General features: G+C 39.1%; 4 protein-coding genes across 8 annotated transcripts in view; all 4 read right to left on the bottom strand.

The window, feature by feature from the left end:
- Positions 1-44,843: 44,843 nt before the first annotated feature.
- loxl2b (lysyl oxidase-like 2b) lies at positions 44,844-88,259 on the bottom strand. The gene is made up of 14 exons (XM_080765920.1): positions 87,990-88,259; positions 84,486-84,871; positions 82,533-82,708; positions 71,603-71,814; positions 66,576-66,792; positions 63,583-63,766; positions 58,610-58,761; positions 58,020-58,187; positions 53,398-53,563; positions 49,026-49,266; positions 47,476-47,591; positions 47,205-47,341; positions 46,767-46,878; positions 44,844-46,653 (listed from the first exon to the last, which is right to left on the bottom strand). Exons 2-14 carry the CDS (start codon positions 84,829-84,831, stop codon positions 46,583-46,585), a joined length of 2,298 nt encoding a protein of 765 aa, XP_080622046.1. The 5' UTR covers positions 84,832-84,871; positions 87,990-88,259; the 3' UTR covers positions 44,844-46,582.
- A 4,611-nt stretch (positions 88,260-92,870) lies between these two features.
- cyb561a3a (cytochrome b561 family, member A3a) lies at positions 92,871-99,768 on the bottom strand. 3 transcript variants are annotated; one of them, XM_080765415.1, is made up of 7 exons: positions 99,660-99,768; positions 98,853-98,941; positions 96,390-96,594; positions 95,133-95,341; positions 94,178-94,332; positions 93,291-93,459; positions 92,871-93,081 (listed from the first exon to the last, which is right to left on the bottom strand). In XM_080765415.1, exons 3-7 carry the CDS (start codon positions 96,574-96,576, stop codon positions 93,058-93,060), a joined length of 744 nt encoding a protein of 247 aa, XP_080621541.1. In that variant the 5' UTR covers positions 96,577-96,594; positions 98,853-98,941; positions 99,660-99,768; the 3' UTR covers positions 92,871-93,057. The 3 variants fall into 3 exon arrangements, with proteins under 3 accessions (XP_080621541.1, XP_080621540.1, XP_080621542.1); XM_080765414.1 differs by having other exon boundaries at positions 98,853-98,976; positions 99,660-99,766; XM_080765416.1 differs by lacking the exons at positions 98,853-98,941; positions 99,660-99,768 and adding an exon at positions 98,726-98,824.
- Positions 99,769-105,229: 5,461 nt separating this feature from the next.
- Positions 105,230-121,278, bottom strand: hdr (hematopoietic death receptor). Its single transcript, XM_080766550.1, has 10 exons — positions 121,128-121,278; positions 116,701-116,878; positions 114,493-114,624; positions 114,262-114,373; positions 113,987-114,078; positions 112,538-112,636; positions 111,288-111,328; positions 109,893-110,213; positions 107,785-107,821; positions 105,230-107,378 (listed from the first exon to the last, which is right to left on the bottom strand). The coding sequence occupies exons 1-10, from the start codon at positions 121,179-121,181 to the stop codon at positions 107,086-107,088; spliced, it is 1,359 nt and encodes a 452-aa protein (XP_080622676.1). The 5' UTR covers positions 121,182-121,278; the 3' UTR covers positions 105,230-107,085.
- Positions 121,279-128,961: 7,683 nt separating this feature from the next.
- The window catches only part of unc5db (unc-5 netrin receptor Db), a 203,397-nt gene continuing 188,179 nt past the window's right edge, over positions 128,962-144,179 (bottom strand). For all 3 annotated transcript variants that reach the window (XM_080765408.1, XM_080765410.1, XM_080765409.1), the window contains 4 exons: positions 139,004-139,153; positions 137,233-137,397; positions 134,670-134,848; positions 128,962-130,530 (listed from right to left, as the gene is read on the bottom strand). In XM_080765408.1, the coding sequence (XP_080621534.1) occupies positions 130,254-130,530; positions 134,670-134,848; positions 137,233-137,397; positions 139,004-139,153 (771 nt within the window). In that variant the 3' untranslated portion in view covers positions 128,962-130,253. The remainder of the gene's footprint in view (positions 130,531-134,669; positions 134,849-137,232; positions 137,398-139,003; positions 139,154-144,179) is intronic.

Below are 144,179 nucleotides of genomic sequence, written 5' to 3'. Positions count from 1 at the left end.
CTTTTGGTTGTTGAGAAACAGCTCCTAAAACATTATTTGACACTTTTGGTTGTTGAACAACAGCTTCTAACCATTATTTGACACTTTGGTTGTTGAGAAACAGCTCCTAAAACATTATTTTACAATTTTGGTTATTGAGAAACAGCTCCTAAAACATTATTTGACACTTTTGGTTGTTTAAAAACAGCTTCTAACCATTATTTGACACTTTGGTTGTTGAGAAACAGCTCCTAAAACATTATTTTACACTTTTGGTTGTTGAGAAACAGCTCCTAAAACATTATTTGACACTTTTGGTTGTTGAAAAACAGCTTCCAACCATTATTTGACACTTTGGTTGTTGAGAAACAGCTCCTAAAACATTATTTTACACTTTTGGTTATTATTATTGGTGATTATTATTATTTTGGGAGGCAAATTATTTTGGCAAATTATTTTGGGAGGCAAATTATTATGGCAAATTATTTTGGGAGGCAAATTATTTTGGCAAATTATTTTGGGAGGCAAATTATTTTGGGAGGCAAATTATTTTGGCAAATTATTTTGGGAGGCAAATTATTTTGGCAAATTATTTTTGGGATGCAAATTATTTTGGCAAATTATTTTGGGATGCAAATTATTTTGGGAGGCAAATTATTTTGGGAGGCAAATTATTTTGGGAGGCAAATTATTTTGGGAGGCAAATTATTTTGGCAAATTATTTTGGGAGGCAAATTATTTTGGGAGGCAAATTATTTTGGGAGGCAAATTATTTTGGCAAATTATTTTGGGAGGCAAATTATTTTGGCAAATTATTTTGGGAGGCAAATTATTTTGGCAAATTATTTTGGGAGGCAAATTATTTTGGGAGGCAAATTATTTTGGGAGGCAAATTATTTTGGCAAATTATTTTGGGAGGCAAATTATTTTGGCAAATTATTTTGGGAGGCAAATTATTTTGGCAAATTATTTTGGGAGGCAAATTATTTTGGCAGGCAAATTATTTTGGCAAATTATTTTGGGAGGCAAATTATTTTGGCAAATTATTTTGGCAAATTATTTTGGGAGGCAAATTATTTTGGCAAATTATTTTGGGAGGCAAATTATTTTGGCAAATTATTTTACACTTTTGGTTGTTGAGAAACAGCTCCTAAAACATTATTTGACACTTTTGGTTGTTGAAAAACAGCTTCTAACCATTATTTGACACTTTGGTTGTTGAGAAACAGCTCCTAAAACATTATTTTACACTTTTGGTTATTGAGAAACAGCTCCTAAAACATTATTTGACACTTTTGGTTGTTGAAAAACAGCTTCTAACCATTATTTGACACTTTGGTTGTTGAGAAACAGCTCCTAAAACATTATTTTACACTTTTGGTTATTGAGAAACAGCTCCTAAAACATTATTTGACACTTTTGGTTGTTGAAAAACAGCTTCTAACCATTATTTGACACTTTGGTTGTTGAGAAACAGCTCCTAAAACATTATTTTACACTTTTGGTTATTGAGAAACAGCTCCCAAAACATTATTTGACACTTTTGGTTGTTGAAAAACAGCTTCTAACCATTATTTGACACTTTGGTTGTTGAGAAACAGCTCCTAAAACATTATTTTACACTTTTGGTTATTGAGAAACAGCTCCTAAAACATTATTTGACACTTTTGGTTGTTGAAAAACAGCTTCTAACCATTATTTGACACTTTGGTTGTTGAGAAACAGCTCCTAAAACATTATTTTACACTTTTGGTTATTGAGAAACAGCTCCTAAAACATTATTTGACACTTTTGGTTGTTGAAAAACAGCTTCTAACCATTATTTGACACTTTGGTTATTGAGAAACAGCTCCTAAAACATTATTTTACACTTTTGGTTATTGAGAAACAGCTCCTAAAACATTATTTGACACTTTTGGTTGTTGAAAAACAGCTTCTAACCATTATTTGACACTTTGGTTGTTGAGAAACAGCTCCTAAAACATTATTTTACACTTTTGGTTATTGAGAAACAGCTCCTAAAACATTATTTGACACTTTTGGTTGTTGAAAAACAGCTTCTAACCATTATTTGACACTTTGGTTGTTGAGAAACAGCTCCTAAAACATTATTTTACACTTTTGGTTATTGAGAAACAGCTCCTAAAACATTATTTGACACTTTTGGTTGTTGAAAAACAGCTTCTAACCATTATTTGACACTTTGGTTGTTGAGAAACAGCTCCTAAAACATTATTTTACACTTTTGGTTGTTGAGAAACAGCTCCTAAAACATTATTTGACACTTTTGGTTGTTGAAAAACAGCTTCTAACCATTATTTGACACTTTGGTTGTTGAGAAACAGCTCCTAAAACATTATTTTACACTTTTGGTTATTGAGAAACAGCTCCTAAAACATTATTTGACACTTTTGGTTGTTGAAAAACAGCTTCTAACCATTATTTGACAATTTGGTTGTTGAGAAACAGCTCCTAAAACATTATTTTACACTTTTGGTTATTATTATTGGTGATTATTATTATTTTGGGAGGCAAATTATTTTGGCAAATTATTTTGGGAGGCAAATTATTTTGGCAAATTATTTTGGGAGGCAAATTATTATGGCAAATTATTTTGGGAGGCAAATTATTTTGGCAAATTATTTTGGGAGGCAAATTATTTTGGCAAATTATTTTGGGAGGCAAATTATTTTGGCAAATTATTTTGGCAACTATTTTGGGAGGCAAATTATTTTGGGAGGCAAATTATTTTGGCAGGCAAATTATTTTGGCAAATTATTTTGGGAGGCAAATTTTTTTGGGAGGCAAATTATTTTGGGAGGCAAATTATTTTGGCAAATTATTTTGGGAGGCAAATTATTTTGGCAAATTATTTTTGGGAGGCAAATTATTTTGGCAAATTATTTTGGCAGGCAAATTATTTTGGGATGCAAATTATTTTGGCAAATTATTTTGGGATGCAAATTATTTTGGGATGCAAATTATTTTGGGAGGCAAATTATTTTGGGATGCAAATTATTTTGGGAGGCAAATTATTTTGGCAAATTATTTTGGGAGGCAAATTATTTTGGCAAATTATTTTGGGAGGCAAATTATTTTGGCAAATTATTTTGGGAGGCAAATTATTTTGGCAAATTATTTTGGGAGGCAAATTATTTTGGGAGGCAAATTATTTTGGGAGGCAAATTATTTTGGAAGGCAAATTATTTTGGCAAATTATTTTGGGAGGCAAATTATTTTGGCAAATTATTTTGGGAGGCAAATTATTTTGGCAAATTATTTTACACTTTTGGTTGTTGAGAAACAGCTCCTAAAACATTATTTGACACTTTTGGTTGTTGAAAAACAGCTTCTAACCATTATTTGACACTTTGGTTGTTGAGAAACAGCTCCTAAAACATTATTTTACACTTTTGGTTATTGAGAAACAGCTCCTAAAACATTATTTGACACTTTTGGTTGTTGAAAAACAGCTTCTAACCATTATTTGACACTTTGGTTGTTGAGAAACAGCTCCTAAAACATTATTTTACACTTTTGGTTATTGAGAAACAGCTCCTAAAACATTATTTGACACTTTTGGTTGTTGAAAAACAGCTTCTAACCATTCTTTGACACTTTGGTTGTTGAGAAACAGCTCCTAAAACATTATTTTACACTTTTGGTTATTGAGAAACAGCTCCTAAAACATTATTTGACACTTTTGGTTGTTGAAAAACAGCTTCTAACCATTATTTGACACTTTGGTTGTTGAGAAACAGCTCCTAAAACATTATTTTACACTTTTGGTTATTATTATTGGTGATTATTATTATTTTGGGAGGCAAATTATTTTGGCAAATTATTTTGGGAGGCAAATTATTATGGCAAATTATTTTGGGAGGCAAATTATTTTGGCAAATTATTTTGGGAGGCAAATTATTTTGGGAGGCAAATTATTTTGGCAAATTATTTTGGGAGGCAAATTATTTTGGCAAATTATTTTGGGAGGCAAATTATTTTGGGAGGCAAATTATTTTGGCAAATTATTTTTGGGAGGCAAATTATTTTGGGATGCAAATTATTTTGGCAAATTATTTTGGGATGCAAATTATTTTGGGAGGCAAATTATTTTGGGAGGCAAATTATTTTGGCAAATTATTTTGGGAGGCAAATTATTTTGGCAAATTATTTTGGGAGGCAAATTATTTTGGGAGGCAAATTATTTTGGCAAATTATTTTGGGAGGCAAATTATTTTGGGAGGCAAATTATTTTGGCAGGCAAATTATTTTGGCAAATTATTCTACACTTTTGGTTGTTGAGAAACAGCTCCTAAAACATTATTTGACACTTTTGGTTGTTGAAAAACAGCTTCTAACCATTATTTGACACTTTGGTTGTTGAGAAACAGCTCCTAAAACATTATTTTACACTTTTGGTTGTTGAGAAACAGCTCCTAAAACATTATTTGACACTTTTGGTTGTTGAAAAACAGCTTCTAACCATTATTTGACACTTTGGTTGTTGAGAAACAGCTCCTAAAACATTATTTTACACTTTTGGTTATTGAGAAACAGCTCCTAAAACATTATTTGACACTTTTGGTTGTTGAAAAACAGCTTCTAACCATTCTTTGACACTTTGGTTGTTGAGAAACAGCTCCTAAAACATTATTGTACACTTTTGGTTATTGAGAAACAGCTCCTAAAACATTATTTGACACTTTTGGTTGTTGAAAAACAGCTTCTAACCATTATTTGACACTTTGGTTGTTGAGAAACAGCTCCTAAAACATTATTTTACACTTTTGGTTATTGAGAAACAGCTCCTAAAACATTATTTGACACTTTTGGTTGTTGAAAAACAGCTTCTAACCATTCTTTGACACTTTGGTTGTTGAGAAACAGCTCCTAAAACATTATTTTACACTTTTGGTTATTGAGAAACAGCTCCTAAAACATTATTTGACACTTTTGGTTGTTGAAAAACAGCTTCTAACCATTATTTGACACTTTGGTTGTTGAGAAACAGCTCCTAAAACATTATTTTACACTTTTGGTTATTGAGAAACAGCTCCTAAAACATTATTTGACACTTTTGGTTGTTGAAAAACAGCTTCTAACCATTATTTGACACTTTGGTTGTTGAGAAACAGCTCCTAAAACATTATTTTACACTTTTGGTTGTTGAGAAACAGCTCCTAAAACATTATTTGACACTTTTGGTTGTTGAAAAACAGCTTCTAACCATTATTTGACACTTTGGTTGTTGAGAAACAGCTCCTAAAACATTATTTTACACTTTTGGTTATTGAGAAACAGCTCCTAAAACATTATTTGACACTTTTGGTTGTTGAAAAACAGCTTCTAACCATTATTTGACAATTTGGTTGTTGAGAAACAGCTCCTAAAACATTATTTTACACTTTTGGTTATTATTATTGGTGATTATTATTATTTTGGGAGGCAAATTATTTTGGCAAATTATTTTGGGAGGCAAATTATTTTGGCAAATTATTTTGGGAGGCAAATTATTATGGCAAATTATTTTGGGAGGCAAATTATTTTGGCAAATTATTTTGGGAGGCAAATTATTTTGGGAGGCAAATTATTTTGGCAAATTATTTTGGCAACTATTTTGGGAGGCAAATTATTTTGGGAGGCAAATTATTTTGGGAGGCAAATTATTTTGGGAGGCAAATTATTTTGGCAGGCAAATTATTTTGGCAAATTATTTTGGGAGGCAAATTTTTTTGGGAGGCAAATTATTTTGGGAGGCAAATTATTTTGGCAAATTATTTTGGGAGGCAAATTATTTTGGCAAATTATTTTGGCAAATTATTTTTGGGAGGCAAATTATTTTGGCAAATTATTTTGGCAGGCAAATTATTTTGGGATGCAAATTATTTTGGGATGCAAATTATTTTGGGATGCAAATTATTTTGGGATGCAAATTATTTTGGGAGGCAAATTATTTTGGGATGCAAATTATTTTGGGAGGCAAATTATTTTGGCAAATTATTTTGGGAGGCAAATTATTTTGGCAAATTATTTTGGGAGGCAAATTATTTTGGCAAATTATTTTGGGAGGCAAATTATTTTGGCAAATTATTTTGGGAGGCAAATTATTTTGGGAGGCAAATTATTTTGGAAGGCAAATTATTTTGGCAAATTATTTTGGGAGGCAAATTATTTTGGCAAATTATTTTGGGAGGCAAATTATTTTGGCAAATTATTTTACACTTTTGGTTGTTGAGAAACAGCTCCTAAAACATTATTTGACACTTTTGGTTGTTGAAAAACAGCTTCTAACCATTATTTGACACTTTGGTTGTTGAGAAACAGCTCCTAAAACATTATTTTACACTTTTGGTTATTGAGAAACAGCTCCTAAAACATTATTTGACACTTTTGGTTGTTGAAAAACAGCTTCTAACCATTATTTGACACTTTGGTTGTTGAGAAACAGCTCCTAAAACATTATTTTACACTTTTGGTTATTGAGAAACAGCTCCTAAAACATTATTTGACACTTTTGGTTGTTGAAAAACAGCTTCTAACCATTCTTTGACACTTTGGTTGTTGAGAAACAGCTCCTAAAACATTATTTTACACTTTTGGTTATTGAGAAACAGCTCCTAAAACATTATTTGACACTTTTGGTTGTTGAAAAACAGCTTCTAACCATTATTTGACACTTTGGTTGTTGAGAAACAGCTCCTAAAACATTATTTTACACTTTTGGTTATTATTATTGGTGATTATTATTATTTTGGGAGGCAAATTATTTTGGCAAATTATTTTGGGAGGCAAATTATTATGGCAAATTATTTTGGGAGGCAAATTATTTTGGCAAATTATTTTGGGAGGCAAATTATTTTGGGAGGCAAATTATTTTGGCAAATTATTTTGGGAGGCAAATTATTTTGGCAAATTATTTTGGGAGGCAAATTATTTTGGCAAATTATTTTTGGGAGGCAAATTATTTTGGGATGCAAATTATTTTGGCAAATTATTTTGGGATGCAAATTATTTTGGGAGGCAAATTATTTTGGGAGGCAAATTATTTTGGCAAATTATTTTGGGAGGCAAATTATTTTGGCAAATTATTTTGGGAGGCAAATTATTTTGGCAAATTATTTTGGGAGGCAAATTATTTTGGGAGGCAAATTATTTTGGCAAATTATTTTGGGAGGCAAATTATTTTGGGAGGCAAATTATTTTGGCAGGCAAATTATTTTGGCAAATTATTCTACACTTTTGGTTGTTGAGAAACAGCTCCTAAAACATTATTTGACACTTTTGGTTGTTGAAAAACAGCTTCTAACCATTATTTGACACTTTGGTTGTTGAGAAACAGCTCCTAAAACATTATTTTACACTTTTGGTTGTTGAGAAACAGCTCCTAAAACATTATTTGACACTTTTGGTTGTTGAAAAACAGCTTCTAACCATTATTTGACACTTTGGTTGTTGAGAAACAGCTCCTAAAACATTATTTTACACTTTTGGTTATTGAGAAACAGCTCCTAAAACATTATTTGACACTTTTGGTTGTTGAAAAACAGCTTCTAACCATTCTTTGACACTTTGGTTGTTGAGAAACAGCTCCTAAAACATTATTGTACACTTTTGGTTATTGAGAAACAGCTCCTAAAACATTATTTGACACTTTTGGTTGTTGAAAAACAGCTTCTAACCATTATTTGACACTTTGGTTGTTGAGAAACAGCTCCTAAAACATTATTTTACACTTTTGGTTATTGAGAAACAGCTCCTAAAACATTATTTGACACTTTTGGTTGTTGAAAAACAGCTTCTAACCATTCTTTGACACTTTGGTTGTTGAGAAACAGCTCCTAAAACATTATTTTACACTTTTGGTTATTGAGAAACAGCTCCTAAAACATTATTTGACACTTTTGGTTGTTGAAAAACAGCTTCTAACCATTATTTGACACTTTGGTTGTTGAGAAACAGCTCCTAAAACATTATTTTACACTTTTGGTTATTATTATTGGTGATTATTATTATTTTGGGAGGCAAATTATTTTGGCAAATTATTTTGGGAGGCAAATTATTATGGCAAATTATTTTGGGAGGCAAATTATTTTGGCAAATTATTTTGGGAGGCAAATTATTTTGGGAGGCAAATTATTTTGGCAAATTATTTTGGGAGGCAAATTATTTTGGCAAATTATTTTGGGAGGCAAATTATTTTGGCAAATTATTTTTGGGAGGCAAATTATTTTGGGATGCAAATTATTTTGGCAAATTATTTTGGGATGCAAATTATTTTGGGAGGCAAATTATTTTGGCAAATTATTTTGGGAGGCAAATTATTTTGGCAAATTATTTTGGGAGGCAAATTATTTTGGCAAATTATTTTGGGAGGCAAATTATTTTGGCAAATTATTTTGGGAGGCAAATTATTTTGGGAGGCAAATTATTTTGGCAAATTATTTTGGGAGGCAAATTATTTTGGGAGGCAAATTATTTTGGCAGGCAAATTATTTTGGCAAATTATTCTACACTTTTGGTTGTTGAGAAACAGCTCCTAAAACATTATTTGACACTTTTGGTTGTTGAAAAACAGCTTCTAACCATTATTTGACACTTTGGTTGTTGAGAAACAGCTCCTAAAACATTATTTTACACTTTTGGTTGTTGAGAAACAGCTCCTAAAACATTATTTGACACTTTTGGTTGTTGAAAAACAGCTTCTAACCATTATTTGACACTTTGGTTGTTGAGAAACAGCTCCTAAAACATTATTTTACACTTTTGGTTATTGAGAAACAGCTCCTAAAACATTATTTGACACTTTTGGTTGTTGAAAAACAGCTTCTAACCATTATTTGACACTTTGGTTGTTGAGAAACAGCTCCTAAAACATTATTTTACACTTTTGGTTGTTGAGAAACAGCTCCTAAAACATTATTTGACACTTTTGGTTGTTGAACAACAGCTTCTAACCATTATTTGACACTTTGGTTGTTGAGAAACAGCTCCTAAAACATTATTTTACAATTTTGGTTATTGAGAAACAGCTCCTAAAACATTATTTGACACTTTTGGTTGTTTAAAAACAGCTTCTAACCATTATTTGACACTTTGGTTGTTGAGAAACAGCTCCTAAAACATTATTTTACACTTTTGGTTGTTGAGAAACAGCTCCTAAAACATTATTTGACACTTTTGGTTGTTGAAAAACAGCTTCTAACCATTATTTGACACTTTGGTTGTTGAGAAACAGCTCCTAAAACATTATTTTACACTTTTGGTTATTATTATTGGTGATTATTATTATTTTGGGAGGCAAATTATTTTGGCAAATTATTTTGGGAGGCAAATTATTATGGCAAATTATTTTGGGAGGCAAATTATTTTGGCAAATTATTTTGGGAGGCAAATTATTTTGGCAAATTATTTTGGGAGGCAAATTATTTTGGCAAATTATTTTGGGAGGCAAATTATTTTGGCAAATTATTTTTGGGAGGCAAATTATTTTGGGATGCAAATTATTTTGGCAAATTATTTTGGGATGCAAATTATTTTGGGAGGCAAATTATTTTGGCAAATTATTTTGGGAGGCAAATTATTTTGGCAAATTATTTTGGGAGGCAAATTATTTTGGCAAATTATTTTGGGAGGCAAATTATTTTGGCAAATTATTTTGGGAGGCAAATTATTTTGGGAGGCAAATTATTTTGGCAAATTATTTTGGGAGGCAAATTATTTTGGGAGGCAAATTATTTTGGCAGGCAAATTATTTTGGCAAATTATTCTACACTTTTGGTTGTTGAGAAACAGCTCCTAAAACATTATTTGACACTTTTGGTTGTTGAAAAACAGCTTCTAACCATTATTTGACACTTTGGTTGTTGAGAAACAGCTCCTAAAACATTATTTTACACTTTTGGTTGTTGAGAAACAGCTCCTAAAACATTATTTGACACTTTTGGTTGTTGAAAAACAGCTTCTAACCATTATTTGACACTTTGGTTGTTGAGAAACAGCTCCTAAAACATTATTTTACACTTTTGGTTATTGAGAAACAGCTCCTAAAACATTATTTGACACTTTTGGTTGTTGAAAAACAGCTTCTAACCATTATTTGACACTTTGGTTGTTGAGAAACAGCTCCTAAAACATTATTTTACACTTTTGGTTGTTGAGAAACAGCTCCTAAAACATTATTTGACACTTTTGGTTGTTGAACAACAGCTTCTAACCATTATTTGACACTTTGGTTGTTGAGAAACAGCTCCTAAAACATTATTTTACAATTTTGGTTATTGAGAAACAGCTCCTAAAACATTATTTGACACTTTTGGTTGTTTAAAAACAGCTTCTAACCATTATTTGACACTTTGGTTGTTGAGAAACAGCTCCTAAAACATTATTTTACACTTTTGGTTGTTGAGAAACAGCTCCTAAAACATTATTTGACACTTTTGGTTGTTGAAAAACAGCTTCTAACCATTATTTGACACTTTGGTTGTTGAGAAACAGCTCCTAAAACATTATTTTACACTTTTGGTTATTATTATTGGTGATTATTATTATTTTGGGAGGCAAATTATTTTGGCAAATTATTTTGGGAGGCAAATTATTATGGCAAATTATTTTGGGAGGCAAATTATTTTGGCAAATTATTTTGGGAGGCAAATTATTTTGGCAAATTATTTTGGGAGGCAAATTATTTTGGCAAATTATTTTGGGAGGCAAATTATTTTGGCAAATTATTTTTGGGATGCAAATTATTTTGGCAAATTATTTTGGGATGCAAATTATTTTGGGAGGCAAATTATTTTGGCAAATTATTTTGGGAGGCAAATTATTTTGGCAAATTATTTTGGGAGGCAAATTATTTTGGGAGGCAAATTATTTTGGGAGGCAAATTATTTTGGGAGGCAAATTATTTTGGCAAATTATTTTGGGAGGCAAATTATTTTGGCAAATTATTTTGGGAGGCAAATTATTTTGGCAAATTATTTTGGGAGGCAAATTATTTTGGCAAATTATTTTGGGAGGCAAATTATTTTGGGAGGCAAATTATTTTGGCAAATTATTTTGGCAGGCAAATTATTTTGGCAGGCAAATTATTTTGGCAAATTATTTTGGGAGGCAAATTATTTTGGCAAATTATTTTGGGAGGCAAATTATTTTGGGAGGCAAATTATTTTGGCAAATTATTTTGGGAGGCAAATTATTTTGGCAAATTATTTTGGGAGGCAAATTATTTTGGCAAATTATTTTACACTTTTGGTTGTTGAGAAACAGCTCCTAAAACATTATTTGACACTTTTGGTTGTTGAAAAACAGCTTCTAACCATTATTTGACACTTTGGTTGTTGAGAAACAGCTCCTAAAACATTATTTTACACTTTTGGTTATTGAGAAACAGCTCCTAAAACATTATTTGACACTTTTGGTTGTTGAAAAACAGCTTCTAACCATTATTTGACACTTTGGTTGTTGAGAAACAGCTCCTAAAACATTATTTTACACTTTTGGTTATTGAGAAACAGCTCCTAAAACATTATTTGACACTTTTGGTTGTTGAAAAACAGCTTCTAACCATTATTTGACACTTTGGTTGTTGAGAAACAGCTCCTAAAACATTATTTTACACTTTTGGTTATTGAGAAACAGCTCCCAAAACATTATTTGACACTTTTGGTTGTTGAAAAACAGCTTCTAACCATTATTTGACACTTTGGTTGTTGAGAAACAGCTCCTAAAACATTATTTTACACTTTTGGTTATTGAGAAACAGCTCCTAAAACATTATTTGACACTTTTGGTTGTTGAAAAACAGCTTCTAACCATTATTTGACACTTTGGTTGTTGAGAAACAGCTCCTAAAACATTATTTTACACTTTTGGTTATTGAGAAACAGCTCCTAAAACATTATTTGACACTTTTGGTTGTTGAAAAACAGCTTCTAACCATTATTTGACACTTTGGTTGTTGAGAAACAGCTCCTAAAACATTATTTTACACTTTTGGTTATTGAGAAACAGCTCCTAAAACATTATTTGACACTTTTGGTTGTTGAAAAACAGCTTCTAACCATTATTTGACACTTTGGTTGTTGAGAAACAGCTCCTAAAACATTATTTTACACTTTTGGTTATTGAGAAACAGCTCCTAAAACATTATTTGACACTTTTGGTTGTTGAAAAACAGCTTCTAACCATTATTTGACACTTTGGTTGTTGAGAAACAGCTCCTAAAACATTATTTTACACTTTTGGTTGTTGAGAAACAGCTCCTAAAACATTATTTGACACTTTTGGTTGTTGAAAAACAGCTTCTAACCATTATTTGACACTTTGGTTGTTGAGAAACAGCTCCTAAAACATTATTTTACACTTTTGGTTATTGAGAAACAGCTCCTAAAACATTATTTGACACTTTTGGTTGTTGAAAAACAGCTTCTAACCATTATTTGACAATTTGGTTGTTGAGAAACAGCTCCTAAAACATTATTTTACACTTTTGGTTATTATTATTGGTGATTATTATTATTTTGGGAGGCAAATTATTTTGGCAAATTATTTTGGGAGGCAAATTATTTTGGGAGGCAAATTATTATGGCAAATTATTTTGGGAGGCAAATTATTTTGGCAAATTATTTTGGGAGGCAAATTATTTTGGCAAATTATTTTGGCAACTATTTTGGGAGGCAAATTATTTTGGGAGGCAAATTATTTTGGGAGGCAAATTATTTTGGCAGGCAAATTATTTTGGGAGGCAAATTATTTTGGGAGGCAAATTTTTTTGGGAGGCAAATTATTTTGGGAGGCAAATTATTTTGGCAAATTATTTTGGGAGGCAAATTATTTTGGCAAATTATTTTTGGGAGGCAAATTATTTTGGCAAATTATTTTGGCAGGCAAATTATTTTGGGATGCAAATTATTTTGGCAAATTATTTTGGGATGCAAATTATTTTGGGAGGCAAATTATTTTGGGATGCAAATTATTTTGGGAGGCAAATTATTTTGGCAAATTATTTTGGGAGGCAAATTATTTTGGCAAATTATTTTGGCAAATTATTTTGGGAGGCAAATTATTTTGGCAAATTATTTTGGGAGGCAAATTATTTTGGGAGGCAAATTATTTTGGCAGGCAAATTATTTTGGCAAATTATTTTGGGAGGCAAATTATTTTGGCAAATTATTTTGGGAGGCAAATTATTTTGGCAAATTATTTTGGGAGGCAAATTATTTTGGGAGGCAAATTATTTTGGGAGGCAAATTATTTTGGGAGGCAAATTATTTTGGCAAATTATTTTGGGAGGCAAATTATTTTGGCAAATTATTTTGGGAGGCAAATTATTTTGGCAAATTATTTTGGGAGGCAAATTATTTTGGCAAATTATTTTGGGAGGCAAATTATTTTGGGAGGCAAATTATTTTGGCAAATTATTTTGGCAGGCAAATTATTTTGGCAGGCAAATTATTTTGGCAAATTATTTTGGGAGGCAAATTATTTTGGCAAATTATTTTGGGAGGCAAATTATTTTGGGAGGCAAATTATTTTGGCAAATTATTTTGGGAGGCAAATTATTTTGGCAAATTATTTTGGGAGGCAAATTATTTTGGCAAATTATTTTACACTTTTGGTTGTTGAGAAACAGCTCCTAAAACATTATTTGACACTTTTGGTTGTTGAAAAACAGCTTCTAACCATTATTTGACACTTTGGTTGTTGAGAAACAGCTCCTAAAACATTATTTTACACTTTTGGTTATTGAGAAACAGCTCCTAAAACATTATTTGACACTTTTGGTTGTTGAAAAACAGCTTCTAACCATTATTTGACACTTTGGTTGTTGAGAAACAGCTCCTAAAACATTATTTTACACTTTTGGTTATTGAGAAACAGCTCCTAAAACATTATTTGACACTTTTGGTTGTTGAAAAACAGCTTCTAACCATTATTTGACACTTTGGTTGTTGAGAAACAGCTCCTAAAACATTATTTTACACTTTTGGTTATTGAGAAACAGCTCCCAAAACATTATTTGACACTTTTGGTTGTTGAAAAACAGCTTCTAACCATTATTTGACACTTTGGTTGTTGAGAAACAGCTCCTAAAACATTATTTTACACTTTTGGTTATTGAGAAACAGCTCCTAAAACATTATTTGACACTTTTGGTTGTTGAAAAACAGCTTCTAACCATTATTTGACACTTTGGTTGTTGAGAAACAGCTCCTAAAACATTATTTTACACTTTTGGTTATTGAGAAACAGCTCCTAAAACATTATTTGACACTTTTGGTTGTTGAAAAACAGCTTCTAACCATTATTTGACACTTTGGTTGTTGAGAAACAGCTCCTAAAACATTATTTTACACTTTTGGTTATTGAGAAACAGCTCCTAAAACATTATTTGACACTTTTGGTTGTTGAAAAACAGCTTCTAACCATTATTTGACACTTTGGTTGTTGAGAAACAGCTCCTAAAACATTATTTTACACTTTTGGTTATTGAGAAACAGCTCCTAAAACATTATTTGACACTTTTGGTTGTTGAAAAACAGCTTCTAACCATTATTTGACACTTTGGTTGTTGAGAAACAGCTCCTAAAACATTATTTTACACTTTTGGTTGTTGAGAAACAGCTCCTAAAACATTATTTGACACTTTTGGTTGTTGAAAAACAGCTTCTAACCATTATTTGACACTTTGGTTGTTGAGAAACAGCTCCTAAAACATTATTTTACACTTTTGGTTATTGAGAAACAGCTCCTAAAACATTATTTGACACTTTTGGTTGTTGAAAAACAGCTTCTAACCATTATTTGACAATTTGGTTGTTGAGAAACAGCTCCTAAAACATTATTTTACACTTTTGGTTATTATTATTGGTGATTATTATTATTTTGGGAGGCAAATTATTTTGGCAAATTATTTTGGGAGGCAAATTATTTTGGGAGGCAAATTATTATGGCAAATTATTTTGGGAGGCAAATTATTTTGGCAAATTATTTTGGGAGGCAAATTATTTTGGCAAATTATTTTGGCAACTATTTTGGGAGGCAAATTATTTTGGGAGGCAAATTATTTTGGGAGGCAAATTATTTTGGCAGGCAAATTATTTTGGGAGGCAAATTATTTTGGGAGGCAAATTTTTTTGGGAGGCAAATTATTTTGGGAGGCAAATTATTTTGGCAAATTATTTTGGGAGGCAAATTATTTTGGCAAATTATTTTTGGGAGGCAAATTATTTTGGCAAATTATTTTGGCAGGCAAATTATTTTGGGATGCAAATTATTTTGGCAAATTATTTTGGGATGCAAATTATTTTGGGAGGCAAATTATTTTGGGATGCAAATTATTTTGGGAGGCAAATTATTTTGGCAAATTATTTTGGGAGGCAAATTATTTTGGCAAATTATTTTGGCAAATTATTTTGGGAGGCAAATTATTTTGGCAAATTATTTTGGGAGGCAAATTATTTTGGGAGGCAAATTATTTTGGCAGGCAAATTATTTTGGCAAATTATTTTGGGAGGCAAATTATTTTGGCAAATTATTTTGGGAGGCAAATTATTTTGGCAAATTATTTTACACTTTTGGTTGTTGAGAAACAGCTCCTAAAACATTATTTGACACTTTTGGTTGTTGGAAAACAGCTTCTAACCATTATTTGACACTTTGGTTGTTGAGAAACAGCTCCTAAAACATTATTTTACACTTTTGGTTATTGAGAAACAGCTCCTAAAACATTATTTGACACTTTTGGTTGTTGAAAAACAGCTTCAAACCATTATTTGACACTTTGGTTGTTGAGAAACAGCTCCTAAAACATTATTTTACACTTTTGGTTGTTGAGAAACAGCTCCTAAAACATTATTTGACACTTTTGGTTGTTGAAAAACAGCTTCTAACCATTATTTGACACTTTGGTTGTTGAGAAACAGCTCCTAAAACATTATTTTACACTTTTGGTTATTGAGAAACAGCTCCTAAAACATTATTTGACACTTTTGGTTGTTGAAAACAGCTTCTAACCATTATTTGACACTTTGGTTGTTGAGAAACAGCTCCTAAAACATTATTTTACACTTTTGGTTATTATTATTGGTGATTATTATTATTTTGGGAGGCAAATTATTTTGGCAAATTATTTTGGGAGGCAAATTATTATGGCAAATTATTTTGGGAGGCAAATTATTTTGGGAGGCAAATTATTTTGGGAGGCAAATTATTTTGGGAGGCAAATTATTTTGGCAAATTATTTTGGGAGGCAAATTATTTTGGCAAATTATTTTGGGAGGCAAATTATTTTGGCAAATTATTTTTGGGAGGCAAATTATTTTGGGATGCAAATTATTTTGGCAAATTATTTTGGGATGCAAATTATTTTGGGAGGCAAATTATTTTGGCAAATTATTTTGGGAGGCAAATTATTTTGGCAAATTATTTTGGGAGGCAAATTATTTTGGCAAATTATTTTGGGAGGCAAATTATTTTGGCAAATTATTTTGGGAGGCAAATTATTTTGGGAGGCAAATTATTTTGGCAAATTATTTTGGGAGGCAAATTATTTTGGGAGGCAAATTATTTTGGCAGGCAAATTATTTTGGCAAATTATTCTACACTTTTGGTTGTTGAGAAACAGCTCCTAAAACATTATTTGACACTTTTGGTTGTTGAAAAACAGCTTCTAACCATTATTTGACACTTTGGTTGTTGAGAAACAGCTCCTAAAACATTATTTTACACTTTTGGTTGTTGAGAAACAGCTCCTAAAACATTATTTGACACTTTTGGTTGTTGAAAAACAGCTTCTAACCATTATTTGACACTTTGGTTGTTGAGAAACAGCTCCTAAAACATTATTTTACACTTTTGGTTATTGAGAAACAGCTCCTAAAACATTATTTGACACTTTTGGTTGTTGAAAAACAGCTTCTAACCATTATTTGACACTTTGGTTGTTGAGAAACAGCTCCTAAAACATTATTTTACACTTTTGGTTGTTGAGAAACAGCTCCTAAAACATTATTTGACACTTTTGGTTGTTGAACAACAGCTTCTAACCATTATTTGACACTTTGGTTGTTGAGAAACAGCTCCTAAAACATTATTTTACAATTTTGGTTATTGAGAAACAGCTCCTAAAACATTATTTGACACTTTTGGTTGTTTAAAAACAGCTTCTAACCATTATTTGACACTTTGGTTGTTGAGAAACAGCTCCTAAAACATTATTTTACACTTTTGGTTGTTGAGAAACAGCTCCTAAAACATTATTTGACACTTTTGGTTGTTGAAAAACAGCTTCTAACCATTATTTGACACTTTGGTTGTTGAGAAACAGCTCCTAAAACATTATTTTACACTTTTGGTTATTATTATTGGTGATTATTATTATTTTGGGAGGCAAATTATTTTGGCAAATTATTTTGGGAGGCAAATTATTATGGCAAATTATTTTGGGAGGCAAATTATTTTGGCAAATTATTTTGGGAGGCAAATTATTTTGGCAAATTATTTTGGGAGGCAAATTATTTTGGCAAATTATTTTGGGAGGCAAATTATTTTGGCAAATTATTTTTGGGATGCAAATTATTTTGGCAAATTATTTTGGGATGCAAATTATTTTGGGAGGCAAATTATTTTGGCAAATTATTTTGGGAGGCAAATTATTTTGGCAAATTATTTTGGGAGGCAAATTATTTTGGGAGGCAAATTATTTTGGGAGGCAAATTATTTTGGGAGGCAAATTATTTTGGGAGGCAAATTATTTTGGCAAATTATTTTGGGAGGCAAAATATTTTGGCAAATTATTTTGGGAGGCAAATTATTTTGGCAAATTATTTTGGGAGGCAAATTATTTTGGCAAATTATTTTGGGAGGCAAATTATTTTGGGAGGCAAATTATTTTGGCAAATTATTTTGGGAGGCAAATTATTTTGGCAAATTATTTTGGGAGGCAAATTATTTTGGCAAATTATTTTGGCAGGCAAATTATTTTGGCAGGCAAATTATTTTGGCAAATTATTTTGGGAGGCAAATTATTTTGGCAAATTATTTTGGGAGGCAAATTATTTTGGCAAATTATTTTGGGAGGCAAATTATTTTGGCAAATTATTTTGGGAGGCAAATTATTTTGGCAAATTATTTTGGGAGGCAAATTATTTTGGCAAATTATTTTACACTTTTGGTTGTTGAGAAACAGCTCCTAAAACATTATTTGACACTTTTGGTTGTTGAAAAACAGCTTCTAACCATTATTTGACACTTTGGTTGTTGAGAAACAGCTCCTAAAACATTATTTTACACTTTTGGTTATTGAGAAACAGCTCCTAAAACATTATTTGACACTTTTGGTTGTTGAAAAACAGCTTCTAACCATTATTTGACACTTTGGTTGTTGAGAAACAGCTCCTAAAACATTATTTTACACTTTTGGTTATTGAGAAACAGCTCCTAAAACATTATTTGACACTTTTGGTTGTTGAAAAACAGCTTCTAACCATTATTTGACACTTTGGTTGTTGAGAAACAGCTCCTAAAACATTATTTTACACTTTTGGTTATTGAGAAACAGCTCCCAAAACATTATTTGACACTTTTGGTTGTTGAAAAACAGCTTCTAACCATTATTTGACACTTTGGTTGTTGAGAAACAGCTCCTAAAACATTATTTTACACTTTTGGTTATTGAGAAACAGCTCCTAAAACATTATTTGACACTTTTGGTTGTTGAAAAACAGCTTCTAACCATTATTTGACACTTTGGTTGTTGAGAAACAGCTCCTAAAACATTATTTTACACTTTTGGTTATTGAGAAACAGCTCCTAAAACATTATTTGACACTTTTGGTTGTTGAAAAACAGCTTCTAACCATTATTTGACACTTTGGTTGTTGAGAAACAGCTCCTAAAACATTATTTTACACTTTTGGTTATTGAGAAACAGCTCCTAAAACATTATTTGACACTTTTGGTTGTTGAAAAACAGCTTCTAACCATTATTTGACACTTTGGTTGTTGAGAAACAGCTCCTAAAACATTATTTTACACTTTTGGTTATTGAGAAACAGCTCCTAAAACATTATTTGACACTTTTGGTTGTTGAAAAACAGCTTCTAACCATTATTTGACACTTTGGTTGTTGAGAAACAGCTCCTAAAACATTATTTTACACTTTTGGTTATTGAGAAACAGCTCCTAAAACATTATTTGACACTTTTGGTTGTTGAAAAACAGCTTCTAACCATTATTTGACACTTTGGTTGTTGAGAAACAGCTCCTAAAACATTATTTTACACTTTTGGTTGTTGAGAAACAGCTCCTAAAACATTATTTGACACTTTTGGTTGTTGAAAAACAGCTTCTAACCATTATTTGACACTTTGGTTGTTGAGAAACAGCTCCTAAAACATTATTTTACACTTTTGGTTATTGAGAAACAGCTCCTAAAACATTATTTGACACTTTTGGTTGTTGAAAAACAGCTTCTAACCATTATTTGACAATTTGGTTGTTGAGAAACAGCTCCTAAAACATTATTTTACACTTTTGGTTATTATTATTGGTGATTATTATTATTTTGGGAGGCAAATTATTTTGGCAAATTATTTTGGGAGGCAAATTATTTTGGGAGGCAAATTATTATGGCAAATTATTTTGGGAGGCAAATTATTTTGGCAAATTATTTTGGGAGGCAAATTATTTTGGCAAATTATTTTGGCAACTATTTTGGGAGGCAAATTATTTTGGGAGGCAAATTATTTTGGGAGGCAAATTATTTTGGCAGGCAAATTATTTTGGGAGGCAAATTATTTTGGGAGGCAAATTTTTTTGGGAGGCAAATTATTTTGGGAGGCAAATTATTTTGGCAAATTATTTTGGGAGGCAAATTATTTTGGCAAATTATTTTTGGGAGGCAAATTATTTTGGCAAATTATTTTGGCAGGCAAATTATTTTGGGATGCAAATTATTTTGGCAAATTATTTTGGGATGCAAATTATTTTGGGAGGCAAATTATTTTGGGATGCAAATTATTTTGGGAGGCAAATTATTTTGGCAAATTATTTTGGGAGGCAAATTATTTTGGCAAATTATTTTGGCAAATTATTTTGGGAGGCAAATTATTTTGGCAAATTATTTTGGGAGGCAAATTATTTTGGGAGGCAAATTATTTTGGCAGGCAAATTATTTTGGCAAATTATTTTGGGAGGCAAATTATTTTGGCAAATTATTTTGGGAGGCAAATTATTTTGGCAAATTATTTTACACTTTTGGTTGTTGAGAAACAGCTCCTAAAACATTATTTGACACTTTTGGTTGTTGGAAAACAGCTTCTAACCATTATTTGACACTTTGGTTGTTGAGAAACAGCTCCTAAAACATTATTTTACACTTTTGGTTATTGAGAAACAGCTCCTAAAACATTATTTGACACTTTTGGTTGTTGAAAAACAGCTTCAAACCATTATTTGACACTTTGGTTGTTGAGAAACAGCTCCTAAAACATTATTTTACACTTTTGGTTGTTGAGAAACAGCTCCTAAAACATTATTTGACACTTTTGGTTGTTGAAAAACAGCTTCTAACCATTATTTGACACTTTGGTTGTTGAGAAACAGCTCCTAAAACATTATTTTACACTTTTGGTTATTGAGAAACAGCTCCTAAAACATTATTTGACACTTTTGGTTGTTGAAAAACAGCTTCTAACCATTATTTGACACTTTGGTTGTTGAGAAACAGCTCCTAAAACATTATTTTACACTTTTGGTTATTGAGAAACAGCTCCTAAAACATTATTTGACACTTTTGGTTGTTGAAAAACAGCTTCTAACCATTATTTGACACTTTGGTTGTTGAGAAACAGCTCCTAAAACATTATTTTACACTTTTGGTTATTGAGAAACAGCTCCTAAAACATTATTTGACACTTTTGGTTGTTGAAAAACAGCTTCTAACCATTATTTGACACTTTGGTTGTTGAGAAACAGCTCCTAAAACATTATTTTACACTTTTGGTTGTTGAGAAACAGCTCCTAAAACATTATTTGACACTTTTGGTTGTTGAAAAACAGCTTCTAACCATTATTTGACACTTTGGTTGTTGAGAAACAGCTCCTAAAACATTATTTTACACTTTTGGTTATTGAGAAACAGCTCCTAAAACATTATTTGACACTTTTGGTTGTTGAAAAACAGCTTCTAACCATTCTTTGACACTTTGGTTGTTGAGAAACAGCTCCTAAAACATTATTTTACACTTTTGGTTATTGAGAAACAGCTCCTAAAACATTATTTGACACTTTTGGTTGTTGAAAAACAGCTTCTAACCATTATTTGACACGTTGGTTGTTGAGAAACAGCTCCTAAAACATTATTTTACACTTTTGGTTGTTGAGAAACAGCTCCTAAAACATTATTTGACACTTTTGGTTGTTGAAAAACAGCTTCTAACCATTATTTGACACTTTGGTTGTTGAGAAACAGCTCCTAAAACATTATTTTACACTTTTGGTTATTGAGAAACAGCTCCTAAAACATTATTTGACACTTTTGGTTGTTGAAAAACAGCTTCTAACCATTATTTGACACTTTGGTTGTTGAGAAACAGCTCCTAAAACATTATTTTACACTTTTGGTTATTGAGAAACAGCTCCTAAAACATTATTTGACACTTTTGGTTGTTGAAAAACAGCTTCTAACCATTATTTGACACTTTGGTTGTTGAGAAACAGCTCCTAAAACATTATTTTACACTTTGTGTTATTGAGAAACAGCTCCTAAAACATTATTTGACACTTTTGGTTGTTGAAAAACAGCTTCTAACCATTATTTGACACTTTGGTTGTTGAGAAACAGCTCCTAAAACATTATTTTACACTTTTGGTTATTGAGAAACAGCTCCTAAAACATTATTTGACACTTTTGGTTGTTGAAAAACAGCTTCTAACCATTATTTGACACTTTGGTTGTTGAGAAACAGCTCCTAAAACATTATTTTACACTTTTGGTTATTGAGAAACAGCTCCTAAAACATTATTTGACACTTTTGGTTGTTGAAAAACAGCTTCTAACCATTATTTGACACTTTGGTTGTTGAGAAACAGCTCCTAAAACATTATTTTACACTTTTGGTTATTGAGAAACAGCTCCTAAAACATTATTTGACACTTTTGGTTGTTGAAAAACAGCTTCTAACCATTATTTGACACTTTGGTTGTTGAGAAACAGCTCCTAAAACATTATTTTACACTTTTGGTTATTGAGAAACAGCTCCTAAAACATTATTTGACACTTTTGGTTGTTGAAAAACAGCTTCTAACCATTATTTGACACTTTGGTTGTTGAGAAACAGCTCCTAAAACATTATTTTACACTTTTGGTTGTTGAGAAACAGCTCCTAAAACATTATTTGACACTTTTGGTTGTTGAAAAACAGCTTCTAACCATTATTTGACACTTTGGTTGTTGAGAAACAGCTCCTAAAACATTATTTTACACTTTTGGTTATTGAGAAACAGCTCCTAAAACATTATTTGACACTTTTGGTTGTTGAAAAACAGCTTCTAACCATTCTTTGACACTTTGGTTGTTGAGAAACAGCTCCTAAAACATTATTTTACACTTTTGGTTATTGAGAAACAGCTCCTAAAACATTATTTGACACTTTTGGTTGTTGAAAAACAGCTTCTAACCATTATTTGACACGTTGGTTGTTGAGAAACAGCTCCTAAAACATTATTTTACACTTTTGGTTGTTGAGAAACAGCTCCTAAAACATTATTTGACACTTTTGGTTGTTGAAAAACAGCTTCTAACCATTATTTGACACTTTGGTTGTTGAGAAACAGCTCCTAAAACATTATTTTACACTTTTGGTTATTGAGAAACAGCTCCTAAAACATTATTTGACACTTTTGGTTGTTGAAAAACAGCTTCTAACCATTATTTGACACTTTGGTTGTTGAGAAACAGCTCCTAAAACATTATTTTACACTTTTGGTTATTGAGAAACAGCTCCTAAAACATTATTTGACACTTTTGGTTGTTGAAAAACAGCTTCTAACCATTATTTGACACTTTGGTTGTTGAGAAACAGCTCCTAAAACATTATTTTACACTTTGTGTTATTGAGAAACAGCTCCTAAAACATTATTTGACACTTTTGGTTGTTGAAAAACAGCTTCTAACCATTATTTGACACTTTGGTTGTTGAGAAACAGCTCCTAAAACATTATTTTACACTTTTGGTTATTGAGAAACAGCTCCTAAAACATTATTTGACACTTTTGGTTGTTGAAAAACAGCTTCTAACCATTATTTGACACTTTGGTTGTTGAGAAACAGCTCCTAAAACATTATTTTACACTTTTGGTTATTGAGAAACAGCTCCTAAAACATTATTTGACACTTTTGGTTGTTGAAAAACAGCTTCTAACCATTATTTGACACTTTGGTTGTTGAGAAACAGCTCCTAAAACATTATTTTACACTTTTGGTTATTGAGAAACAGCTCCTAAAACATTATTTGACACTTTTGGTTGTTGAAAAACAGCTTCTAACCATTATTTGACACTTTGGTTGTTGAGAAACAGCTCCTAAAACATTATTTTACACTTTTGGTTATTGAGAAACAGCTCCTAAAACATTATTTGACACTTTTGGTTGTTGAAAAACAGCTTCTAACCATTATTTGACACTTTGGTTGTTGAGAAACAGCTCCTAAAACATTATTTTACACTTTTGGTTGTTGAGAAACAGCTCCTAAAACATTATTTGACACTTTTGGTTGTTGAAAAACAGCTTCTAACCATTATTTGACACTTTGGTTGTTGAGAAACAGCTCCTAAAACATTATTTTACACTTTTGGTTATTGAGAAACAGCTCCTAAAACATTATTTGACACTTTTGGTTGTTGAAAAACAGCTTCTAACCATTATTTGACACTTTGGTTGTTGAGAAACAGCTCCTAAAACATTATTTTACACTTTTGGTTGTTGAGAAACAGCTCCTAAAACATTATTTGACACTTTTGGTTGTTGAACAACAGCTTCTAACCATTATTTGACACTTTGGTTGTTGAGAAACAGCTCCTAAAACATTATTTTACACTTTTGGTTATTGAGAAACAGCTCCTAAAACATTATTTGACACTTTTGGTTGTTGAAAAACAGCTTCTAACCATTATTTGACACTTTGGTTGTTGAGAAACAGCTCCTAAAACATTATTTTACACTTTTGGTTGTTGAGAAACAGCTCCTAAAACATTATTTGACACTTTTGGTTGTTGAAAAACAGCTTCTAACCATTATTTGACACTTTGGTTGTTGAGAAACAGCTCCTAAAACATTATTTTACACTTTTGGTTATTATTATTGGTGATTATTATTATTTTGGGAGGCAAATTATTTTGGCAAATTATTTTGGGAGGCAAATTATTATGGCAAATTATTTTGGGAGGCAAATTATTTTGGCAAATTATTTTGGCAAATTATTTTGGGAGGCAAATTATTTTGGGAGGCAAATTATTTTGGCAAATTATTTTGGGAGGCAAATTATTTTGGCAAATTATTTTTGGGAGGCAAATTATTTTGGGATGCAAATTATTTTGGCAAATTATTTTGGGATGCAAATTATTTTGGGAGGCAAATTATTTTGGGAGGCAAATTATTTTGGCAAATTATTTTGGGAGGCAAATTATTTTGGGAGGCAAATTATTTTGGCAAATTATTTTGGGAGGCAAATTATTTTGGGAGGCAAATTATTTTGGCAGGCAAATTATTTTGGCAAATTATTTTGGGAGGCAAATTATTTTGGCAAATTATTTTGGGAGGCAAATTATTTTGGGATGCAAATTATTTTGGCAAATTATTTTGGGATGCAAATTATTTTGGGAGGCAAATTATTTTGGGAGGCAAATTATTTTGGCAAATTATTTTGGGAGGCAAATTATTTTGGCAAATTATTTTGGGAGGCAAATTATTTTGGCAAATTATTTTGGGAGGCAAATTATTTTGGGAGGCAAATTATTTTGGCAAATTATTTTACACTTTTGGTTGTTGAGAAACAGCTCCTAAAACATTTGACACTTTTGGTTGTTGAAAAACAGCTTCTAACCATTATTTGACACTTTGGTTGTTGAGAAACAGCTCCTAAAACATTATTTTACACTTTTGGTTATTGAGAAACAGCTCCTAAAACATTATTTGACAATTTTGGTTGTTGAAAAACAGCTTCTAACCATTATTTGACACTTTGGTTGTTGAGAAACAGCTCCTAAAACATTATTTTACCCCTTTGGTTATTGAGAAACAGCTCCTAAAACATTATTTGACACTTTTGGTTGTTGAAAAACAGCTTCTAACCATTCTTTGACACTTTGGTTGTTGAGAAACAGCTCCTAAAACATTATTTTACACTTTTGGTTATTGAGAAACAGCTCCTAAAACATTATTTGACACTTTTGGTTGTTGAAAAACAGCTTCTAACCATTATTTGACACTTTGGTTGTTGAGAAACAGCTCCTAAAACATTATTTTACACTTTTGGTTGTTGAGAAACAGCTCCTAAAACATTATTTGACACTTTTGGTTGTTGAAAAACAGCTTCTAACCATTATTTGACACTTTGGTTGTTGAGAAACAGCTCCTAAAACATTATTTTACACTTTTGGTTATTGAGAAACAGCTCCTAAAACATTATTTGACACTTTTGGTTGTTGAAAAACAGCTTCTAACCATTATTTGACACTTTGGTTGTTGAGAAACAGCTCCTAAAACATTATTTTACACTTTTGGTTGTTGAGAAACAGCTCCTAAAACATTATTTGACACTTTTGGTCGTTGAAAAACAGCTTCTAACCATTATTTGACACTTTGGTTGTTGAGAAACAGCTCCTAAAACATTATTTGACACTTTTGGTTGTTGAAAAACAGCTTCTAACCATTATTTAACACTTTGGTTGTTGAGAAACAGCTCCTAAAACATTATTTGACACTTTTGGTTGTTGAGAAACAGCTCCTAAAACATTATTTGACACTTTTGGTTGTTGAAAAACAGCTTCTAACCATTATTTGACACTTTGGTTGTTGAGAAACAGCTCATAAAACATTATTTGACACTTTTAGTTATTGAGAAACAGCTCCTAAAACATTATTTGACACTTTTGGTTGTTGAAAAACAGCTTCTAACCATTATTTGACACTTTGGTTGTTGAGAAACAGCTCCTAAAACATTATTTGACACTTTTGGAATTTCTTAAATTCTTAAACTTTTAAATTTCTTAAATTCTTAAACTTTTAAATTTCTTAAATTCTTAAACTTTTAAATTTCTTAAATTCTTAAACTTTTAAATTTCTTAAATTCTTAAACTTTTAAATTTCTTAAATTCTTAAATCCTCTATTTTTTTTTAAAGTCTTCAGAGGCCTCGTATAAGCCCCCCCCCCCCCCCCTCCTCCTGCCACTTTACCTTTTTTATTAATGTTTTTGTATTATGCTTTATTGTATTGTTCTATTAACCCATTCTGAACGGGAACCCATTTTGGTGTTAGCATCATGTTATGCTTTAGCTATTGAAAAATAGCAGATCTACAAGCTCATAGAGCACCACTCGGTGGCGCGCTATGAGCTTGTAGATCTGCTATTTTTTTGAAAAATCGAATGGGTCAGAATGGGTTAAATCAAATCAAGTCAAGTACATTTTGATGCCAATAAGTTTGAGCTTTTATTCAGATCTATTCTCTTTGCACTAAATTAAACCATAATGTTTAATGTTTTACGTATGCATACAGTGCGTGCGTGCGTGCATGCGTGCGTACCTTGGCTAGGCCCACATGGGGGAAGGTGTCCATGGTCATGACCGTCTCCTCTCCTGTCCGGTTCTCCAGTTGTCCCTTGAGGATACGAGCAGCCGTGTAGGTGGTAATACCCATACCTGAGAAACACACGCACACACGCACGCACACACACACACGCACACACACACACGCGCACACGCACACGCACGCACACACACGCACACACACGCACACACACACACGCACAAAATTATCACACAACTAGAACTGCACTCTGCCGAGTGCATACTTGCTTGTTGCACACTAGTAGGCCATAAATGGCCAACTAGTGCGCAAGCAGAGCGCGCAAGTACTTTCGACCGCTGGAAACTATCACATCTCAGTATCTCTGTGAAGGAACGTTTGAAATGTATAATCATTACGTGTAACTATTTGCTACCTAACTACTTTTTTACAGAAAAATGAATCATTGATATGTGATGAAAAAAAAGGTATATAAACTGAATTAAAATATATTATACAGTATAATTATTTTATTACTTATTGTAAATTGTCAATTGTTTTAAATGTATTTCATTTTGTACTATAGTGATATTAATACTAAATCATGATCAGAGTAATATGTGTCTCTAACTTCAATTTCTGTAATAATACTTTCAAATTTGTTGAAATATACATGATCTAAAATACTTCCGAAATCTGTAGTTGGATTTGTATTTAATTGTTTAAAGCCTAATCTTGACATGAAGGTCTTTATAGTTATATATTTTTCAGTATAATGGTCTTCATTGAAATCTCCTATTATCATAATTGTGGAAGTCGGCGATGATAGATACTTTACCATTTTTTTGAGAAATGTGTTTAATTCCGAAAGGTTTGTTTTAGGTGATCTGTACATAAGAATGATATATAGATCTTTATCTTTTACATGTATACATACGTGTTCTACTTTTTCTAATATCCCGATTTCTTTTTGAATTATTTCAATGGCAATATCTTCTTTTATAGCAAACATAACCCCCCCACCTATATCATATTCTCTGTCATTCCTGATTGTTTTGTAATCTTCCGTATATTTGGATTTTCTAGAGGTGATTGTCGTAATCGTATAATTTTTGATCTTTTTAGGACTAAAGTCAAGTATATATAGATCTCTTATCCTTTTCACTCGACTGAATGCTACATATGCTTGTCCCGGGTTAAAACGTGAGCCCTTCATAGATACGACAATCTCTTGTATAGTTAAACCTTGAACCTTATGAATAGTTAATCCCCAAGCTAATGTCAACGGGAATTTAAACCTTATTTGTTGATCCTGTTCTTCTGCCTCCATGGAAAATTATAGCTTCATGTCTGTATATTGGAACTGCTTCTGGGTAATTTTTATATTTACTATTAGACTTCGCATTAAGACCAACATCTTTGTCTTGGAATTTAACGAGTATTACTGTAACATAGGTGTCGTTTTTCTCAAAGTCAATATACTCAACAAGTCCTCTGATACCGTTGACTAATCCATCAGATCTGACAATGTGACTTGCTTAGTCAGTTTTGCCGGTTCTACAGGATATTCGAGATCACTGGTCCTCTGAATGTGTAGATCTTTGTCCTAAAGTCCTGTTTGATCTGACAATGTGACTTGCTTAGTCAGTTCTGTAGATAAATTCTCTTCTCTGAAATTGTATGGATTTCTGTCCTTTGTCCTAAAGTCCTGTTTGGTTTAGTTAGTTATATACTTACACTACAACGACGTTAAGCTTAATGGTTAACTTTTTGACATTTGTGTTACTTTTATACACTCCAGAAACATAATGTTGTATTACTTACGTCATCAGAAATGGTCATCTGTGTAATCTGGTCCCAGCAGACCAGGCACAGATTTACAAATTACAAATCACATTACAACTACATACAGAGTATGTAGTTGTAATTTGATTAGCAGTATACTGTGGTTACTTGGTTCCAAAAAGTGACAGCCAAGTTTTTTTCAACCGTTTTTATGTATATGCAAGTCTGTGCCTGGTTTGCTGGGACCAGATACCACATTACGTCATCGTTGAGAGCTGGGACCAGAGTACATGATGTGTATATGTATGACTAGCTCTCAGTGATGACGTAAGATAAATGGTCATCTGTGTAATCTGGTCCCACCAGATACCACATTACGTCATCGTTGAGAGCTGGGACCAGAGTACATGGTGTGTATATGTATGTGATGACGTAATGTGGTTGAAAGAAAACTGGCTGTCACTTTGAAGAGACCAAGCGAAATTATTACTTGCGCGCTCTGCTTGCGCAAGTAAAAATGTTCGTCGACTACCTTTTTTCACTGACAAAAACGAATGGAAACTAAATGAAAATTAAGCTACGATGACTAAAACTAAGACTAAATATACTGACAATTTCATCGACAAATAAAAACTAGACTAAAATGTTAGGAAGGAACTAGTGGACAAGAGTTCCAGTATAAGTAATTTTACACTTTGGTTGCATGCTGAAAATAGCCGATCTACAAGCTCACAATGCGACGCGTTGTGAGCTTGTAGATCGGCTATTTTCAGCAAGTGTAAAAACTCATTACGACGGCATCAAGACCCGCCAAAATACAAAATCAGTATAGCATTACAAAGCTATTGTGACAGTAATAATTGCTATAGTGTGTTTGGTAACACTGAACACACACTATAGTGTTAAGTGTTCAGTAACAGGGATATTCCTGTCTCTCCAGCTCTTTAATAAATAGAAAGGGGTTTAATCAGGAGTTGTAGTAGCCACAGGATAATCTAAGCGGTGGATATTGCTGTTGTCTTCATGTCTTTATGTATATGTAAATTGTCTTGTTTGTGTTATGTCAAATGCGTGTATATGTGTTCTGCATACTTGGCTGCTGTGTTGCAAGATAAATTTCAGTGTGAACTGACAATCAATTACTATTAAACTAATGACCCAAGTCATTTTTTGCCAATTATTTTGGCCTAAATCACCACCTGATGATGCTGGCCACCTCTGGTAAAATCGCCCAAACCCTAATGTAAAAGGCCTTCCTGTTACACCCTATTAAAACTAATTAAAACCTATGTCAAGAGGGAGACTTAGGCCATATTATTTTGCCTAAGTCATAATAAAATGTGACATTTTAACACACCTTTCAAAATGGGACTGAATGGGATGTACTGTTACTATGGGACTGATAGAATGGGAGTGAAAGGGAGGTACTGTTACTACGGGACTGATACTATGGGAGTGCATTGGACTGAATGGGAGTGAATGGGAGGTACTGTTACTATGGGACTGATACTATGGGAGTGCATTGGACTGAATGGGAGTGAATGGGGGGTACTGTTACTATGGGACTGATACTATGGGAGTGAAAGGGAAGTACTGTTACAAGTAAGACGCGCAAACGCGTGAAGCGAACGCAGCTCGTGTGTGTGCATGTCTGTCTGTCTGTCTGTCTGTCTGTCCCGCTGTTACTGTATATGTGGACCTGGCCCCTTTTGTGCCCATATATGGAGCTGAGTGATTCACAAATCGCTCAGCTCCATATATGGGCACAAAGGGGGGACACACACACAGACACACAGACAGACATGATCTGCTAGGTCTCATAGTAAGTGCTCACTGCATTCGCAACTATGGGACTGATACTATTGGAGTGCATGGGACTGAATGGGAGGTACTGTTACTATGGGTAACAGTACCCGGCCAGGAGACAACCCACAGAGCCTAGTCCCTCCACTCCATGTGCCAGAAGTGTACCTCCCAGCCTTGGCAGAATAGTTTTGGAGTAGTTCCAACGGATTGTGTGCCCCTGAATTTCCCTAGTAGGACTGATTGAGGGTACCTACTGGGACATAAGTCGGGACTTGATCAATCCCGGCTGGGTCGCCTAAGTGAGGGGTATGATGTTGAGACCCGAAACCCCGTTGACCTCAGGATACATCACTGAGGATACGTCCCAGGTGCATCCATGCAATGTTTTTTAGTTATGGGACTGATACTATGGGAGTGAATGGGACTGAATGGGAGTGAATGGGAGTGAAAGGGAGGTACTGTTACTATGGGACTGATACTATGGGAGTGAATGGGACTGAATGGGAGGTACTGTTACTATGGGACTGATACGATGGGAGTGTATTGGACTGAATGGGAGTGAATGGGGTGTACTGTTACTATGTGACTGAATGAGAGTGAATAAAAGTGAATGGGAGTGAATGGGGGAGTGAATGGGACTGAATCGGAGTGAATGAGAGGTACTGTTACTATGGGACTGTCACTCCCATTCAGAGTGAAAGGGAGTGAATGGGACTGAGTGGGAGTGAATGGGAGGTACTGTTACTATGGGACTGTCACTCCAATAGTATTAGTCCCATAGTAACAGTACCTCCCATTCAGTCCCATTAACTCCCAATCACTCCCATAGTATCAGTCCCATAGTATCAGTCCCATAGTAACGGTACCTCCCATTCAGTCCCATAGTAACAGTACCTCCCATTCAGTCCCATTCAATCCAAACACTCTGTGGCTGACCCTAAACCATGGTCTATTAAAAATAATTGGAATAAAACATTTTGCCTAAGTCACTTACTGCAGAAGTAATTTGGCCTAAATAACGTTTAGAATTGCCTAAGTTAAAATGGCATGTTCAGATATTGGCCTAAGTCATTTTATCCTTACATGTTACATGATTGACATACACCTTTATTTGTATGTCAATAGTCATATTCTTTCATATTTTTGGGAATTTAAATAATTAAGAGATATAATATATTCTACATTTGGCACAGTTTTTTGTGTTTCCTGAAAACCTTGAAAAAATGACTTAGGCAATTAGTTTAATAAGGTGACACCGTCAGGTAGGTGACACATTTTCAGCCAATCAGGAGAAAGTAGCTATTTATGAGCTTAATGTTCCAGTTCTATTTGTGTCTGTTACATTACAATTCCACTTGTTTAATCTGTATCCTGACTGCGTTCCTGATTGGATAAAATTGCAGTTTCAGAAAAAGCTTTTTCTGTTTAACAAAAAGGTGGAGGGACCGGGAGACCTCTGTTACTGAACAAACACTATAGCAATGATTACTGTCACAATATAGAGCTATTTAACACTGTTACTGAACACACACTCTAGCAATGATTACTGTCACAATATAGAGCTATTTAACACTGTTACTGAACACACACTAATGATTACTGTCACACTATAGAATTATTTAACACTGTTACTGAACACACACTCTATAGCAATGATTACTGTCACACTATAGCTATTTAACACTGTTACTGAACACACACTCTATAGCAATGATTACTGTCACACTATAGAGCTATTTAACACTGTTACTGAACACACACTCTAGCAATGATTACTGGCCACCAACGTAATCAAAAAAAGTAAATCAAAGAACAAGATTCCTTTACAGGATCTCCTCACTGGTCAACAAAAACACATTGAAGACCTTAACAGGAGCCCTCGTACAAGGTTTCTTTGACTATGCATCCACCTCTTGGTACCACAGCACCTCAAAGGCCCTTAAAACAAGGCTCCAGACCTCCCAAAACAAACTGGTCAGGCTCCTACTTGGCCTCACCCCCCGAACCCACCTCACCCCTGCCCACTTTGACAGGCTGGGATGGCTTAGGGTTGACGACAGAGTACAGCATCTTGCAATGGGTCTGGTCCACAAGATTCGATACACCACTAAGATAGTAAGATACCCATGTACCTGTCTAAATACTTCCTTATTGTAAACGAAGTCCACACCCACAACACCAGAGGTAGTGCAACAAACCATGTACAACCCAGATTCGGCACAAACAAGGGACTAAATTATTTTCGCTCCTATGCCACCAAAATGTGGAACGCCCTACCAACAGTCATTAAGACATGTGAATCCCTTGACTCCTTCAAAACCGCTCTCAAAGGGCACCTACGGATGGCTGCAGTTCGAAACTGGCCTCTGTAAAATCTGAATCCTCCCCCACCCCCCTTTTCCCCCTCACTGTATATGTATCTTTTCCCTTTTTGCTTATATATGATGAATTCCTGTTCTGTTCTTTAACTACATAGAAGTGTCTATTTGTATGTCTCTATATGTTTTGATGAATTGAACAATGTGGACCCTGTTGTAAACAAGTGTAATGCTTAATTGGGTCGTCCACTCACAGTTAACAGTCTCTGTATTGAGTTTGTGCTTGAAATGTACTGTAATTCTACAAACTGTTAATAAATATTTCAATCAATCAATCAAAAGTCACACTATAGAGCTATTTAACACTGTTACTGAACACACTAGCAATGATTACTGTCACACTATAGAATTATTTAACACGGTTATGCACGTTCACAACGGCAGCACGCTAGTTCGCGTTCGTTCAACGGCAGCGCGTTCATGTGTTTGGGGCCAATCCATCCCAGAATGCTCTGTTCTTACTGTGTTGTGTTTATATACGTTACTACTACTTTATAAAAACGTGATCCAGTAGCCGAATGGTTACAGTCGATGGTTTGTGAACTTCGGGGCCCGGGTTCCCCTCCCAGTCGAGGACTGAGTTTGTTTTCTTCAAACAAAAATTTGCATCAAGTCGAGTTCCTTTATTCATTCAGTATCTGAGCCACGGACCACCATTTGAGGCTCAAATACTGAATGAATAATGGACCACGAACAAATGCAAAAACAATTGTGTTTGTTTCGTAAGAAGGAAGCAAACTCTCAGTCCTCGATGGGGACTAGAACCTGGGCCCATTAGTCTAGTCGCTGGAGGGGGGTCTCCTGCACCCCCCGGAAATATACTTCTAATCAGTGTTTTCTTATTGGAAAAAATGTGCTGAACATGATGAGCTATGATAAAAAGTTGTCAAAATGTCCCACCTACCTCAAAACCCCCTTTTTGGTATATGGCTCTGGCGAAATTGTGTAAAGACAAATATTAATTCACTAAAATTACATAAATAGACATGGTAGTGTGAAATTGGTCATGAAGTATCTTGACACATAGGGGTAAGTAGCAGAACAGGATTTGGGGGGTTGCTACCATTATATTCTTAAATATGACCCACATCATACTCAAAAACACAAAAGAATATGGTGTCCGCTTGGCTAATAACAACAAAGATGGTTATTTTCCAACACATTATGGTGAGTATCACTGCCTCACTTGTATATAGAAAACTTCCCATATCCCTAAGCTTCAATTTGTGCCCAAGATAACCTTTCTATCTTGTAAATTACTCTTTCTGTAGCCAAAATTCTGAACTATACCTCAAATCGGTGAAAATTGTATATTTAGTCAGTATCAGCTATACATTTGGAATAAATGAATGAATGACTGAGTTTGAACTGAGTCCACATCATGGAATATTTCTTACTTGAATAAGCTATGTTAAAAAGTTTGCAAAGTGTCCCATCTACCATTTTTATGCAAATGAGTGCCTCCATTATCAAAATAATCGATTTTCACTATATCTCAGCCAATATTGCACTTAAATGAACAAATAAGGTGTCTACTGATCTCAGTGATCTGCCCCCACCACTCTTTCACTGAAGACTCACAATTCAAATAGGTTGTTGAGAAACAGCTTCTAACCATTATTTGACACTTTGGTTGTTGAGAAACAGCTCCTAAAACATTATTTGACACTTTTGGTTGTTGAGAAACAGCTGCTAAAATATTATTTGACACTTTTGGTTGTTGAGAAACAGCTTCTAAAACATTATTTGACACTTTTGGTTGTTGAAAAACAGCTTCTAACCATTATTTGACACTTTTGGTTGTTGAGAAACGGCTCCTAAAACATTATTTGACACTTTTGGTTGTTGAGAAACAGCTCATAAAACATTATTTGACACTTTTGGTTGTTGAAAAACAGCTTCTAACCATTATTTGACACTTTTGGCTGTTGAGAAACAGCTCATAAAACATTATTTGACACTTTTGGTTGTTGGAAAAACAGCTTCTAACCATTATTTTACACTTTTGGTTGTTGAGAAACAGCTTCTAACCATTATTTGACACTTTTGGTTGTTGAGAAACAGCTCCTAAAAGATTATGTTTAGTTGTGAAATTTCATGTTGAAATATTAAAGAAGAGTACCTCAAATTGGCATGAATTTAATAAATGAAATATATTTAAAATATATATACACAGGTTTTGTGATGGTGTGACAAATGTTGAGTTTGGTGTTCTAGGGTAAAAGGCAATAACAAACACGCACACACACACCTAGGCCTGTGTGTACTGTCTGGACTGTACCCTGTAACTACATTTACCAACAACCACAACACAAAAAAAATTGAGCCTTCAACTCCAGAGCCAGGAATAACAGTCACTAAACAATAACATGTTCCGTTGGCACACACAGTCATTGGGTTCTAGTAAGACTGTATGACAGCAATAGAGCAACATCTTGAATGACGATAGTATAGCCTACAGAACAATAACATAGGCTACAACATAATGTGGCAGCAACAGAGCAACAACAGCTAGTAGCACTACAGAAACAAAATGCATGCAGAGCAGCAGCAAAAGCAGCAACAACAACAGCAGCAGCAAAGATCAAGGATAAAACCAGGTTCCTACCTTGAGTTGTGTCAGTGCTGGCCAGCCATGATGGGGTCAAACTGTGGAAGCCATAGATATGCCATGCTGAGATAGGGCCCTGCATGCACCTCTCCCTCTCCTCCTCTCCCTCTCTTCATGGCTTTGAGTATCAGAAAGAAAGAAAGAAGTTAAGCTGGGCTGCCTGTGTGTGTGTGTGCGTGCGTGCGTGCGTGCGTGTGTGTGTGTTTTTTAACCAATTTATTTAACCAGTAAAAACCACATTGAGACTGAAGTCTCTTTTACAAATGTGAACTGGCCAAGACAAGAGGCGGCAAAAATAAGTGACACAGCTCTGCCATGTAACAACACAAAATACACGACAAAAAAACAGGACAGACATGATACAATGCTCATATAAATACAGTACCCACTACCGAAAAAGCTTAGCCCCACAAGCAGAACCCAATGGTAGTAAAGTTTCTGAAATTTTTAAGACTTTACACCATTGGGTCCTAGTCCACCGCCGGGCTGCCACCAGGTATGCACACATAAATACAATGTAAACGCGTTCGGAGAAAAGAATCTGTGCAGTTTTACGACGTTCTTTCGTGTGCGGGCTTCTGAATGTATGAACTATAAGTACCTATACATACCTCTGAGAATATCTCCTGTGTCGCGGAAGCCGTTAAGTATATTTAATCTATGTTTGATTAAAAATGTCGCTTCTTCCTACCTTGTTTATTGACAATTTGACACCTCATTGTACCGCCTATCTGGCTAGCTAGTGGCGCTATAGCTATGACGGAGCAGATCAGAGGCAGGGACGTAGCAAAGCCAACCGCACATCGGGAGGCGGTACAATAAACGGTAAATAAACAAGAAGAATCAAAGCGACATTTTTAATCAAACATGGATTTAAAATACTTAACGGCTTCCGCGACACAGGAGATATTCTCAGAGGTATGTATAGGTACTTATAGTTCGCACATTCAGAAGCCATTACAAGAAAAAAAATCGTCAGAGTGCGCAGAGCGACTTAACGCAGAGTTTGTTTATGTCCGCGTTCCAACAATCGCATTCGAAATTAAAGTAACGAACAGGGACCCTACATAAAGCGACATCCAAATTTCATAAAAGCTTTATGGAGGGTTCCGAGAGGGGCTAGAAAAAGCTCAAACTAAATGAATTGCATTTTTATAGGCCTTTTCTATGCACTACGTGCCTACTCAAAGTGCTTTACAATGGTTCATTCATTCATACATTGGGAGGTGAATTAAGCGGCGAACAGTCGACGCCAGCGTCCTCACTTCCTTCAAAAGCTCAAACTAAAGGGAGAACAGCAACGTTTAGTAACGCGACCAAAAGGAACTAATAAATAAAAACTATGCAACGGAAATTGCTAGTAGGCTACACTAAAAACAGACATTTGCTATAGGCCTATGTCAAAGCAAGAGCAGTGCGCGGGCGTGCGTGCGTGCGTGCGTGCATGTACACACAAACCTGTCTCTCAGGGGCTAGCAGGCAGTAAGCTAACTCATCAACTCGTCTCAGTGGTTTAAACAAAAAACAAACAAACAAAACGACAGTTTGTTATGAAGATGAATTATCTTTCAGCTGTCTGTCACTACGTTACCCGCTTCCTTGCCCATGTTGTGTGAAGGTTACAGTATTATAAAGTTGATTATAAAGTTGTTTATATTCACTCTTTTAGTCGCAGCTTGGAACAAACATTTCTCCGTCTCTCTCATCATCTCCTCGCTCCTGCAGGTGTGCGTGGGGGGGCCCGCACTGGCCGCGCGAGGCTCCATTTTAAATCATAAGCCCCGCCTACTGTATCCGGATCTGTTGAAATACGTAATTGGAAAGTCCGTCGGTCATTGGTCCGTTCGCCAGGATCACAGCTGTGTGGATTTACAAGCTGCACGCATGCGCACACACACACACACACACACACACACACACACACAACTCAATTTCAATTGAATTGAATTGTGTGTGCATGTGTTCCCAAACATTTTCTTGTCAAGAATTGATGTAAAATAAGATTGTTACGGCTCTAGTTGTTTCTCTAGCAGTGATTCTCAACACGTTTAATTTCAAGGACCCCCCCAGTTTGACATGCATTAGTCCATGGACCCCCATTGAATGCCATTTCCATCTCTGGGTGGTTTAATTATGCATGCACTGTGTACAGTGTAAACTCTAAATTTCCATTTTCCAGCCATTCAGTTGTAACATCTGTGCCCAGAGTCACATTGGTTCCATGCATTTTTTGTTTGCTATGCACAATTTTTCATGTATTTTATTATTTTCTACCAATCCGTTGCGCTATGAAATGTTGCTAATTATCTGCTGGACTATGCTACAAGAAGCCAGTTGGATACATGGGTTGCTATGGCAACCGGCAGTGATTGTGAAGCCCCGCCCACAGCTCACCTGGGGTTGATGGGCAATCACAATGTTTGGGCCACCTGGGGAGTTTGACTCAGGCAGTGCAGAGTGAAGGAGCAGGGAGACAGACAGGCTGCTGCTGTGGGCAAGAGGAATATTTCCCATGTTCTTGCCTTTCTTCCATTTTGGATTATTCCCTTGGATGTGGATTATACCTCTGGATTTAGAGAACTTCTTCCTTTCCTGGAGTTGGATATTGGATATTGGACCAGACTTTCCCAAGGAGTTTAAGAGTGGCCAGAGGAGACTGGCCACACTCTACTGGTTTGGATTTGCGTTATTTTTGGGCACCTGAGTTTAGTTTGGACACTTTGAGTTTAGTTTGGACAGTGCTACCTTTTGAGAGTTTTATTTAATTTTGATCTGATTAAGTGGACATTTTGTGATAGAGCACTTGATTTTCTTTTGATTTAATAAATCACAGTTTAAGCCTATATGCTGATTTGTTTAGTGATTATTATTCTGAACTGACCCACCACCTCCCTCATTTTGCTATAATTGGTTATTTTAATTGTTATTATTGTAATCGTTATACAGTTGCAAAAAAATAATAATAATTTGGGGACAATTACAATTAGCAGAGATGGACTGAAAGCTACAATTATGTTGTAATAATGGCCTGGGCCAACAGAGGGCAGTGGACATTAAGCTCTATGCAGGTAGGAATTGTCAGGTTCATGTCTGTGCCTGTGATGTGTGATAAGATAGGGTAGTTTGCATTTATGGCCCACATGGCATGCCATTCATTTGCATATATGGCAACGTAGGTGTAATAAATTAGCCTACAACTATCTCTGGTCCATAGCGTTAACTTAAGGACTATAAGGAGAAGTCCTTGTACCTTAACACGGAAAAGAATGGACCAGAGCTAGCCTACAACAGTAAACCATATTACTGTATTCATAGGTGAATTTGACTAACCTAAAGGTCTATTTGTGTTCTATGTCACTGTCCATTGTGACTGTTTATTAGGCCTATATAAACTTATCGTATAGTGTACTCCATGTATAGGCAAAATACAATACTGTGGGGTAAGTCAGTCAAGTCAGTGTTCCTGCACAACTTGAGGTGTATGACCAGTAAAATACAATTGTCACAGAAGCAGAGCTTTTATAGTTTTTTTCACTGAAAATGACGACCTACAAATGCGAGCTTGTAGATCGGCTAGCTATTTTCACCATTAGGCCCAGAAACAGTGAGGCCACATCATGTGTTATATTCTGTTGTGACCTCCACCTGTTAAGGTGCTGCCTGGTCATTTAGTTCAATGAACAATATGCGACACCATTAAGTAAATATACTGTATATAACAGGGGTTCCCAAACTCTTTCATGTCAAGGACCCCCAGATCCACATTTATTAGCCCGTGGACCCCCATTTGAAAACATATGCCAGACCCCTGGACCCCCATAAGAGAAGATCTTTACGGCTCTAGCAACGATTCTCAACCATTAAGGACGCCCAGTTTGACATGGAGTAGGCTAAGGACCCCCATTTAATGGCATTTATGTCTCTGGGACCCTCATTTATATTGTAAAATCACTGTTAACGCTGAGTGTACAAATTGAACCAAATGGACCCTAACGGCTCCATTTGGTTCCATTCGTACCCTCTCTGAGTTACAGACCCATAAGGGTCCATTTGATTCCAAACTATCAATGATTTAGTTGAGGACCCGGGCCCCACTTTGAGAACCACTGGTATATCACACAGCATTGTTCTAGTCCATCAGGGGGTGCTGTGGTTTATAGTACGTGGCACCCTAGGGTGCCTTGGTAAGTCTGAAGGTGTGCCTCAGAATGCTTTGTCAACGCAGTGTTGTTTTTGGCAGCACATTCTGATTTTAGTTTTAGTCATAGTCTCTTGAATAGTTTTCATTTACTTTTAGTCACATTTTAGTCCCCTGGAATTTTTTTAGTGTTAGTCTAGTTTTAGTCGACTAAATATCATAAGATTTTAGTCGACGAAATCTACAGGTGATTTAGTCGACTAGAATGTATTTGGCGGGCCTTGATGGCGTCGTACTGACTGTTTTTACATTTGCTGAAAATCTACAAGCTCACAACGCGCTGCGACGTGTAAAAATGAATGTCCACTATAGTCCCTTCCTAACATTTTAGTCTAGTTTTTATTTGTTGAAGAAATTGTCAATATATTTCGTCTATTTTTATTAAGGTAGGGAGCACAGTACAATACAGTACAGTACAGTACAGTACAGTATTTGCGGCCCTACAGTACTTTCATCAGTGCCTTCTAATTATTGTGCCTTATCCCTATAACTGCTTTGCTTTTTTTTTAAACTATTTTGAAAAACATTTTAAAACGGTTCAACTAGCCGTTCTACATCGACACGTTGTGAGCTTGTAGATCGCCAATCAAACTAGTAAAAAACTAGGGCCCAATTTAAGTCTCTTCTCCAAAAATAGTGGATCTACAAGCTCACAAACTTTGATCTTGTGTGACCTGAGCCCCCCCCAAAAATGGAGAATTCTAGTATAGTCTGTATACTCGCATAGCTCACAAAGCTTTTTCATGTCAGGGACCAGATTAACATGCCATAGAGGCCCATTTGAAAAGATGTTGTGCCAGAGGCAGCGGTGGACGAACGGTTTGCGGAGCGGTCTTGATATCGGAAGGTTGCTAGTTCGTATATCCCCGGACCGGCACGTTACAATTACCACCGCTGAAGTGCCCTTGGACAAGGCATTGAACCTCTACCATGAAATGTTCTATGAGCAGGGCCTGGCTGTAAACAAGTTATTGAGCCTATAGTCCAGTTACCCTGGGTAAACATAATACCTTTCCTTTCCTTTCCTCCCATGATACAAGCTTTTGGGTGGTTAAAATGATTCACCCTAATGCTGCTAACCCTATGTATAGATGGTTAAAGTGGATAAACTGATTTTGATGCTATATTATTCACACATTTTGCTGAGGATCCGATGGAACACCCTGAAGGACCCCTCGGGGCACTTTGACAGCCACTGACACAGAATATAAATGATATATACCGGTACACCTTTGCACAGGTCATTATTATGGGACCGGTATAGATGTGTGAGTCATAACTGATAAAGTAACTACGTAAATGTACTCAAGTACTGCACTTCTACTGTACTTCTACTCCAGTACATCTCAGAGGCAAATATCTACAAGGTCATCTACAAGCTCACAATGTGTCGCGACGCAATGCATTGTGAGCTTATGATCTGCTATTTTCAAAAGATTTTTTTTATATACATTTGAAAACATGTGAACTGGGACATTCTGCATAATGAGTACTTTCTACTTCTGATACTTTGAAGTACTTTTTGCTAATACTTGAGTATTTCCACATTGCAGAATTGATACTTTTACTTAAGTAAAACATGTATGAGTAGCCTACCTTTTAGAGCAGGAGTTTTTAACTGATTGTGAACGAGGGACCACCACCCTGACTTAGAATCAACCTTGACCACTATTGTGTTGGGTGGGCATATGGGCTAAGATTAGTGCTTTTGTAAGTTAACACTTGCTATGCATCCCACGTGTATGATGAGAAACGAGGATAACTTTTTTTTTCAAAATTTCAAAAAACATGGGCTATAACCCATCGTTTTTGTCATTTCGTCATTTTTTTCAAATCCTTAAAAATGATGAAAAACGGCACGCTATAGTATGCCGTACGATATGGGCTATAGCCCACGGTCCAAAATGATGAGAAACGAGGATAACTTTTTTTTTCAAAATTTCAAAAAACATGGGCTATAACCCATCGTTTTTGTCATTTCGTCATTTTTTTCAAATCTTCAAAAATGATGAAAAACGGCGCGCTATAGTATGCCGTACGATATGGGCTATAGCCCATGGTCCAAAATGATGAGAAACGAGGATAACTTTTTTTTTCAAAATTTCAAAAAACATGGGCTATAACCCATCGTTTTTGTCATTTCGTCATTTTTTTCAAATCCTTAAAAATGATGAAAAACGGCACGCTATAGTATGCCGTACGATATGGGCTATAGCCCATGGTCCAAAATGATGAGAAACGAGGATAACTTTTTTTTTCAAAATTTCAAAAAACATGGGCTATAACCCATCGTTTTTGTCATTTCGTCATTTTTTTCAAATCTTCAAAAATGATGAAAAACGGCGCGCTATAGTATGCCGTACGATATGGGCTATAGCCCACGGTCCAAAATGATGAGAAACGAGGCTAACTTTTTTTTTCAAAATTTCAAAAAACATGGGCTATAACCCATCGTTTTTGTCATTTCGTCATTTTTTTCAAATCCTTAAAAATGATGAAAAACGGCACGCTATAGTATGCCGTACGATATGGGCTATAGCCCATGGTCCAAAATGATGAGAAACGAGGATAACTTTTTTTTTCAAAATTTCAAAAAACATGGGCTATAACCCATCGTTTTTGTAATTTCGTCATTTTTTTCAAATCTTCAAAAATGATGAAAAACGGCGCGCTATAGTATGCCGTACGATATGGGCTGTAGCCCACGGTCCAAAATGATGAGAAACGAGGCTAACTTTTTTTTCCAAAATTTCAAAAAACATGGGCTATAACCCATCGTTTTTGTCATTTCGTCATTTTTTTCAAATCCTTAAAAATGATGAAAAACGGCGCGCTATAGTATGCCGTACGATATGGGCTATAGCCCACGGTCCAAAATGATGAGAAACGAGGCTAATTTTTTTTTTCAAAATTTCAAAAAACATGGGCTATAACCCATCGTTTTTGTCATTTCGTCATTTTTTTCAAATCCTTAAAAATGATGAAAAACGGCACACTATAGTATGCCGTACGATATGGGCTATAGCCCATGGTCCAAAATGATGAGAAACGAGGATAACTTTTTTTTTCAAAATTTCAAAAAACATGGGCTATAACCCATCGTTTTTGTCATTTCGTAATTTTTTTCAAATCCTCAAAAATGATGAAAAACGGCGCGCTATAGTATGCCGTACGACAGGGATACTCAAATAGATTTACCTGTGGGCCACATTACAAAAATGGCAAGGGGCCAGGGGCCAGTAGATAAAATTACGACATTAATGATACTTGATAACTTCTCTCTTTCAATTGCTTTATTTTCGCAAAATGTATCAAAGTACAATGTGCATGCACACAATATGTAAATAAATAAATGTGTTACATTTTCTTGCATAAACACAAAGAGCTGTTTCCATAACTGCACAAATTATTGCACATAACATGAGTAGCTGTTATAATAACATAATAACATAACATGAGTAGCTCTTTGCCTGCCTGCCTGCCTGCCTGTCTGTCTGTCTGTCCATGAGTAGTTATTTGTCTGTCTGTCAATGAGTAGCTGTCTTACTGTCTGCCTGTCTATGAGTAGCTGTCTGCCTGCCTGTCTATGAGTAGCTGTCTGTCTGCCTGCCTGCCTGTCCAATTGTCCATGAGTAGCTGTCTGTCTGCCTGTCTGAGTAGCTGTCTGCCTGCCTGCCTAATTGTCCATGAGTAGCTGTCTGTCTGCCTGTCTATGAGTAGCTGTCTGCCTGCCTGCCTAATTGTCCATGAGTAGCTGTCTGTCTGCCTGTCTATGAGTAGCTGTCTGCCTTCCTGCCTGTCCAATTGTCAATGAGTAGCTGTCTGTCTGTCTATGAGTAGCTGTCTGCCTGCCTGCCCAATTGTCTATGAGTAGCTGTCTGTCTGTCTATGAGTAGCTGTCTGCCTTCCTGCCTGTCCAATTGTCCATGAGTAGCTGTCTGTCTGTCTATGAGTAGCTGTCTGCCTTCCTGCCTGTCCAATTGTCCATGAGTAGCTGTCTGTCTGCCTGTCTATGAGTAGCTGTCTGACTGCCTGCCTGTCCAATTCTCCATGAGTAGCTGTCTGTCTGTCTGCCTGTCTATGAGTAGCTGTCTGCCTGCCTGCCTGCCAGCCAGCAAGTTGGTTAACAGAAAATAAATTGTTATGGCTGAGTAAAATAAAATACAATAAACACAATTTGCCTGAAAATAGATTACCCAGCTATGACCTTTTTCATGAAAAAAAATGAGTAGTGATATGGCTGACTGAGTAAAATAAAACAATCTACCTGAAAATAGATAGCTATAAGTGAAGAGCAATTTCCGCAATTTCCGCAATTTCCTCAATTTCCATTTCCGCAATTTCCGCATTTTCCGCAATTTCCATTTCCACCATTTCCGCAATTTCCCCCCCCCCTTTTATTTTCGTTCAAGTAATAGTACATATAACCCATCGTTTTTGTCAAATTGCGGAATTGGAAAAAAGGTGGAAATGGAAATTGCGGAAATTGCGGATTTTATTTCCCATTTTTTCATTTTTTTCAAATCCTCAAAAATGATGAAAAACGGCGCGCTATAGTATAGCATAGTATAGCATAGTATGTCATCGAAAAGCATAATTTTTATAATTTTGTTTACATCCACAGATCATATTCACCCACAGTCATAATTTCAAGCCCACACAAAGATTTGGCATGACTTCCTGCCTTTATCAGTTTTATATTACTGTACTTATGACAACTCACTGTAATTCATTGCCTTAAACTAAAGCCTATTGAATTCATGTGGCATAAATATATGATTGAGCTTTAACTGTAAACACCCTTTCACTCTGTCAATGGGCTATGTAATGGGCTCCATGTGTAAGAGAGAATATCATGTAATGTGACAGGAAAATCTCTTGGTGTGTTGAAATAGCACTACTATTGTTTCAATGACAGGGCGTAGCCGTAGAAGATTATGAGTAGATGCCATCAGTTCTGTAACCCATTCGTGTACTAGAGTATTTTAGCAAGAACTATATGTCCCTCTGACCAAAAGGTGGCAGCACTACACTGCTTTAAGATACTACTGTTGAAGTGTATCACTACAGTTACAGTTAATGGTTAAAAATAATATCTGATGTGATAGAGAAGTGATAGTGTGAAATAAATATAATTAATATGTAAATACAAGATGGCGGTGCATAGGTCGCAGTATTCTCTTGTCTCCAGGGACAGGTGAAAGAATATTCACAATATGTGAAACATACTGAGGGATTTATTCGTTGGCCTACTGGCAGCATACACAAGTTATGGTTTGCCAGAAATGCAACACGAATAATTGGTTGCTTGAACTTTATTATAGTTAACTCATGAAGCACATTATTCTTTTTCTTTTACACTCCATTCAAGTATACCATCTGATAGCACTTAGCATACATAACATTAACAGTACCCTCAGAAAACAGAGGGTCAGTTTGATAGCACCATTATACAAAAGTACAATAAAATAAGTTTCACATATATTATTGTACAAAAGTAAATTAAGAAAAGGACCACAAAAACCCCTGACTTTTACAATAAGTTACTAATATGGGGACTTATCTTTTTGGTTTATGAACATTGACAAATAGAAATGTAATTTGGAACTGTCTGATTGATGTCTTAGACTATTTGTGAACAGAAAATGCCAAGTAATAAAATAGAACTTTCCTATGGCACAGAACAGGTATTTGAATGTTAACATTCAGTAGTACTTGTCTTAAAGAATTATAACCGTTTCTGCAATCTGGCATGAGTCTCGGGTAAAAAGATATGTTAAAACATCCTCATTCCAGTGCCTTAATCTCTATAAACCACTACGGTAAAAACACTACTGCATTAGCATTTTTGTTATACTACTTTACACTAGTGTGGAACACAATGTATACAATTACATTTTCACTCTACACTGTGTTGTTACACCTTAAGAAAGTGTGTAGGAGGAACAATTGCATGACGTATCAACAACTATTGTATTACTTTGTACAGTAGTAACAATACTTAATATCTAAATAACAATACATAGGTTGATGCACAAAGATAAGGCCATTATCAATTAAAATGTGTCCCTGTCTCATGTCTGCACTGTGTCTGGAATGTGAGAAACCAAAAATAACAAACTAAATTGCTACAATAATTAGAAGAATGTGAGTACCTACAAACTGGAAGAATAGCAACAAGCTTAATGTATTTATTCTATTGTCATGCAGTATAAATTGCCTTAATGCACTGGACAGACAAAAAACTATCTAAATAAATCTGACAACAAGGTGGAGTGTAACAAGGTCACCTACTGGTTTCTAAAGCCCAATATAACATCTTAAATAGAAAAAAAATGTAACTGAATGCAATCACAATGCAGATAGTTAAGGTTTGATCTCCAGCCATTTTAGCAACCTACCGGTATTTAATGTGTGAAATGTTCTTCTCAAACTTCATGGGGAATATTGAGTGAGAGTACGTTATTACATCCAATTATTTCCATTCAAAGCAAAGACTCCGTAGAGAGACAACCAAACTATTGAAAATCACATTCAAATAATTATGAGGCTTCTTTTTCTTTTAAACAAATTGCTGTAAACATCCCTTATCTTCAAAGAAGTTGCACCCTTGATGACATCGTACATGCTGTACGGTCAGCAGCAGGAGTATTTCATTTCTTATTCCATAAAAGGTTGCAGTAGTGCTAGTGAGAGCATGTCATGGCAGTCTGTTGATTTTGAACAGGCAGTTGCAAGAGATCCACTGGGATGCTAGGGTAAAGGCTGTTTCTGCCTCAGTCTGGGAGCTGTCTAGTCCACAGGAGGGGAGAATTCTTAAAGACACCAAAATACATCAAATACTCTGACTGTGTTCTAAGGCAGAGAAGCAACATGCACCTTCAAGATTGGTGGCGTTCATTCAAAGCTGGCCGCTGCCTTGAGGATGGGGTGGGGATATCGCATTTGATCCTGGTGTTTGTAGTAAGGCAAAATCCACCACAGATGGATGCGTCTAGTGGTTGGTGTGGAATCCGGGTGGCTCTCAGCAGGAGTTCCTTTACCTGTGGGTCACTTGGTTGTTGATCAGGCCAGGGAAACTCTGTTCTGATTCAGTGCTTAATGAACCACCTATAAGAACAGGACAGGACACTTCAAGAGTTACCATATATACAAAACTGGGTAAATAAACAAGACAAGACAAGATTCTACAAATACAGACATGCAAGACTGTGCTGTATTACCATTATGACAGCTATACATCCATACACGATGTCCGTCATATCGACATCTGCATTTCATGATGTTATTGGTGTAGTCTGATTCTGGCACTTCATACTTTGGATTTATGTTAATCTACAGGAGAGGACACATATGGCAAACTATTAGGCAACACATTCCAATGGAGCACCTCATGGAAAGAAAGGGGTCATTTATCAAATGACTAACCCCAACCATTGAAAACAACTAGAAACATGAAAATGTAGAAACAAGAAAAATAAAACAACTATGCAGTAGATTAAACAAACACAGATGACAAAGTCATGCTTGTCACATTTGTGTCATTTTGTGAGAAAAAGCTTGATTGTTATCTATGTGTTATGGTTAATGTGTTGTGTTATGGTTTTAATTGTGTTCATATGAAACACAGCTCAAAACAAGAAATAAAGAAGAAAGATTACCTGAAAAATGTAATCGCCAGGTTTGATGTCAGTGATGTCAACCCACTGGCAGTCAATGTCATGTCGGTAGGTATCCCAGCAGCCCACAGTGATGCCCTGCTCTCCAAAATTTTCACACTCATACTGTTTGTCAATACCTATACAACACAAAACATCAGTTCATACATTAAATGAGACCAGAGGTGATGAATAACACTTTATAAAAACATTACCTCTTGAGCTTGTTATTATTTTGTAGGGGAGGAGATCTATCCATTGCACTTGTGCTCACCCTCATCACACTCGGAGTCTTCCAGACAGAAGCTGGCTTTGTGTCCTTCTGCCACTTTAGTGCCGTTAAGACTAAACAGGTCGTAGTGTGTGAACACCTCCATGCTGTGGTAATGTCTGCACGCACGCACACACACACACACACACACACACACACACACACACACACACACACACACACACACACACACACACACACACACACACACACACACACACACACACACACACACACACACACACACACACACACACACACACACACACACACACACACACACACACACACTTACTTGCAACAGAAACAGTGGTAAAGATGTTCACCAGGAACCGCACATCAACAGAACAGAACAAGAACTAATTTATTAAAGTAATTTTAATTTACAATAGTAACGTCTAGAAATATGTATAAAAAAGCGAAGGCACACGCTGTAGGCTCTGGAAGCAATACACTTGGTTCTGAATCCCTCAATAGCCTTGATCCGTTGCCCGTGGGCAGAGTTTTCTTGTATACTCGACTTATAGTCTCTGTTGAAGTGCAAGGCACCAGGCGGACACAAAAGGCCAAAAGGAAACATTCCGCCTGCAAATTCCCTATGTTTAGCAATGCTGTATGCAATCCCACAAGATTCTTGGAAATAGCAGCTCTGCATCAAGATTCAACCAGTCATGACAGGGAGCCAGAGGGTTGTGTGGGGCTTGGCCATCGTGTAAAGCTGCCAACACGACACAGTTCCTCTACCTGAAACTGCGACAATACATTCAGCTCTATGTTGCAACACATACAGTAGTTTGTGGATGGGGTAATATAAGTTCCCCCTATCCCCTGAAAATAAATTGACATGTGGTGAAGTAAATATCATGGTAAAAATAACACCTGTGTCAACTGAGCGGTTTAACTGTTATTGTTATTGTTATAGTTACTGTACACAACTCTGTAGTGTAGCCTACTGTAAGTACTGGGTACTGTACTGTACTGTACTCATACTGTACTGTGTACTGTACTCTGTCTGTACTGTACACATACTATAATGCACTCTGTACTGTATTCGTACTGTACTGTACTGTACTCGTACTGTACTCTGAACTGTGCTCCAGTACTGTACTTTACTGTACTTTACTGTACTCTGTACTGTATTGTGCTCTGTACTGTATGTGCTCTGTACAGTACTGTGCATTGTACTGTAGTGTACTGTACTCTTTACTGTACTACTGTGTACTGTACTCCACACTGTCCTACTCTGTACTGTACTCTGTGCTGTACTACTCTGCACTGTACTGTTCACATAGCCACGCCGCCCAACAGTGCCACACCAGGGCATACAGCGCTACTGCAGCTGTCCGTGCTGAAACGATACATGCATACATGGGGGACAGACAGACACACATAGCTGGAAGTTGGAGCGGCTAGGCACCACTCACAAAAACATCTTCCATAAGTAGATAATTACACACAGTCAACTTGAAAAATAGAAGCCAATGACCATTATGTAGAACTTCTTGGGTAATATAATAAAAACCTAGGAATAAAACAGACCATACTGTATGTACCTGTGACAGTCGTGCCAAACCCAGGAGTTTCGTTCGGCTTTGGGCCTGAAGTCGGACTGTCCGTTGTTGTGGATCTGGGAGGAGAATCGGAGCAGTCGCCGGTAGGAGTTGGCTGGGGTCTGGCTGGAGGCGGAGGCAAGACAGTTCTCTTCATAAGCACACTGCAGCATGAACATGGGCCTGTCCTCCATGTAGGTGGTCTGCTCCACCACCGAGGGGTTCAACACCAAGTCAGGAGCCGCTGGGAGGAGGAAGAGGAGGGCATGGAGAGATGGCCAAAGACCACACAGTGAGCAAGAGAGATGAACACAAGCCAAGGAGGGAGAAAAGGAGTTGTGGACAAGGGAGTGAGAGCTAGAACTTTAACCCACTTCGAAATAAAAAGTCTTCTGAAAGAATATATTCAAAGATTTCACGATTTTTATAAAATAGCAGACCTACGAGCTAGTAGCGCGCCACTCGGTGGCGCGCTATGAGCTTGTAGATCTGCTAGCTTTCAATAGCTAAAGTATAACATAATGCTTAGTTAAAACACCAAAAGGGGTTCCCGTCTAGAATGGGTTAATACATTGCATACTATACTATGTTATCAAAGAAAACATATATACACATGTTATGTTGTCAAACATCTTAAAGAACTCATACCATACAGTTATCAACAGAAGTCACGCTAGACTAGGTCAAATATACAGGTATACACAACAGTACTTATTTGTGTCCATGTGGCCTGTGCATGAAAAATGGACAGGCCACTATACAATGGGGAATGAAAGACCAAAGCCTGCTGACAGATCATTGGACTCTCTGCATCCGTGGGTGGTAACTGAGTAAATTTACTTGAGTACTGTACTTAAGTACATATTCTGGGGATCTGTACTTCACTTGAGTATTATATTTCTTATTAGAGTACATTTCCAAGACAACTTTTACTCTGGTAAATTCCTGTAAAGTACTTTTACTTTACACTTTTACTTTTAGACGTTTAGATGTCTGTTTTTTCCCACCTAAAATGTAATTGGCCACATGCTGTGTCACAGTACAAGTTCTGTACACGCTGTGTCACAGTCAGTGTTGTAACTAACGCCCTTACATGACGTTACGTTATATAACGAAACTACTTTTTGCACTAACTTGTAACCTAACGCTTTACATTTCCCCATTCCATAACAGCGTTATAGTTATTGTGTGTGCGTGACCCGCGTTATGGCGTTATTATGTCAACTTATGTGATCCAAGTGAAAGGTCTCCCCGTCGTCTCTGTGCTGACTTCTGAGAGAGCACTCTCTGTGTTGTACTCTGTTGACAGGTTGTGCTCTCATACTAGCCTCTGAGCCCACATGGCTTTTCACTCTAACATGACCAAAGCACGTCACAGAAGAAGAGGTCATTGATTGGCTAACGTAGGGCCAGATTTCAGGGTAAGCCAATCAGAGACAGTCTGACAGAGTAGGACGGGTCTTTTCTTATGCCTGTGGTAAACACAGACCTACAGTCTATGACACAGACACACAAACCCTTGTAACGCATACACAGAAAACGCCGGTTGAACAAACATTATTACCACACGCTACAATGGCAAATGCGGATAACAGCGAGATCGGATGGGTTGAAAATACAAGCATTATTTTGAGAACTTGCGGGTAAAGGACGACAAAAACATGAGGTGAAAATGCAAATTATGTGGCGGATAGAAAGCATCGTCCGCAGCCAAGAAGAGCAATGCAAATCTAAGAAAGCACCTTAAATCAGTCCATGCCTCAAATGGACCAACAGAACACCACCAAAACAGACAAAGATCGATTTTAAATCGCCACAGTAGCATATGTCACCAAGAGTCAACTTGACAAAATGATTGCTAGGTAGCCTATGTTGTTGAGGAAATGCTTCCCCTCTCAATGGTGGAGTCTGTTCCTTTCAGACCACTGGTCAGCAAAATACCAGTGAAAGCAGGGCCAATGTGCAGAAATACATTTTCCAAATACCTGAATAGTGAATATTCTAAAATGGAAGATGAGCTCAAAAATACATTTGATGAATTAGAACAGTGGTTCCCAAAGTGGGGTCCGGGGACCCCCAGGGGTACCTGAGGGAGTTCCAGGGGGGACCCATCTATTTTGTTCATGTTCATAAAGTGCTAAAGTGTTTAAAGCAGTGGTTCCCAAACTTACATTTAGACGTCTACATTTAGACGTCTACATTTAGACGTCTGTATACATTTAGACCAGTGGTTCCCAAAGTGGGGTCCGGGGACCCCCAGGGGTACCTGAGAGAGTTCCAGGGGGGACCCATCTATTTTGTTCATGTTCATAAAGTGCTAAAGTGTTTAAAGCAGTGGTTCCCAAACTTACATTTAGACGTCTACATTTAGACGTCTGTATACATTTAGACCAGTGGTTCCCAAAGTGGGGTCCGGGGACCCCCAGGGGTACCTGAGGGAGTTCCAGGGGGGACCCATCTATTTTGTTCATGTTCATAAAGTGCTAAAGTGTTTAAAGCAGTGGTTCCCAAACTTACATTTAGACGTCTACATTTAGACGTCTACATTTAGACGTCTGTATACATTTAGACCAGTGGTTCCCAAAGTGGGGTCCGGGGACCCCCAGGGGTACCTGAGGGAGTTCCAGGGGGGACCCATCTATTTTGTTCATGTTCATAAAGTGCTAAAGTGTTTAAAGCAGTGGTTCCCAAACTTACATTTAGACGTCTACATTTAGACGTCTACATTTAGACGTATACATTTAGACGTCTACATTTAGACAGTGTCCCCCTGAGTGCCTCCCCAATGCCTCCCCAGTGTGCCTCCCGAGTGCCTTCCCAGTGCCTCCCCAGTGTCTCCCCAGTGCCTCCTCAGTGCCTGCCCAGTGTCCCCCAGTGTCCCCCCAGTGTCTCCAATAGCAATACAAGAGCAAAATACAAATTATTCTTAATGTATTAATCTTATTAATTAATTAATCAAATTAATTAATCAAATTTGCGGCCTGTGCCCAGCACCATGCCAAAGCTTTTTCCTGCAGGAAACACTGCTTGTGGTTGTAAATATATTGTTATCCGTGTTGCGAGGATGAGGGGGTACCTGGAAAAATATCTACCCCAAAAGGGGTACCTGGTCCAAAAAAGTTTGGGAACCCCTGAATTAGAATATCTCTCTACCACTGCAGATATATGGACTAATGTTTTATTTGATTATTATTATTTTTTTTAAAGAAAAATTATTATTAATTATTAATTATTTTATTGTTCCACTACATTTCATAATGTTAGGAGGGAGTTGTCTTTTCTCTTACTGTGCGACAGAACAAAAAACGTTCTTTTAAATCATTTTTGCGAACGCAGTGAGCACTTACTATGAGACCTAGCAGATCATGTCTGTCTGTCCGTGTGTCCGTGTGTGTGTTGTTTGTGATTGATGCAACACACTCCATATTTGGACGTATAGCTGCTTTGGGGACTCCTTATGGTTATGGCTAAGTTAAAAACTTAACTTAAAAATAACTTAACTTAAAAAAATAATAATTTAAAAATAAATCTTAAAAAAATATATATATATGTACGAGCTGTCCATGACATCAGAGACACCGGGCTCACTGCTACAATCTAAAATATCTAAAACCACATATTACACACATAAAGACCCCCAGGAAAGTGTTCTAAAGCTTCTAAACATCATTAACATATATTCTTTTGCAAAAAGGGTGAAGTGTCCCTTTAAGTAGTGGTTCATGGATCTCTGGTGGTTATAATTCAAACAGAACATATCATACAGTATAAAGCAGGTTTGTGTATCTATCTGGGTGTGCCTCCACCAAGTAAAGTGTGCCGAAAATAGCAATGGATGATCGTGCAACTCGCTATAGGCTACGCCAGGAGACCTGGTCCAAGCAGGCCGGCGGCGGACGGTGCAAATTGAGGTTGTCTTGACCTCAAAATTGCAGTGTGCTGGCTGATTTGCAAAGGACACAAAACCTACTGCATCTCTCCTCCAACATGGTGCACAGCGAGTCCCTAAAATCCCAAACACACATTCACCAGCCCACTGCACACGATCTGGTACTACCCAAATATAAAACAAACCTGGGGAATTTTTCATTCTACTACTCTGGCACCGAAATGTGGAATGCCGTGACACCATCCATTAAAAAATGTGAATCACTGGTTTCTTTCAAAGCTAGCCTGAGAAACTATCTGTCAGGAGACCACAAGGGGCGGTCTTGTGATGCAACCATCTTGTGATGCAATTCAATGACAACATGGGATCTTTTCTGTTCTTGGTGTAAAACAAAGTGTACAATCTTTGAAAAAAAAAATGGCTTTAAGTACTACAGCACAGCATGAATCAACCATTGCCACAAATGCATATTATTTGGTGTCTTACTCTCGGAACAAGACACCCCAGCGGCGTAGCGCCCCCCTCCTCTGGGGCAGCTGAGGTGGGCTCCGTGATGGAGGCAGTGAGGGAGAGACATCTCAGTGCCAGAACAGCGGACCCCACTCATCGCCACCGCATCTGCGCTCACCTCCCCTGGCCAGTACCACGTCTCCTGTTAGGACAACATGGAACAGAGTTAGAGCATACTAGCATAGGTTCAGGCAGGAACAACAACTCATGCACCACACTGGTGGTGATTGTCAACTGATCAAATACACTTCATCTGTCTATTTAACTGGCTCCACACATCATGCATGCATGCATGATTACTGCATGTTTTTTTGCTACATAGTAAAATCATGAGTTGATCATTTAATTGTGTGTGCAAATTGTACATTCTCACTGAGCAAACAGAATACCCACCACCCATCCTATTCTGTATTGTCCTTCATGACTATTTTAAACAATAGTCCTCTCCTCTTTTCTGGCTCTTACATTGACATTCCTACACCCACAAGAACACCTTCTGGCCAAGTATGCTGTGGTCTTTAACCAGTGTTCATTCTTCATGACTGTTAAAGGAAGCACAGAGTATCAATCCACTCCAGGTTTGATATCAGCATTACTTTTCAGTGTTATAATAATCTCTTTATAAGAGAACCTATTAACTAACCTGTGTGATTCATGGACTATTAAAGCATTACATTTTCTAATCCATAAAGTTGTAAATAGTTGTCATTAGATGCAGGCCACTATCAGGGGCACAAATCCGATTCTACCCTGGGGGATCAATCTTTTTTAATTAAAAATAAAATAGAAAAGACTTCCCCCAGGGTAGAATCGTTTTTGCTCCCCTGATTAGGTAGTAATATGGTTAAGCTTAGGCATGGGTTTAATTAGGTATTGTTAGAATGGTTACATTTAGGCATGAGTTGTATAGGTACCGTTAGTGTGGTTAAGTTTAGGCATGGGCTTGGTGTGGTGAAGTTTGGGGTAAGGATCTGGAGAAATAAATCTATGTAGGATCACCACTAGAGGGAGCCCCTTGTTAATTAATGTACAGTACTATTTTGTCTGAAAATGGGGAGCCCTTTAGAACCAGCAGTGTGGATTACATTTTATGAGTATTTACTATTTCCTTCACCTGTAATATTAAATATGTATACAACTCTACCTTAAAACACAGAATAAAGTCCCAAGAAAACTGTATAATAACATTGGTTAAAATGTGATTTTAACCAATCTGGATGGTGGAGTATGCAATGATAATTAACATTTGGCGGTTGGAGGTGTTCTCCCTGCTCTGAATTTAGACCCTGTGGTAGGACCAACTTAACACAATCCCAGCCGAAAAACGTAACCTACGTTAATTGATCAGTCTCGGCAAGCGCCAATTCAAGTAAAATACGTTAATTCAGTTTAAATTCAGTATAAATGTTTTGCAAGCAAAACAAAGCTTATTGCACGGAGCATAGTGGTCGCTGTAATGGCGCCGGCCTGTACTTCTCATCAGCTAGTGAGAGAGCAACACCATTCAGTCAACATCCAGTTCCGGTCACAGTGTTTTGGATCTTCAAAATAAGGGTTGAACGGGGGGATATCCTGGTATATAGTAATCATTCTTTAATTAATCCGAAACAGGCTTTAATTCTTAGCCCAAATCCCGGGTAGGGTATGAAGACAACAGAGACACTGTCCCTGTCTTGAGGCAAGCCTGACAACCTATAATAAACTGAAAATGATTATTTTGCCATAAATCTCCAGCATCGAGGAGGAGTGTTCTGTCATTCCACGGCTCTGCAAATACTTTCCTAAGCTGTAAGTTTGCTGGCAGGCCTCCCTACTACGTATTACAGTTATCAACCCACACTATAAACATTACAGGGCCACAATGGAAATAAGTCCCGGACTTTATTGTGTTTTATCCGTGAATGTCTTTTAACCAACATGTATGATATGTGTGTTATTTGCAATTCAAATCAAACCAAAACGTAAAGTTTGGATCGCCAAATCCATCCCTGTCCGAGGAGAGTCCATTTATCTCAATGTTTCACAGGTGTAAGCAGTTAGCAGAGGTAACGGTTGTTAATATGTGGCGACTGCAGTGGGTCATTTGTCACCCAAAGCAACATTATACACATACTGTAGAAACACAAGGCAACACTTTTGGGAATGGCAGAGTGTTCTAAACAACATCAATGGAACATATTATTTATGTGTTGACAGAACGAAGCCGAAGAACCCCTTTCCAGAGCGTGACTCCATAGTCTCTCGAGACTGACGGATGCCAATGATGAGCGCAATGTTAACGGGTGCAAAATCAGTGACGCCACACCATATGCCCATATGGGTGGGACAGAAAAACTACAATGTTAGGGGTTGTAAATTGTGACCCAGGATTTTCAGGCCACAAAGCGGCCTGAACATCGACTATAGATATACAGCATATACTGTACATATCCTAATATAAAATAAAAGGCTCAAAGAAGGTGGGTTAGCGTGTTTTAACTCAAGAACAAAGCTGCGTGGGTCATATGACATTGGTAGAGTAGGCCCTACCCCCAATCATACTAGAAACTACAACCCACACCAAAGATATATCATATCAATGGCTGCTCATCAAAGCCAGCGACAAATGCTGGAATGATGGAGTCATTTGATGAGCAACCCAGCAGAGTGGTTTTGACGCAGAGCTTTAAAATGCCTCATTCAATCCACTGCAACCTATGGGTCCCCTGCAGAGAGAGCTGCATGGCAAGCCTCCCTTGGGTTAGCACTTTGGTTTCTATTTTATCATTGTCTGGTGGAGACATCAGTGCAGTTAAGTGACTGCTACTGTACGCCTCCAGCCACATTATAGAAGTGCCTTATTTTATTATATTGTTGCCGGCGGACAGAAATCAGTTTTTAGGAAATGGACTAAAACAAACCTGTGTTCCATATTTGAATCTGTGTTCTATTGTTTAAAAGACAAATCTGCAAGCTCACAACTAACGAGTTGGAATGTGATGCATTGTGAGCTTTTAGTTCAGCTATTTTCACTACTTCTGGCATACGGACATAAAATATAAAAAGATGAAAGTGAAGATACAAGGTTTCTTCCCGACAGTGACCTTATATTATTTTACCAGCCAGTGACAACATACTTTGTTCACAATGGGCTCAATCACAAGACCACGGTGTGCCAATCACAAATGGATGCAAGTGCTGACTAACTTGTAACATGTTGACACCCTGGGGAGCCATATTTCTCCATGAAATACACAAATTCAAGCTAACATGAAAGGAGTGAAGGAGAGAGTGAGAAGCCACTTAATGTGCAGATGTCAACTTAATCCTCACCGCACATGAATGTGACTACATTCCTAGGCAGATCAAAGTGGATGAGGACCCTGTGACATTAAAAATGGATACGGCATCAGGGTCCCCCCCCCCCCCCCCCCCCAGCACATTTCAATCACCATACAGCAAAGAAAAGAATTAGGCATTTGGACTAGCTACAGTTTCAGTCTCTTGGTGTCAAGGGTTTGCCATGTTGGCTTGTTTCCCACCAATGTTGGCTTGTTTTTTTCCAGGGTTGGGTTTTTCTCCCGAGTCGCGGGTTGCTGTTTTTTGGGCTTTAAAAAAAATGTGGTGACTTATTTTGAATATCAAACAAGCCAACATTTCTTTGATATTTATGCAATAAATACCCATAGCTTTGGGGAAGTGTGAATCACACTGAGGGACAGAATGGGTCTGGTGTCTCAGCTATGTGTGAAATAGTATAATAAATGACCAAAACATTTATAATTGTAGACATACATAGTATTTATAATGATAAATGCATCAACAATTTATTTATTAGTATTACAATGGTGATATTATTGGGCTTGCTTTGGCCTGTTTTTCAAGGGAAGATTTGGCTTATTTCTCTTGCTAAGAGTTGGCTTGTTTTTGGCTTGTTTTTGGAGGTGGGTTGGCTTATTTATAGAGTTATAAGCACCAATTAAGAAATAAGAAGTGTACAGTGAGGTTCTAGACTAGAGCAGTGAAATGTCAGTTAAAGACAAAAGTTCAACTGAGAGGTGGAATGGAACGAAACGTCATCCATCTCGGTTCCCCTAATTCAACCCATTCGGTCCTCCTCCAATCAGATCAGCGTAACTCATGTCTGGGCTCCTTAAAAAAAGGACACATCCTCCTTCCTTGTCTCGCTTGTGGTATCTGCTCAGGTCACTTGCCACCTCCCCAACACTGCCCAGCAGCAGGCACCACCAGGGTGGCCCCACAGGGGCGGGCTCCGGAGCCCCTGCCTTCCATCAGGCAGGATCTGATTTGAGGCTCCTGACCAGATCCTCAGATGGGGCCCGCGCCAAAGCATTTAATGTCATGCCAATATGACTGTATTTATATTTTACTTTATCATGTTCAATTCATTCATACTTTCAATTCATTCATACTCGATGTATTCCCTTTTCGTAATAAATATCAGTGCATTCATTCTGTGTAGTGAAATCTCTTAGGTTGAACTGGTTTTAATCAGACAAAGCCACGACCCAATGTCCCAGACAAAAAATAGTCAACAAACACTGCTCTACAGAGTATTTCAGTGTTCCCAAACATTATCTACAGTGTATGTGACTTACCTGGAAAGCATTACTGGCAAAGCCCAAGCCCAGCTGTCTGCAGACCACCATGGCCTCCATGGTTCCCCAGCCCTCGCTACACACCGTGCCCCAAACCAGAGAACCATTTCTCTCCACAAGCACCTCCACTCGGCCCTCATAGGGGTTACGACCTCCACTCAGACGTAACTGCAGACAGAACACAGCAGAGACATGGTCTTATCAGACAGACAGACAGACAGACGCAAATGCATGAATCTCCTGGTGTAGAGTGGAGATTAACGAGTAAGACGCGCGAACGCGGGAAGCGAACGCACTCAGCTCCATATATGGGCACAAAAGGCACCCCTTTTGTGCCCATATATGGAGCTGAGTGGACCTGGCCCCTTTTGTGCCGATATATGGAGCTGAGTGATTGCTGATGCAACACACTCCATATTTGGATAGCGGGACAGACGGACAGACAGACAGACACACAGACATGATCTGCTAGGTCTCATAGTAAGTGCTCATTGCGTTCGCAATAAATAATAATCCATTGATATTCATGATTTGTAACCCAAATAAACATTAGAATTTTTTTCAACAGAAATAGCATTATTGAAACGTACTCTTTCCTGGAAGCCCATTGCAGGGACATTACACCTGACGGCCGCATCTTCTTCATGGCTGCAGCCAATAGACTCCTTGTTGAAGAAACACTCTGTGATGGACTTCTCAAAGCCAGAACACTGCACCTCATTCATATGCACTGGGCCCATACCTTGAAAAAGAAAACACACACACACACACACACACACACACACACACACACACACACTTACTTTTCAATCAATTAAATAAATAACTGAAACTATATTGTGTTTACAAAGCTATTGCAAGCAGCGATAAGGTGGGACCAAGCAATAAGCAATAAGAACAATATGCACAATAAGAAACATGGAAGACTGAACTTGAGGAAAAGAAGACCATGTAATTGGGACAGGGTCGGTTTTAATTGTGTGTGTGTGTGTGTGTGTGTGTGTGTGTGTGTGTGTGTGTGTGTGTGTGTGTGTGTGTGTGTGTGTGTGAGGGGGTGGAGGGTGGGTTCTTGAAGACTCATACGCTGTGTTGGCTGTACCGGGATTTGAACCCAGGACCTTGAGTTCCAAAGGCGAGAGAGCTCTACCTACTGAGCTATCCAGACACAATCAGTTGAAAAAAACCCCCACATGAATCCGCAATTCCGCGATCGCGGAAATTTACAGCTGATTTCAAAGCCGTCCATGTAATTCTCGACCATCCGCAGAATAGTAGAATGTGGAATAGTCGGACGCCCCCGTTTTCACTCCCGGGATTTTCTACTGAGGAAAATTCTGGGAGGAAACACAGGTCGCGGAGCCTCCGTATAACATGACAAAGTTTCTTATTACTACCAGTAGGTACCACTAGTTAGTAATAAGTAGGTAGTCTAGGTACTATAATAAGGATTTGTACATGGTGAGTAACACTTGTTTATTTATGTCCTGAGGGGACAGAAACTACAGTCTGCCCTCTAAATGGTTCCTTCTGAAACCGAATCTGTGTAAATGGTTCCTACTGAATCTGATTCCATGCCCTGACTGCTGACAAATTGACAATGCTAAAGCAGAAAATAATAAATATTACACCCACATTAAGTATCCTCTAGTCTAAACTGTAGTTACAGTGGGCAGGGTTTGAATGACAACCTTTGCAACCAAAACAAATGATTAAAACATGAATAATATTAATAGATCCATCAATCTATTTCATTAAAGATTTTACTTTTATTTATTTTTAAATAGCTGATAACTCGTCATTTTATGTTAAATAGGTTCATGTCCACGGAATATTAACTAAGCCGCGGAATCAAGGATTGTTCTCAGCTGAATTAGGAATGTTCTCTGCGGAATCAAGACTTTCTCCGCGGATTCCTTTGGGGACTAAAAAACTAGTCCTCTCGGGGCACAGGTCTCCACCAGGATAATAGCTTGTTTATAATTTGTGATGTTTGGACAAAATATGTAGGAGTAATGTTTGTTGTTGTGCAATAATCTATCGTCTGGTGGTTGTATACGAGGGCAATTAAAATAAATATACCAGTAAGACGCCTAAGGGCGAGAAGCGACCTCGCCCTTCGTGCACACATTCGCCTCATTGACGGCAGACTGCTGGGCGAGTGCTGGCGCTTTGGCATGGGGGGTCAGACCAACATGGAATGAATTCTGTACTTACAATATAAGGAGCATGACTTGAGTGCACAGGGTTTTGATGAGGTCAGATCAACATATGGAATGTCAGAACAGTTCAGCTCCATATATGGAAATCTAAGAGTGGTAGTGGCGACATTCTCTTGAGTGTACAGGGTTTGATGATGACCCAGGTGGGGCCGGGCCTTAAAGTTTCGGGCCTGTTGAGAACTCTGGTTTTCTCCGACTGCCGGGTGCGGCTGCACTAATAACTGTGGAGCAGTCTAGAGTTTGAATGGACAGGTATAAGGGAGACATCGAAGAGGAATGATGGATGGGGAAGGATCAACATATGGAATGTCAGAACAGGTTCTGACATATATCCATATATGGAGATCTAAGGGTTTCCATATATGGGCTTAACTGCGACAGGTCGCATTTACTATATATCCATCTCTGATGATGTCACGTGATGTCACAATGACCTGGGCACCGGGGGCTGATGACACCTGGGCACCTGGAGGCTTGCCTGGGGTGACCAGGGGGCTGATGTCACAATGACCTGGAGGCTTGCCCGGGGTGACCAGGGGGCTGATGTCACGTGATGTCACAATGACCTGGGGGTTAATGATTTGAGGCATTTTGTTCAAAATGGACCAATCCTGCAAAGTTTGGAAGGCAATCTTAGCCAATCAGGATGAAATATGGAAAAGCGGACAGATGCATGTTGATCTAAATGTGTTTTACCAAAATCTTATGGTGGCGCTATAACCAAAATCTTATGGTGGCACTATAACCAGCAGATGTGGCATTTCTTCCTCGGCCTAGTGAACGGAAATCGCACAGTGTTAATGATTTGAGGCATTTTCTTCTTAGCGATTGGGGATGGAATATGGGGAATGTCCGTGTCCGTGTTGATCACATGACTGTAGAGATAGTTTATAGCAATTTGCATGATGTATGGATAAAATGTGTATGAGTAATGTAAAGAAATGTGTTTTGCTAAAATCTGCCTCATGGTGGTGCTATAACAGGCCATTGTGGCAGAAGGTCGTTGGTGGCATCCAGGGAGTGTGTGTGCACAGTTTGGCATCGACCGGGCCAACGGTGCCAGAGATTAGCTGTACACAGATGGACGGACGCACACACACGGACGGACGGGAGTGCAAAACATACTCTCTCCCCATGCCTTCTGCCCGGTGGAGACAACAATAAGGGACCAAGTCCCTTCGGGACTGCCATTTTGCTAACTTTTTTCATCTTGCCCTTGATTCCCCACAAAAACTCTAAACTCGTCGAAATTCATCTATAATTAAAAAGGTCACACCAAAATAAAAATACAAAACTACTGTATAAAAACCTTGGGTCAGACAAAGGAAAGCTTTGTTATTTATTAAATAAAATAATGATAATAATAAAATAAAGAAGAAGACTACATTTAGTCTTACAGAGAAACCTAAAGCTCAAATGGCAACAGTGAAGTGGAAGCGACTGAGGTGAGTTTCCAAGCCCAGCAAGTCAGTGGTGAGAATATGTCTTGTTAACAGGAAACCAGCGAGGATTCCCTCGGATGATTTTTCTGAGTGCACCAGTACCACTCTCCCTCTGCTCATTCCATGCAGTCTGCCATTATTCTGGAATTTACTCCTTCCCTGGCAAAATACTGGGTGGAGGTGCAGTGAAAAAAGAATGACTAGGGTATTCACAAAATAATATACAGTGTGGCTATTTTTCTCCTGGTCACAGTATATAGGACAAGCCCAGGAGGGAGTGGGATTTTTTCCACAGTGTGGCAGTAAAACATGCTATTTTCCACACTATATTCTTGTAACAGGTGAGCTAGGGTCCTTAAAACTATTTCACAAGCTTGTTACATTATTTCTGCTGAGTCGTGTGGGTCAGTGTCACTTTTTGGGGGTTGGGTGGAACTAGGGGCTGGGCTAAGGAGGGAAGGGGGGGGTCCAACCTTGCTTTGCCTCCTGTGATAAAACCTCTACGTATGTCAACCCATAACAAAGTCCTGCTGGTATAAGTCTAACAAACTCCTCCATTGAGGCCATAAAGACGTACTACTGGTATAGGAATGAAGGCTATCATTAGGGACATTCATCCATAAAGTGGTGGAAGGATTTATATTCTGCGCAGGTTCAAATTGCCTGGAGGCCAGGGTTGTTATGGTGCTCATCCCATAATGTTTCCGAGGTTCGATATCCAAAAGGCAGCTATGTGTGCTATTTAAATGTCTGGTCTGAATAATGACTAATGTAATTGAGGAAAAAACATCATCAGTCCACTTTACTCTAAATACAGGCCCGTCTTCCAGTAGGAGATATTTAACGCTTAAAGAATGTACTTGTTCAATTCCATCCTATTTCTCCGTTATAAGACGGTGTCGCGCACCAAAGAGAGATCTACAACCTTACAAATGAAGATGGTCACACGTTTACAGTATATGCTCTCAAAAACCTTCAGCACTAGGCTCCTGAATGGAACCAACTTCACCACTTTCAACTCTACCTCACCAAACTCACTTTCGCTGCGTGGTTGGTGAGTTGCTTGGTGACGTCAGTGGTATTGAACTAAAGGGAAAGGTTGAGGGGTAACATTACTGTCTGTAAGATGTTTTGGATATTTTCCTAACCAAGCATTTGGTGAGCAGATGTACTATTGCTCTAAGTAGACAATCATCACTTTTCATCCCATTCCATGCAGACACTGTATTTTAATAGCCACTCCAGCAGTAAAGGCTGTAATTTTAAGCTTTCTGGGCTTATTGCCTTTGGATTGCTTTCAAAGCTACTTCTATACCTCGCTGGCTACTGTACACCCTGTACCTAACTGTGGGTCAAAGCTTGGGATTTTTTCTGTACAAACATTTTCTGAAAAGCATCCTCAACCTCCTAGTCTATCGTAGCCAGACGATCAGAGATCTCTGCCTACACAGATACATCTGGTAACATATAACAAATTGAGACAAATTCAAATTCAATATATTGGCTAATAGAGCAGAGAAAGTGTCCACAAACAAACCTATGCCTGATGCTACCTGTACTGTTAATACAATCGTGTTAATAAAGTATTCAATCAATCAGTCAATCAGATGTCACCAGGCATATCATATCCAAAGCATCCTCATCCTCCCATTCTTAGGTACAATTATTACCCAATAGACATAATATTGAATCAATTAATATTCTGTTGAATGATACCAGACTATGATTATACTTTTACTCTTACAGAAGATGAAATGAAAAGACATTATACGAATAGTATACTAGGTCATGTGAATAGATTGACTGACAAAATGGCACGTTTTGCGTACCATAATGCATCTACTTTGAGCTTAACATTCAGTCCATTTATATACACTGTATTGGTCTGAATGATTGGCCCACCTTGTCCGAGCCGTCCTCCAGACAAGACCTCTTTGGCGGTTCCAAAGCTCAGCTCTCGACACACCACAGTAGCTGCCAGGAGGTTCCAGTTGTCATCACATATAGTTCCCCATTCCCCATTCTTCAGCACTTCAACCCTGCCTTCCCCCACGATGGCCCCACCACGCAGACGCACCAATGGTTGCTATGGTGGAGGCAAAAAAGATTAAGTCAGTGAGTGAGTGACAGAGAGAAGAACATTCAGACACCAATGTGTTTGAATTAAAAGGATTAAGTAAAAAAAAGAAAAAGAAAACCCAAATAAAACTAGAAAAAGTGATCCTCGGAGCACAGGTCTCCACCAGGTCAGGTAGGTAGGTTATTGTGGGCCAGCAATGTTTGGAATTTGCTAATCAGGGTGGAATATGAAAAATCGGACGGATCTGTCTTGATCACCGATTTGGACAAGTGGGAGTAATATAAAAATAAATAGTTCGGCCTCCTGGTTGCACTATATTAGGGCAATGTTAAAAGGGTGGCATTTGTTCCTTAACATAGTGCGAATATGCGTGCAAGGTTTCACCAATCAGGATGAAATATGACCTTTTTCATTTAATGACTATAGAGAATATTAACGATTTGCACAAGTTTGCACAAAATCTGTATAGTAGGAGTACTGTCAAAAATGTGTTTTGCAAAACTCTGCCTCCTAGTGGTGCTACTATAACAACCCCATGTGAAATTTTTGGGTCAGAGCAGAACACCTGACCCTGTGTGCACAGTTTAGCTGCCATCATGACAACAGTGCCGTAGATTAGTTGACCAGTGACCACAGACATATTTTTTCTTGATTACCTTTAAAGATTACGATAAAAGTCGCTGATGATCGCTCGCTTTATATTTTGAACGAGAGACATGTTGAAGTCAGAAATGAAGAACTTAGTATATCCATCTGGTCAAAACCACGGAGAGCTCCTTAGATTACACGCGCCAAGCCTTTCTTTGTGAACAGTAAACAGGGAAATGAACGACAACGCGCATGCGCAAAAAAGCAAGGAGTGCAGAAGGAGAGGCAAAATAAATAAATAATAAAGAATCTGAATATTTTTCTCTCGTTTGATATCAATGGAAATGCGCTAGTGTACACACGTCCTAGCAACCCGTCGGTTGGATTAGTTATGACAGTTAAAGTAGTTAAAGTGTGTTTGTCCTGTTGATCAAATCTATCCCTTACAGTTTGCAACTGAATACTAGGCAACAGATGTATTCTGTTGGACATTTTTGGAAGTGAACTCCATGATCTATTCAACAAGGTTTTTCTAAAAGGAGAAAACCACAGTTTTGGGTTAGACTATATAGTTCTTCCAAAAATAACACAGTCAGCTGAAAGTTTGGAGGACCGCAGTTTAGACTTTTCCTACTTTCACAGGGCAGGAGAATTGTTAGAAAACCTACAGACTGGGTGGCTCCATGTTAACATGCCACTGAAGTGCTCCTGCCATTAAAAGCTCAGACAGATTGGAAGTGTTTAATTTTTACAAGTAAACACATTAGTGGCATAGTTTCACGTGCTTCACTGCCATTTGTATTTAGCAATCTGGACATCTTTAAGTGAGGACTTTGGTCATTTGGATTTGTGGGTTACTTACACCTGACCTATCCAAAATACAAAATACAATTTAGGCATTTAGCAGATGCTCTTCATCAAAAAGCAATTTACAGTAAGCAAGAACAACACAAGGCAATACATCAAATACATAGAAATAGTCATCAAGAATCATAACCAATCTAAGAACCTAATATCTGTTCAGTAGATTATCTGTACAGTGAAGCTATGAGTATACATTATAGAGTGCTACGTCTATATAAAATGCTAAATTATAAATCTAATAAAATTATAAATTATAAATCGAAATGACTATATACAAAATACAAGTGTACATAATAGATACTAAGGATAATATTGTTAACAGATTGTTGTTGTGATCTTGTTCCAAAAATGTGAAATTTTCACAATTTCTGACACTGATCTTTCCAATTGAATTAAAGACAGATGAATCGAGTAAAAAATGTCACTTGTTCCATCCCAGTTCAATCACTAAGCCGTGGAACGTGACAGAGAGCACATGCACAGGCAAGCAACTCACATCAGGACATTAGAGCAGAGACAATGACGCCACAAGTGGACAAAACTTCAGTGTAGCACTGCATTTGTAGCACTGCATTTGTCTTACTTGAAACATTTATGTGGTTGTCAATTAAAAAAAACTGTTGAGAAATCATTTGTATATTTTCGATTAAAAATCTTCATTCTCAAAAACGTATTTTTGTAAATGCACAGTAAGGTTTTTCAGTGGAGTGGCATTAGATATGTCACGTGACATGTCGACATTTTCGCAAATTTACATCAGTGTTAAGTGTACCCTACTATACAAAGAAACTGTTAAAATTAAGAACAGCATTTACTGAAAAGACTATGTTCTGCCGTGTTTCAGGAATTGAGCATCCATATTCCATGCAGACCTACATCTTGTGAATATATTATAACATACTCTATGATTCAATGTGGATACTATAATGTTATGATATAATCATTAATTGTAATGTAAATGCAACTCATTTCATGTTTCGTATTATGTGGTATGCTGTAGTATACGCATAATTTGAAGAACAGGACTTACAGGCAGTGGTTCTCAAAGTGAGGGTTCCAGGGGGTCCCCATCAAAATGTGTTAATATAGCATCAAAATCTGTTTAACCACTTTAATCCTGTTTTATAGTTTAGATATAAAAAAGCAGACAGATCTGCTATTTCGTTTTTTTGTTTCAATCTTTTAAATCTTTTTACAAACACAAATCTTCTCTTATGGGGGTCCCTGGCACGACAACATGTTTTCAAATGGGGGTCCAGGGACAAATACATATCAATTTATAGGGTCCTTGACATGAAATGTTTGAAAACCCCTGACTGTGGGTGTTCTGAATAGTTTCTCAGGCATCTCACGGAACACCTACCTCTTGTCGGAATGCCTTCCTGAAGCCCGCCATGGGTGTGGGAGCGAAGGCTCTCCCAGGGATGCAGCTTACCACCACTGGCAAGCCTCCCAAACAGGTACTGTTGCTTTTCAGCGACACAGCCTGACCCAGTTTGCAACTAGACAGATGGGCCTCGTTGCCAGTGCAGTTGACTGAGTAGTCCCAATAGGTGGGCTTTCTCCTGCGAGCAAACATCCTGGAGAGACAGGAAGCATACTAAGTTAAGGGAAGTCAAGATTTGCACAGGACGCTCGGGTGACGCAGTAGTAAAATGCCTACCCATCACTGTGGAGGTTGTGGGTTCAAATCTACCGTGGTGCATCCTGCTTTTTTTAAGTAATAGTATAGCTGATTCTGTAGTAAACAGGTAGTCTAGACATGCTTTGTTGAGATTTAGGGTTAGGGTAAGGATCTGGGTCTGGGCGTTCAGAGCACACCACAGCTTGACAGCATTTCCTTGACCAATGCTGACGTAAAGATCATCCCCATATGGGCTGTGATCTGGCCTAGTCCTGAACGTCACCAGAGTCACCGAAGGACGTCATCATATCGTAATTTGGCTTGCTGGGCAGACTCACTTTGACTTATTTTTGAGGGGTGCTAGCCCCTCCTATATTAATTTAGTGTAGATTTTCGTCTTAGTGTCTTGATTCGACAATCAATGGAGAATTTTACGTCATAGTGTCTGAGCAAATAGGCAGTGTCTATTTTACCTCATGATGATGTATGAGCACCCCTCACTTCACACTGGTGTGATTTTTTATTTTCTAAAATAGGAAAAATAGCAGATCTACAAGATTTTAGATCGCCTATGTTTGCTACTTTTGTGTGACAAGGCAGCATGAGGATTGAAATATGGAGATACAAGGTTTCTGCCTGACAGCAACGATTTGCACTCAATCGTAAATGGTCCTGACCTGCCAAGTAAAAATGTACTGGGACTGGTTGATCTTCATCCTATAATAGATAGGTTCCACATAATCATAATGGATAGGTTCCACTGAGATGTGAACTCAGATTATGGATTCAAAGTTCAGAGTGCTGCTAGCCATGACTGATATGACTGATGACCGTGGTGAAACAATAGTGAAGTTAATACAATTACAGCATTAAGGCATTGTAAGAACTATCGTCGGATTCGTCGCTGTCGGGTGGAAACCTTGTATGTCCAAACCAGTTATTTGTCAGAAAAGTGCTTGTTAATACATTTCATTGGTTAAATAAAACCAACAGACGATTTAAAAACGTTCAACCTCACGGCCCTATTTGGGGCATGTCATTATAGGCAAATGACATGCCCCTCAATCTACAAGCTTACAACTTGTCGTGACGCACTGTGAGAACGTAGCAGCTTTTTACATACAGCGCTGTCATACAACGAAATGGGGCATACATTTTAAAGTTGAAAACTGAGATACAAGATTTCTGACATAATGTTGTTACGGACGAAACAACGTGGGGCTAATTGTGCTCTTTCAGGCCCACTGGGGTGCTAATCTCTTCCTCTCCATTTAGTACAGAGCCTATATTAATGTGTTTAACGAGCCTCACGCACAGAACAGTATGTCCTCCAGTCTGTGTATCACATGTCTTAAGTATACACAGAAAGGCAAATTAAAAGGAGACAGCATTTGTTTTTCATTTGGGACCTTACATTAGGAATGCTGCAGTCTTTTGGACATGGCCCAAATGTTCTAATACCATGCCTAGATAGATGGATGCCTGGTATCTCCTCAAATGTAATGTAATGACGCTGGGATACATTAAAGCAAGTGTAAAGCAAGAAATTACAACATTCTAAATTACATGTTTCAGCAGGTGTACATTACACATGCACACGTATGTAATGTAATATTATGTAAGGATGTACATAGCATCCTTACATAGCACATGATAACTTTTAATATAAATCTTGGCTGTCAATGTTAATGTGAATAAAGCTAACCTAGAGGGCAAACGCTGAGGCATCCGAACAGATGGCAAACCCCAGATTATGAAACAACTGGAGCAGGCCTTTGGCTATGCGCCGCTACTCAGTCAAACGGCAGCCTGTAAAAACAACGTTGTGCGCGTTTCATGGTTTTTTGAGCAGGAGCAGGGTGCACGGGGAAGCAGACACGTAGATGGAAAAGTAAGGAGCATGACTCGCTCCACTGTGGTTTCCTGAGCACAAGAAACTTCCTTACCCTGCAGACTTCAGTTCACTGCAGTGCTGGCTAAAAGTCTATGGTTAACTGTGATTAACCTGTAGCTATTTGGCTGCTGGTTACCACATTTTCCGCTGCAACATTACAACTGCTATCAGGAATGCAATGAAGTTAAATGCATGAAAGGAGGATGATTTTGTATTCATTCATTTTTGTCAGTCTTGAAAGGCTTGTGGTGAGATCGAAGCAAGCATGTCAGACACACATGGGTCTCTTTTATTAAGACATAACTTTCCATAATTAACTTAAACCCTATAAACTTAGTTGACCAGATTCCCCCAGCACTCTGTTCTTGGACCCCTTATTTCTCTCTAAATCAAAACTCTTCACTGCAAATAGACCCAGAATATGGACACTAGTATAGATATAAAATATAGATAAATAGGAAAATAGGCAGAACATTCTTGCAGATTATTGTTTGTACACCAAACAATTGGTGTATAGAGACCCCTGGGGGACTCATATCAACAAAGTATTAGGTTTTAAGATGTTAATGTACTAGAATTTCGCGGCCCTAACGTTGCAGCGCACTATGGGAAGAAGGTAATTGCGGGAGTTGACTACACATGTAGTAACGGATGGGTTATTAGTTATTTTTGCATCTGCCGCTTTAGATGACCTGAGATGACTTGATTGATTGGCATCAAAAAGGGCCTGTCAGCTCAAACACACAATGCAATACTTGTTGTTGCTTACAATCATCAGTAGCAAAGTGAAATACCAACAAAAATAAAACCCTACCATTTCCATTTCCCCCCCTCTATTAGATTCCAACAGCCAGGAATCTTGGTGTTGTCCTGGACAGTCAGCTCTCGTTCAAAACTCACATCACAGCTGTCACTCTATCCTGTAGGTTCACACTCTATAACATACGACGAATTAGACCGTTCCTCACCCAGGAATCAGCCCAGCTCCTAATCCAGACAACAGTCTTGTCAAAACTCGACTATTGTAACTCCCTCCTTACTGGCCTACCAGCATGTGCACTTAAGCCTCTCCAGCTGATCCAAAATGCCGCAGCTCGCTTGGTCTTCAACCAGCCAAAATTCTCACATGTCTCCCCCCTGCTCCGCTCCCTCCACTGGCTCCCGGTCGCTGCCCGCACAGAATACAAACTCTGATGCTGGCATTCAAAGCAACCAAAGGTATGGCTCCCCCATATCTTGCAAGTATGATCGCCGGGACAACGCTCCACACGTCCCAAACTCTTCTCCCTTCTGGCTCCAAAACTGTGGAATGCACTTCCCATTGCAGTCAGAACTGCAGCATCACTCCCAATCTTCCGCCGTAGTCTGAAAACCCACCTTTTCAAACTCCATCATGGCCCATAGCACTTACCCCACCCCCTTAGATAGCAATTCTGTAGACTTAGATAGCATTTGATACAGACTTATAGCATGTTATGTAGACAGCATAAGTGCATTGTATGTAGTCATAGCACGTCATAGTACATATGTATAGCATAGTAGTATAGATGTATAGCTTATATGTATAGTTTCATTATAGATATTCCACTGTTACTTTCTTAGCTTACGCATGTTTCATGATAAATGTTTTTATGTGATGTATTCCCATGCTTTTTTGTTCTTGCTTAATGTAAGTCGCTCTGGATTAAGAGCGTCTGCTAAATGCCTAAATTGTAAATTGTAAATTGTAATAAAGACTTAATGAAACTCAAGATTATAACGTAAACGTCCTGTATTGGTAGCCTATATTAGCCCAATTCCTGTGTGTGTTGCGTGCCGAGAGAGAGAGAGAGTGTGTGTGTGGGGGGGGGTGGCTTACAGGCGTGCGTGTGCGTGTGTGTGTGTGTGTGTGTGTGTGTGCATGCAATGAAAAGCCAATGCGAAGTTGCGAACAGTCTAATTGTTTTACTTAGGCAAAAAACAACTATTGTCAAACAACAATGTTGATGTAACTAAGACTATCGCTGAGAGAGATCTAGTTTATATACAGAGATTTAGAAGGAATAAGCGAAATGGTTAGCCGACAATTCTTCGTTGCATGAAGATGTTTCTTCTCTGCGGACTCGGAGAGAGGGGGATCAAATTGCAGGCTCGCAGTAGGCAAAGGCTAGTCACGGGTGAGCATGCACATGTTGGCTCTGATTGGCTAGTGGCCACATCTTTTCATTGGCTAGTGGCCACATCTTTTCTTTCATTGGCTAGTGGCCACATCTTTTCATTGGCTAGTGGCCACATCTTTTGGCCACGTGACAACTTTACAAATGTTATAATAGATAGAGTTGAGCGATGTCAAGGCTATACGTTCAGCAGACAGACATTGTATTGGTATTGTATGTATGGGACATGACACTGATCAGGTTTCAGAGTTTCCATGATATATGGATTTCTTCCTCAAGTCAGTATAACAGAAGGGGATCACGTGTGAAAACGAGGATATATAATGAGCTTGAGCTACATGGAGAACATCAACCCTGAGCCTGATTGTGTCTTCACCATTGTACATGAGCTACAGGTGTGGAGCCTCCACCCTGGCAGTTGTTGACACTTTGCGCTAAACAGGGAATAGTACATACTGTAAACGTGGCAGTCTTCATGCTATGTTGCTCAACACACCCACTTACTCCCAAGAAAAATGACCATTTGAGACCTATTTCACCATTCAATAAGAGTGAATAGAGAGAGATAATTGAGAAAGATGATGTGAGGGAACTGTTAACCATGGTAAAGTTCATGTTGTACTCCACCCACTGAGCAACCACTGTAACAAAGTGTGCTTAATTTCCCCTTGGAGAAAGTAATAAGGTACCAACCTATCTAGTGAAGGAGTACTCACTTGTACACTCTGGCATTGTATTTCCTCTCCCCAGGGAATCCAAACATGCCACAGATGACCCTGCTGTCAAGGTGGTTCCACTCATTGTTGCAAATCTGCTTCCACTTGCCCCCGTCCTTCACCTCCACATAGCCCTCTGTCACTGGGATACGCTTACGGTATGATGACAGGATGGCTCGAATGCGCACGTCCTCTACTTGAATATTGAAGTTCTATGAAAAAGAAGAAAATATAGAAAATATTATAGTGATGGTAAGAATGAGGTAAACATTTAATTAACATACAGTACTTGACATTTCCCAGAGCATACCATGGTTTGATTTTAAAGGAAGCCATTGGATTCACGTAATTTCAGTATGGTATTAAATCAACTTGCAGCCTTGAAACGTAGGTAGGTAATACACTAAATATAATATTAATCATACATTTATAATTGTCTCCACCAGGCCGAAGGCATGGGGAGAGAGTATGTTTTGCACTCGTCCGTCCGTCTGTGTGTCCATCCGTCTGTGAACAGCTAATCTCCGGCACCGTTAACCCGGTCGATGCCAAATTTTGCACACACACTCCCTGGATGCCAACGATGAACCTCTGCCCCATTTCCAGAACGGCCTGTTATAGCGCCACCAGGAGGCCGCTTTGTGCAAAACAAGTTTTTGGACAGTACACCTACAGATTTTGTCCAAACATCACGCAAATTGGTACACAGTCTCTCTCTAGACTGCCATTCAACAAAACGGGTCTTTCAGATTTCTCAGACTCCATCCTGATTGGCTAAGATTGGCTTCCAAAGTTCGCAGGAGTGCTCAGTTTCAAACAAAATGCTGCACATCGTGTGATTTCCGTGAAATTGTACATGCACATTCCCACTAGGCAGAGGAAGAAATGGCACATGAACATTTTCAACTCAGCCTCATGGTGGCGCTATAACTGGCCAAAAACTGTTTTACCTCTAACTGCACGATCTGTGGATAACTTTGTATGCCAACTCCCTAGAGGCCAAGGAAAAACCTTTGCCTGGAATTTTTCACATCTGCTCTTTATAGCGCCACCAGGAGGCCGGCATATGTAAAACACATTTTCTAATATTACTCCTTCAGATTTTATCCAAATTTCACGCAAATCGGTACACATGATCTCCATAGTCATGTGATCAAGACGGGTTTGTTTGATTGGCTACGATTGGCTTCTAAACTTTTCAGGAGTAGCCCGCTTTGTACCCGTTTTGTACAAATCGCCACAACTACTCAACGCAGCGTCCGATTGTGGTGAAACTGTGCATGCATATTCCCACTAGGCTTTGGAAGAAATGCCACTTGACAGTTTTCAAATCAGCCTCATGGTGGCGCTACAACAGGCCAAGCTGCGTCACACACACACACACAAACGTTTATATTGCTCCTAAACATTTTGCCAAACATCACACACACACTCCTATCCTCCTAGTGGAGACCTGTGCCCAGAAGGGCACTTTTTCTAGTTGACTCTGTTGTTGCATTTATGCACTTTAAAGTACAGATGAACTATTAACATACATTTTGATACAATTTAATTTATGGTTGAAGCTGTGAATATACACATTGATATGCATTGCATGAAGCTCTGAACTTTTGGCTTTTACAATTTCCAACGACTTTGTCTGGAATCATCAATCCCATCTTATAAACAACTCTACAGTACATCACAGCTCAGTGGAATGTTGCATTTCTTGTGTTACATAATATGAAATCTATGGCCCTCATCTCCCCATCTGTGCTGTAACTCAACCACCCCCTTGTAAACCTGTATCCGGTTTACTTAAACATTTTCACGGTAAATACCCTCATTAATATAAAAAGACCATGACCAGATGCACTGCAACTGTTTGGCTTCTGAACAGCAGAATCATGGAGGTCTGTACCAGCATAGCACGTGTTGTGTGTGGCAGTGGTGGAAATGAGCGAGGTACCTACTCAAGTACTATTTGAGTATTTATACTTTTATTCCACTACATCTCAGAGGCAAATATTGTACTTTTTCCCCCCACCACAATAATTTGACAGCTTTAGTTAGTAGTTACTTTGTAGATTAGATTAATTCAAAACCAAAGTCTCACTATTTAACGTTTCAACAATACACGATGTTTAAGCAATAACAATCATCCTCACATAAATGTATAGACTCAGGGGGGTCCCTGCTAGGAGATTGACTGTATTACTATAGGGGAGACAATGAGTTTCATCCTGGTATTTGCCACGGCATCAAGGCAGAAGTGCCAGTCATAGCAAAGACTGGCCAGACTGGAGAAAAGCAGTACAACAGTTAGCACCCAGGCAGTGTCAAGCTGTCAAAAAGGGACTGTATGAGTCTTTCCTCTGTGACTCTTGGTAGGGATTAAGTAAACAACTTTCTCTCCCTTAGACCAAACCCACATTCTTGCACTACGTGACAGTGCAAGCTAAAGAGGGAGGGAGAAAGATGGGTCTGACTGGGGGGGGGACACACACGTCGCTTTGCTCAACACATGTGGTGGGCATAAACACATATCACTTACAGTCAAACAAGTGGAGAGAGACCTACCAAATCAGTAATGAAAAAGCAAGGGTTAGATGGGACCATTGAAAAAAAAGAATCGCTAATCATCAGTCTTTCGCTCAATCTATTTTGTCCCCATGGATGACCACACAGTAACCATCCCTTGTTAGGAACAGAGGGATCTGGTATGAGATGGTTAAACTGTATTCAGGCTGAAATTATAGGGAAATACTAATGACAGGAAATGTGGTGATGGTGCGATGTTGTCTGGATATACACATCCTGGTAGATGGTTAGTGGTAGTGGTAAGTGGTAAGGCTATTTCTAATATCTTTTCAACTTAATTCACTAGGAGGAAAGCATATACTGTAGTATATCCTGGTGCCAGATTCACTTGGCAATCACAACAAATTAAAAAAAAGAGAAAAATCACAAAATGATTTATTCTCAATTTCATGGAGCCGTAATGTGTACAATCTGCGAACATCCAAATAAAACCCAGCCTAAATATCTCATGCCACAGTCAAGTAAACATGACTGGTGAAAGTCACTAAAGACTGCTATCCAAAATTAGCTCAAGACATGTGATGAATGTCCGATAAACATTGCAAAATATACCCATCTCTTTCTCAGACACTGACCCCAAGTCTATGTGAGATAAACAATATCCCTGCCAACAGTTTGCTGGTGTGCTTACTGCTTGCGTGTACTGTACGTCTTTAACAGTCACCACTCTATGTTTACAGAGAAGTCTGAAAATATTACAACTATTCCCCTTTAATTTGGTTTCAGGTGGATGACAGACTCAACTTGTTTGGGAACTGGCTCACATGCCAGCTTCTCACCCTCCCACCCTGCTTCCCTCCCATTCCCCGCTGGCACTGCCACATCTAATTCCTCATATAATCTATTTCCTGTTTGGAGGTTCAGAGGGCACTTCAAGGGTCTTGTTTACTAGAAAGCGGGCCTGAAATATGCATGGTTGACAGCATCGGGATTGAAGAAATAAAGTAGAGTTTTCTAACATGTGTGCTTTGTTTTCAGTGCACTCTGGGGAAGGGGGGCCCAATCAGTTTGGCTTGGGTAAGAGGAAGGTGGTGCAGATGGAAAAGCCATTAGCTGGATGAGTCTCTATTGAAGAGTTTCAAGACCTGCTGCAACCCAACTCTTACTCACTATGGTTGCTACACACTTTCCAGTTCAAAAGAAATCCATTTTATAAGATTTAATTCATTAAAGAATCACCCATTATCAACCTATCTTCATATAATTTGTCCTCACTAATGCTCATGATAAAATTATATTTGTGTCTTATAGGAGAAACAGGACACTTCAGAAAGCCACCTAGCGGGGTGCTGGTGGCCTAGCAGTTAAGGCACAACCACATAGGCTCTAAAGCAGCCTGACAGCGTGTCATAGGTTAGATTCCCGAGCCTGACGACCTTTGCTGCGTATTGCTCCCTGTCTCTCTCAGTTTCCTGTCGCTCTCCACTGCTACTATCTAAATAATGACAGAAAAGCCCCAAAACAAATCAGTAGAGTAGACCATACTGTACATCGCCCAGTCAGCAGTGCTCAGTAATGCTCAACTTAATTTAGCTGTGGCACCAAAGTGTTGGAAGGACCAATAGACATACCATGTTTAGAGGCTACAGGGTTACGAATGTGGAAATACTACTGAGCATTCCAGGCTATAGGCTTGACTCAGCTGTATATCAAGATGCAGGCTACGCAAAGAATGCAGCAGTCTTTCGGTTAACACTCAGGGTGTTTTTCTGGCAACAAGGCCACAGATATTTATACAACTTAGGGCCAAACTGTGACTTCATGATCCTTCCCCATGCACAGCACTGTTCTAATGTGTATCACTGCCAGCAAAAATAAAGTGTATGACGAACATATGGTTCCAATAGAGCCCTTGAAGCTCTTTTCCTGTTGAAATCATCTATAGTCCAAAGAACTGGGACATGCTATTCAGTTTTACAATTACCATTCACAATTACTTCTGAGTAACTTAATTTATAATTACAGTCATGTATTGCTCTTACAGTGTTTTTCATGTTTTCTTTTATTTTTGGATTCTCCTACTCAATTCACCCTTTGTCCGACATGTGGTTGTGCCGCTTTTGCACCCATTGGTTGCCGTTTCATGGTTGGACAAAAATCCTTTCTCTCAATCCACTACCGTTGAAATAACGTGTTTTTCAGTTGCATCTGATTTAGAAAATGCAATATAAACAAGGTGGAACCAGGGCGGAACAAGGCAGAAAGAGCCTGCTGGTTATTCAGTCAGGGACCAATCAGATGACTGACAAATGGTGTATTGTGAGTACATTGAAACCAGAACTCAGTGTGAAAACAGTCTTGATCCACTATGTTAGAAATCTTTGTTGACATCCCTCCCAGTCACTACTCCCTGTGATTTCCACGTGTTATGAGGTCACATTTCTTAAATGTATTCCCCTGGCCAGAGAGTCGATTACTTCACAGGCCAAAGCACAAACTGATCCGTTTCCTGAATTACCATTTATAAGATTGCAGGAAACGTCATGTACTCACCAGTTGTGTTTCGTTTACGGTAGACTTCCTTAGGAGCCATTAAAAGAGCCTTTGTTTGTAAATTGAAAGCAGATGTCTAAGTTCAACAAAGCCATGACAAAACCTAAAACCCCAAATCAAAAATGTAAGAGACAAAAAAATATATATAATCTTTCCAATGATAACGTTTCCATAACTGCAATCTCTGTTCATATGATTATTTTGTTAATTTAGTAATTATTAAGCCAATCATTTTGTCTCAGCTGTGCCACCTTTCTGAACTCTAGCCAGAGGTCAAGTGATTGTTGCACAGGCATGTAAAATCATGTGTGTGTGTGTGTGTGTGTGTGTGTGTGTGTGTGTGTGTGTGTGTGTGTGTGTGTGTGTGTGTGTGTGTGTGTGTGTGTGTGTGTGTGTGTGTGTGGTATACAGTAGATGAAAGACAGAACTTACAGTATGTAGTAATGAACTAATTGTTTCATTAGTAACTGTACTATTATTACTGAATTTTGACCAGTAATGATGGGTTAGAATTGAATGTAATTACAGTAACATATAAATGTGTTACTTTGTAACACTCCGATACACATGGGAGTCACCAGCCGCTTCTTTTCAACTGAGTTTCACTCAGTGGAGGAACACGATATCCCTCTCTGTTCCAGTCTCACCTCCTGCTGAACAGGTGCCCGACCATTAAGTCGAAACTCTAAAGTGGATGGATTCAACAGGGCCATAGATTTTAATAAAGAAACAAACAGTAATGTATGGTTGTGATTTGTCCCACAGCAGCACAATATCACAGTGTGGATGAAAAAGCCACTTCAACATTAGTCTGAATCTTGCGGTATATTCACGCTTCTGTACACACTACTGCCTGAGGCAGCAGGCTTAATTTTAGAATGCATATTTCCAGAGGATAAACATCCGACTGGTGCCTTGGGGCTGTGAAATGTTACTGAGCTACAGAAATATGTATCAGTTGTATGGGAATCTGATTAAACTGGTAGGATTTCATTTGGGATCTTGGACCAAATGGCGCCGGGCATCAAGAAGAGTTCATGGTGCCGTTTAATTAGAGGCTGACGAGGCAGTCTATGGCACCCTGCCACCGTGTGGAGGTTTAGAGAGTAGAATGTTGAGATGTTGACCTTTAGCCCTCAGGGGAAACAATGACTAAAAAGAGAGAAATGGGAGCCATAAAACTCTGCTTGGGGTGACTTCAATGGTCCTTGTAAAATACTTTTACAAGGACCATTGAAAAAGAGTGAGGAAATGAGAGAGAGGAAGAGAAAGGGTTAAGCCAGTGAGATGAGCTAAAGCAAGTAAAAGTGAGAAAGGAGAGAGGGGTGGGGGACCAAGGAAAGATAATGGGAGAGATGAGTTCTACCAGCAGCCTGGAGCCCCACAATCAGTCTTGTTCAGCTTTGCCTGTCCCAGCATGACATCCCTGGAAGATTCTTTAGGACAAGTGGACTGCAAAGTAATGAAGCTTATATATATATATATATATATATAAGTAGGATGATGCCCTGCCTATAGGCATGTGATATCACCCAAGTCCTAAAACACTAGCCTGTGGAGGAACATGTGAGTGAATACACATCATCAGTCTGATGAAGAGGCTACAGCCTCGTAATATAATACCCATGATGTCATGCAATTACGCAATGGGCATTCCTCTCGAGGTAAAATATTTCAGGTGGCATACCATGTTTGTCAGAGGGTTTTATATTTAACCAATGAAATGTAGTTAACAAGAGCTTGTAACTACATAACTGCTTTGGGTCCTGTTCAACATAGGTTCTATTTTCAAATTGTTCCAGAAAGGTAACTGTTTTGGACATACAAGGTTTCAGCCCAACAGCAATTACATATTGTCTTTCTTCAGACAGCAGACACTACAGCCTATGCATTTCACATAGGCTAATCTTTTCAATAAACCTCCACTCCACCTATGGCCATTTGGCTATAAAGTCTGCACTGATAAATGCTAAACTGTATGTTGTTAACTTGGTACGGAAACAGGCACTGCCAAAACCCACATTTCATAAACCCAGGAATCTCTCAAAGTTGAATTTAGTTTTGAGATGGAAGGTAAATGTGTGACAGATCATACAGCAAACCTCAAATATTTTCTCTACCCAACTCTAAAAACCAAAATGTTTCGGGGAAGTTGTGTTTTCTAAAGGCAGGACAAATAAACACAGGAACAGGAATATTTAAGAACTGGAATATTCATATTACAGTGAATATTCCAGTGAAGGGAAATGGAGGAACCTAAGTGCTGGGCAGTAGCTTTCTGTTTACTGTCCAACCAATCTCCACTATATACCACTGCACCACAAAAGAACAACTTTCTATTTTCAGCAGCGGTGAACCTGGAAGATCAGGAAAGCCTGTACTAAAGAATGTACAAAAACAGGCCTCTAAAAGTAATCTCTTCTCTTATTTCAACAACCAAAGAAGACAAAAGTACTCACAGAGGAGGACTCCATCCCAATTTAAATGGAATGTCAAAAGGTCAGTGCGTGCGAGGCCTCTCGCCGCTCTCTCTTAACTCACCCTTTAAGCATTGCTTTGTGGCCGACTGGCTGGTCGTTGTCCTCAGGTTATCATCACCTGTACCATACTGTGAGAGGGCACACAGGCCTCTTAACGCAGATACCTGTGTTGTGTAAATCCAAAGCTTATTCAAAAGCCCTCCTCTCATCCTACTAAAACCACAGAACCCACATGGCCTGTCGTCATGCCTGTCATTACAAACCCCAAATCTGCCTGGGCTGAGTCACCAGAATACCTTTTCCAGATGATAAGACCAGGCCCTGTGTGGTGGGCCTGCCTTGTGTTGCATACATAGTGAGCCCATGTGTCCCCTCTTAGTGAATGGAAAAGCTGAGTACGATTATTTTCTACCCCAGCATGAGACTGGAGAGACTGACTCCAGACGTCTAGACTCTAGACCACTCCAGCAGTGTTCTCTCTGGAGAATCATAATCAGTACCGTTTCTATTAAAAACCCTAAAACCTACGAGGAACAGAACAAGCCGGATGAGATGCATCCTTTCCCACTACAGGCATTTATAGCTTTGGAAGATTTTAATCGGACTCAAACACTCCACAGGGGAACAGTTTAATTTACAATGGCCTTATTACAGTCTTTTGTATTAACCCTTGGGAATGTTGATCTAGGTGTGAATAGTAATGTGCCTGCACCTACAGTAATGAAAATGTTAGTAAATAAATACATAACATACTAGTAACAGGGTGTAACAGGAAACGGCACAATTTAACCACATGATGAACCTTAGCATCCCTATTCTGGTGCGACAAAATAGCAGATCTAAAAGCTCACAATGCCTCGCAACACAACATAAATAAACATAACATAACATACAAACATGCATTACATAATCAGAGAGGATTAATATGTATTTGCAAAACTATACCGCAGAATAATTCATAGATTAAGGTGATTCATTTGGGTGTTTTTAAACCACGGTCAAATCCTGGGGAACAGTTCTGCTGTGCTGTTCATACATGTTAATTATCCCATTTAGACTCGAGTTAAAAACATTCACTTTGAAAGAATATATATTCAAAGATTTGCGCCACATTTCCAATATCAAAATTATAACATAATGTTTAAAACACCAAAAGGGGTTCTCGCCCAAAATGGGTTATATAAGTTAAGTAGAGAGAGAGAGAGAGAGAGAGAGAGAGAGAACACAGGTGAGCAAGAGAGCGACAGCAAGATAAGGCAAATGAGAGAGAGAGCTCTGTTGTACAGTTTGCGAGTCATAACATTGGAATGTGAATGGCCTGCACAGTGGGCATATAGATAACATTCTGCCTTTGGTGGCAATTACATCTGGGCTGATTGGCCTCTGTGATGAGCTCAATGCATCTTTAAAAAGACCAGTCAGACAAAAATTAAGCCTAATTTATATGTCATTTGACAGTATTGCTTGTTCAAGTACACAAGTGAACGGGCTGCATTTTCGAGTTATGAGTTATGAATCACTTCAGTTCCCCAGACTCACTTTGACTGTCTGGAGGCTATTTGCAAAAAGCTTATTGAGATAGATAATCACAATGACAGCAACTGTCTCAATCAGTTATTGCACATGTGTCCTGGTTGACTTCATGTTTGTTGTACTATAAGATTTCGCCTCAGCCCCCTCCTTCCTGTCTACCCTTCCACTGTGCTATCTGTCTAGTGAAGGAGAAATACTTTTAAATGTCTTAGAAGTATTGTTTCGGCATAGTCAGCACCTTCTTTGAGTGCAGAAACCATTTTCTAATATGAGTTTTGGATTGCTGCAGCTGGCTGTACAAATTTGGCGAAAACAGCAGATCTACAAGTTCATAACGTATAAAGTTGTGAGCTTGTAAATCAACTATTTTCATCACACGACACATTGTACGACAGTACAAAGTATAAAATAGAAGTGAATATGTTTGAAGACTATCAGTAAGACAAAACACTTCATGAATGCCACAGAATATTCAAGAAATGTGAGGTTTGGGGGTTGACAAATGTTTGTCTAGTCAGAAGTAAAAACATATCAGTCAACAACAGCTTAAGTTGCCAAAAGGTCCACAAATGTCCTTGTAGGAAGCTAAAGAAGATCACATGGGAGTGTAATAAATATACTGCCTACATTACCTGCTATATTTTTAAACACACCTTGTTCTTAAAGGTAGTGTAGACAAGTTTCCAGCCAAAATTTAAAATATATATGAATGTATTTTGTTGGCCTTTTTTCCCTCTATCTTTCCCTTTATTATGATGCTGAGGTGTTCTCCTGCAACAGCACACTATCCCTTTGGCCCCCTCTGGCTGAATGCACTGTTTATATCCACTACAGTTTACTACTCGGGACGTCGGAGGGGATTTAAACTTTTAGCCAATTGCAGCGCGAGGCTGTGACTGCGTGTTCAACCCCAGCAGTATTATAATGAAAACGCGATGCGATTTCATTGCAAGTATAATATTATCATCCCCATATCTTAGTTTCACCATTGTTCATGTGAAATAGTATGTTTATGATTTAATATGTAGGTCTATTGAAATTATGAGAATCGCTATGCCGGCTTGAAGCATGCATTCAACCCGTGCTCGCCAACGGTGACAAGCCGCCGCGGATCATCATAGCGATTTTTCTTCATTGCAATGAATAACCGTGGACAAAGTAGTTCACATGAACGATGCTGTAGTGGCTGGGGCATTTGAGGGGCAATATGTTTTATATGCACGATTACAAATAAAAGATAATTGAGAGCCAGTGAGTCTCCTCCACTACTTCCTACTTCCTCATTTGCGGGACTCGCCGTGTCAGTCTTGTGATATTGTGATTACGCTACAGTTATCCTTAAAAAAAAGATGTCAACTCAATGTCATTGTTGTAACTATGATATCGATAGAAATTCATATTTTTTTAATGTCATATTTAGCCATACGAGCGCAATATCCATAGCGTCCCTCCCAGCAGCAACAACAACCCCATAGCCTGAAGTGACCTGGCTCAGCCAATAGAATGACGGGGGGAGGGGGGTGGAGCTAGATTTTAATTTGTTTGGAAACACTTCCAATCAATTCTGTGTACAAACACTGGAAACTTGTCTACACTACCTTTAAATTATGTCCAATGATAAATTAGGTTTTTGAACAATAGAAAATGACAATACAAATGTGAATAGATTTTTTTTTTTATAGTAAGCATTTGTTTTGGGCATGTCATTATAGGCAACAAGTTTCAATAATTGCAAAAATAGCAGGTCTACAAGCTTTCAGCTCTTATAGTTTGCGGCAACAGTGTTTAGTCAACAGTGTAAAATGACTTTAAAAAAAATTGGGGATAAAAGGTGCATGGCTTACCTCCACATGATTAGGCAGAGTGTTGACAAATTTAAACCCTGGGATCCTTTTGTCACTGCACACCACGCCCACATCCTCTGTGTGCTTACAATCTGACACACCGATTCCATTAGAGTTGCACAATGCCAGGCTCTGCTCTTTGCCAGTGCACTGGACATTGTCGAACCAAATGCGTCCTGGAAAAGTAGAAGAAACACTCAATTCACTGAGGATTCAACAGGACTACCACAACAAGTTTTCTATTTATTTTCTAGGTATGAAAAGTGAGGGTCAATGTCATGTGTGTGACTTCATATGGTCAGCTTGTGACGTCAGTCGTCTACGATATATGAATCCAAATGTGGGCATTTTTGAAGCTTGATCTACCTTCCATTATAAATTAATTAACAATACATTATTTCCTAAAGCCTGCATGGCGGTACAAAGTTGTCTTACTGGCAATGTGCATATACTGTAGGTTTGGTCCAGTCAGTGGTTTTCAAGCTTAGCTCTGTTAAAACACACACACACACACACACACACACACACACACACACACACACACACACACACATACATTACTGACCCTCCTTCAGAGCCATGCTACTGTAGAGAATTCCCATATTTTCAGTTGTTGTACCTACCGGTACTTATTTTATTAGAATGTGTATCAATTGTTTTGTTTTATTTTGTTTTGTGTTATTGATCTTTGTACCATTTTTGGGGTGGGGTGATGGTGGACCGTCAGACTGTGCTCCCTATACATACTTACATCATCATCAAATTCCATAATGAAATGTGAAATATACATCATGCTAAGTGACTCACAAGAGGTAATTGCAAATTAGTATCCAGTCATGCCTGGAATTAGATTTTTTTTGTGCTTAATCTTTTCCATTTAGTTCCTTAATACTGTAGATCATGCTACGGTAGGAGCCATAATGTTTAACTAAGTAAGTAAATCCTGAGCAACCAAGGTGAGAAGGTGAACATCAAAACTTTTCCAAGAACATTGACTCATACAGTATAATGATGACTGTGTAGTCATGCTTTTCAGGCTTTTTGACTCAAAAAGGCTTTCAGCTTTCAGGAAGAAGCCGGGAATTCACCAGGAAGACATAATTGATATTACACCGCATCTGGGGGTCTAGACCTCCAGAGAGACACGAACCTCTGACATGGAGAAAGACACCCGCGGCTGTTTCTTGGTTGGACAAAAATCCTCTCCATCCACTACCATTGAAATAACAGGTTAACCCTATGCTCAGCTTTCCGGCTGAAGAAAAATAAAAAAGTGAGTGTGGAAAAGTGGAAAAGAGGACGCAAATTGTGATTGGCCAGAACGAGATGATGTATGATGATAAGAGCGCCCCTCACTTCACACAGGTGTGATTTCTTATATAATATGAACTAGACTATGCTAAACTAACTACAGCAGGCAATAACGTGCTTTGATATTGTTGATACGCCAGTAGTTTCAGCTCTATTTAACAGTATAAACTAGTGATTCTAAAATGTTTTAATTTCAATGACCCCCAGTTTATTATACATTAGGGACATAAGTTCATCCACACGCCAGAATAGTACCTACTACCTCCCAGTCCCGGCAGAGTAGTTCAGAAGGAACGGATTGTGTGGCCCTGGTTTTTTGCTAATGGGACTGATCGAGGGTAGCTACTGGGACGCAAGTTGGGACTTGATCACCCCGGCTGGGGTATGATGTTAAGAGACCCGAAAGCCTGATGACCTTTGTGATACATCACTGAGGATACGTCCCAGGTGCATCCATGCGATGTATTTTTGTTTTGAAAGTTAATTTTTTTTTACACTATCAGAGTTACCAATAATGTATCTGGGGACCCCCTCAAGGACCCCTGGACCAGACTTTGAGATCCACTGTGCAGCCCTGTTGTAAACATTACGGGGAGGGGGGGGGGGGGGGGGGGGGGGGGGGGCGGGAGACACGTACTGTACCTTCTCCTTTGCCATATTTGGACGATGGTGACCAATTGACAGCTTCAACATAGCCCAGTTCCCTACAGACCACCTGGGCACCGTGAATAGAGAAGTCATCATCACAAACTGTGCCCCACTCTCCATCATAGAAAACTTCCACGCGACCCTCGTTGTGCTTCCGCTTATCGCCTGCCAAACGCAGCTGGATCCTGGGCGTGTCCGCTGGCAGTTTCCGGGCAGTGTACTGTTCCTGTTGGGGGTCATATCCCGGCGGTAAACCCAGGTGCTCATACTGGGCCAGGCCGAGTGCCAACAAGGCTAAAAGGAAGGCGAAGCAGCAGGGCAGACAGTGGACGGCCAGCATCGTTGTTTGTAGAACACACAGAACGGACGGAAGACAAGCTCTGAGGGAGAATAGATGAAGAGCAGAACGTGTTCATTAAAATTCCTTGGCTGTTGTCTCGGTTAGTTATTCATTGGAATTGCGGTCGTTTATTATAGAGGAATCAGGACAGGGGAACACTGTCTCAAACATAAGGCCAATGGATGTAAGTCTTCCATCATTTTTATAGAATCAATTGGTGAGCAGTGATGATGCTTAAACTCTTATCTATGGACCCACATGTACTGTGTACTCCAATGATCGAATCCAGCCACAGACAGGCTGTACACTTCATTAAACAACTCGGTGTGTCGACCACACAATCATGTTGATGTCATTCTGCCTCATCTGAAAATACCCAATAAACAACTCTAACCAAAGACTACTCTTCTCCTGTGCTTCTCTTATTTAATTTGGTTTAATTGAAGATTTTCATGATATGCCTTAATAGCTGTCTATCAGTCAAGCTCACATTTTACCTTGATTAACTGCATGAGCTTAAACTTTAACAATAAAACCTACAAAAAGATGTAGAACTAATGCCTAACTCCCAAAGGAGAGCAACAATACTGGTATTATGTTCAGTGCCACACTCCTGCTCCTGTGTCCCCCTTGAAGCCAAAAAGTTAAACAAACAAACCCCAGGTCATAGGTCAAAATGGCCCCAGGTCATAGGTCAAAATGGCAAAGGGTAGCAGTGGTGACTGGTGATTAGAAGCCACAATGTCTCAAGAAACCAAAACTATGAACAAAATGTGCAAAGTTGAATGTTTCCAACTGTAATTCTACAATGCAATGACAATAAATAATAATGAATTAGTGTCACTTGTGTAAAAGCAACATCTTGGTAGAGGAAGATGGATCATTCTATGAATGCAAAATCTCTACTTGTCTCACTGTAACATGGCAACAGACCTGCTGGAATGAAGCCAGCTGAATCTACTGTGTGAGCTGCTGTCATTACAAAAACATGGTTAACATACATGCACAGATTTGGAACTCTTGTCTTTATGAGCTTCTTGCCATTTCTGTGACCTCAACAGTACTTACAAAACAAGGGCTTTGCTTTGATGGTATAATATTAATAATCTAAGAGTTCATGCCTTCTATATGTTATGTGGATCAGGTTGCGGCACATTGGCACAACCAGCCCAACTTCATAGATAATACTGTATATTAATAGGCCTATATATAGTGATATGATGACACTATCAAAATATTTTAAAATAGCTTGCAAGAGCAATGCACTGAAACGAATTCCTTGTATAGAGTTCCCAACCATATCAACTGAACAGAGGATTGCATGTTCTGAACTAGACTATTCTACCTGAGTGAAATTAACAACAAGATGTTTAGTCATGATATAATCACTAATGCAAAGGCTTGTGTGTAAATATCTTGGGGAGAGAGTAAGTTTTGCACCCCGTCCGTGTCCGAGTGCGTGTCCATCTGTCCGTCTGTTACCAGCTAATCTCTGGCATTGTTAACCCACAATGCCAACGATGAATCTCTGCCCCAATTTTTCCAGAACGGCCTGTTATAGTGCCACCAGGAGGCCGACTTTTGTAAAACACATCTTTTGATATTACTTCTCCAGATTCTGTCCAAAAATCCCGCAAATCGTTACACACTATCTCTATAGTCAATAGTCATGTGTTCAAGACAGATCTGTCCGATATTTCAGATTCCATTCTAATTGGCTAACATTGGCTTTCAAAGTTTTGGGCCGTTTTGAACAAAAAGCCTCAAATCATGAACACAGCATGCAATTTACGTGAAATCTTTCACGGACTTCCCTACTAGGCTGAATATATCCCACCCTTTTCACATTGTGTTGGATTTTTGCAAAACACATTTTTGGAACAAAATGCCTCAAATCATCCAATTGCCATCCAAGGCGTGAGAAGAAATGGCACCCTTTTCACATTAGCCTATTATAGCGCCACTAGCAGGCCACAACCTGACCTGCCCTGGTGGAGAACTGTGCCCCGAGGGGCACTTTATCTAGTTGTCATTGTTTTGAACAAGATTGTAGGTGTTTGTTCCAAGAGAAAGTGATATGGGCCTGGGCCAGGGCCAGCTTAGTGGTCCAGGCCCCTTGGCTGGTAATCCAGCATGACAGTGTGTCGCGGGTTCGAGTCCCGATCCTGGCAAACTTTGCTATGTGCTACTGTATATCTATATCAAAAAAGCCCCAAAAATATCTTTAAAAAAAGACTTGTAACTTCATCACTCTTCACAATGTTTCTGTTCATTGAGGTTTGGCCTTATAGTTTTAGACTAGTCGTGTAATGTCTGTTACAAAATAATATCACAAACAAATCACTCAGCTCCATATATGGGCACAAAAGCGGGACAGACAGACAGACACACACACACACACACAGACATGATCTGCTAGGTCTCATAGTAAGTGCTCAGTGCTTTCGCAATCAAATGCTCCATCAAGCTAGACTATTATGTATCTTGTATCGTCAATAAAGTCCAATCATGCTAGAATAGCCTTTTGTCTTCCTCCTAATCTTCATAAGCACTGGTCACGTGACTCATATACACTGTTGAAATATTAAACTGTAGCACGGACCAAGGACAAGGGTCAAAATGTCACTGTCAAGTAACAACCTATAGCCTACATTTGAGACCTTAATTGTTGCCACTTTCCCAACACCGTGTCGCCTATTTTGTATGCATCGAAGTGTGTCATCATAAAACTTTTATTCACTTCGAGAAAACATTGGGAAATGACCCTCATTGAACAATTGTTAACTATACTCGCGTTTACTCAAGTAACAACTAGGTGAGGAAGTCAAACATAAAGGACTGGCCTGTCTGGCCAGGAGGAGTATAAGGACAAGTGAAAATGACCGTTACAGACAGTTAAGTTAATACGAATAGCTATAATAATTGTAACAATCAAAACAAATGATATTGTTCAAATTACAATTGTAGCTACAACATGCTCATTGTTGCATTTGGGCTGGCCTGCTGCTGTCGTAAAGTAGCTTGAATCTCATTTTCACAAAGCTTATGCTGATGGGGAAACAGTAATAGTGACGGGGTTTACGGTTATCTGACATTCTCACCAAGCGCTAAAAACATTTCTTATAGTATATTAGTGATTCATGCTTAGTTAAACTTACGTGATTACTTCTGCCACTGGTGACTTGTTCTGCGGTCCTTTGGTTGAACCAATCGATCACAGACAGTAAATAACGACGTCGGCCGCCTTCCACAATGGCCATGCAGAGCAGCCAGCTGGAGCCAAGAGAAGAGTTATTCCGTTAACTTTCCCTCCTCCCCTGTGATTTTAAGTTTCCGACCAAACTGAGCAGGACCTTCCCAGTCACACCCACCTCCCCGATGACCTCAGTGATGTGATGGCCCATGCTGTGAATGCAGCGGAGAGAGGCTAATTCAACTGCCAGCCAGGGGGTAGCCTACAGACAGAGTAGACTAGAGTAACAGGCTGCAGTAGGTGAACGTTTAATTGTCAATTTGTCACAGTCACAGATTAGAAGCAGTGATGTTTCGTTGAAGTCGCCACTGACTGCACTCTGCACAGCTGATTTCTAAGCAACATTAGTCTACAGTTAGAAACCGTACTGCGCGAATAGCATCCCTTAAATGCCGCGCATTTAAAAAGCGCTCGACGTGGCTAAACTGATTTTGGAGTGATTCGATTATAATAGACTTTGCTGCCACCTTGCGCAAACTAGGATACAACATTAGGGCCTCGGCATGTGTCCTGTGTATAGTTGCATGATTTGTATCGACAAGACGACAATATAATGCTATTCCAAATTACAGTTCCACTAAACCCACTAGCTTTGGCTAACATTTTGAGCATAATCTGAGATGAAAATGTATGTAAAGTTAAAACGGTTGACTTTACATCGATTTTTCATTCCATGTAGCCTAATATTGGTAGCCTAATTATGTAGATGTTTTTCTGGAGGGGCGAAATAATAGCATTGCCTCTGGGCCTTTTATAATTAGCTACTGCACTCACACGTAATTAACAGAGCATGCATGTGTCACACACACACACACACACACACACACACACAAGCTACAGGTATGGGCTAGACTATAAATAAATAAATATAACTATGACTAGAAAATGTAATCTGTGATTCAGAATGATGGGTGTAAATTGGAGTATTTGGTGCATATAGCACTACTACTATCATATCATGCATTCCCTCCCTTGTGCTCCTATTTTCTTGCCCATTCCTACAAGTTTTACCTCTCTTATCTCTTATCTTATCTCATGGAGTGTTGGAGTTTGGAAGAGTTGGAAATCACTCCACCGTCCTGCGTACCACCTGTTTCTAAATGTCACATAATGCAGGAGGCAGCAACATTATTGAAAACAAGCACTTCCAAACTCTGACACAGAAAAATAATCAAATGCAGGGCATTTCTTGACAGAAAGTAGCTCATAATGTTTCTATGGTGGATTTTTATGAAACAAAAACTTTGCAGATAGAAAGAGGATAATTCAAGTTTTTCGTACAGCTGCAATGTACAGCTTTTCTGTTTGGATGAATGGGCTGTCAAGGCCAGAAAGTCGTTTTTTGACACTCAGTGGACGTTCCCGCATAACTTCCAGGTACGATGATGTGCATACCCATTAGCGTTTGGTATTCGATATTAGCAGTGATAGGCTCAGCAGTGCATTCTCAGGAGTGTTTTTTTTCTCCCAAAGCTGTATAAAGCAATAAGTGGTTGCCTGGGATCCTTACGTTGAGAACAGTGGTGTAAAGTAACTAAATACATTTAATCAAGTACTGTACTTAATTACAATTGAGATATTTGCACTTTGAGTATTTCCAATTCCCAATACTTTTACTTCACTACATCTCTGATCCAAATATTGCACTTTTACTCCACTACATTTATTTGACAGCTTTAGTTAGTTAGTTACTCTGTAGATTTGGATTATTATTACAAAACATACATTAACCACTTCAGTCCTATATACATTTTTGGCCGATCTACAAGCTCACAATGTGTCGCAATGCGACTAATTGTGAGCTTGTAGATCTGCTATTTTCCAATTACTTTTATACATTTGCATTCTGCATGAAGAGTACTTTCAACTTTTGGTACTTTAAGTAGGCCTACATTTTGATGCCAATAATTTTGTACTTTTACTCAAGTAAATGTTGAATTCCCAACGGGATCCAATGGTAATTCCGACGGAGCATTTGTCCAACATGCGGGAACAACGGTCGAACTAGCGCTCGAACATGCGCTGCTCCCATGCTTGCAGTTATGGTTAGGTTAGGTATAGGTTGTCGGTCTAATGACTGCCTGTACCCTTTTCCACCACTGCTTGAGAAATTGATCAAATTACACCTTTTACATGTACTAATGACATTATAACGGAAAATGGGAATCAATCATAAGGCACTATAGTCTACTCTATAGGCTACATGTGGCTGCAAACTGTGCAAAGGTGTGCATCTAATGTCTGCCATTAACAAGCTTCTAACCTGCTATGAATCTATTTCAATGGACCCCACTGTCTCTGGTAGTAGTTTCTTTCCCCCCATGGAATATTGTCTTATATTGTCTTACACATGGTAAGACAAAGAGGAAATTATGCAAAACACTAGCGACGGTGAAATATCCAGGTAGTAGTAACTCCCTCAGTGACTGCCTTCCTGTGATCTTCATCTTCAGCACATGCATGGAAAGATACCTGGTGGTTTCCATCACCGTGGTCCAATTCCACCATTTGTGATCCAAAGTGGCTTATGTGTTAGTGAAGTCACTGGCTGTGTCTGACGTCTGTGTGGCCACACAACATACATAGGGTAGTTACGGAGTAGCCTGCAAGTTGCTGGCCATCTGGTAGACTCTGCGAGGTCGGGGTTGTCTTTACTGTCATGAGTTCCACCGATTCCATTCTGAACCTTATCATCAGCATGGATCGTTACTGGGCCCATCACCAGCCCATTTAACTGAGAAGATGAGAAGTCAAGTGGCTCCGATTATGATTGGCATCGCATGGATGCTCTCAGTAGTCCTTAATTCTTGTAAAATTGAACTGGCATAAAGCTCAGGGCCAGGCTGCTCTGAGAGAACATGTGGCATGAGCCTGAACCACACTTAGGCCATCACTTCCTCACTGATCTAGCCTACTGTAGTGGGATTTGAGGGGATCACAGAGCCTGCCAGGTTACAGACAATTGTCAGAGAAGATGCTGAACAAGGTGAACAAAGTTACAGGCTATCTACGGTATGACTTATTACTTTTATTACTTTGAATGGCATGTTAAAATTGCTGGTGTAGCTGGTGTAGTGATTTATCTGAGATACATCTGTAAGTTAGTTACTAACTTACAGATGTATCTCAGATAAATCACTACACCAGAAATTTTAACATGCCATTCAAAGATTAAACAAAAGTAATAAATCATACCGTAGGCTACATCAACTCAGACTTACAGCTTTATGGTTCTCAGAGACCATCCAGAAAAATGTATAGGAGATCACACTGGTGAGTCACGGTGCAGATGCCAGGATTGTCCGTTTTAATTGTAGTTACTGTATGGTGGTGAGATGAATAGTTTTCACACTAGATTTTGAGCAAAACTTAAAAGGACGGGCCTGGGCTGTGGCTCATCGGTCCAAGCACCTTGGCCGGTAGCCCAAGTCTGGCAGTGTGCCGCGGGTTCGACTCCTGATCCCGACGGCCCTTACTGCATGACACTCCCCCATCTCTCTCCCCATTTCCTGTCAGCCTACTGTCTGGCCCTCTATAAAAATATAAAATAAAGGCGAAAGCCGCAAAAAATAAATTAAAAGGATGAGGGCTTGTTTGACAGATACCTACAGTATGTAGAGGTTTTTCTTGGCGATAGATGACAAAGAATGTATTAAATAAATTATACTCATTACGGGGAAAGGATTAATTATATCTCTATTAAACGTAATTAAAGGCTCCGGCAATACCACATATTACATGTCTTAACATATTAATGTCTTTACATTAATATCTTATGAGCCAATTTAAGAATTAATCTTTACATTAATTATACTACTTTGTTAGTGTTATCATTTAACTCTATCCATTCCAAACAAGAGGTAATGACTATCCTAGTGCTGAGAATTCAATTGTTGTGTTACACAGCAGAACCAAATCAGTATATAAAAATTCTACTCAGCCAACTAATTACCAGAGCATTCTTTGTCATTTCAAATTAATTGAAAATACATACAATTTTACGCAGACAATGTTATTCAAACTAAAGACAAAAATAATGGACTGTGAGATTGTGTCTGAGTACAGCACATTACATACTTGTGATTACCATCGCTAAATGAGTAAAATCTCAATTACTGTGGTTGTCACGCTTGCCTTAAAGGTTGCAAAATCTGAATTAAATCAAACTTCACTTTCAGGATCATTAGAAAGCAGTTATTGCTTTTATACCAATCAACACATGGTAATCTAGCATATAGTAAAGTTGGCTTCCATATAGTACATACATCTGCAGGTTTCAGCAATTTATACAAATACCCTCAAGATGATAGCCAACCCTGGTGCAAATTATGCACCGAGCACACCAAACTTACCCTAGATCAGCGGTCCCCAAATTGTTGACTGTGCAACCCCTGTTACCTCCTGACCTAGCTGACCCACCCCCCAACGTCTTGTTGTATTTGGGAGAGAATTATATATTTTATATATATGATTATGGCAAATAATAACACAATATCACTGCACTGAGAGCCATGCAGCTGCTGTATACTCCCACAGCATCTCCTTACAAGAGTGTTTTACCGGATGTTGACGTTTGTGTTAAATAACAATTTCAAACCGCCATTACCCTTTTCATGTCACGAAGCCCTAGAGGGTGTTCGCGCACCACAAGGGGTACACACAGTGCCACACACCACAGTTTGGGAACCCCTGCCCTAGTGACAAGGAAATACTCTCATCTCAGAACTGAGGTTCCACTGGACATGGTAAATTAATAAGAATCTTGAATGAAGAATATGATCATTCATGTGATGTAGATGTATTTATTATTTGGCCATACAAATACAGCTAAGTTAAATATAATCTCAAATAAATAATTATATCCAGAAATGTTACATAGTAGTACTGCATATATATATACTGTACATTCAGAATTGCACTTTTACATTTCATAAAGAGGAGTTTGTGCGTATTTTCAAAATGTCTTCATTTCCTTAATTATCTTCTTGGAGCAAAGGCTGTGGAAAAGTTTAAATTAAATGTTATTTCCCTTTCTTTTTTGTTTTCTTTCATATAGTAGGCCTATACTGTATATACAAAGTAGAATTATCAGTATTCATTTATCCATTTGTAACTCAGTGTATAAATGGAACCAAACACTCTCAGAGTTAAATTAACACTGAGGATTTTACTGTGTATACCGGTACATCATTTTTGGTGTTCTTACCCTGTAGGCTACATCGTCAGATCTAGGCTCTGGTCTCTGCCATTTCTGGTTGAGCAGAATCATCAATACGACCAGTCCAAAGACAACAATCAAAACTCCAAATGAATTTCCAAACACAGCTTCAGATGGTAGTAGCTTATATGGAATTGTTCCATTGGTTTTTGATGCCCTTGGAAAACACAAGAAAAGATAAAGGTTTTGCAACAACACACAATAGGTTATGATTTCATCCACAACACATGACTACATTACACCACATCAAAGTCCAATTTATACTACAGTCAAACTACAGTCAGTTCGGCTGGTCCAAAACAACAATATGAGATCATTCAGAGGCAGAGCTTTGGTTGGGCAATCTCAGACCTTTTTCCGGTTGTTCTGCGCTTCTGACATGTTTTGCTACTATTTCTACATTTAGACCATCTTTATTCTGTCCGCAGTGAAGAGTGAAAAGAAGTGATATTTTGGAAGAGACACAAGCCAAACTTCCAGGAGGTACAAATGCCTCTGAAATCACTCTAGTTCATGAACACAACTTATCCCAAAGGGCAAAACCGCCATAACTCTGTCACAAATTCCCCACAGCACGTCATTGATATCCATCGGTTCCAACAGTGCTGGCTGTATTGCACACTGCTTCAGTCAGTACCTCGAGAGACTACCAACAGTGTAAGGCTGTAAGCCATGCAGAACACAGAATTGTTCTGTGGCAGTATGAATTGCTATTTGCCTGTCAGATGGTTTTCGACTCGGGGAGCTCTTCCGAACTGTTCTGATCAAGTACTATACAGCTACTATGCATTGATGTCTCCAAAATCGTTTCCATTTGACAATGAAAATATGTCAGTTTATGCTAATAAGAATACAATCTGAGAGGTGGCACTCACAGAACAAAGAAGAGTTTCTCATTAATTCCAGAGATGCAGGAAGCGATGCTGAGGGCCATAATGCTGGTTCCCATCCACACATGAGCAGGTTTTAGCAGCTTACGAAATGACACAGGGGAGCAGGGCAGGAGAAAGCCAGCCAGACCTACAACCCACTGTGAAGACAATTGATTGGCATCTTGTCTGGCAGATCATACAGGATCTATGCATCATTTTACAAAATAATCCAGTTTGTTTGATTTTAAAGGAGGCCACTGGATCCCCTACACTGCAGATATGAAAATCAAGGGGAAAATACTTTTTACTTGGTAAACTAAGTAATCCAACAGTCTACATAACCATTGTGTGTTTATTTTTTGTGAAAATAAAATTCTGTTTTAATGCACTAGTGCTGTGCCAGATCGGGGCTTCGCTTTGAGCGGGTCTTTTCTGGAAAAACCATCTGATCGACTTTGCAAAGGACAAATATACTGTACACACTGAGATTCATGTAAGTTTTTGAGCGGTGTCATGCTTTGACAGCGGTATGACTATGAAGTTAAGAAGTTACACTCCTATTGCTAAAATCCTGAAAGAGCCTGCGGTCAAACAAAGACAGAACACAGAGACATACAGACGACCCTTGGTCTAAGGCAGATATATCTACCTACAATAATTAGGGCCGATTCATACTCCTATTTTAGAGCCGAATAAAAGTCGGTTCGGCGCTCTAGAGCCTACAATTTGACGTCATTTGAGGTTCGGGGGGCGGGTACCGTCCTAAAGTCGGCTCTTCGGTGCTACTGAAAATTTCTGACGAGCCGAAATCATTTCGGCACTACAGCGCCGAAACAGCGGTAAAATAGGAGTATGAATCGGCCCTTAGCAATACCTCACAGCTAAACAATTATGTTTCTGAAAATGTGCCATATAGAAGCAATTATGTAAAACGTGATTCCAACTCTGGGTCCGTTACCTGTATGGCAAAAAGTGCAGTAGTGCAAATTCCAATCCAGCTGTGCAGGGAGTAAACGTTGGGAATGTGTTTGGCATTGTGGAAGTCAAATACTGCACACAGCCCCAGGATGGAGAAGACCAGGGCCAGAAGCATCACTGCAGCATGCAGCAGTTTCCAGGGAAGCTTATTGTCACCCCATGTCAGAGGGACACGGTATAGTACAGCTCCTACAGGGAGACAACAAGAGCATGTTATTAATGTTCTGGTCACACATTTTAATCACATATAATTGAGGTAAGGATGGATAACATGATGTAACACACGTTACACCCGACTGAATCAAACCAGGGAAGGTGGGATTATGTTGGATACGTGTTTAAATAATGTTTGATGTTTTTTATTAATTAAGCATTTATTTTAAGGATTATTATGAATACTCTTACAGAAATGATAATTCTTCACATTCAAATAATTGACATACAAATGTTGATACCTACCTGGGAGAGTATTCTGCTATGGTGCCTAATAGCTTGGGAGTACCAGGTAATTAAGTTCCCCTTTTTTAATAATAATAATAATAATAATAATAATAATAATAATAGATATAATTGTGTGATAGAACTAGAATTTCATAATATAATGATAGGTATTTTATTGCTAGCATTTACACACTGTTTTGATCTTCTCAATAACACAATTCGATGAGTAATTTTACAACCAGAATATGTATAGTAATATAAAACATTTACATAAAGTTGATATTAGACAATGATATCTGCCATTACCCCAGAACAACCAATATGATCATTACAACACAACATAAAACAGGCACGATCCCCATAACGAACTCTTCACTACCGCTACATCTTCCACTAGATACAGACAAGCAGTGTGGAAGAGATTTGCACCAAAGTGGAAACTCAGCTAAAGGTGACACTTTTTTTTTTAGATTTTGTTTTTGGCTTTTCTGCCTTTATTGATAGTATCAGATAGACAGGAAAGAGGGAGAGAGAGAGAAGGGGAGAGACACGCAGCAAAGGTCATCATGAACGGGACTCGAACACACAATGCGCTGTCAGGCCAAAGCCTATATGTGGAATGCACCTGGACCACTTGGCCAGCAGGCGCCAAAGGTGACACATTTAGCTGGAAGAGGAAGTGATACTGTACCTTTATTAAAGTGTCACTTCTCTTTTCGATTAATTAACCAAACTTTTGGTTCTAAAAATGAATAGAGAAAAATAACTGAAACTTTATGATAAAGGTGCCAGTCACCATTGCCGTAGAGCACCACCAGGCCTGAGACCATCAGTACTGGGTGCCAGTTGAACTGAAGGTCTGAGCCATCCCAGGCAAAGCCACCACGCCAGTGACTGCTCCAATAGCAAACACACATCACACATCCTAGCCCCAGGCACAGGCTGAGTACGTAGCAAAGGTAGAAGGACAAAACAGACGTCATCTTGAACAGATCTGCACACTGAAACAACAAGTATTAGAATTCAATGCAGGTTTCTATGCAAGTATCAACATATGGAACTTATGGAATTTGATTTGAGTAGAGAAGGGCAGAGATGCTTGACAGTGACATAATTTATTTGATCTAAACACAATGGACTTTAAGTTTAGATCTCTTTTCTAGTTCCCTGTTGAATTGTACATTAACTGTGTAGTGTAGGGGTTGAATGTACAGTTTGTCATTTAAATTCACATGACAAAACTTTAATTTCTCTAATTTTAGCATTGCTACGGTGAACGGTCACATGTAACATGCATGTTAACAATTTTAAAGGTATTTGTTTACATAATAAACATCTAGCTATTTGTAATGTACTCAAGACATCAAATATGGTCTGTAAAGACTACAGAGAAGTTTAGAAAAGTATGGGATTTTAAATTGTAAAATGTGGAGACCCTGAGAATAATTAACCTGACTGCGCCAGATTGAAGAAGCTTGCTTCACACTAGTTTGTGGACTCAATACCGCCCCATCTGGCTCTAAAATATCCTGGTAGATGGCTCTATTGACTCCAGTGTGACGTTTTCACTGTCAGTGGACCAACACCATGCAGATGACATTGACCCAAATCATCACTGTGTTTTATCAATTGCAGATACAACACAACTAGCCATAGAACGGCTCTTGTTGTTACATACAGTATTTCACATACAGAGCCATAGAAAGCCCTCCTTGATTTCTGGTAGAACTTTAACATGCGCGGCCTAAATGTGATGAATGCTCCGTTTGTACTCACCCATTAAATATTTCCAAAGAGAGAAAGATGTCCGTGTACATCTCTTGAAAAAGTGGAGATAATTGACTAAATACACGTTTTGTGCCAGAACTTTCACATGGATATAAAACTAGAGGACCATATTTCAGTCCAGGTCTTTGGAATTATTTAATGGGCGAGTACAAACGGAGCATTTATCACATTTATGGCGCGCATGTTTCAATTCTACCAGGATTACCAGCAAGCGATCTATGCCTGTGATACATGAAAATGTACGAAGTATAATGAAATGATCACAGGCATTCTAGGTCTACAACACAACCATCTATTAGGATATTTTACAGCACTGTGTGCTTCCGTATCTTGACAAGCTTTATGGGTATACTGATTTCCTTTTCCAGCAGCACTTGGCACCTGCCCACGGAGCCAAAACTACTAGTAATTTGTGTAGTGAACATGGTATTACTGTCCTTAACTGACCAGCCAACTGGCCTGACCTGAACCCCACAGAGAATCTAGGTTGAATTGTCAAGAGGAAGGTTTGAGACAACAACAGTTCAAAGCTGCTATCAAAGCAAATCTGGGCTTCCATAACACCTCAACAGTGCCACAGGCTTATCACCTCCATGCCACGCCCCATTGATTAAATAATTTGTTTAGAAGTAGCCCAGACCACGTATTGAGTGCATAAATTAACAATGAATTCAGATGGTCGACATTTCTGTATTATAAATGTTTTTAGTGGTCTCAAAAAATTGTCTTTGAGATAGGATTTGTGCTGTACACCAGAATCATCAAGATTAAAACAAAAAAAAGGTTTTAAATATTTCACTTTATTTGCAATGAATCTAGAATATACGAAAGTTTTACTTTTTAAATTATATTACGGAAGAAAATGAACTTTTCCACGATATTCTTTTTTTTAATGCATATAAAACACAACGTCACACACACGCACACACACACACACACACACACACACACACACACACACACACACACAGGTTAAATAAATGAAATTTCATTTAAAATGAGATAGTCCTTTAATGGGACATTCCACTAGCTGGAGTCTAGACTACAGCAGAACTACATAAGACTAAACATTTGGGAAAAATAGAGGCTTGAGTGAGTGGCCAGTGGCGGCAGTGTCTCTGAACGTACAATCGTACATGCCCCTGTTGGCATTGGATTAAATGTTTGCCAGATCCTTCACTCCTGTGCCTCCCATAGTCATATACATTTTCTTTTTTGTCTCAATAAAGAAAAAGGAGAGTGGGCTGCCCACTAACCCACTAAGACAGAGAAGCTTTAACAAACTCATTCTGAACTACAAACAGCAAGAAAATTACACTCATCATACCAGCTTAAAGTTCCTACCTGCAACCTTCCACAGCTAGCTCTAGTCTAAACTGTTACAAGTCAACTAATATCTGGCTCTGGCAGACCCAGACAGAATGGAAATTCCCTGACTATAGATAGATTATCTGATAAATATTTTACTCACAATAGTATTTGATTTCACTTCTTGGTTTGTATCATCTGTAGTGTCGCTTCCACATTCTGCAGTGTCTAGCGGCCTGAGGATGACGCAGTCTGGGGAACCAGAAGACAAAGCTTGCTGCATCTGCCTGCAATGAATAATAACATGGAAGTGGCGTGTGTGTGTGTGTGTGTGTGTGTGTGTGTGTGTAAAAGAGCACTTGTGGAATATTTAGATTGTATTAGTGGTAGCCTACATACGTTCGATTTAAAACATAGTCAATATGCTGAGTTTTAAATAGAAAATTATACTTTGGTGAACAAATGGAAATAAATAGCTATAGGTAGCCATATGGTGTGCATTTAAACAATTATACCACTTACCAGGCATTAAGTTATTCGCCTTGCGTTTTAACTACTCACTACACATTGTTTTCATTGATTGAAGTATTAACAGTTTGCAGAATGACAGTACATTTCAAGCACAACTCAATACAAAAACTGTTAACTGTGAGTGGACGACACCATGAAAGCATTACTCCGCAGGTGCCCTTTAGAGCTCAGTTTTGTTATAGCTTATTGAGACTGCGTGTAGCGTCCGAGCCCGAGGGCATATGTAGGCATACCGGGGTATCAATCATAGATCTTTGGGTATGAATGTAGTAATTTACCAAAGATCTCTATGAGGTTTAGACCTTAGATTAGACTCATTCTCAAATGACTCACTCAAATGAGCGTTCTCTCTGCCAGAGAGCATTTTAGGACACGACCGCTTGACGACGTTAAATATTATAGTTTAAATCAATGGCAAAGTAATTCAGCAGTAGCCTACCTCGTTTACAAAACGTCCATGTCTGTAGATTATTGTAAATAAGTAATTTAAGGGTAATTATAACATTAAAGCTAGGAAGTCATATACTTCCTTGTTGACAGTGAGAGGCTTATGGGACATGTAGTTACTCACTTTGCCCTCCAGTGAGTCAACTTAACCCATTCAGGACCATCAGGACGGTTCTTGTTGCTGTCTACTTTCTACATTCAGTCTAGTAGGCTACATTCGGCCCATTCGGCCTCATTGTTGCATTGGTGTGGTTTACCTAATATAATAATATAATTATAGCTCTGGTCGACATCTCTAAATGTTATGATGAATTGAACACGGTGGACCCTATTGTAAACAGCAATATGCTGTTGTCCACACTTCACAGTTAACATTTTTGTATTGAGTTGTGCTTGAAATTTACTGTAATTCCCCAATCTGTTAATACATTCTTCGATCAATCAATCAATCAATCAACATCATTGTCATTTGGCTCCCCCCTGAGGCAGAAGACAAGCCCTAATCAGTGGAGGTCGAAGCTCAGTGCACTCCGTTCACTTCATGGGGCCAGTCCAATGGCGTCTCTTCTACATAGACTTCTATTGGTTTGTCCCTATATTGAAGGCTCCACATAGGGACAAGTTCAACCGGAAGTTTATGGAATGCATTGGAGTCTATGGGCTCGCGTGAGTAGCCTACATGAACTAGTCCGGCAGCCGACATACCGGTAGGCTTCTTTTGTTTAAAGTGGGAAATTTGGTATAGTCTTTTTTATTGGCCTAAAATATTGTCTATACATACATTCATGAATCCACTTGCTGACCGGCTGTTAGTATTGGGCAATCCTTTTTATAGGGGTTTCTTGTGACCCTACCATTAACATCCTATGGCTGGCAAAAATGTCAAATTTTCCTTTTGCTTTAAGTAGCATGTCAAACTAGGGGTTTTTCATGATTCTGAATTCATTCCAATCATTCGTTTTGCACAAATCCTTGTACAATCCTTGGGCTAAAAGCAGCCATAGCCACAGCCACTTGCCCAAATGTGCCCAAAATGTGCTGACCTCATTTTGTCATGATGTCTATGGCCGTTTTTAGCCCAAGGAGTGTATTTTGTGCAAAACTAATGCTTGGAATGGATTCAGAATCATGAAAACCCCCTAGTTTGACATGTCACATGCTACTTAAAGCAAAAGGAAAGTTTGACATTTTTGCCTGCCATAGGATGTTAATGGTAGGGTCACAAGAAACCACTATAAAATAAATTGCCCAATACTTTCAGCCGGTCAGCAAGTGGATTCATGAATGTACAGTATGTATATAGACAATATTTTAGGCCAATATCGCTACTCTTCTATTAGATGGCCATAGATAGAGTATAGACAGAGTTACGCAAACTCTGTTCACTTCATGGAGCCACTCAATGGCGGCTCTTCTACATAGACTTCAATTGGTTTGTCCCTAATTGAAGGCTCCACATAGGGACAATCGGAAGTTTACGGAATGCATTGGAGTCTATGGGCTTGCGCGAGTACATGAACCATGTGACCAGGCTGTGACGCATCGTAGATAGGTCCGAGGTCATGGTATCAACGGTCTGCCTCCCGGAGTCCCGGCCTTGGTATTGTTGAAGTGTCCCCTGAGCAAGACCTATGAGCAAGACACTCTCACCTGACCCACTACTGTTGATCAGATTATACTAAGATCCCTTGACCCCTTATGCCTTTTTCATAACAGCAACAATATCTGTATCAGCTGTGTCAGTGAAAACGAAGTTATAGCCTCTCTAATTCAATTGCCCTTAGTTTGTTCCAATTTTACGTGGCTGCAGTGGATGCATAAACATAGCCTATGCCAAAAAACTCTTTGATAAGACTTGGCATAATAGTCTGCCCTATATACAAAAGAGTTTTCCCCTCCATGGATTATTTTATTTTATTTTATTATTTTTGGAGCAATGTGCACTAAATTTAGCATGAATGTTTACCATATAGTCTAACTCTTTTATTTTGGACAAGTAAAGCTGTGAGTCAATGAATTTCAGAGTAAGTGTGGCTTTAGCACGGGGCCTATGCCCATACTGTAATAAATAAATAAATAACATAATTTGTGAGCGAGCCATGCTTACCAAATACCAAAGCATATCCAATGAATCCACACAAGGACTAAAATGTGTTTCTCAGTACTTTCTCATGTGAAGCACTTAGAATTACACAGAAATGTGCAATATAATTAAATGTGAAGCCGAAGGTCTGTGCAAATTTGGATAGTACTATGCCCATAGAATACTAGATAGAAGTAGTAGTTAAGACACCACTTTAAAACGGCTTTTAATATTTAATATCTTATTGTCAAGTTATTTCTAATAATGGTTTGAGCCTGATATAACCAGTCCTTGTCATTTCTTTCTGGACTTTGAAAGCAGTTTTAGCTGCAGTACCACAATGTCCTGAGGTGGCTGATAAGCAGATTATTTAATATTTGAGTCATTATAATACTGATGCTAGATAAAACCAGGTTTGTTTCCATTCCATGCCTGCTTGGAAAATCAACAATGGTGGACATTGTAAACAAAGTGGAAATGCAAATTTGGAACTGAAGACTGAAGAAGAGGAGGAATTATACAAAGTAGGGTGACATTGATATCACAATGAGGACAAAATCAGTTGAGCTGTTCCTGCAGCAATTTCCATTAAAGCACCCATATGATATGAAAGCCTGATTGTTCAAGATTGGTTATTTGTGTGGATAGAAAACACATATGGGAGCCCCAAAAACACAAAAGAAAAAGTAGAATTTAAGCAAAACCTACACTAAACTCTAGTATCGATGACGGCTTCTGCGAGCTCCTGTTATGGCCCTTGAATTTTCCATCCCTTTGTTCAGTGTCAGCTGTAGTATTAGTATAATAAACGCACCAACCTCCCCAGGCAGCAGATAGAATGCTTTAATAGCAGTATAATGCTACAATGGCAAGCACCCACACATCATTTACCTGAAAACCTGTGTGAAACTATTCATGTGGGTCCTTCAAAGGCATTAGGCAAATGGTATTGTGCTATTGTAATTACCCTGTGCTGCCAGTGTAAATGGGCTATGGGGTTGCTCCAGGGTTTTTTGATTCCCGAACACATACTGTATGAAGCCTCTGGGCTAACAACTGTAGAGAGCTGATATTGCTGCTATGAGCTCAAAATTTGAATGATAATTCCAAGTAAGCAACTGGATTCTCTGGGTCATTGCAGTAAAGATTGGGAAATGGAAGGATAATGGAAATGGAAGGCATAAAAACTGATGAATGGCAGTATAGTGTCTCCCAGACAGCTCCAATGACATGTGTGAGATCACCCGTAATTCAGGAGCAAAATGAAGGCATATAGTTTAGAATTAACGTTGGCTGCATCGGTTGATTATATTACTGGAAGCTGAAGTCACTCAATGAATTTCTAATCTCACTGGAAGCCGTGGCTGTTGCTTGGAGACCATGCGATACAATACCTTGGCAGGATTTTCTTCCCGTCCTTTATAATTCACTAAATTGTTGCCATTATGGGCATTGTGTAGGCTAGCCTATGACATGCTGACATTTCTGTTGAGAAATGCACAACTGTCACACTGTGCAATGACAAGTCTTCTTTAGGAATGATTTAGTACAACAGTGTCACCACAGAAAAGCAGATCTATAAGCTCACAATGACATAAAGTAGCCACTTTGAACACTATGGCATCCATATTATACAAAAAACTCTGTTGCACTATAACTATAGTATACAGTAGGAGCCTTGGGAAGTTGGGAATCCGGTCGAGCATAACAAGTCAAGCCTAAGAAATACTGTAATAGGACTCTGGCTTCACAAAAGTAAAGAAGTTGTTGGTTTGAAATATTATGTCAGTTGGAAATTATTGTTGTCTAGGACAGGCTATGCCTTTGTAGATTATTTGAGATTCACATGGTTTGAAATACGTCAATGGTTATACAATTGTTGTCCAGGATAGGCTATGCCTTTGTAGATTCTTTGAGATTCACCATCATCCTCATGTCCTGCCTGGACATTTGCGTGTCCCTTTGCTGGCCTTTCTGGAATATTATATTTCAAACAATACAGAACATTGTTGAGGGGCGCCCCTCATATGTCCAGCTTTTAGTGTGCGTGTGAACACAAACTTTGTCCTAACACAAACATGAAATCATTGATAATGAATGGCCATTTTTACATCATTGTCCCAACACAAAATTAAAATGCCATTGATAATGAATGGCCAGTTTTGAGTGTAAACACAAACATTAAAAGCTGGACATAGGATATGTGATTGGCCGGAATCATCATCACCTTTATTTATACAGTAGCCTACTCGTAAATACAGTTGAGTGAGATGATGTATGATGATAAGAGCGCCCCTCACTTCACACTTTTGTTGCATGACAGTGTTGGTGTGCTGAAAATAGTTTATCTACAAGCTCAAAACGCATGGCAGAAAAAATATCACTGAATTATAAATTAATAGTTTTATATAGCAACAAAGAAATACACTTCCCCCAGACGATGCAATACAAACATGCATTAGCCATTTCATCTATTTGCCTCTATAAGATGAGAGATCTAATCATTCTTAAATATTAAAGATTTTTAAATTCCTGTCGTATGCATTTGAAAAGAATACCAGAAAGAATTAACTTATTCATGTATGATTTTCATGCTACATTACAAGACAACAGCAATGAAAAGTATTATATCCTACAGTATTCAATAATTGATTGATCCTCATGAGCAAACTGCAAACATCCTGTATTTGTTTATTTCATGTCCCCTTTTTCATGCATTTGTAGCATACCGTCTGTTACTATATGTGATCCTATACAGTATACAGGGTGCTGCAAGCCTCAGCAAGTGTGTCCACACTCCAGCACTTTTACATCAGTCAAGGTCCCAGTCTAATTATGTACTCGTTCAAATGTAATAGTCCCCTTGGATTGTACAGTCACAGGAAATTGAATAAAACTCAACATGGGTACAGAGAAGGCAAGACCCCGGTGAGAATTCAAAGTCAGGGGTAGCCTATGTTTCGCTTCAAGTCCCACTGCTCTGTAGCCTATACTGTCCAGTCTATACACCATCTCAATACAAAAATACATGGGTTATTATGCCTGTTCTAACCACCACTAGGGAAAAGCACCAGTTTCTACAGGGCATCTACACTCTAGTCTACAGTACTGCTAGGGATCTACTACACTACAGGCTCACAATGTGTCGCAGCACCAACATAGTGAGCTTTTACATGTTATTTTTGGTGCATGAGCAAAGCAGTGCACAACTTAGTACTGTATATCAAGCCCTTCACACTGCATTTTGTTCAGAGCCAAAGGGCATTTGACTGTAAATCGTTGACATGGTTCTCAGCCCCCAGCAGACTTTGATGTGAGTGGCAAAATAACACATGCCAACAAGATGTTCACAAACCCACCGTCAAACATTGTCATACATGCTGAAACAGACAATATTGCTCAGACTAAAGCCCTAACCACACCAAAGGGTCACAATGCAACTCCTTGGGTCCAAACGGTTGCAAGGAGTTAACGCTAAAACTGTCTTGACACTTTGGTGTGGTTTGGGCCATTGAATTCCATGCATTGAATCACTAGGGTCAACGTGGGTCAACAAGACATATCACACCGCAGGGACAACGCTAAAACTGTCCTTTGGTGTGGTTAGGGCTTTATATACATGGATCGACACATACAGGCATATGCAACATACCACACAGACAGTATACAGAAAAGCTGTAGGCTATTTAATGGTACGATTTATTTGTCTCAGATGGCAGCTTAGAAAATACAATTATTGGAATGATATACTTGCAACTACCATAGGTAAAGAGAACATGAAAAGTAATGGACACAAGTCACACAACAAAGACAATACAAATAAAGTGTGGGCAGAAGTGTGTCTATTGTAATCCATAACCATAAGTGTCTATGGGACATCGCTCTTACCATGTAACACAATGAACGAGCCATCTTTATTTTGTATTCTATTAACCAAACATATTGGAGCTCGATTCTGTTCCCCTTATCCCACAACTTGTGTTGATGGTGACAGTGGGGACTTGTAACAAACAGCATGAATTATAATGGAAAAGGCATATGGGACATTCAATGAAATGTCTGTTTCCTAACCCAGGTGTTCCCAAACCTTTTCAGCTCGAGAACCAAACGATACATTTGATGTCTTCTATGCCATGGACCCAAACGTACAAAAATACATGATACATGAATAACTTAAGCCCCATTTAGAAAATAGTGCAAATAGCCGATACAAACTCAAACAAACACGTCATGATGCTGACGTCATGATGCTGATGTGAGCTTGTAGATTTTGAGTTTTTTTTCATGTCAGATTATTTTTTGTTTCTTTTTTTCTTTCAGAAATTCTGTGAATCATCAGAATTTTGTCAGGAAATATTTTTGAAAAATAAAAAACTTAAAAAGATATTTATTCATGACCCATGGGGACCACTGTCCTAATCCACTGTTATGACTGAATCTCTGTGGAAACACTGCTGTTTATCCACTAGAGGGAACTATGTACTACAGTCTGACAAACAAGGATGATGCAATGCCCTTTTAACATCACATTCATCACTACACCTAATCACAATTTACATTCACAAAGCATTCAATTCAAAGAATGTACATTAAACAATGCGCCTCATGATGCAGTAAGGCATGACATACTGTCAGGGGTTTGCTTGACACAATGGAACAGCTTCTTGACTCATGGGCGTAGAAGTGAGAACTGACATGTTACATGTTCAGTCAGTACCATTATGACCTTTCATTAACACAACGCTATTGGGAGCCCTCGGTCCCTTTGCTCAAGCAACCAGAGGCAGCATTTGTGCAGAAGTCACATAAATGGTTGTAAACTAGCAAATAAATATGCACAATTAAATACTTCATCATCAACAATTCCAGCATTGGCCCGGGGGAAATTAAATTATGCAGGTGGAGAGTAAAATAAATAATAAATGACCATTAGTAAAAGAGAATCAACTACATTCCAGCTCTTGCCGATGAAGAGTGCTTGTAAAGGAAGGTGACCAATGCTTCCTGTGGCCCTGCTTGTATGAGCCATCAAGGCTCAGTGCATCTCAGGATAAAAACAGCTCATCTACAGTACAATACCATGTCCTTCTGGTGCAAAAGTAGAAGCGTCACAGCAATGTATTTCAGTGTATACACTCCTCCCTTGTTTCCAGTTTACACATTTAAGAATCACTATTCACGTGGAAAAGCTCTACGGCTTCCAGCCTTGAGCCTGCATGTCCTGTGCTTTTCAGGGAATGATTCAGCCCACAGGCCTGCTGCAGCAAGTACCTGAGAATAGCATGACTCATGCACACATTTCCATCCATTTTCTGATGTGAAAGGAATCCGCCATTCACTCCCTCTCACGTACATAATTACCATTGGCAATGGCTTTGGCTATGACATTTTCAGCTGTTAGTCTTTGATTAAAACTAAGCAGTGCTTTCAGTAGGTGGTTTAAGCTGGCCTCTTTACCAACCTTCTCCATCCAGACGTTCAGTAGTTCATGGATCCTGTCCTCGTGGTGGAGGTGGTCTTTGCTTTTGATCAGGTTGTCATTAATGCCCAGATGTCTAAAGAACCTCTTGTGGTAATCAACGTCCAAGTCCTCAAAGTATTCAAAACATTTCTTCAGAGACTCCTCGCCTGACCACAACAAATAGAAAAGCGAAAGACATTTCCATTAAGCATTCTTTATTCACTGCATTCTAAATATCGTTGCTGTCGGGTGAAAACCTCATAGGCCTATGTCCAAAATTGTTACTTTTCAGAAATAGCAAAAGTAGTAGATCTATACTTGTGTGACCCTATAGATAATATAGGATATTTAACAAATGAGACGCATTAACAAGAAATTTTGCCTATATAATAATTACATTTGATCATTGGAACTCAGGTTCTATTTTCCATTTCCGGAAAAGTAATGAATACCCTACTTCGTCATATTACAGTGTCACACACACATGTGTACAAAATAGCCGATCTACAAGCTCACAATGCGTCACATATAACATCTGTGGAAAGTAAGGAGGGAGTGAAAGTGATATCATACCATTCAAAGGAATGAGCGATGGAATTGGGTCATCTTCCTGCGAAAGAAAGATAAGGAAATGGTAAACATTAATACAGTTCCAACTAAGCACATTTGCATACCTGGAATTTAAACCATGCTAACTAGCTGGCAGATAATGACCAATGAGCAGATGGGTTCCATGTCTTGCTCAAGGACATAATACCAACAAACCAGGAACGTTTCGATTTGGCGACCACTATTCCCCAGAGCCACCAACACCCATAAATGTATAGCAACCCAATTTCAGAAGTCGATGTACAGAAAAGTTACAGAATTTTAACGATCAAATGGTTGTAAAAAAAATTCACACCTGTGTGAAGTGAGGGGCGCTCTTGTCATATTTGGCAGACCTGATTTTTCCTTTCATTGTCAATGGCAAATATTGAGACGTGTGGGGACAAAAGCTGTATGCCCCTCAAAAATGACACTGATTGATTGATTGGAGAGGAATCAGAATAAGGGGTCAGCCCGACCAGCATAACCTAACCAGACAGACCTTGGGAAGTCTGCTGTTAAAAAGGCAGAGAACAAGCAAAGAGAGGTCTGCTGTTAAAAGAACAAGCTTGGTGCAATTGTTATGGGGCATAGACGCCCAATGATACAAACAAATGGTTAGCCTCACCACCAAAAACATACAAATAAAAATGGCAGGGGAAACATATTTATTCTCTCTATGGAGGAGTTTGGGAAATGGGTCCAAAATCTCACTTTCACAGTGAAATGGCCTTAGTTCACATTTGCTTAGCCAAGTCTGTAACTTGAAAACTATGCACTGTGCAGCCCTATAAACTGTGTTGGGACTTAGTGGCACCAGTATGAGTCATATGAGGAGGGCTGGAGGAGTTTGGGAAACGGGTCCAAAATCTCACTTTCACAGTGAAATGGCCATGGTTCACATTTGCTTAGCAAAGTCTGAAACTTGAAAACTATGCACTGTGCAGCCCTATAAACTGTGTTGGGACTTAGTGGCACCAGTATGAGTCATATGAGGAGGGCTGGAGGAGTTTGGGAAACGGGTCCAAAATCTCACTTTCACAGTGAAATGGCCTTGGTTCACATTTGCTTAGCCAAGTCTGAAACTTGAAAACTATGCACTGTGCAGCCCTATAAACTGTGTTGGGACTTAGTGGCACCAGTATGAAGCCCATCACACACCGTCTGCGGCGCGACGCCGCGCGGCGCCGCCTGGAAAATAGAACTGTGTTCTATCGGCGCGCCAGGCGACGTGGCGCGACGCGGCGGACGGAGCCGGTGTGCGATAGGTTCATTGAAAATAATGGAGGCGGCTGTGTCCGCCGCGCGGCGCGCAGCCGGTGTGTGGTGGGCTTGAGTCATATGAGGAGGGCTGGAGGAGTTTGGGAAACTATATTTGTGGTATTTTGGTACCGTATTTGTTTGTTGGTAATTTTTGTTGTTTGTAAACATTGGAGTAAAATGATTACATTACAATAAAAAAAACTACAAATCAAACTTAAGAAAATAAATAAAGATAAAGATAAAGTTTTATCTTCAAAGCAGTCCTCACCTGGATTGGGCCTTATAGTGCAGCTACAGAGCAAAGTACACCTCATACAGAACATGCGTAAATATATGGCATGAAATATAAGTGAGGTTAAAGTGTGTTGAGGAGTATAGTAGCCATCACAGCCATAGACTACAGAAAGAGCCTTACTGGAGGGTGTTGAAAGTAGAGAACTTTAAAAAGTATAGAATGGGAGAAAAGATAGAAAAGATAGTAGGGTATACTAAGGCTACATGATTGATACAAATAGTTTGGTAGTAGGGCTGGGTAATTAACCGAAATTATACAAAACTGATATTTAGAACCAATAATGTTTTTCTTATATAATCAACAAATCGACACAGGGAAAGTGTTTTTTATAATCGACTGAATCCGTCTAACCACTGCCTTGAAGATCAGCCATATTAATTAATTTTTGTAAATGAATCATTCATTCATTGTAATCAAGGCAAGGTTGAAGTCATCATGATATTGATTTAAAGTTATATCGCCCAGCCCTAGTAGTAGTAGTAGGTAGGTAGGTAAAGGCAGGCAGAGAAGCATGCATGGATGCTGCTGCTCTCACCCTCATGCTCAGCTGCGTGGGGACCATGGAGCTGGGCTGGGGTGAGAATAACGGGAGGTAATAGGTAGAGCATGGGGGAGCGGGTGTGGGAAGCTGGTTGGAGAGGAGGCTGCTTTGCGAGTTACTGGCAGTGTTGGCCAGGCTGTCCCCCAACCCAGTGTCCTCGTCTTCCTCCATGGCTGACGGTTTGCCAGTGGCGGCTGCTCTCACAGCTCGCTGGCACTGCTGAGGGAGCAGGCACAGCCTGTCGTCTTCACGTGTCATTGCATGGTTTTGCCTGTTCTGACTCTCCTCCGTGGAAGGAACAGGCGTCATTTTGTCCTAGAGGAGGGATAAGGATGGAGCAATCCTCTCTAGTCAGTTCGAGACTCCTAATATAGATTGCTTGACAGGGTGGTATAATGCCTACTAAAAGTATGCACTGTACTGTACCAGTAAAGTAGTGGCTTTAAATTGGGCATGTATCTCCTACAGCCAACGTATTGGCATAACTGTGCTGATGTATGATTACAAGACAAGTTGTTTTCTTTCTTTTTCTTCTTCATTAATCCAATAGATGTCTATGGCAGTCCAAAGAATAGATTGGTCGCCTTCATGAAACTTGGCATATTGATAGACTAAGAGGACAATATCCCCTATTCGCACAGAAAGAATTGGAGGCCCTCTCCTCTGACCAATTTCTTGTCATCAAACCGAACCTAGGGATGCATCTCTTCATGGACAACAAATGTTCCACCACATTGCATTTTCTACCATTTCAAAACCTCCCCCCTGGAAACCTGGACACCTGTCATCACAAGGTGATGTGCTGGATCAAATTTGTCTTTCATATAATTATAAGTCCTTGGTTCATGGCATATCATTAGCAAGTACAGATATACCCAAACCCCCAACTACCCATTCATCATCAACATGGCACCTACTGTACATAGCAGCAATTGTGATATTTGTGGATATTTCTCTCCCCTTTAAATCTAGTCTTCCGTTTTTAGATAAAGGTTGCCTTCACAATTTGTGAAATAAAAAGCAGCTTGTACCAAGTCCATGAAAACAAAGTTAAGTAGGTAAGTAGCCTTGGGAACCGATGGTTCCCCAATCACGGGGCCTATGGGTCAGGAGCTTATCTCCTATCCCCTTAGCATAGTACATATAACGGTACATGTCGTAGGGACTTATCCCCAATCCAACCCTTGATGCCGAGTGCCAGGGAGTGACGCATTAGGTAGCATTTTAATATTTGTTGGTTTGACTGACAGGGATTGAACCCCCAACCTAACCTCCCAATGTTAGGGTGGACACTTATCTAGGAGATCAAGGTTATTCTGCCCATGTTCTTGTTTTTAAATTGCTATGGATAAGAGTGTCAGCTGAAGTTTGAAAACAAAAGTTACTCACCACGACAACCTTCATATTTTCATTTCTATCGCTCTGGGAATCTGTGAGAGAGGAACTGTGGAGTGAGTGAGGGCACGCTAAGGCATAAATCAATAACACATATAATTGTCATATTGTTGCATTTAAGATTTGCATGCATCTAGTTTTAGAACTGAAATACATTTTCATTTCAGAAGATTCCGTTTCTGCTGTAGCGGTTTCCATAGAAACTGAAATTCAGACGGAATAATTCAGCCACTTTTTATATGAACCAAATAACTAAAACACCAAAGCCTGGCACAAAAGGATTGAATGTCAAACACAGTTGTATAAGTTGACCAAAGTTCTCACCTGCTTTAGAAGACTTTTTAGATTTAGAAAGATAAAGTTTATTTTTTTAATAGTCATTGCCAAATGTCCAATTGGTCACACTCACTTGCACTAAACAGATTCTGAAATGTATTCGTTTTTTCTGCCTTATTTAGACAATTAGGGATAAGATAAGATAAGGTACGAACGAGTAAGTAACCAAAACAATGATAAATTAAATTAAAGAAAGAAAGAAGAAAAAAATGCATTGACATGAAACACAGGTCTCCAACACACTAACTAGTAAGTACTGTTATATTAAAAAATCACGCTGTCAAATGATTACAGTTTAATCAGATTAAAATCTGCTAGATCCCCTCAAAAATTAATTAATGACCATTCAAACTATGTCCAAAATATGCTATGTTTTTCCATATATTGTTGTGGGAATGTGTCGACTCGTATCATCGTATGCATGTTTTATTCTTCATATCCAGTGTGGCAGGATGGTGTCTCTCTGTCTCTCACCACGTTGTCGTGCTATGTGATTTGACCCGCTGCCCATGTAAATTGTGCAGCCTTTTCTGGAAATAACTGACTTGTGATTTTCCCCCATCCAGATAGGGCTAGATAGTGCAGGGTGGATGGGATTATGGAATGTATGGGGGCGGATCATCCAAGCGGGAACTGCCCATAGATCCGAAGTCCCGTTAGTCCGAACATGCACTGCTCCAGTGCTTGCGGTTAGGTTTAGGTTGGCTCCCGTGCTTGTGGTTAGGTTTAGGTTAGGGTTAGAGATAGGGATAGTAATGACCAATGGGAGGTCGGACAAACGGGAGGTCGGACCAATGGCATGTTACCCATCCAAGCATGGATCAATTGCGTTAACATTTTTAATCACAATTGAATTAACTCAGTTATTTTGACAGACCAAATAAATAAATAAATATTCTGATTCTTACCTGTCTGTGTTTGATGTGTCCGTCTCTTCCAAAGACATACCAAGCCAACCAGCAAAACCACCGCAACCAGTACTGCAAGTGATATAATTATCACAGCTACTGTTGATTGAGCACAAGAAATAATCAGCATCCATTATTACAAAGTGATGGCCTCACGGCTGCAAATGACAATTCCAGTCCATTTGTGGCAACCCACTACATACATTTTTCTTTATCGTTTTAGAAGAAATCCGATTGTGATTGCATTCCTATTATTGTCCATTTCAGGGGGAAGGGGGGGGGGGGCAGCATGGGGTGGCTGTGGCTCAGGAGGTAGAGCAGGTCGTCCAATGATCCCTGATATAGTGTTTAAATTGTTCATCACTTCACTTTGATCACTTAATGATTTCATTACGTCAGGCACGTCACTGGCCATAAGCCAGTTAAGTGACAGCATGTGTACGTTATTTGATCCTTGAAACTTTTTAGACAATTGAACTTTCTTAACAATGAACCTGAAAGACTGGCAAAGGTGATCTGGAAATGCTTTTACTTTGATCAAATATTATTGTCATTCATATTATTGGTGACATAACTGTATACTATGCAAATAAGTTGATATACCAAACTTGAATATACACATGCATACTGGTGGGGGGGAATAATTTTAGCGAAGCACATGCTATTCAGTATACACAGCTGGTATGATGGACATCAATTGGAGCCTTCCAGATGCATATTACACTCACAGTAAATTCCACGCATGGATACGTATTGATGTGTCTGGTGTAGCACCGGCATTAATATACAACTGGCCCTGTATTATTATTCTTTTCAACATTTCTCACGGTGCTTATCGACTATCGGTCTCATATCTCCTTATTAGTGTGTGGTTAGCTCTACAATACTTGTAGCAGAAATGTATTCCTTTCACAGAAAATAAATCAAGAGATGTGTGATTTCTTTAACCAATGAAAAGTTCGAAATTTCTTGTGTGCTGACAGGTGTGTCATGAAGGCTCACTTGTATTAAACCATTTTGGGCGGGAACCCCTTTTGGTGTTAGCATTATGTTATGCTTTAGCTATTGAAAAATAGCAGATCTACACGCTCATAGCGCGGCACTCAAGCTTGTAGGTCTGCTATTTTAATCGAAGAACGACTGACATAGAAACATAGCGTTTTCAGAAAACTGTCAGGATGTAGTAGATGTTTAAGTGCTGTCTGTGTTCCTTTTAAAACATTTTACATGGGTTTTATCTGAGTTGTTTTTAACCTTTTAAATAACCTTTTAAATGGGGTTGCACTGTTATTTATATTTTATTGTGTATTGTGGAGCACCCCAACCTAAGTTTTTCACAATGCTGTACTTGTACATCTGTGTGACAATAAAACTCTTGAATCTTGAATAGTGAGTTTGTTTTGGAACAGAGCCGATGATTCTACATGTCCAAATGAGATGGTGTTGTACCTGAACCAGTGCTGGGGCTGGATGGTAGTTTCTTGCAGACTGCGTTAGCGGTAGCGGTACAGTTCCTCACCTTCACTTCACCTTCTCTACATCTAGTTTAAAAGCACAGGAAAAGACAAAACGAAGGCACAAAAAAATCATTATAACGGGTAAGGTTGCCGGAGGAGCACATTTCATTTGAGAAATGGTTGCCATAAAAAGGAGTACTCTCCCATGATTCATTTGAATGAAATAACTGGAGGGCCTGTTCTATATTCTCCATCCTGTTAGCTCACCTTGAACACTTTTTGCAGATCTCGCATGCCTGATCAGGGGCACAGAACGTCCCTGGTTTGCACTGGCATTCAGTGTTCTGGATGGTTGTACATGGCCTTACAACATACTGGTCTGAAAGGACGACGTGGAAAAAGTTTTAATCTGATGCTTTGAGCACTTATAAAAGGTTACGTGTTGATCTTTTTCACTCACTAGTGACGAATAATTTAAAATCCATCTAGCGGAATTACCTGAACGACAGTTGGTGCACTTCAAACACTGTCTCAGCAGCCCGTTTTCATGTTCCGTATACGTGCCAAAGTCACAATCTTCACAAGTTGCCTTCTCTCCTGCTCTAGTGCATGATGACTGCACATGAGTACCTGTTCAAATACATTGTCAGTCAGTGTGGTGATTTTTAAAGTGTGATTTATGTATACAAAATAAAACGTATACTACATTGTATACAACAATGCCAAAAATAGCAGTTGGCCGCAGACCCCCCATTTGTTGAGACACACCACTTTGCATTAATTGGTTATCAGTGTTTCAATAACAAAATAAATAGAATATTTCTGTGTTGTGGCGTTATCTTTAAATGATCACTTTGGTAATTCCCTGATATGACGACCTCTATCGATGTCCTTCAAACCACTTTAAATATAATAGTCTTACCCAGAGTGCAACAGAAGAAATGGGCATCAAATCCCAGATTACACAAATTACAAGCAAATAAGGGGTGGGCTACACTAAGGACGGAACAATTTGTCTGTCCTGCAGGGAGTTCCGTATTTACTGTTTTTTATCCTCTGAAGGCGAGGTGAAGGGCTGCGTAACCCCTGCGCACACACGGAGAACTAGAGTATTTGCGTAAAATAATTATTCACGTACGGAGCTTACGCACAACCTGCACACCACACCCGCACTCGGTGTAGCCAGGTTCAATCGATTATAGTAGCAGCATATCGTTGCGGACTCCGCTCCGCGAACGGTGCAGAGCCAATTCCGTGCCCAGTATAGCCCGACTGTAACAGTACAAGGACAGTAGGATACATGAAAAGAAACCCCTACATATAAACTATCTATAAATGCACCACGTCTGTCTGTACGTACGTGTACATCTGTAATGCACGTAACTCGAGAGCCGTTCGCCCCACCGACTTCGAATTTGACACACACGTTCCACACCCCCACAGGGAGTGCAGTGCCCGGTCGAGTCGGTCGGACCCACGGTTGTCCACAAAAGGCCTCTGCCCAGGGTCCATATATGGAGCTGGCCTGTTCTGACATCACAACACTCCATATTTGGGCATGCCTGACACAGAACACCATATATAGGAATAAAGGGACACAGACAGATTGGTGGAACGGGTACTCTGACACGGGTACAACGGGTAATGCATAGCCGGGTGGGGCATGGATCTCCAACTTCCATCATTACCGACTCGATGCTCTACAGCCGGGCACCAGTCTAGTAGTAACTAATGCCATGTTCTCTAGAGAAAATGGCAAAGTGCCGTTGCATTCTCATTTCTCACTTTGTATTCTGTGTTTAGATGGAGGTGCAACAGTAATTGAAAATGCTGTATTTAGATGGAGGTGCAACAGTAATTGAAAATGCTGTAATGTGCATGCCAGGAGGCGAAAAGGACAGCACATCTGATATTTTGTTTTGTCGTTTTCTCTAGGGACCATTATCGTCTAAACAGGGCCAAGTCTGAATCATACAGCAATCCAATGATAATATGAATAAATACTACACAAATGTGACACGTACAAGCAAAGTGCAGGGCAGGCCCAAACACAGACAAATGCTTATTGTTAATTTACCTCTAAATGAACACTCAGGATTCTACTATGAAATGCTCAGAAAGGTGAAACTAGATGATCAGGGGAAAAAACAACAATTGAGGATAGAGATGAGGACAAAATGAACGAGATTTGATTAACCCATTTAGACCTGAAGACGATTCTACAAATGTCTTCTAATTCCTGACAGTTTTCTGAAAAACCTCATGTTTCTATGTCAGTCGTTCTCAAACTATTTCATGTCAAGGACCAAATATTTTTCAATAGCTAAAGTACAACATAATGCTTAAAACACCAAAAGGGGTTTGTGAGGTACCGAAATAATAACGCCAATACATGTTTCTTTAAAACACACACACACACACACACACACACACACACACACACACACACACACACACACACACACACACACACACACACACACACACACACACACACACACACACACACACACACACACACACACACACACACACACACACACACACACACACACACACACACAATGCAATAGATTGTCAACACCACTTAGTCTAAATAACGGCCTCTGGCTATTAGGCTATGGGCTCCATCTCATGATGGATTTGAGCTAGTGACAATGCTCTGTCTCGGTGGACTTTGATTGAGCGTGGTTCCATGTGGCTCACCAGCTGGGCACTTTAAGCAGCAGATGTCTTTGTCCTGGTACTCCGTTTCTCTGCAGGTGTGCCGCCGCAGCCTGCTTCTGGCCCCGCCATCCAATTGCTCGCCTTCAGCCAATTCAGTGTTCGACCATGACCGTGTCGCCGCCGTCAGTTTGAGGACCCAGATTAACATGAAAATGACCTGGGAGAAATGTTGTGAAATTAGTAACACACATTTGTAGTTTTGATTCCTTCATTTAGGCTAATTTGAGGTGGGATGTGCTTTGGAATGTCTTGTTTTGTTCTTTTCTGAAAATGTATATATTTTTTAATGATCTTACAACTGTTCCCTCATCTTTCCATGCTCTATGACTGGGAAAACATCCATAATTTAGGGGTGAAGCCACTTCGAGTGCACAAAAGGTCAAAAGCAAGGGCAGCAAGGCCATCAAATAAAACAATATTTTAAGTCCATAGAAATAATAATTAATAAGTGTTAGATGGTATGTTATGTTTTAAATAAAATAAAAGTAAAATGAAATAAATAAAAATAGATCTATTTCACAAAATTTGTATGTATTGTTTTTTCGGGGGCATTTCTGCTTTATTTTGGATAGTACAGTAGAGACGGACAGGAAATAGAAAGAGACAGGGAGTGACACATAGCAACGGTCGTCAGGCTCGGGAATCAAACCTGCGCCTCGCTGTCAGGCTGCATTAGAGCTATGTGGAATTAACCACTAGGTCATCGGAGCCCCCAAATAAAGGTAGTTTGGGTTATTTTTTCCAGTGCCATATAATTTCAATAAAAACGGGACAGGGCTTCACACTGTGGCCTTGAGCATATAATTGTTTGAGGGGCATACTGAGAGGGTATGGTTTGTGGCAATCGCCTCCATTAAATTCCTGCCTTGTGTCCAGGTATTCCCCTATACTACCCGTAGATACCACATGCTATCAGTCTACAGTAGATTTAGATTATACAGTTATCCTCACAAGTAACTGCTTGTTGTTTACACAGCACTCTCCATCTCATTCATGGGACACTTCTAAGTCACATTCTGGAGCAACTTCCTTATTTGTGTTGAGACTTGAGTGTTAAATCCACACTGCTATATTAACCAATGATATGAATGCATATGAGGCCACTGTCTGTGCTGCATGTTCAAAGGTCCCCTGGAGGAATGGCAGGGGAGGGGGGGGGGGGTTACTAACTCACACTGTAGCTATAGGCAAAGTACTGCTCACAATTCGACTAGTCTGTCAGTGACATAATTTGTTACAAAGCTACGTAAATCAAATGCTGCTGTTCTGTGAATAGCAGTACAAGTAAACAGACAGGAATAATAAACAATAGTCTACACAGTGCTTAACCCGCTTAACAACAGACAACAGATCTCAAGTTCTGTTATGACCCACATAAGGCGGATCGAGTCACAAGACCGGGGAATCACACCCAACAGGCTTATTGCTCAACCTTTTCTTTTTTCTTTACCTGTGCCGCCCGTGGTGCCGCCCTACCGCGCTATGCGCACATGCGTACCACGCGCATTAATGATCTAATCTTCTGCATGCCTGCCTGGAAATGCATGCACGCGGTGTGTCAGTCAGTGCCAGGCCGACATGATGCGCCACATGAAGGTTTTACAACCATCACAAACAGACAGTGACTGTCTGCATTTCTCCCATTCGCCTGTGAGCTCTCATCTCGGGAAGCCTAGAGATGAGAGCTGACAGTCTGTGTCTTGTCGGCACGCACACATAATATTGCAAGCATGAATGATTAGGTCATACAAAACATGTACCGTATTGCCGCATGCGTGCACTGTCTTACATGTTAAGACTACATGTGGCCTACTGTGTAAATGTTGTTTTGTCCACACAGCTATCACTCACTATCATGGGTGTTGTGTTGAATGGAGACTCTTGTCTTGGTCAAGGTAAAGGCATATCTCCCCCGGACAGATTGGGACAGTTCATGCTTTTATTTATTCTAGGCTTCAAGCAAGTTCAAGGCCTGATTACCAGGGACGTCATCTTTGTATAACGTTAGTTATACACCCCCCCCCCCCCCCCCCCCAGCGGTGGAAAAAAACTTTATTTACAGTTTGCTAATGAACACAGTGTTTCAGTTCACAACGAACACATTAAATTGTTTCAGCATCTTGTTTCAACATTTCAGCATGATCAATGATAAACAGTAAAGCATTAAATTGTGGCGGTCGTTTATTGACGTACCATTTAATGTACGAGGAAAGTGTTTCTCCTTACAGCTGCACGGCTGATGAACTCGTTGGCTATAACATCCATGTCCAATGCCATCACCATATCGCTGTGACAGTTTATCAGAACAAGGTGATTGAGTCTTGCTTGTCCCATTGTGGCTCGCAAATATGTCTTTAGTCTCTTTAGCCCTGATCCAGGTAAATGTCTCTTTCCAGATGGGTTCATATTTTCGGGCATATTTGCGCCGCGGCTTGCGCCCCCGGGCTGCTGGCTGCTATTAGCTCTTAAAAGAGCCGTTGTGTTGGCGCTGATAGTGCTGTCAGCCTCGGCAGCTACGTGCAGAGTCGGTGTGGCGGCAGCGGGCACTGTACTGTATGCAACATTTATACTCTCTACCTGGCAGCAGAACAAAAGCCACCTGATTAGCATTTGAATGCCCAAGTTGGGCGACCCAACACCTATCTTGGCCCAAGCGCCCCCCCCACCCCCCGTAAAGGTATGTGACTACGTGCATGACAACATGACCAGGGGGAAGGGAAATTCAATTAATTAATTTCAGTGGGTGCATATACTGCATATCAAGATATTGGCTTATTATTTTGCCAGCGGGTGCTTCGGCTCCTGCGCACCCGCGGAGTTGACGCCTGTTGCTGATTACCGTTACTGTTTATAGTCCTATGCCAGTATTGACCAGGGCAGGCATCACTGAAGTGTCAAGCAGTTACACATCTAATCGCAAAAAGTATGACCACATCAACCGTTCCTGACCTCTATCTCCACTGGCTCCAGTAGTTTCAGAACTTATTAAAAAATGCTCTTAATGGGCTAGCCGCAATTTGCAACTCTAGATTTTTTAAATAATGGGATAAATCTAGAGTTGCAATACACTCCATTGACATCCCATTGATCAAAATTGCATTTCCGATCTGCTTGTATTAAACAATGTTAAAAAATCCACTGTAGACATGTTATCAGCTACTTTCTGTCAAGACATTCTGTGTTTTTGTGTGTCTGGGTTTTTGGAAGCGCTTGTCGAAATCACTGAACGGCCCTGCATACCACCTGTTTTGAATTTTCACATAATGGAGGAGACAGCAGCCTTAATAAAAACGAGTGCTTCCAAACTCCAACACTTAATTAACGTCACATAGATAGGTGAACACAGACACACACATTGCTGTTCCTTGGAGTTGTTGCACCACTCAAAAATATCACGGAACAGAATTTCTTGACAAAGTAGCTCATAACATGTCTACGGTGGATTTTTATGAAACAAATGCTTTCCAGTTTGCTTTGCTGTTTGTGATGTCACAGCCTGCAAATCCCATATATGTCAATGGGATTTGCCAGCAGATGTCACTGTTTTCATTGCAGCTCAAAAGGCTTCCAAACGCCAGAGAAAACTCCAGACGACAGAAAACTTTCTGATCTCGTAGGCCTACCGCTACCACTCCAGTTAGATCTTGGATGTCTGCTGACCTACACTACAACACCACCTCAATATTGTGTTTAAATCTTCACTCTAAGATGACTAAGTGAGGTCCTACTGTTTATTATCTTGACATTCATTTGTGTTTTGTTATTTTATTCTTTTTCATTAGAACTTTTTATTTTAAGTTTCTAGTCTTCGGTCAACAACCGTTTTGCCTAAATGTGCTTCACAAATAAAGTTGTGTTGTCGCCAGCGGCGAAATAAAATGGGCACGCGACACGCGTAGACCTAATAAAAACGACAATATGTGGCATAACATTATTATTCCAACCGTAGACAAGACAAATACTATTTAGGGCTACTATTCCGTTTAACCTTTCTCAACTACTGACAAAATGTAGTTTACAGTAACTGACCCCGACAGACCGTGCCGGTTGAGGACAGACCCTCTCTCTCTCCACTAATGGAATGTCACACACTCCAGCCAAAACGTCATGTGGAGCTCAGTCCAAATTGGCTTTTGACAAGTAAACGTGACAACTGCTATGTGACATTCTTTGACTTCATGGAAAACTTGCGAATAAGTAGGTTCACTTTCCTAACTTTCAATAATTTTTCCAAACTGAAGCATTTCTGGTTGAAGGAACAACCCCACGCTTACCAACACAAGAACACAGTGTGTGAGTGTGTGTGTGTGTGTGTGTGTGTGTGTGTAGGCTAGGCCCACCGGCGCTACCCGCGGACTAACAACAAATGTATCCACTTGGCATTACAATCCGCGCTGAACACTTACCATATATTGTGAGGTGCCCATACTGTCAGTAGAGTCGTCGAAAGCTTCGATCATCAGCGACTACATCCCAGCTCAAGTCTTCTAGGAATAATTTGGACGCAACAAGTCAATATCAATAGCACCTCTCTCTCCTGTAAAAAGTTTCAGACCGAGTGAGTGAGTACTAGTTTGAGTTTCCCCAGCGCCGGGAGTGCAAACATGAAGCCACGCCCCCTGCTTCAGGCATCACGTTGTCCGTAGCCTCGGTCCCAGGCTTGCATTGTCCGCGTTCTCTGGCTCTTGTTTTGGTAGGCCGGGGTAATGCAAGTTTAATTTATGCAAATATGTGGTTTCTTTTCATTCTTTTTAATCTTTAATACTAGCTGTATGCACACACTGGCAGGGACCCCCATAAGAGAAAACGTACACATTTAGACGTCTACATTTAGACGTCTACATTTATGATGAAAAATGATGAAAAACAGCGTGCCATAGTAATAGTATGCCGTACGATATGGGCTATAGCCCACGGTCCAAAATGATGAGAAACGAGGCTAACTTTTTTTTTTAAATTTTTCAAAAAACATGGGCTATAACCCATCGTTTTTTTTATTTTTTCATTTTTTTCAAATCCTCAAAAATGATGAAAAACGGCGTGCCATAGTATGCCGTACGATATGGCAGTGGTTCCCAAAGTGGGGTCCGGGGACCCCCAGGGGTACCTGAGGGAGTTCCAGGGGGGACCCATCTATTTTGTTCATGTTCATAAAGTGCTAAAGTGTTTAAAGCAGTGGTTCCCAAACTTTTTCATGTCAAGGACCCCCAAATTGACACTACTTAGCCCGTGGACCCCCATTTGAAAAGATATGCCAGGGCACTGCACAGACAGTTAATGAAGTCTGATACAAGTCTAGAAACAACACATGGAAGATTGAAGCAAAATGTAATCAAAAGTAAGCCGGCATCAAATGACAGAATAAATAGCCTGTATCAAGGCTAGGGGCTTGTCTGGGCAAGTTCCCCATGATGAGCCTAGAGTTAATTGAAAGCTCAGAATTCACTTGGATTTATTTAATTGAACTGACAAAGACAATTGAGAGGTGTTTCTTTATTTATTTGTTTGTTGGTTTCTTAGGGGTATTTATTAGGGGTTCAGTGTCTTGCTCAAGGACACTTAATTCAACACTACACAGGGGCACCAGCGATCGGCGGGTCACGGGTGAACAGTAGCCTACTACCCTTGGCCTTTATGGCTGTTGGCTGACTGGAAATGAGTTATAGGGTGCACAAGTAGAGATAGTATAGTCAGAGATAGAGCCCTAGTGACAGTAAGCCCCAATGTAGAAACAGTTATTTAAATTTTCCAGATTCCACACACAGGTTTATCAGAAATGTCACAAACACTAACTCTAATTGTTCTTCTGTGAGTGTCAGTTGTACATTATCTATTACACAGTTGTCTGTAGCATGGAGATACAGTCACACAGGAAGCAGTTAGTTAAACTGATTCAGACATTGTCAGAAGACGTGAAATGTTGTACTGATTACTATTAGGAGAATAGTTGACATCAGTATGCTGTTTTGACAGTTTGAAACATGGGGATGTATTTATGCTTTTGTAGGGGGGCGCAGACGTTAGTCCGACGTGAAACGGTCCGACACATGTGTGAGTCCGACACATGCGTGGCTGGTTAAGACTCACTTATGGCTCCCAAAATGCATTTCTGGTTACGACACATGCATGGCCGGTTAAAACTCACCCATGGCTTCCGCATGCGGATGGTACGGTTAGGGTTAGGTAATGCCATGAATAAACACACAAGACCCGGTCATAACAGCTCTGCCAATCAAGCATCGCTCTATTGGAACGGTGGGTTGGAGGTGGTTCTCACATTTTGGCCTATACGTTTTCCACCCAGTGTCAATTATCTAATCTTGTAATCCCAGCCAACCTGGGGGGGATCTCATGCTTCCTTCTATGCATGAGGAGTCCAAGCTGCTTCTTTTCACCTGACAGGGTGGAGTTTCCCTGGCCGGACATAGCGCGTGGGAGGAACACGTTATTCCGACCAGTTCCTTTCCCCTCCATCAGGCGCCCCGGCTGGCCAGGGGGATGTAGTTTAGAGACCAGGATTACTCCATGTATTTTGTGAGGGTACCATCATGTATTCATGTGATCAATTATGTGATCAAGATGGCTATGATTGACTTCCAACATTTGAGGACCCTGCATGGGTTCCTAACCCGACCTGGTGGAGATCTGCACTCCAGGAAGCATGCTTTACAGTTTTGTATGCACTTCAGTGGATGTACTGTAAATGCAGCAAATTGTCTTCATTACAGGCACAAACTGGCACAAACTGACCTGGCGGAGATCTGCACTCCAAGAGAAGCACGCTTTACAGTTTTGTATGCACTTCAGTGGAGGTAAATGTAGCAAATTGTCTTAAATTACAGGCACAAACTGACTTTCTCAGGCTGAAATTATTGCATATTAAACTTGCACTGTACACTGAACAGTAAATCTTCTGATAATGGTTGAACCAGGCAGGATCATTCATGGCTATGTTTAATTATTACCATCTGGCTATACTAAATAAAAATATGAATATAGTAATTTATCAACAACCCCAGCCTTATCAGTGTAGCGTAATTAACTCTTAACTAATATTGTCATAACATGCTACATTTGTAACATTAAAGTTTAACCCATACATCATGGTTTACTTGACATCCTGCCTGTCGTTTTGTAATATGTAATAGATTTTCTAAAAAGCCATTGGATTCCCTTAATTTCAATACGGTATGAAAAAGTTACATTTACATTTGAAAAAAAAGTTGAGGAGACTTGCAGAAAAAGGCCTGAAGATAAGATGAATTTGATTGAAATTGTAACTTTCTTGAATAATTAACAGTATATTGAGGTTTAGCTAGTTGACTCAATTACTCAGCCTTGAAATGTGCATTCCAATATATGCGTATACTGATGACATGAGGGATCTCCATATGGCATAAAAGGGACAAGGACTGACTGATACACAGATCTCCATGGACAAAAGGGACACAGGTAAACAGACAGAAACAACATCTCCATATATGGGCACAATTTGCACAAAAGGGACACAGACAGACTGGTACAACAGCTACTCTGACAAACCCTCAACACTATGACTCAGACATACTGTAGGCCTATCCTATTATTGGTTGGATCTGCGGTGCGACATAGATCTGAGGGCTGCACCTAGTTGCCATAAAAGCGCTGTTATAATTTCACAATCTTCTATCTTTATAAAATTTTTACAAGCTAACATCTAAGTAACAAAGCACCTGCATATTTCCCTCAAAATCTATCCATTAATCTCTCTCCATGCTTAATGTGTTTTACAACACAGAACTACAGCTGCCATTTTCCAATATATTCAGATTACACAAACCCCATTACATACAGTATTATCAGTCTCACGGCAGCCCTGGCACTACCTTTGACTTAGCCCAGTTCCTAGCTGATTGACAGTTTCATGGACTTCTGGGCAAGCTGCAAAACACGCTCCAGGCTGACACTTGTTACCATAGCAACCTCACATGAATCAAAAAGCACACATAAAATAAGAGGTGAATGATCTTCCCCGAACAGCCCTGGGAGCATGAGCTATTACTGCTGCTGTACATGCAATTCAGCTCATCAACATTCTACAATCCTAATAATAGAACATAAAATACAGTGGGTTAGAGATATATAGTACATTATTCAAGACCAAGTCACTTGTTCTTGAAGAATGTACTATATATCTCCAACCCACTGTATTAAGTCAATATACTTGGCGTGGGAGTTCCAAATCAACACAACAATAATATGAGGATAGGTGTGTCCATAGATAATGTAGTGGATTAGGCCTTGTCTCTGGAGCCTACAGGGTTGGGATTGAGTCCCACTAGAGCCTTTTCTCTTCTGGCTCTCTTTTGTGACCCAGCTGAGAACAATGATTTAAAGTGTCATCTGGTAATAGAAAACTAAGCTCTCCTACAGTCTCTTCAATAAAGACAAAACAATACCAAGGGCCAGGGAGTGGACTGCCCGCGCTCTCCTTATGGAGAAGAGAGGCACCGCCACACTTTCAGAGTCAGTAGCATTGTAAGAACTTTAAAAACATTGACTTTCCAGTTATCCTAAACCTCACAGTTTTGATCCTTGCATGACAAAAGTGTTCTGAATCCCTTCCTGCTCACTCACTTAAAGTTGTTTATCTTAAGGGGTTATGCTAAATGCCTAAAGTTTTTGACATGGCCACCACACACCATGTTTGCTGCCATGTCGTTAATGCCTCTGGGACTTGTGTTTGTTGATGATAAGGCGCAGACTCAAGGGAGGCTAAAGTCTGCAGGCTGTCTTATTCTTAGATAAGGCAGTGAACTTTGCATTCATGCTGGCTGCATTGGATTCTGCACATCTGCTGCGCTGAGGTCAAGATCAATTTCATCGATATGGAAATGTCTTTCCTTCTTTCAGTGTAATGTGTGTGTGTGTGTGTGTGTGTGTGTGTGTGTGTGTGTGTGTGTGTGTGTGTGGTGTGTGTGCACAAGTATTGTCTCTGTGTACTGTATTTCTCGTTTGTGAGTGAGAACACATCCACTGACTAAAAGTGATGTAGGCAGAGCTACACCATTAACTTAATTGTAGAATGAGCTAGAGGTAACAGGCCATGTCATTGACATTTCTTTATGAGTTAAAGTCAAGCTACCTTTCTTACTTCCTTTGACAGTTCTGACGCACACTATAGCCGTTAAATCTTTTTACAGAGTACAGATACCGGTAGGCTTGCACTGTTGGCCACTAGTGGTTAGGTTCAGTGCATTGTTGACGGAGGGCAGAATATTGGTTTAATGCACTAGCCACACACGCATTCCTTTGCCAGTGTGGTGTGACTAATACTTCCGACCATCATTCAGTATTTCATAATCATTTATGTACATTTCTAAATAGGGCAGGCAGGGGATTATCTCACTGGTTCTTTCCGGATCTCCAAGCCACTCCCTAGCCTCTTACCACATGCTGTACTGTAACTATTTACTACTGTATGGCTCTTGTAAATGTCTTTTGCCCCCAAAAATCTGTCTAGAATGCAACAGTTTTCAAGCTGCAGAATAGTACATACAAACATTTCAACAAAGTCAGCATCATCAAACTGGTTACCAACTTGCCATAGTTCATTTAAGATTTCATTAAAAGAAATACAAAAAATGATGAAACACTGTAAAGTCCAGCTAATTTTCAGAGTGAATGTATTAATCTATTATAAGTAAATAGTCCATTGCACTATTAAAAAAAATGAATAATTGCACACCGAAAATCTAATATGATGAGTTTGTCAATTGAAAATCCACTGTCTTCAGTGAGCAACAACAAATTATACATTTGTTTTCACGCTGAATGGGTGACACCAGAGGCAGTCTGCTAGTCCAAGCTGTGGTAATTAATGGTACTTGTGTAGTTTCAGACTACAGTTATACATTTGTAATACTGTTGTTGAGTTATATAGTGCCACACAATGTTGGACTAAATCGTGCGCATTGATTGTATTATGATACAAGAAGCCAAGTAACTCATCTCAACAGGCTGAGACTTTTAAACTGTACATTTATTTCCAAAAGGCTGCATATACATTTGCAAATTCTACTGTACAGAAAACATCCAAAATGTCCATAATTATAGATACAATATACCACAAAGCTGCCCTGGCGTTACCAAACATATATGTTCAGCACTAGAAAAGCTCTGCAGCCTATTCAATATTATAGTCTTTCATATTTTTTAAATAATATCTTGAAATGTATGTAATCATGATTACGTTTTCTCTTTTTTCAGCCCCATCTGTAACTTTACAACATTCACCATTTACAGTAGTTAAACAAGGCACAAGAATAGTGATATGAAGGCGAAGGCCATGCGTAAAGCAAAGAGAAAGAAAGCATGGGACCAAATCAACGAGAGAACAAGAGAAATCAGAGGAACCCTTTTTTTAGCTTGTGAAATAGGTTTAGTCGAACACCAAAGCATTATACATAGAGTGTATATGTACAGATGGGTAACACATTAAAGGAAAAACCAAAAGAAAGTCTTAGTAAGGTATTGGGCCATCAGCTTCTATGTGCCTTGGCATAGATGTACAAGTCTCTGGAACTGTACTGGAATGATGGAACACCATTCTAACAATATATTCCATCATTTTGTGTTTTGATGATGGTGGCGGAGAGTTCGATCCAAAATATATCCCATGGGTGTACAATTGGGTTGACACGATCCCTCGTGACTTCACGTGTGAATGGGGGCATTGACATCCTGGAACAGTCCATCAGTATAGAATTGTTTCATCATAAAATAAAGGTTATCACCCAGAATAAATGTATTGGTTTATAATGACCCTTCCCTCTAGAGTCTAGGGGGACAAGTGGACTAAAACCATGCCAGGAAAATGCCTGCCACACGACCCCCGCCCCCCCCCCCCCCTAGTTTGACACGTCATGGCTAGTTTGACACGTCACATGCTACTTAAAGCATAATGAAATTTAGAATTTTATAATTGTTGTAGGGTGCCCCAACTTTCAGCAGCTGTCAAAAATTCACCCAGGGTGGTTGAATAGAAACCAATGTTGTGGGATATGTTAGTAGACACCTTTACAAAACACATTGGTGAAGAAAATTCTTGGTAAGAAATGTATTACCAGATTTATTATTTATTATTAATATTCCCTGACCAAATGGTTTTGTCCCCACTGAACTCTAAAAAATGCATGTGTCTGTGCAAAGAGGGGTTCATGCAATGCACCTCCTTAGTTGTCAACAGACTGCTGACACAATCTGATCACGTCCTGCACGTCCTGTCATTCTCAGTCACCTGAAGAAGAGTTGCACTTCTTGTTTTCACTACTTATCGCAGTAATGCACAGGCATCGCAATCATTGAATGTGAGCTTTCAACCTCAATTTCAGTTTTTTCTTTTTGTATTTCCTATAGATGTGCACTTTAGTCACTGTTCCTTCTGAAACACTAGCCAATCGAACTCCTTCTGCCATCTTTGCAACAATAGTAATTTCTTTCCTCGTCATCTTGATGCATGCCAGTCGCCAGAGTATGATAGGATGTTAATTTGCATGCAAGCCATTTGTATAATGGAAGCATATGCATTTGTTTCTTCACTTAGTTATTCAGGGTTTTCCTTTAATTTGCCACCTGCCTGCATGTGGCGAGTGTGTGCATTCAGTTTGTCTGTGCCTGTGTGTGAGTTCACATTTGAAATACACAGAATGATTATATTGATTATGGAAAGTAGACAGAACTGAGTGTACATCCAAAGTGAGGGTGAATGAATCTTGGGTGTGATGCCAAAGACTAGAATGCTCTCTCAATGCGAACATAAACCACTGGTAAGCACTACAGAAGCACACATTTCCATTTTCAACACTCTTTGCTCACAGGAATGAGAAACCCATTCAGTCACAATTACAGAAACAATTATATTAAATAAATGAACTTTCATCCTCAGTAACCTGTTGATATTATATAAACGACTGGTATAATTTGATTAGCCGTGCGTAGTAGAAAATATAAAAGAAAGGGTCTTCTTTTAACATAGCTGGATGACAAACACATAAATCAGGGCAGAGAGTAAAAAAAATACCCAGCTCGATGTGGTGTACAACAATATGATCGTTAATGTTAAGTTAAATGTCACCATGTCCTTAATGGTAAAACTGTGAGAGACACAAACTCCACATTATTTCACTTATCTTAAAATTATTTTTTTAATAGATTTAAATAAATTATATACCCAAATCATCATGATTGCGATTTGTAAGCAGGAAATGACACACAAATGTGACTATTATGGGAACAACTAATAAGTATTTATTAAACTGCACGCTGATATGTTTACAGATCAAACACATCCCGGACATCATCTTTGTTATAATTATTTTCCAAACACTGCGTAGGTTGTTCTGAGACCAGAAAAGCCGCTGCATAATTTTAGTTAAACACATTTCTTTTTAACAATAAAAGCTCACTAACAGAATAAAAACCTTTGCGTTTCATCTACAGACACCTGCCATAGCTGTTAAATGCAGTACCGCCATTGAGGGTGGTTTTGGGACCAAAAATAGGCCTAGAGCAATGTGGTACACATCAACACAATGGTGAAACTAAGGCAATAGATACACACTATAGATGCATAGATGCACCATGCTGTTGAAAGTACTGATGTTGTACTCTCTCTCTCTTAAGCAAATCACCATACAGATGTCATCTTTTGGTCAGCAGATACAAGTCAAAAGTTCACACTTTCCTACAGTACAGCATTTGACAGTATGTACCCCACCCTTGCTCACCCAAACCAGTCAGCTGACTCCTCTCAAGATGTCCACTGTCACAAAAGAAGGCTGTTTTTTAATGGAACCCAAAATGAAACACAGATTTGTCTTGCTTGTATTTTTCCACAAATTGGATGCCATGATTATATTCCTCTAGCATAATTTGCATATTAGAACTAATATGCAAATACATCCAGATGCCATATGGAGTGTTGCTGGGATCGGGAGAGGTGTGTGTGTTCTGAGTTGCAGGGACAGACCCCCAGGGGCCTGGAGAGAATTTCCCATACTCTCTCTTAGGAGCATATCGTACTGTAAAATAATGGACGCAGCAATGCAGAAGGTAACCCCTACACCGTAACTCTATGGCTGGGGGGAAGGTGGGGGCACAAAATACACAGTGCACCACTCAGATGAAGGGCGGGCCGACCTTGGAGAAAAAAAAAAGGAAAAAAAACTAAAACAGTCAAGTAGTCAAGTAGAAGGGTGAAAAAACACAGGTTTACAGTCCTTCAGACGTATTGTTGAAAAATAGATGAGGTGGGATAGTAGATCTGGTGGTGAGACAGCATCATGTCTCTTTTGCTAGTTGTGATTGGCCAATGTGTTGATCGCATGGTCTGTCCACCTGTCTGACCGCTCTCTGACCAACACATGACCCCTCAACGTGCTGCCATGTGCAGTCCACCACCATTTGCCGTTGTACGGTATGTGTGCATACAAGGATTATGCATTAAGCTCGGTTCATCAGTTCAATTGGGCTAATTTGTGTCAGTCCCTCTGTCAGCCTGTGTACTCGGGAGCCGAGTCCTCCGTCTCATGATTTGCAAATTCCGAGCCTGTTTGATGCAGATTTGTGGCCAGACTTTCCGTTGATATGTGATTGAGGTGGGGCTCTGGCTTGTCCTGGCTCTTTGGGGAGGTTTTCGATTGGATCTTGCTAATCTCCTCTAGAGCACTGGCCAGAGAGTCCAAGTCACCGCTGTCTTGGTGGTGCGCCTCCCACAGACTTAGTATGACTGCTGATGGGCTCCGCTGCTTAGCGAAGTAACACAAGTTCCTGTAGAGGAATGGAGAAAGTCCTGTCAGACTTTGAGTTAGATTAGGCGCATGCTCTCTGTGGTATGTCAAGGGAGATGCAGTTGTATGTAAACTGTTAATGGCTGATCATGTATTTACTGGACAGAGCGCGCTTAGACAAAGTGAGTGATAGCAGTGGTTTTCAAACTTTGTGTGACCAAGGCACAGCAATAGGCAAGACAAAATCTCAAGATATACCTGTTTACATAGCAATCTAGCAATATAGCTGATCTACAAGCTCACAATGCATCCCGAGGCATCATGCTGTGTGCTTGTAGATCTGCTAAATTGTGTAATAAATAGTTAAATAATTAAATAATAATCCTAATAATTAAAACAGTTCTCACTATGCTTCCGGTAGATGAGTTATCATTGGCCATTGCCATTAGAACTTAGAACATAATGCTAGCTTCCATATTTATGTTTTTAACATATGAACCAAACAATGCAGATGTCTGGAGCTACCTAACAACCTGTCTGTCTGCATGCAATCAATACATCATACTATAATTCAGTCAATGTCTGTCTGTGTGTGTGTGTCTGTCTGTGTGTCAGAAACAGCGCGTTATCTCATAATTGCCTGCACCAATCACTCCCACTTTTCACACAGGCATTGACCATATGAATATGGAGGTCTTAACAGAGCCCTTTATTCGATTTGACACATTAATGATTAATAATGAATTTATTAGTGAATTAAAACGCACCCGGGCGCAGTACCCCCCGTGGCCCGGGGCAAATATCTCACAACGGGTAAGGGCTAGTGGTAATAACTTTCTAAACTTAAAAGGTTAAGGCAGAAATCCTATTTAGTGAAGCAAAAAGGGATTGCTTTTATCAAACCAAGCATACGTATTGTGTCATTTTAGAGTCTGATTTGACTCTAAAAGAAATAAATTATATAAATATATTTTATATAAATAAAGTTACCGACACAGCATTCTTTCATCTAAGTACAGGTATGACCATTCCTGAATTCATGCTTTTATCTCCAGTAGGTTTGGCTACTGCAATGAACATTTAAGTCATATTCAGAACTCTGCTGTTAGACTGCTAACAAATACAAAAAAGAAGGGAACATATCATTCCAGTCTTAGATAGACACTGGCAGTTTAGGGCTGGCCTATATGCAGACCCCCTGTATTTGTATGTTCCTTCATGAGATCTCAGATTCTCTACTGCAGGCTTGCTACAGTAAATATGCATAACCCTACCCAAAATGAAATTGGAGATGAAGCTTTCTAAAATTAATGTGTGCTCCCAAATTATGGAACACTTACTGTAGCCTAAAGATATTAGAGAGGCTAGCTCTGTTTACATCTTTAAATTACCCTTAAATGCATTATCTGTAACTCGATTTTTCAAAAATAGATCTGCTATTTTTCAATAGCTAAAGCATAACATAATGCTAACACCATATTGATTGAACAATCTAAATAAGCTACATTCTGCACAACTATGACAATCATCGCTGTCGGGCAGAAACCATATTCGTTCATAAATGACTGCCCTATTTTATTAATTGACATACAACAGTCGATATACAGCACACAACAAATTGTGATATGACGTGTTGTGAGCTTATAGATCCTCTATTTTGGGTATTATTTTTGAAAGAAATTGGAAGAATTTTCACTTATATTGCCATGCCCAAAATAGGGACATTGGGTTGAAAGCGGTTAAGTCTGTCTGCGAATCTGTGTGTTTTATAAATAGTGAACCATTGAAAAGCAACATTAGATCAATTGGAAATTGGAATACAGGACCTTCTTTTCATTTCCTGAACACCGACTAATTTTGGACATACATGGCCTTATACGTTTCCTTTATTATAATTAAGTATTTGATACACCACCTAATATTCTGACATTATTCAGTAGTGGAAACACTGTGCTCAACCATGCCTTGCTGCCATGACAGACCTACAAACTTCATAGGGTGTGGAATCCAGTGGGGGGCAGTATTTCACTTCCAGTCTGTAGTGTACTATCTGCCACAAGACAAAATAATCCACCCAGTTTCTGAGGCTGCAGCTATTGGTCAAATGTGGCTGAGTTGAAAGGACCTAAACATGACAGAAGAAGGCTTATCTGGGTAATTTGGAGCCCCAGAGGACTCTCAGATACCAACTTCTCATGAATCACACACTTACAGGGAGATTAGGTCTGAGCCAATGCATGGCATTGGCAAAGAGAACATTTGGATCAAAAATACCAGTACAGTGTCCCATAACGAGTATAGTATAGGATAGTATAGAACAGTCTGTTTCATATTTGTAACGATAAGACGATATCGAATGGGATGGGACTTGGAATGAGAAAGTGATATTCATTATGCTGACTGATATTTGCTAACTGTCTGACATAGATAGCAAAGTCTAAGAGGAACAATATGATACCATTTATTGCCTCAAGGGAAAGTCAGTTTGCAAGGACAGCACAAAAGAATGCACATTATACGCAACAGTAGGCAACATGCATTCACAGTTAAATTATCAGTCTGGTCAGTGTACTGTACTGTAGTAATGTCAAGTTAGAAAATGAATATAGGCTACTTAACAGTATACCATTCATACTTAGCAGTTAACATTAATGAGTTTAGAAATACTCTTCCCAGAAATATAAGTAATAATAATAATAATAATAATAATAATAATTATTATTATTACTTGCGCAAGCAGAGCGTGCAAGTAATGTTATTAGTCATGCGCTACGATGCGTATGTCCCTTAGCAGCATATATGACGTCATATGCTGGCACGGGACATACGGAAGCAGACCGTGCAGGTATGTTTTCCGTCATGCTACGAAGCGGATGTCCCATGACGTGATGAAGATATATGAACCAATGCCAGGGTATACGCATCAAACCACCCAAGTAACCACAGTATACCACTAATCAACTCACAAATTAGTAATTACATATACATATACGGTATACATAGACATATGAGCATATGCGAATAAAAAAAACGAGAGGATAGAAAGAAAAAGCAAAACCGTAAGGACCAAGAAAATAAGCGTAATAAAAACCGAATAAATGAAACCGATGGACAACGAAAGGAATGGCTTTCAAAAAGACGGAATTCATACGTTAAAAAGGATATGAGTAAAATACCACTTGAAATTCAAGAATATAAAAAACTTAAGGGAAACAGACGACTTCGAAATATCCGAACAAAATAAACGGATGTAAGACGAGAGGAACGGTTGGTTATGCGTAACAAAAATCTCAAGAATATGGGAATACAAAAACTAGAGGAGATCAACGAAAATGAAACTCATAAACTAGAACTGTGTGATCAAAAAATGGATACAAAGAAAAACCAAAACCATAAGGACAACCAAATACGTAAGGAAAACCAAATAAATAAAACCGATGGACAAGGAAAGCAATGTTATTGAGAGTTTAAACTAAATAATATTATACTGTATATGTAACAACATATTTTCTTTTCAATTAATATATTTTTTCATCTGATATACATGACTTATTTTTCTTTGAGAAACTACAAGTGGATCCTGGACACTTCTAGAACGATGGGACTGTATTTCCTTTATAGATTTTACCATACTTCAAAATAACTTTTTCCCCCTACAAAAGCAAGGTACGTAGCAAATAGCTAAACCTAATAATTCATTGCAAACGTTCTTTCACAGAGAGGCTGAGATTTGAAGGTTTGTAGCGGTCTACAGTACTTGCACGCTCTGCTTGCGCACTAGTAGGCCATTTATGGCCTACTTGTGTGCAACAAGCAAGTAGGCACTCGACAGAGTGCAATTCTAGTTATAATTATTATTACCCTTATAATAACAATATAATTAAGTTTAACCATTTAATACACTTGTCATATAACTGTGTCGTGCATGATAGTGATCTACACATTGTAAGCTTGTACATCTGATATTTTCATTATTTTCTAAAGTAGCGAAAACAGACAAAATGTTTTTGGGACAACTTTTGCTTAACATGCCCAAAATAGGTATGTTGGTTTGAAAGTGTATAGTAGTTTATTAAGCAGAATAAAATAAAAAGCATGTTAGTGAGTCGATCACCCATTCTCCTGCTGCTTGAGAAGAACAAGCACGGACACAGTAAGAATCATGCGGTATGGGCTCACCTGTCTAGGTGTAGTTTCTGGGCTAAGAGCTGCCAGTCCTTGCCTTTGGCATTGGCAGTGTCGAAGGTAGCGCAGATCCTCTGGCGTATGGACAGGGGGATTTTGAAGGCCTTGGGACCTGTCTGCGAGGTGATGGTGCAGTCCGTCTGCATAAAAAATGGCACCGACTCCTTCTCAGTCTAGAGAGGACCAAAATAAATAAATAATAGTTTAATACAATTTGTGACATCTGTCACCTGTTCCACCAAAAACAGTCGGATGCCACTGAAGCTCCTTCAGAAATAAATTATTTTATGTCAAAAACCTTGATGCTTTGGGGAGGAGAGGTTGTCATATCTTGGTCTTCATAAATTGGGAAAATAATTCAGATGAGACATACCATTTTTTGAAGCTTGTAAATAGGGTAGGGTGTAGGGTGACATGCAATAATGAGACAAGTTTAGCTAACAAGTTAAAACCCACTGTTTGGGTTTTTTCCCTTCTGCCCCTGGCTGCCTGGTAGTTAGAGCTGATTGCTAGGACTACAGAGGCCGACAAGCCAATAGCAATCAACAGACTCCCGAAAGGAGGTAATAGAAAGTATGTTAAAAGGGGGAAATAATATTGGCATTATTGGAAAGATAAGAATCTTTTCTGCAGTGCACATATACTATATAAGTTCTCAGTTATATTATATCTGACTGAAATACTTTTCTACTTTTCACTTTATCTTTCCACTATGTGCCTGGTTAGAGAGGGGGGAACCTGGTACTGCAATACCTTACTTATACTTTGTTGCATGCCGTGTCGCGCACTCGAAATAGCCGATTCAGAAGCTCACAGCGATTCAGATCGGGATGTGTTGTGAACTCGTAGATCTGCTATTTTTGATCTGCGACAAAGGCATGGAACTAAATTTAAATTAGGCCCTAAGTTCTATTCATATCCATCATGTTGGGACTAGGATCATACAAACAGTTCATAGAGCACCAAAGTCTTGACGTCACTGTCAGTAGAGGGCGTCAGTCCCCAGGTTCGTGTACTTTTTATTTGCATTGTAATCTCCATAAGGGGATTTTAGATCGCCTCATATAAGAACTGTGTTTAAAATATGGATATGAACTATGAAGCATCGACTGAAGGTGGAAATGTACAAATATACCCAAAGAGTAACAAAATAAGCGTTAGAAATGAGTCAAACAACCCAGAGACTACATTTCCGGGTAGGCGGGTGGCTGCATCTGCCCGTCGCACAACAGAAACTGAATGTTAATTACGTTTATTCTTAATTTTATTTTATTGATATTTAATGTTTCGTGGTTAGTGCGAGTCGAGTCACTACCAGCTGAGCTTACGTCAACGAGGAATCTCAGGAACGCAATGTGTTGACAGCTGGGCGTGACGTATATTAGCAGCGACATTGCCTTCATATGTAGTTTCAAGGCTTTTGCGGCCACATTAATTCAATTTTCTCCAGAAACTGGCTGTATCAAATATGAATGGACATCATTAACGACGCCACTCCCCTGACCGAAAGGCCGGGGTGGTTGGTTTATTTTTCAAACACAGTTCTTATATGAAGCGACCTAAAATCGCCCTATGGAGATTTCACTGCAAATAAAAAAATACATGAACCTGTGTATTGGCGCCCTCTACTGAAAGTGACGGACTTCGGTGCTCTATACTCGTACTTGTTTAGACACCAGGGTGCCTTCAAAGTTTGGCTAATTCACTTTTGAAAAGAGTGAATGTCTTTTTCCCACATGATTGCCCTCATTTAGCATCTCACTGTCTTGTTGATTTTGTCTCTCTCAGTACTGCGAGGTTGAGCAGTCAGCCCCACTGCTGCCGTTTTACTGCAATATACTGACCGCAAAACCTGCATGTTGGGTGTTGCAATCTGTAATTACTGCACTGCCTTTGTTTGCATTTGCATGTTATTCTGCACCGCGACTCCGAGCTGGTTAGGGTTCCCTGCACACGTGAGGCAGTTGACAAATAATTTAAATGAATGAATCACATACATTTGAAATTGTTTACCTGTTGTCTAGGCTTTATTGTTAAAACTTTATTTTCAACCCTTGTCTGACTATAACACCATTGTATCTGCGGGTTCAAATACAGTACAATACAACCAAATGTCCGCTGCGTGAGAACTATAAAGCCGCACAAGAATCTAAGTACAGCCCAATGCTTTTAGAGAGCGTGTCCTTTTCTCTCTATTAATAACAGAATGCCAGCACAGGGGAAAGCTGGCCCAACGGGCCAACACTGCTGTCAATGGCCGCACGCGTGCGCACACACACACACACACACACACACACACACACACACACACACACACACACACACACACACACACACACACACACACACACACACACACACACACACACACACACACACACACACACACACACACACACACACACACACACACACACACACACACACACACACACACACACACACACACACACACACACACACTTCTGCGGAAGGTTAGATAAAGGTTGTGTGAGAAAAGTAAACTGTCCTCCAATGCCTGGCAAGGAGGAGAAGGAAAGAGGCAGGAAGGTTTCACCTCGGCCACGGCCGTGTAGACCTGCAGAATCTGTTCATGACCCTTGACCTGGCGCACGCTGATTTTGCAGGAGAGCTGCGTGGTGGCGGGGCTGTATCTCTCCAGGGAGAAGGCACAGTGCAGGGGCTGCTGGTTGCTGCACCACACTTGGGGGAAAGGGAATTCCTGACATGAGGAGAGGGGAGATAGAGGGGAGGAGGAAGGAAGGAAGGAAGGAAGGAAGAGAGGGGTAATGGGAAATGTTCAGTTGTAACATTTCTCAGCACATAAAGTACATATAGTATACATGTCTTTGAATCTTTGTCTGCTGTCTGCTGTTTATTTCTCTCTTTTAGTGGGTGAGATGATTTCACAAGCCACTTTTTTGTTTTTATTGTATCTCTCTTCATACATTTCTCATTTGTTTCTAACCTTTCTACGCTTTTATAATTTAATGTATTAATTTGCTCCTATTATTGTGCAAATAAATCATATTAACTTTAATGAATGAAGAGGAAGAAGAGGCAAACAGAGGACAGCATTAACTTTAATACGGCATCTCTCTAAGATGACTCAACTGCTTGTCGTTCGTGTGAACACATTCTCACAAACGAAAAAAAAAAAACTGTCACACACAAAGTAAGATCAAAAGGCAGTTGGCTTTGAAGCCTAAGCGATGATAGCTTCATGCGTAGAAATACGTATTTTTCGAGGACAGACTGAAACAGAGGGGGAATGAGAGAAGCAGCGGGATCCTCTTGCAAATACAGCCCCACATAATTCTGATCATAAAAAGTCGTTCACAGGGTTATATGTATTGTGCGCAGCATTTCTCTGAACGTGCCGGGCTGTGGGGCTTGGGAGCAGAGGAGAGAATGATGGCCTTTGATGTATAATTAATTTCTGTGGAAACGGGGGCACATCTGTGGGGAAAACGTCCTTGACCTCTGGTACAGCGCAGATTGCCTGATATCTGCATATTAAAGTGACCTGTAAACGATTCGTAGTGAGGAACTTGGCTTTAAAGGTGAAGTGGGGGCCCAAGTAACGTTAACCTCCCTAAGACTGGTTTTGACCCCACGCCCCAACCCCACCCGCCCTGCCCCAAACCCGATTCATGTGATACGTGGCAGTTAATTGACGGTGGTGGCGGAGGTGGAAGGAATGATGGACATGGAGAGACCAGCTTGCTCTTTAGGACTAAAAGCTGACTTGATGTATGGCGAGCCACGTGGCCATTATTCTACACCTGCTCCAAGAGAGAGAAGAGAAGGTGGAGGAGGAGGAGGAGGGGGTGGTGGAGGTTCACAGAGCCTGTCTCCCTCCTAAGACCCTCATAAATAACAACGTAGACACTGTGGAGGTGTCTGCTTTGTGTGAAACACGCAGCAGGCCTCACCCCTGCATTCAGACGTTGGGAGCAATAACACAGCAGGGACAGAGCACTCGCCCATTCCACAGAGGAATGACTGTCTAGTGTCTACCACATACAACATTATTATTTCACTTTCATAAGGAATATATATTCATTGCTGTGTACATTATTCCAGTGTACTGCAGAAAAAACATATTAAAAACAACTTAATCTATCGCTCAAATGCATGTCTGCAAGACAGGTAAGCTGAAGGAACCAACATTTCACTGACAGATAACATAGTATCTCTCTTGGCCAGGACCCCCAGCCCTGGCGTTAGTACCAAAACTAATTTAATTTCCCCCTTCGGAGGAGAAGATTAAGGACTGATCTGCTTAAAATGAATGAATCTCTGTGAGTGTTGGCTCACTGTCATACCTGACATGTGGTAAAGGGCTTGATGCTCCACAGAAACTGGGGGACGTCTTGGATGGACACCTGCAGGCTGAAGGTGTTCGCTCGGAAAGGCAGCATCTTTGGCTCCTCGAGGAGCTGTCCCCCTCTGCTCTTCTCCGTGGCTACCACTCCCTGGAGAGGAGAGAAAATGCAAGGAGAAATGTGAGACAAGAAACGGAAGGAGAGAAAAGGGAAGGAGAAAGGAGAGGAGAGGAGAGGAGAGGACAGGACAGCATAGCATAATATAGGGGATAAACATATTAGTGATGTTACGGCAGCTATATGGACAATTCAGGTGTAATTGACAATAAAATAAGGGCAAAATGTCCCGCTCTGTCAAATATTATTTCTATAAGTCACAGTATGAAAGTTATATACTCAACTATAATTGGGAAATGCTTAAATTGGTACCAGGTGCGCCCAGGTCCACCTTCCCGTTGACTGAAGGATCATTTTAGACAAATGCAGATATTTGCAGGTGTGGGTGAGTCCACTATTTTCTTGCAGCAAATATCACAGATATTAGCATTGAGGTTTTCTGTCCTATAGCAAAGTATGACCTAAGCAAATTAAAAAATTGCATGGGATGTCAGAAATATTCGGCTTTCAAGCCTCCAAGTCACAAAAAGGAGCCAAATCCATGAAAGAAGCAGCACCTTTGTTTGAACTTCCAAAACACATGTGACATTGACTTTCTTCTCCTATAAGCACATACTAGGGCATGAAGTCACTGTAACTAAAAGCATGTGGACTGGGAGGCATTGTCCTTGTATCCCCTGGCCCGGGGGAGCCCTGCAGCGCTGGCCTTGGTGCTGAACTACCTGCACCCCCTCAGTTCCCTTTGGGATGCCACAAAGTGAGGAGGAATACAAGAACAAGAGAAAACAAGTCTCTTTAGACTGGCAATTCCTTCCAACCCACCTTCTGAACACGATGACCTCCAGCAGATATGTCGCCACCTGTTGTAAGATGTACAGTAAATGGTCTGATTTTCTATAGCGCCTTCATCTAAAGCACACTGACAGCGTGGGCAACCATGCAAGGCACCAACATGCTCATCAGGAGCAGTGTCTTGCAATTCAACATGTAATCAGATGGAGCTGGGAATAAAACTGTTTAATTCCAAGATGACCTGCTTTGCCTTCTGCCACCCCCACAAATGAGCTCATCACAAAACTTCGACACAAAACTGGGCTTCCACAAAATGGCCGCTGAGTTGTCTTAAAAAATAAATAAAAAAATACACTATTCTGGACCTCATTAGCATCACATTTGTGCCCGCAAACATGACAAGATTGAAGTTTCAATTTAATGCATTGGAAAAGTGTGCATTGGGGCTTTAACATGCATCTCCCAAATTAAATTTGTGATGATGAAAGAGCTCTTTGATTGCCGCTCGCAGGTATTCATCTGTACTCATTGTTCTGTGTCCCTGTGGGAGGTTGGAGCGTCTGGGCTGTCTATCCGTAGCCATCTCAATCACAAAGGAGAACAGACAGTGAAGAGAACTGTGACTAAAGCCAAGCAGAACTGATGGATTCTGACTCCGTGACAATGCGCGTGCGCACGCGCCTGTGTGTGTGTGTGTGTGTGTGTGTGGGGGGGGGGGGGGGGTTGGGGGGGCACTGCCAATTAAGAGAGAGTGTGGGTAGTGACTGTAGTGTGCGTGCGTGCGTGCGCGCGTGCATGTCTGTGTGTGTGTGTGTGTGTGTGTAGTTACCGGTACATACAGTATAGTATGTCTAGTGTCATATATATATATATATATACACACATATATACACACGTACACACACAGCATTGCTTGTAATGAGAAGGACTTTCATAGTCAATTGTTTCCTTCCATATAATTGACATATGACGTATGCAGCGTGTGTCATGTTTAGCATTTCATCTCAGTGAGCCAAAATGTGCAGTGAGCATGTGGTTTGTGTGTGTGTAACTGTAGTGTGTACGCCTATCTGTCATTGCCATAGGTGTGAAACCAATCAACCATTGGCAAAACGCAGATGAAAGATGCTGCTAGGAAAACAAATGTGACAGCGGGAAACCTGTTGGATGAAATAGTACATCCCTCCTCCACCATCTGCCTTTGTCTCTCAAAACAGCCTGTCGGCGACCGTCCGAATAGCCCTGGAGGGAGGCCACTATCAGTAGTCCTTCCATATAACAGCTAGCATGGCTCCACAATGAGGCCTGTGACCTTGGAGAATGACTTCCTGTCACAAAATGGAACATTTCCGTCCAGTTCCTTTTTCCACCTTTTTTAATGAAAAGGGCCAGTGGAGATAAACAGTTTCAAAAGCTGAAAGGGAGATAGTGAGGGGCAGGCACAGGAAAGCGCTGGCAAGATTCAATCCCAGGTCAGCTTGTGGAATATATGGCTCCAATTTGAATGGAAATGTTCCTCTAACTCCCAATTTTGGTGAGGTTTTGTGTTGTTTTGTTTTGTCTTGTTATTTGGAAGTCAAATGTAACCAAATAGACCTGTTACAAACATATAAGATATCGATAAATGAACACTGAGGGACCCATCTTTTGCCTGGTGCAAGACGCTGCTAACTGGCATTTTCTGATTGATGCAGATGTCGTTTTTATGCCCATCGCCCCTGTGGTTTAGATAACAAGTAATCTTGTACCTATTAGGGCCCTGGACAGGTTGGGTCTTAAAATGAGGTGTGGTCTAGCTCAATCAGGAGTGGACGCACTGCTATCTTATGAACAGACATAGTGCTTTGCGCTAAGACCAGCTTCAAGTTATTCTCATCAGCCAGGGCAGTGATGCAAATATTTCCTTCCCATTTAGACGGTGCAACGCTCAACACATTACCAGGTCACCATCAAATTCGGGGTTACCAGCGGACGGAGAGTGTAGGCGCCTGTCCGTCAAGCTCATCATCATACGTGGTTTAAAAAACAACCCAACTGAGAGTGAACATATGATTATTAGGTAATACGTTTAGAAAGAGACGAGTGGTGAGGAGAGAGTGATGGAGAGAGATAGGGAGTGAAAAATGTATTTACTGCTAGGTGGTCCCACACTTTCACTTTTCCTTTGCAGAAAATGATCTGCATTAATGTTTCCATTTGAATAGCATTGTAGTTAAAACAGTAGTTTTAAACACAAGCTAAGCTACTAAGTTAAAAGAACACTAGCCTCGGTACCCAGGCTTTCATAAAGAACACCACTAAACAGGTAAACAGGAAACTGACTGAGTGACAGGCAACCTAAAGTGGAAATGGGGGGCGTGGCTGAGGAAGAATGTGTGCTGGTAAATCAGGTCTGAGCCGGCAGGGAGTACAAATTGTAGTACTTGTTGACCCGAAAAATGCAATGTGATTCTGATTTGCATATAAAACACCCCCTACTGCACCTCTCCTCCCACACTATTGCATGGCGAGTCCCCGAAATACCAACACATGGAGGCAGGGAAAAACACCACTTTGCCTCCGGAAATGATCAATTCAGTCATTCACTGCACGCCTCATGCCAATCCAGCTGCCCTAAAATAGGGCAGTTATTTATGGTTAAAGGACAGAAGAAGTAGGTTGGTAGTGGCTAGGGTTGTCCCTAGTATCAATATTATATCCATATCATGATATTAAACTGGAAATTGTCTGCGATTTGGGATATTGTACTATTGTGATATGGCATAAACGTGTTCTATAAAATAAATAGATCGAGAAAAATCGGTATCGGCAGATGCCGATCAAATTATATCAAATAATATATAGGCCAGAGCCTATATGTGCGGCATGCGCCTGGACCACTAGGCCACCGGGCGCCCCAACCAGGCAATTTGTCTCTGCAAGCCCGAAGGCATGGAGATCAGGGAAGAACCTCCGCCACAAAATGTTCACATTATGTTATAGCACCACCAGGAGGCCGATTTATTTATATTATGCCTGGATGTCCATGTGAAAAAAAATACTTTATTCTAAATCCCCTAGTGGAAATTCCATGACGTTACACAGCAAGGGGAGAATAAATTAACATTCTGATGCTTCCAGCCAGTACACACACTTCGTATAGAACCATCTATTCTAAATCATATGAGTGCTCATGTTTCCAGTGTGCTGCTTGTGATTGACTTTACATTGAAGCTACACACACACACACACACACACACACACACACACACACGTGAAATTGTGCTATGGCAGATAGAAACTCAGGGGACACAGAGGTAAAAAGTCTGGCATCTGCTCGCCAGTCAGGCTGGGGAATTCATAAACCAAATCCAGAATACATTTTAAAGCCAGCTGCTACTGACGGCTGCTACATGACAGGGAATGCAATCGGGACGCTGAGTCACTCCCGAGGCCTGCTCTGCTCTCGCTCTGTTCTGTCTGTACAGCTCAGCTCGGCTCGTCTTGTCTCAGCTCATCGCGGCCCGTCTTCTGTTCTGTTCTCTGTTATCTGTTAGTCTTGTCTCCCGGGGGGGAGTTTCGACGTGAAGCTTGATTTCCCTGACGCTCATTGATGAGACTTCAATGCCTGAATACTCCATAGGTCATTGAAGGATAATCAAGTCAAGCGCCATAAAAAAGAATGATTGGTTAACATTTGAAAGGCAATGATTACAGTACATAGGGCTTTGTCTCTCTCTGTTAAAAAAAAAACATGATAATCTATCAGACAGCGATGTTAATGCAGCAGTATGGTTTCTCAAGGGCAACGTGTCTGATCTCATCTGAAATGGTCTAACTCAGGAGTGCCCACACTTTATGGACTTGAGAGCTACTTTCAAAATGACCAGCTCAACGAGATTTAACCACTCTACTTTAGTTTTTGTATATAACAATGGGAGTTCGGAACAATGACATGGCGCCTTGTATCCATTTCTTCAACAATAATAGTCAACCTGTAAGGTAAGATAAGGTAAGAGTCTGGGTATCTAAGACGCAGCCAACTAGAGCCTCTGTACTGGCAGACAGAGACTGCATACTACGTACTGGTGGTGAGTTAACGTGAGTAAACTGGCCCCCGTAAAATCTGAATCCCCAACCCACCCCTTTTTCCCCTCACTGTATATGTTTATTTTCCCTCTTTACCTTTATCATGAGTTTCTGTTCTGTTCTTTGACTATATAGAAGTATCTATTTGTACGTCTCTAAATGTTTTGATGAATTGAACAAGGTGGACCCTCTTGTAAAC

Source organism: Protomyctophum bolini (assembly GCF_963924005.1).
Source record: "Protomyctophum bolini genome assembly, chromosome: 6".
NCBI classification, from domain to species: Eukaryota; Metazoa; Chordata; class Actinopteri; order Myctophiformes; family Myctophidae; genus Protomyctophum; species Protomyctophum bolini.
The sequence above is the reverse complement of the archived record's forward strand: the minus strand, read 5'-3'. Positions and strand labels throughout refer to the sequence as shown.

Excerpts from the sequence above, each read along its gene's own strand:
- loxl2b (XM_080765920.1), bottom strand. The coding sequence starts at position 84,831 with ATGCTGGCCGTCCACTGTCTGCCCTGCTGCTTCGCCTTCCTTTTAGCC. Across the intron at positions 58,188-58,609 it reads CAATGGGCTTCCAGGAAAGA|TTACGTCTGAGTGGAGGTCG; the intron begins GTACGTTTCAAT and ends TTCTGTCTGCAG. Across the intron at positions 49,267-53,397 it reads TGGGGTGTCTTGTTCCGAGA|CGGCTCCTGACTTGGTGTTG; the intron begins GTAAGACACCAA and ends TCCTCCTCCCAG.
- cyb561a3a (XM_080765414.1), bottom strand. The coding sequence starts at position 98,972 with ATGCAGCAAGCTTTGTCTTCTGGTTCCCCAGACTGCGTCATCCTCAGG. Across the intron at positions 96,595-98,852 it reads AAGTGAAATCAAATACTATT|TGTGCAGATCTGTTCAAGAT; the intron begins GTGAGTAAAATA and ends TTGTTGTTTCAG. Across the intron at positions 93,082-93,290 it reads CTGACGATGTAGCCTACAGG|CCTTTGCTCCAAGAAGATAA; the intron begins GTAAGAACACCA and ends ACTTTTCCACAG.
- hdr (XM_080766550.1), bottom strand. The coding sequence starts at position 121,181 with ATGATCGAAGCTTTCGACGACTCTACTGACAGTATGGGCACCTCACAA. Across the intron at positions 116,879-121,127 it reads TGGGCACCTCACAATATATG|GTCATTTTCATGTTAATCTG; the intron begins GTAAGTGTTCAG and ends CATTTCTCCCAG. Across the intron at positions 114,374-114,492 it reads GTGCACCAACTGTCGTTCAG|ACCAGTATGTTGTAAGGCCA; the intron begins GTAATTCCGCTA and ends TCGTCCTTTCAG.